This window comes from Pan paniscus, chromosome 1 (genome assembly GCF_029289425.2).
Source record: "Pan paniscus chromosome 1, NHGRI_mPanPan1-v2.0_pri, whole genome shotgun sequence".
Lineage (NCBI taxonomy): Eukaryota > Metazoa > Chordata > Mammalia > Primates > Hominidae > Pan > Pan paniscus.
In genome coordinates this window covers 173,489,830-173,615,949 of record NC_073249.2, presented here as the reverse complement: position 1 = coordinate 173,615,949, position 126,120 = coordinate 173,489,830, and the positions used below count along the sequence as shown (strand labels likewise).

General features: G+C 49.8%; 2 protein-coding genes and 3 long non-coding RNA genes across 26 annotated transcripts; 3 read left to right on the top strand and 2 right to left on the bottom strand.

Moving 5' to 3' along the window:
* Positions 1-5,066: 5,066 nt before the first annotated feature.
* Positions 5,067-16,873, bottom strand: MAGOH (mago homolog, exon junction complex subunit). Its single transcript, XM_003815015.7, has 5 exons — positions 16,740-16,873; positions 13,953-14,011; positions 11,921-12,031; positions 7,020-7,102; positions 5,067-5,289 (listed from the first exon to the last, which is right to left on the bottom strand). The coding sequence occupies exons 1-5, from the start codon at positions 16,825-16,827 to the stop codon at positions 5,190-5,192; spliced, it is 441 nt and encodes a 146-aa protein (XP_003815063.1). The 5' UTR covers positions 16,828-16,873; the 3' UTR covers positions 5,067-5,189.
* Positions 16,874-17,456: 583 nt separating this feature from the next.
* LOC103785471 (uncharacterized) lies at positions 17,457-21,162 on the top strand. Its single transcript, XR_611167.5, has 2 exons — positions 17,457-17,724; positions 20,821-21,162. It is a non-coding gene; the product is annotated as an uncharacterized LOC103785471 (long non-coding RNA).
* Positions 21,163-23,908: 2,746 nt separating this feature from the next.
* Positions 23,909-105,628, bottom strand: LRP8 (LDL receptor related protein 8). Of its 22 annotated transcripts, XM_034965469.3 has the most exons (20): positions 105,331-105,623; positions 104,411-104,530; positions 67,098-67,220; positions 58,964-59,092; positions 55,065-55,451; positions 54,004-54,126; positions 50,970-51,008; positions 49,595-49,714; positions 49,396-49,521; positions 44,843-45,017; positions 42,536-42,763; positions 40,816-40,934; positions 40,439-40,578; positions 38,835-38,976; positions 36,691-36,843; positions 35,610-35,834; positions 33,478-33,546; positions 29,054-29,226; positions 27,744-27,920; positions 23,909-25,420 (listed from the first exon to the last, which is right to left on the bottom strand). In XM_034965469.3, exons 1-20 carry the CDS (start codon positions 105,452-105,454, stop codon positions 25,382-25,384), a joined length of 2,931 nt encoding a protein of 976 aa, XP_034821360.1. In that variant the 5' UTR covers positions 105,455-105,623; the 3' UTR covers positions 23,909-25,381. The 22 variants fall into 22 exon arrangements, with proteins under 22 accessions (XP_034821360.1, XP_034821391.1, XP_034821372.1 ...); XM_034965500.3 differs by lacking the exon at positions 35,610-35,834 and having other exon boundaries at positions 105,331-105,626; XM_034965481.3 differs by lacking the exon at positions 49,396-49,521 and having other exon boundaries at positions 105,331-105,626.
* Positions 29,222-49,364, top strand: LOC117981286 (uncharacterized). Its single transcript, XR_004672759.3, has 4 exons — positions 29,222-33,616; positions 34,498-34,851; positions 44,122-44,383; positions 45,153-49,364. It is a non-coding gene; the product is annotated as an uncharacterized LOC117981286 (long non-coding RNA).
* A 146-nt stretch (positions 105,629-105,774) lies between the features above and the next one.
* LOC106634868 (uncharacterized) lies at positions 105,775-119,017 on the top strand. The gene is made up of 3 exons (XR_001338220.5): positions 105,775-105,917; positions 108,740-108,823; positions 113,734-119,017. It is a non-coding gene; the product is annotated as an uncharacterized LOC106634868 (long non-coding RNA).
* The last annotated feature ends 7,103 nt before the right edge of the window (positions 119,018-126,120 follow it).

Below are 126,120 nucleotides of genomic sequence, written 5' to 3'. Positions count from 1 at the left end.
ATAAAAGAAGAAAAAAAAGGGACAAGGCAATGAAGAGGGTAGGAAAGACAGTCTTGAATTGCTACCACCACCCCTCCCTCATCCTCTGGCAGCACCTGGCTGCCTGGCACAGAGAGAGAATCTGTGTGCTTATGGGACTTTGCATTGGAACTGAGTTTTGCCCTGTCACAGTGGAAAGCAACTCAGGGCAGAATTCAGCTAGCGCCCACAGAGGAAGCACTTAGAGAAACCCTAGCCAGAGAGGAATCATCCATCCCAGTGGTCAGGTTCTGGCGAGCCCCACCACCACTGGCTAAAGTGCTTCAGGGTCCTAAATAAATTCGAAAGGCAGTCTAGGCCACAAAGACTGCAATTCCTGGTGCTGTGCTGAGCTCAGGGCCCGTGGACTTGGGGTGCACACAGCCTAGTGAGATACCAGTTGGGGAGCCAAAGGAGTGTTTATGTCACCAGTCCCCCAACCCCAGGCAGCACAGCTCACAGCTCCAGGAGAGACTCCTTTCCCTTAGAGGAAAGGAGAGGGGAAAGTAAAGAGGACTTTGTCTTACAGCTTGGATACCATCCCAGCCACAGTAGAATAAAACACCACGCAGAGTCCTGAAGCCCCCTTGCCAGGCTCTATCTCCCAGATATTTCTAGAGCTACCATGGGCCAGAAGGGAACCCGCTGCTTTGAAGGAAAGGACCCAGTCCTGGCAGGATTCATCACCTGCTGACTAAAGAGCTGTTGGGCCTTGAATAAACATTAGTAATAGCCACAGTACTGGGTGAGGCCCAGTACTGTGCTGCCTTCAGGTGTGACCCAGTGCCTTCCCAGCAATGGTTGCCACAGGGAGAGACTCCTTCTGCTTAAGGAAAAGAGAGGAAAGAGTTAAAAAGGAGTTGGTCTTGCAACTTGGGTACCAGCTCAGCCACAGTAAAATAAAGCACCAAGTAGGTTTCTAAAGCCTGGACTCCATGCCCTAGCTCCTGGACAGCATTTCTAAACCCACCCTGGGCCGGAAGGGAACCTGCCACCCCAAAGGGTAAGACACAAGCCTGGCTGGATTCACCACCTGCTGACTAAAGAGCCTTTGGGCTTTGAATAAACATCAGCAATAACCAGGCAATAGTCACCATGGGCCTTGGGCAAGACCCACTACTGTGCTGGCTTCAGGTTTGACACAGCACAGTTCCAGCAGTGGTGGCCACAGGGGTGCTTGTGTCACTCCTCTCCCAACTCCAGGCAGCTCAGCATGGAGAGAGAGACTCCATTTATTTGGGAGAAAGTAAGGGAAGATAACAAGAGACTCTGCCTGGTAATCCAGGGAATTCTCTCTGATCTTACCCAAGACCATCAAGGCAGTACCTCTGAGTCTACAAGAGTCACAGCATCGCTGGGTTTGGGGTGCCCCCTAATGCAGTTACAGCTGCAGTGACCAAATATTTACATCACAACACTCATTTCCCTTTGAGTACTTGGAAAAGCCTTCTGAAGAAGGATGAGTACAAATAAGCCCAAACTGTGAAAATTACGATAAATACCTAATTATTCAATGCTCTGCATTGACCAACAGTCACAAACATCAATACCATCCAAGAAAACATGACCTAATCAAATGAACTAAATAAGGCACCAGTGACCAATCCCAGAGTGACAGAGATATGTGACCTTTCAGAGAATTCACTGTCACTGAGGAAGCTCAGCGAAATTCAAGATAGCACACAGAGAAGGAACTCAGAATCCTGCCAGATAAATTTGACAAAGAGATGGAAATAATTTTAAAAATTAAATAGAAATTCTGGAGCTGATAAATTCAACTGATACACCAAAGAATGCACCAGGGTCTCTAAACATGAGAACTGATCAAGCAGAAGAAAGAATTAGTGAGCTTGAAGGCAGGCTGTTTGAAAATACACAGAAGAATTGAAAGAAAAAATAACAAAAAAGGATGAAGTATGCCTACAATATCTAGACAATGGCCACAAATGGGCAAATCTAAGAGTTATTGGCCTTAAAGAGAAGGTAGAGAAAAATTAGGATAGAAAGTTTATTCAAAGGAAGAATAACGGAACTTTCCAAACCTAGAGAAATATATAAATATTCAAGTACAAGAAAGTTATAGAACACCAAGCAGATTTAACCCAAATAAGACTACCTCATGTCATTTAATAATCAAACTCCCAAAGGTCAAAGATAAAGAAAGGATCCTAAAAGCAGCAAGAAAAAAGAAACAGCACACAAAGAAGCTCCAATGGGTCTGGCAGCAGGCTTCTCTGTGGAAAGCTTACAGGCCAGGAGAGTGGCATGACATTTAAAGTACTGAAGAAAAAAACATTTATCCTAGAATAGTATATCCAGCAAAAATGTCCTTTAAACATGAAGGAAAAATAAAGATTTCCTAGTCAAACAAAAGCTGAGGGATTTTGTCAACACACCAGACCTTTCCTTCAAGAAATGCTAAAGAGTGTTTTTCAGTCTGAAAGAAAAGGATGTTAAGCAATGAGAAATCGTCTGACGGCACAAAACTCATTGGGAATGGTAACTACACAGACAAATGCAAAAGATTTTAACACTAATTGTGTGTAAACTACTCATATATTGAGTAGCAAGACTAAAAGATGAAGCTATCAAAAATAATAACTTTTCAAAACATAGACAGTATAAGATATAAATAGGGGCCAGGCACGGTGGCTTATGCCCATAATTCCAGCACTTTGGGAGGCCGAGGCAGATGGATCGCTTGAGCTCAGGAGTTCAAGACCAGCTGGGGCAACATGGTGAAACCACATCTCTACTAAAAATACAAAAAATTAGCCAGGCATGGTGGCACATGCCTATGGTCCCAGCTTTTCGGGAGCCTGAGATGGGAGGATCGCTTGAGCCTGGGAGGCGGAGGTTGCAATCAGCCAAGATCACACCACTAAACTCCAGCCTGGGTGACAGGGCAAGACCCTGTCTCAAAAAAAAAAAAAAAAATATATATATATAGATAGATAGATAGATAGATAGATAGATAGACAGACAGACAGACAGGCTGGGCACAGTGGCTCACACCTGTAATTGTAGCACTTTGGGAGGCTGAGGTAGGAGGACGGCTTCAGCACAGGAGTTTGAGACCAGCCAAACCCTGTTTTTTTCTTTTGTTTTTTTTTTTTTGAGATGGAGTTTCATTCTTGTTGCCCAGGCTGGAGTGCAATGGCATGATCTCGGCTCACCGCAACCTCTGCCTCCCAGATTCAAGTGATTCTCCTGTCTCAGCCTCCCGAGTAGCTGAGATTACAGGCATGCACCACCATGCCAGGCTAATTTTGTATTTTTAGTAGAGATGGGGTTTCTCCATGTTGGTCAGGCTGGTCTCAAACTCCTGACCTCAGGTGATCCGCCTGCCTCGGTCTCCCAAAGTGCTGGGATTACAGGCGTGAGCCACCATGCCCGGTCCCTTTTAGTTTTTATTTTTTGAGATGGAGTTTTGCTCTTGTCGCCCAGGCTTGAGTGCAGTGGCAAAATCTCGGCTCACGGCAACCTCCAACTCCTGGGTTCAAGCGATTCTCCTGCCTCAGCCTCTCGAGTAGCTGGGATTACAGGCGTGCGCCACCACACTTGACTAATTTTTTATTTTTAGTACAGATGAGGTTTCACCAGGTTGGCCAGGATGGTCTCGAACTCCTGACCTCAGGTGATCCACCCGCCTCAGACTCCCAAAGTACTGGGATTACAGGGTGAGCCATTGCACCCGGCCAAGAATACTTTTCTACACTAAAGTTTTTTTTGCCTCAGAAAACAAAAGACTCTTTTATCACCTGAGGTCCCGTCACTTCTTTAAAAGTTTAGAGTGACTTTTTTTGATGTCTACTTTACTACCAACTTGCTTCATTGCCCCAAGTACTCTTATAGGGGGAGGTGCACTGGAGTCAGGAACCCTGACATCTCAGTGCTGTTCTTAACTTGCCCCATAGTCTTTGAAGGAGTAGAGTGTGGTGGAAAAAGAATGGGTCCAGGAGTCAGGACACTTGGGACCTTGTCCCAAGCTGGCCTGTTTTTAGTAGGGTGAGTTTAGGCTAATCACTTCCCTTCAAATGAGGCTTAGTAAGGCCTGGTTCCTTTCAGCAGGTGCAATCTGTTCAACCAGTACTGTGCTTAAAGAAGCCATGCAATTTAGCAGAAAGAAAAAGTTGTCTACAGGTCTACCTGCTGAACAAATTCCCACACTATACAACTTGGTCTTGGTCCTGAATGGCTGTTGGTATTCTGATTTTAAAATGGATTAATGGAAAACTTTTCTGAGACCAAACATTTTATCCTGTTATCATGTAAGAAACCAAAGTATTTTCCCCTACACTGAAATACCTACTAAAACCTAAAATATTTGTATCTATAAAAGGTGATTTTAAAAACTCCAACCACCATACTATTTCATACCTAAACCATCAAACCAGTGTTAAATTTCCTTAATGGTATTAATTTTACTTTTTTTTTTTTTTTTTGACATGGGGTCTTGCTGTTGCCCAGGCTGAAGTGCAGTGGTACAAACTCTGCTCACTGCAGCCTCTGCCTCCAGGGTCCAAGCGATTTTCCTGCCTCAGCTTCCTGAGTAGCTGGGATTACAGGCTTATACCACCACACCCAGCTAATTTTTGTATTTTTAGTAGACAGGTTTTCACCATGTTAGCCAGGCAGGTCTTGGTGACCCGCCCGCCTCGGCCTCCCAAAGTGTTGGGATTACAGGTGTGAGCCACCACATCTGGCCCAATTTTACATTTTTTTGAATCATTATCCAAATAGGGTCCAAACATTGTGTTATGTGTCTCTTAAGTCTCCTTTATAAGCTCCCATTCTATCTGTTTCCCTTGTAATTTATTGAAGAAACCAGGTCATTTGCCTTGGAATTTCCTCTCAATATGGCTGATTGAAGTCCCACTGTATTTTAAAAACATGTTTCTGTATTCTCTTATTTCCTACAAAATCGTAGGTATATCTAGAGAGTTGATTAGATTTGATTTTTGGGCAATACTTCACATAGAATGTTAGTGTTCTACAAAGTAATTGAGAAGAGTTCACATGTTCAGGTCTTTATAAAATAATAAAAATTGGATTTTATCACATATTTATTAAAGACAATCATTTATAGTTCATAAAAAAATACTGCCCTGATATACACAAAATTTTCTACTCCCACCCACCCCCCCCCCATGTCCACACCAATATTCAATCTAGATTGGTTTAATCTTGAAGTGTAATCCAATAAGACTGAAGACCAAACACTTCAGGTCCTGGACAAGATAATAAAATACTCGTAAGCCTTCTGGATCCCTAAAATACAAAAGGAAAAAAGTTTGGGCATTAAAACTTTGACCCATCAAGTGTCCCTAAAAAGGAAAAGACTATATATTAAAATGGTATATTATGAGGTAATTTAAATATGCTGTTTTTAATATAGGGAAATGCTTACATTAAGTGAAAAAAATATAATTAAAATAACAATTATTAATCTCAACTGTATTTTTTATGCTTCTTAAAAAGTATATATTGTATTAATGCATAGAATAAATGCATTAAAGACTAAAAAGAAATACTGTAAGATATTAATAATGGTTGTCTGATTGATAAACTTGTGGATGATTTTCCCCTTTCTACTTTTCTACATTTCCTGTATTTTCTACAATGAGCATGTATTACTTTCAGACTTAGGAAAACTTTTTTTGTTTTGTTTCGTTTTGTTTTTTGAGACAGAGTTTTGCTCTTGTTGCCCAGGCTGGAGTGCAATGGCGTGATCTTGGCTCACTGTAACCTCCGCCTCCCAGGTTCAAGAGATTCTCCTGCCTCAGCCTCCCGAGTAGCTAGGATTACAGGCATGCACCACTACGCCTGGCTAATTTTTTGTATTTTTAGTAGAGACGGGGTTTCTCCATGTTGGTTAGGCTGGTCTTGAACTCCTGACCTCAGGTGATCCGCCCGCCTCGGCCTCCCAAAGTGCTGGGATTACAGGTGTGAGCCACCATACCCGGCCCGAGTTAGGAAAACTTTTTAAAAAAGTAGTAGTACTAAGCAGGACCAAGAGGTTGAAGATTACTGTGGCATCACTGGCTAAGAAGAGTGTCCAAAGGAAGACAATTATGCCCAACATTTGCCAAAAGTGAGCCGTACCTAATCCTGAACCCTCAAAACGTAAGAGCCAAAGAAGTTGCCAACTTCTAAGGATTCTTTGTAGCACATAGGTTCATGCCTCAACTTGATAATCTGCCCCACTGACAACATGAATTTTAAAATCTTGATCCCTTTTCACCAAACCAATGCTTTTGTAAAAAATAATAAATTTAAGGCTGGGCACGGTGGCTCACGCCTGTAATTCCAGCACTTTGGGAGGCCGAGGCAGGCGGATCATGAGGTCAGGAGTTCAAGACCAGCCTGGCCAACATGGTGAAACCCTGTCTCTACTAAAAATACAAAAAAATTAGCCGGGTGTGGTGGCAGGTGCCTGTAGTCCCAGCTACTCAGGAGGCTGAGGCAGGAGAATCACTTGAACTCAGGAGGCAGAGGTTGCAGTGAGCTGAGATTGCGCCACTGCACTCCAGCCCGGGTGACAGTGGGAGACTCCATCTCAAAATAATAATAATAATAAATTTATAATAAAATAAAACTTAGATCCTAAAAAATGTCAAGTTTCGCCAAAGTCAGATTTTAAGATGTGCCAGTCTCAACAGTCACACTGAGAAAGCTATTCAGACTCGGTGACTCTACAGTTTATCATGAGCACTTTTTTGGCATATTCCATTTTTTCTTCTGGCTGCTCCTATGCATTCATCTATATGTGTGTGTCAACAAGAAGCTCGCAGTAGCAATGGCTGAATGAAACACCAAAAGTAATAGGAGCAAGTCCTCAAAAATAATTTGGGGTTCCTCCCTAACAAGAAGGACAAAGCTGCCCACCTGCATTTTGCATTTGCCCCAGCTCTTCCCATAATGGTCCCAATTTGGTTAAGGTTTCTTATCAATCTGCTCCAAAACAGACACAACTGGATATAAGGATCATGCACACTTACTTGGATTGATTGACATCAATAAGGGAACCAATTTTTGATGTTGTAAAAGAAATGTGTTCATCTCCAATGACGATTTCAAGCTCCTAGAAACATTTTAGAAAATCGAAGTCAAGTAGAATTGGATTATTCATCAAGCACACAGAAGGATTAATCATTTGCCAAATCACACAAACTTGACTACAGATGGCCACAAAAACAAGGGCAGTTCACTCTGAGCACTAAACTGTGCTGGGCACTAAAAACAAGAGATAAATACAGCTCATATTTAGAAGAAGTTGTACCCTTAAGGCCCTACCATTTCTCAGATTTGGAAAAATCTATGTAGGTTTTTTTTTTTTTTTTTTTTTCCTGAGACAGAGTCTCATTCTGTTGTCCAGGCTGGAGTGCACTGGCATGATCTCGGCTCACTGCAACCTCCGCCTCCTAGGTTCAAGCGATTCTCCTGCCTCAGCTTCCTGAGTGGCTGGGACTACAGGTGCCCGCCATCACGCCCGGCTAATTTTTTTTGTATTTTTAGTAGAGACGGGGTTTCACCGTGTTAGCCAGGATGGAATTTTTTGTATTTTTAATAGAGACAGGGTTTCGCCATGTTGGCCAGGCTGGTCTCAAACTCCTGACCTCAGGTGATCCGCCTGCCTCAGCCTCTCAAGTGCTGGGATTATAGGTATAAGCCACTGTGCCCAGCCTATGTAGTATTTTGTATGAGTTTTCATTGTCAACAATGTGGAGTAACATGAATACACCTAAGTTTTAAAAATACCAAACAATTGGACTGGGCGTGGTGACTCATACCTGTAATCCCAGCAGTTTGGGAGGCCAGTGCAGGAGAATCACTTGAGCCCAGGAGTTTAAGACCTGTCTGGGCAACTTGGCTAAACCTCATCTGTACAAAAAATACGAAAACTAGCTGGGTGTGGTGGTGTGCATCCGTGGTCCCAGCTACTAGAGAGGCTGAGGTGGGAGGATTCCTTCACCCCAGTAGGTCAAGGCTGCAGTGAGCCATGATCTCATCACTGTACTCCAGCTTGGGCAACAGAGTGAGCCCTTGTCTCCAACAACAACAAACAAAAACAAAAACCAAAGAATCTAATCTATCTAGGCAACTTCCAGACCTTAGGTTTGATCCCCACTTTGTCACTCCCTACATGTATGATGTTGGATCTCAATTTCCAAACAGTGACATGAGTACCATAAACCTTCAAAAAGTATCTATGTGTAGCCTACTGGGTGCTGGCTATTGTTCTCAGTGCTTTGGACAGATAAGTAAAACCAAGCAAACCAAAGATCTCTGCCCTGTGGAATTCATATTCTTGTGAGGCCTATTTACTTTTTCTTCTTTTTGATTCATATATACTTTTTGTTATAATTCAATCAGAAAATCGAAAAAACTGAGATGTTTCCAATACTCAGATTTATAAATTATTGCCATACTTGTGTCAGATTTTTTTTAAAAAAGAAGTAAAATATTACAAAGTTTATGTCCATCTCCCATTCTGTTCTCCCTCCTGTATCCCGATTTGTTCCACTCTTGTTTCAGATTTGGTAGTATGTTTTTACTTATTTCTTTTTAGATACAGGGTCTCACTCTGTCACTGCAGCTGAAGTGTAGTAGTAGGATCATAGCTCACTGTAACCCTGAGCTCCTGGGCTCATGCTATACTGCACCTTTAGCTTCTCAAATAGCTAGGACTACAGGTATGCGCCACCACGCCCAGTTAATTTTTAGGGTTTTTTTTTTTTTTTCTTTGTAGAAAAAAGGTCTCACTGTGCTCAGGCTGGTCTTGAGCTCCTGGCCTCAAGTCATCCTCCCACCTTGGCCTCCCAATTAAGAAAAAAAGTGCTGGGAATGCAGGCATGAGTCACTGCACCTGGCCTAGACGTGGTAGTGTGCTTTAAAATTTTTACAAAAATGGTCTTATTATACATACTTTTTACATTTTTCATTCCACATTGTTTTCGAGATTTATCAATGTTGAGTTACACAGATCTAGCTCATTAGTTTTAAATGCTTGTGGTATTCCATTTCCCTACTGAAATAAACTTAAGTTCTAAATTTTTATTCCTATAAACAATGTAGCAAGAATATTCTTCTATACATCTCCTTGTACATGTGAAAATGTCTCCATATAATTCCTAGTATTTTAAATGCTGCCAGATGCCACAAAATTACTCCCTAACGCGGTTATACTAATTTTATTCTCACTCTTTTCTCATATCATTTTTAAAATTTGGCAGATTTTTTTCTGTTGTTATTCTAATGGGTCTGAAATGGTATCTCACTGTTGTCCTTTCATTTTACAAATGAAGCCGTAAATCTTTTCATATTAGCCACCTGTTTGATCTTGTAAGTTATCTATTCATAACCTTTGCACATTCTGCCACGGGACAGTCTTTTTATTAATTTGTAATTCTTTATATATTCTGGATAGAGAACTCTTGCCAGTTTTATGTTTTGCAGATAACTTCTTCCAGTCTATGGCTTATCTTTCAACTTTATCTTGCCATCTTTTGTCAAACCTAAGTTGTAAAGAAGTCAAATTTACCAATCTTACCCCTTAAGGAGTTTTAAAAACTCCTTCTCTACCCAGAAATAATACAAGTCTATATTCTGTTTAAAATTTTTGATTTCTATGGCCTAATTTAAAAAATATTCCATAAATACATTGTCAGCTGTCCTGGTACAATTTGTTAAATAATTCGTTCTTTTCCCATTAATGTGAAAGTCCACCTCTGTAGCACACTTTTCTAAGTTTCCATATATTCATAGGTTGGTTTCTGGGCTCTCTATTCTGTTCCATTGGTTTAGCTGTCAATTCCCGAGGCAATATCATACTACAAATGACCATAGCTTTATAAGAAATTTCCAGTATTATTTTGGCTACTCTTGCCTCTGATTTTCCATGAATTTAATGCTCATTCTATTTGATTCTAAAGGGAAAAAAATCCTACTGCGATTTTTATTTGAATTAACAGTGAATTTATAAATTGCTTTGTTGAAAACTGACATCTTTATGATACTGAATCTTGCCATCCACAAAAACGATACATATTTTTGTCCTTCTATAAAGCCCTTTTGTACATCTTGTTTTGTATATCTTGTTAAATGCATCTTGTTAAATGTATTCCCAAGTTCTTTATAACTCTTCTTGCAATTATTAATGGAATTGATTTTAATTACAGTATCCAATGGCTTATTGCTGGTACAAAGGAATATGCCCTTCCCTCTTTACAGAATTGTGATGGTAGAATGAGTTAATAGAAATAAAAATTTTATAAGTGGTAAAGCAAAATACATATATATGATATTACTGAGATCCCTTGAACATAAATTAAAGTTAACTTTAGTAAGTACTGAGGGTGGATTTAAAAAAAAAAAAACTCTTCTTCAAGGGTTGGTCCATCATTTTGAGATTATTAGGAATGAGTTTATATGGGTTTTCATATTAATTTAACAAATACATTATTATTGAGCTTTTACTATACATGGGTACTATTTTAGTCACTAGAGATACAGCAGTGAAAAACACTGAAAAGCAAGTAAGACAATTTTAGACAATAGCAAGTGCTACAAAGACAACACATATTGTGATGAAACTGAAAGCAAAAAGAAAAAAAAAACACAAAAAGACAACACAACAGATCTTTTTCTTAATGATGGGAAGCGACTTCTTAGATTGGATGGACAGGCAAGACATCACTGAGGAAGTGACTTTTGAAGACCTCAATAATAGAGACAGTTTTGTATAAAGTTAAAGGAAGAATATTTTAGGCGGAATGTGGCAAGTGCAAAGGCCCTAAAGTAAGAACCACCTAGGTATGTCTGAGGAACAGAAATGAAGCTAGTAAGGTTTGAACACCATGACAGATTGGAAGCATGGTAAAAGATAAGGTGGGAGTTTGAATTTTAAGTACAGTGGGAAGCCATTGGAGTTTAAATCAGTGGAATACATAAGCAAATTTACGTTTTTAAAGATCAGACCGGTAGGATGCGGCGGCTTACGCCTATAACCACAGCACTTTGGGAGGGTAAGGCAGGCGGATCACCTGAGGTCAGGAGTTTGAGACTAGCCTGGCCAACATGGTGAAACGCCATCTCTACTACAAATACAAAAATTAGCTGGGCATGGTGGAGGACGCCTGTAATCCCAGCTATTCGGGAGGCTGAGGCAGGAGAATCGCTTGAACCCAGGAGGCAGAGGTTGCAGTGAGCTGAGATTATGCCACTGCACTCCAGCCTGGGCGACAGAGCGAGACTCCAACTCAAAAAAATAAATAAATAAATAAATCACACTGGCTTTCAGGATGGCATGGAACAAGAGGAAAAACAAGGAAATCTATTAGAAGTCTGGATTAGAATGGTAGCAGTCAGAGTGAAAATACCTTTTCTGTTAATTCAGTTCAATATGACAGTGGCTTTTATTTTTTAGTTACCAAAATGGTGCTCAGAATGAATATATACATTAATATATATAAATATACATGAATTTAAATACATACACTGAATTATTTGTATGATTTTCCTTTCATTAGATTGTTGAAATAATTATGTTCTATTTCTCTTTGTATCTCCACAATGCTTTGTCCATAGTAGTTAGTAAGTGAGATAGGCAACAAAAGCTTTAAGTGGAGGAGGGAGTGTGGGGGGTCCTAAGAAGAAATTCAAGGCTAGGTTCTTGGCAGCCAGCAGCACTTGTTCTCCCTGTTCCTTCCCATGGGATTAATGCTTCCTTAGACCAAGGCGCTGGCAATCTGCTTTCTGCAGGGCTGACCACCACCAACACCACACACACACACACACACACACACACACACACACACACAGTTTCACTATCATATGCAGATTACTAAACCTCATCTTATTTGTAAGATTTCTGCACTACAGGATAATCAATAAAACACACCTGCCGGCCCACTCGGTCAGGAGGAGGCCACAATGCATCATCCTCTTTGGTAATTTCACTGTCGTCAATTATTCTCTTCAGTTCCTCCATCACGCTTTTATGTACATAAGCCTGAAAGCAAGTTAAAAAACAAAATGTATGTTGTATCCTTAAGCAGTGCTTTGACTCAGATAGTGATGGAAGATAAAAATAACTGTTCCTGCAGACTTATTTCTGGCATCTCCTTAAGTGGGAAGACATTCATGCTCAACCTCGGCATGATGCAGGTGAGGGACACGGTCAGAAGTATCCAGTAACTGCACCTCAGTCCCCTATCTAGCTGTTACTACCTCCTGGTACATCCTGTTCACATGGCCCTTCTGCCTGCCCACATACCCAACTCACAACGAAATCCAAAACAGATCTGTGAGTGCCCCCTGCCATGGTTTGAATGTTTGTGTCTCCTCCAAAAAAATCATACTGAAATTAATCTCCAAAGCAACAGTGTTAAGAGATAGGGCCTTTAGGAGGTGATCAGGCCTTGAGGGCAGAGGCCCCAGGGATAGATTAGTGCTTTAGGAGAGAGCTTAAGGGAACTAGCTGGCCCCTTTCTTGTTCTTTCACCATATGAGGACACAGCATTCATTCCTTCTGGAGGATGCAAAAACAAGGCACAGTTGTGGAAGCAGAGACTGGGCCCTCACTAGACACTGAACTTGCCAGCACCTTGATCTTGGACTTTCCAGCCTCCAAAATTGTGAGAAATATATTTTTACTGCTTACAAATTACCCAGTCTCAGGCATTTTGTTGCAGCAAAAAAGAGACTGCGACACCCACATGCCCTGGTTATTCTTTTTTTTTTTTTGAAACGGAGCCTTGCTCTGTCGCCCAGGCTGGAGTGCAGTGGTGCGATCTCGGCTCATTGCGAGCTCCGCCTCCTGGGTTCATGCCATTCTCCTGCCTCAGCCTCCCAAGTAGCTGGGACTACAAGCACCCGCCACCATGCCCGGCTAATTTTTTTGTATTTTCAGTACAGACAGGGCTTCACCGTATTAGCCAGGATGGTCTCAATCTCCTGACCTCGTGATCCGCCCGCCTCGGCCTCCCAAAGTGCTGGGATTACAGGTGTGAGTCACCGTGCCCGGCCAGTTATTCTTAACTAGGTAATACACTCCTGAGGAGCAAAATGTATTTTAAAAGATATGCCTGTGTAAAAAAATAGTGAGGATACTGACATGTGTGAATAAGCATAAAATCAATAGCTAAAATAACAATATGAAAATATATGCTAAGACATTTTCAAAGGTGGCAAAGTGGTTAAAAGGAAAGAGTAGCTTTGATGAAGCCTTAATGATGTAGCAGAAATCACAGAACGGAGAATATGAACTTTACTGGGGCAGGATTGGGAATTCCTGCTGTATCTCTTACTAGCAGGGGTAACTCAGAACAAGCCTCATAATTAATATCTGGGCCTTTATTTTCTTATTTGTAAGGGGGCTATAATACCCTCCCCCATCACATGGGCTTACAATCAGGGTTAAATAAGATGCCACGCCTCACATCTAACATGCATTCAATGATGTCAACTGCTTTCCCATGCTCCCTTTCCCACTCAGATGTAAATTAAATAGCTCTTCATTGTGTACCATGTACACAGGGAATATACAGAGCACTTTAAATAGAACATATTTAATTTTATGACAGCACTTGGGAGTGGGAGCTAGCTTTTATTATTCCTGTTTTTACAGGTGAAGAAACAGAGATTTATCAAGTTCAGCCAGGAACTTGCCCAAGGTCACATGGGGTAGTAAGCAGCAGACTCAGGGTTCAAACCAAGGTATGTCAAAGGTTACCAGTAATTGATTCCACAATGTAAAATAAAAAAATCCCAACTAAAAGATGATTTGGGAAATAATCCAGAAGCTGTCTACAGACATGTGTCTCTCTCCCTGTTCTTTATCTTTCAATACTACTAGAAACAATAAAAACAATGCAAGACAAAAAGCTGAAATGTAGCAAATGAACGACTCTCAGAAGGCAGAAGGCTCATACCTCTTTTCTGATCATGACATCATTCTTGTAATTGCTGTTGTTGGCATATCTTAACTTCCCTGTGGGGGCAAAAAACAATTTCAACGTATAATAAAAACATATGAATAAAGCATCAATACCATGCCAAGGCATCAGCAGTTGCCCAAAATGTATCTAACTTGCTCAAAGTATCTAACAGATTTATTATTTACTCTTAAGGTATTTCAACAATACTAGTCTTTTCAGTTCTTCACTTCAGGCTTAAACAGCCAAATATACAGCTGACACTCAACTACTGCAAAAAGCAGCTCAGGTGAGGTATAAACACAGGCAGGCTCTTTTCTGACTTTGTCGAATCACATTTTTGCAGGTGAATGTCCTGAAAACAGGCCTAGTAACTGATAACTTACCGACACATAGGACCTCCTGAGGCTCAAATGAGCTGTGAAAACATTTTGAAAACTGTAGGATGCAGTTTACATATATTATCATGTGACTGTGCCATACTCTATTTCTGTGATGGAAAAGCTGCTGCTTTTATCACTGAGCACATTTGGTACACAAGACCCTTTGCCCATGTGTGCATCTGACAGATTAATGGTGGGGATGAGGAGAAGACAGAAGGAAATAGAAGACATGTAGACTAGAAGACATACATGTGAGATGAGCCCAGTGAATTTATTCCAACAGCCTCTGTGCTGTCTCTCTGCCTCAAGTTTCTTCACATTCAGTTCACTGTCCATACAGTGGACAAGGTGATGTGGTAACAGATCTATCAGATTAGGTTACTCTAATACTTTGATAAAGTCAATGGCTTTCCACTGCCTTCCTGGTAAAATCCAAACTCCTCAACATGGCATACAGCTAAGCTAAGCCCCTGCCTGCTTTTCCAGCCTCATTCCTGCCAATATTCTTCTCTCACACAGCTGAAGTCAAACTACTTGGTTTCTGCCTGAAACATCCCAAGCACTTTTTGGTTTTCAGCCTCTTTGCATGCTGTCTAAAATGCCTTCTTGACTCTTCTTCGTCTCCTAACCAATTCCTCACATCCCCTCCTCCCATCATTTTATGTAGGAAGCCTCCTCTGACCCTCAGGCTTGGTTAGGTGCACCCTTCTCTGCTGCGAGCCTCCTCTGTTTCTTTTTACCACAACACCTAATATGCTGTTTTATCACTGCTTACAAATCTATCTCCCTCACAGTCGGGGCCTGTCAGATTCATCTTTGTGCCCCACTTAGTGGATGTCTTCTGTCATCTTTGATTCCTCTTTCCTTCACCACAGTGCCTCTGCCAACAAAATCCTATCAACGATCAAAGTCCAGTTGGTTCTGCCTCCAACAGTTTCCTAAATCTTTCTCTCCATTTCTACTATCTCTGTAGTCCCAACCAATATCTCTTTTTTTTTTTTTTTGAGACAGAGTCCTGCTCTGTCACCCAGGCTGGAGTACAGTGGCACTATCTCAGCTTGCTGCAACCTCCGCCCCAGGTTCAAGAGATTCTCCTGTCTCAGCCTCCCGAGCAGCTGGGATTACAGGCGTCTGCCACCACACCCAGCTAATTTTTGTATTTTTAGTAGAGGCGGGGTTTCACCATGTTGGCCAGGCTGGTCTCGAACTCCTGACCTCAAGTGATCCGCATACCTCGGCCTCCCAAAGGGCTGAGATTACAGGCTTGAGCCACCGCGCCCGGCCCCCAACATCTTTCGTGTCTTGACAACTGCAACAGTCTCCTAATCAATAGCCCTGTTTCCACTCTTGCCCATTCCGCACCCAATAACCAGAATGCTTTTTCAAGAAGAGATCACATTTCTCCTCTGCTTAAAACCTTCCAAGCCCGGCCGGGCGCGGTGGCTCACACCTGTAATCCCAGCACTTTGGGACGCCGAGGCGGGCGTATCACCTGAGGTCAGGAGTTCGAGACCAGCCTGGCCAACATGGTGAAACTCCGTCTCTACTAAAAATACAAAATTAGCCGGGCGTGGTGGCGGGTGCCTATAATTCCAGCTACTCGGGAGGCTGAGGCAGGAGAATCACTTGAACCCGGGAGGCGGAGGTTGCAATAAGCCGAGATCGCGCCATTGCACTCCAGCCTGGGCAAAAAGAGCGAAAGCCGTCTCAAAAAAAAAAAAAAAAAAAAAAAAAAGCCTTCCAAGTCCAAACTCTTTACCGTGGTCTATAAAGACCTAAAAGGTGCCGCTCCTACCTACCTATCCGACATCATCTCCTGCTATCTCCCAGCTCACCACTCTTCAACCACACTGACCACCTGAGACACGCCTAGCTCATTCCCGCCCTGCAGCCTTGACATCTGGTATTCCCTTTGTGTAGAATGGTCTTCCTTGTGAGCTTCACAAAGCTGAGCCCTTCTTGTTAATTAGGACTCGGCTGCAATATACCCTTTACAGAGAGCTCTCTAATGGCCAACCTATCTAAAAGCAGCCCATCCAGCAATTATTCTACCATGTTATTTTTTGACCACTCACTGCTATCTGGAATCATCTTTTTGTTTATGATCTCTCTCCCAGCAGTAAAACACAAGTTCCACGAGAGGGGAAGTTTGTCTACCTTCGCTGCCGTATTCCCAAAGAGTGGAACAGAGCCTGGCACACAGTGGGCGTTCAGTCAACGTTTGCTGAATGGATAGAAAGACCCCGTGGAGCAGACACAGTGGCGTTCCTTTAAGATCTGCACTGCACAGGTCTCAGTCCCTCCCTCCTCTAGTTCCCCACAGATTTCCGACCCTCGGCCTCCCCACTCGCCGGCCCCCAGGCCTGGTCCCCGCTCCCGGCGGGCGGCAGGCTGCTTTTACCGTCCGGTCGAAACTCAAACTCCAGGAACTCGTGGCCGAACTTGCCCTTGTGCCCCACGTAGTAACGCAGATAAAAGTCACTCTCCATGGCTCCCAAAAGACAACCGAGCCTGAACTTCCAAGAGCAAGCCGCACTGCCGCCGTCTGCGCCCGACACTGACGTTTGCGGCGGCGCGCGGAAGTGACGTCTGGTCCCGTCGTCGCTGCGTGGAGGGGTTCCTTCTCGCTATCCTCTTCGCCCGGAAGTGGCAACAATACTGCTACATCCCCTTACGCCTAGTCTGTAAAGAACTTTGTTTAACCCGGAGGCGGGGCCAGCCAGCTCCGCCCCTCCAGCTGGACGCGGGAGCGAGGTTGAGGTTCGTACCCGTGGGTTCTCTCCAGGCCTGAGGCGGAGAGCCAGCCGCCTGCCTACCTCTGGGCTTTGAACCCCGGGTCTGGTGACTTCGCTGAAAGACCTCGGGCCGAAGGCCCGCCAGGCTCAACCTCGGTTCACAGGACCCCCGACTTGTGTGAGTCGTACACCGCTCTTCACCGTCTCTGGACCTAGGTCATCTCGGCAGTAAAATGGGGTGAAATGACCCGACCTCCCCGGAGGATGCCGCGCACGATGTGTGCCTCAAGTTGGCTTCCACTGACCTGAACTGTTAAGAAAGCCCTCCTCAGTGACGCCTTCCCTGAATCCACAGTGGAGATTGCCGTTTTCCTGGAACTAATTCACCCACACTTACCCATTTCATCCCTTTCCACCTTTTATTTCTACCTTTCTGCCCCACTGATCTCTAGAATAGGTGCTGGGAGACGTTAGAGTATTTGATCTCCCACTCCCCAGTCATCCCACTTACCGAGCAGTAATTCTCTGCCTGGCTGCACATTGGAATCACTTGGGAAGCCTCTAAAAATACTGATGCCAGGGCTCTACCCCAAGCCAGTTAAAATCTCCAGCGCTGGACCTGGGCATTGATACTTTTTGTAAAGCTTTCAGGTGAGTCAGAGTTGAGGACCACTGACCAAAGAGGTTCTTTCTTTTCTGGGTAAAGTTGTCCTCTGTGAAGCCTTTCTGGCTCTGGAAAAAATTTACAGTTGAGTAGGCCCAGGGCAATCAAGATCATAATTATGTAGTAGGAACCTGCTTTCACTCATCTAAGTTCCAGGCTTAGAAAGAATGAATGGTTCTAGAGACAGTGCCGAGATGACATCATTCTTGGGTCCTGGCGGCTAGAACTGTATACGATTCTGTAAGTTGGGACAGCAGTCTCTGATTCCTATTCCCAGTCTTTTCTTTTTGAGACGCAGTTTCGCTCTTGTTGCCCAGGCTGGAGTGCAATGGAGTGATCTCAGTTCACCGCAACCTCACCTACCTAATTTTTAATTTTTTTGTAGAGGCAAAGTCTCCCTATGTTGCCCAGGCTGGTCTCAAACTCCTGGGTTCAAGTGATTCTCCTGCCTTAGCCTCCCAAGTAGCTGGGATTACAGGCATGCGCCACCATGTCCAGCTAATTTTTGTAATTTTCTATTTTTAGTAGAGACGGGGTTTCACCATGTTGGCCAGGCGGGTCTCGAACTCCCGACCTCAGGCGATCCGTCTGCCTTGGCCTCCCAAAGTGCTGGGATTACAGGCATGAGCCACCGCACCCGGCCCTCAGTCTTAACACTGAGTCCTTTTCTCCCTGCAAAAGCATTAGCAGCAGAGTGTAGAGTAGGTGTGGTGGGGGAAAAAATCACTGGACACAGGTTAAAATAATCCCTTGTGTAACAACGACTTATTGTAACCAAAGGTGAACCGACTCAACTTTTTAGACTTCAGTTTCCTTCTCTTTAAAATGAGCATAATAATGTACACCTAGCAGAACTGTTATAAGAAGCAATGTCTCGGAAACTGTAAATTGCTGTAAAACCATAAGACATTTTTATTACAAAACACTGGATATGGGTGGTAACAAGGGAATTGTATAAAAGAGAAGGGGGCTAGACACGGTGGCTCATACCTGTAATCCCAGCACTTTGGGAGGCTGAGGCAGGAGGATCACTTGAGCCCAGGAGTTTGAGACCAGCCTGGGCAACATAGGAGACTTTGTCTCTACAAAAAATTTTAAAAATAGGTAGGTGTGGTGGTGCACACCTGTAGTCCTAGCTACTTGGGAGGCTGAGGTAGGAGGATAATTTGAGCCTGGGAGGTCGAGGCTGTAGGGAACCATGATCACACCATTACACTCCAGCCTGGGTGACAAAGCAAGACCCTGTCTCAAAAAAAAAAAAAAAAAGAAAAAAAGAAAAGGGACCAGGTATCAAGCACCTAATAAATGTCAGCCCCTAGGGTCAATGGGATTACCTGTGCTTGTTGTTTGAATCATCACAACAATCTTGAGGTGGTAATTAGAGTTAAGTATGTAGAGGGATTAAGCAATTGCTTCAAGGTTATTTTCCAGGAGTAAAATTATAAAAATCATAAGTGAATCTGGGGATCTTCAGATGTGGCAAATAACAAAAGTGTTGAGAAATTTAAAGGACACACAACTCCAGTCAGGCTGTGAAGTAATCCAGGTTTCTGGATATGAGACATGGTGTAACTGAAAGAGCATGGTCTGTGTGTCTGCAGTGCCTGCATTCAGCATCATTTATTGAGCATCCACTGAGTGTCATGTGCAGAGAGGATACAATGTTGAGCAAGACAGTTCTTTACAGAGCTTGCAGAGGAGGCAGTTAAGGAGCATACAAGCAATTACAATGTAAGGATAAGATTACCAATAAAGGAAGCACAGAGAACTATGGAAGCACATGAGGTGACTCCTAATCCAGTGTAGGGTCCTTAGGGAAATGTTCCTGAAGGAAATGTTCCAGACGGAGGCCCAGAACTGTGTGATTAGAATATAGAGTAGTGAGTGATGAAGCTGGAGATGGGGCAGAAGCCAAATCATGAAGGGCTTTATAAGCCATATTAAAAGAGTTTGGGCAAACCCAAGAATATTGGATTTTTGTGCCAGCAAAGCAGTTGAAGGGCTTTAAGCAGGAAAGTGAAAAGAAGTGGTGGTGATACATCTATGGTACTTTAGAAAGACACTTTGGCTGCAGTGTTGTAGGTTAGATTGGAAAATGAAAAGACTAGAAGTATGACATTCAGATAAGTAGTTTAAGTAATCTATTAGCTGGGCAGGGTGGCATGCACCTGTAGCCCCAGCTACTCGGGAGGCTGAGACAGGAGAATTGCTTGAGCCCAGGAGGCGGAGGTTGCAATGAGCTATGATCCTACCACTGTACTCCAGCCTGGGTAACAGAGTACGACCCTGTCTCTTAAAAAAAAAAAAAAAAAAAAGTAATGGAGATAGAAAAGTGGATGGATTTGAGATGGAATACCATAATTTAAGGGGTAGGCAAAGGAGACTAAGATGTGGCCAGAGAGATAGGAGAAAAAACATGAAATGGTATCATGGAAGCCAAAATAAGAATATGCCAAGAAAAGAGTGGCTAACAGTGTTAACTACTGCTTCCAGGTCAAGGAAGAGCAAGACTGAAAATGTTTACCAGATTTATAATCGAGGAGGTCCTGGATGACCTTGGCAAAAGCAACCCCAATGGCATGGGAATGAATGGTAGCCAGAAGTATTGGGATGCAAGTAGGCAAAAATTGTTATGGAAGTACAGAGGTGAGTTATCTAACCTAGTCTTAGAGAAAAGGGAAGGCTTCCTGGAGGAGGCATTACGTAAGTGGAGTACTCAAGGACAAATAGGAGTTAGTCATGTGGAGGCAGAGAAGGAAAATTTAGGCAGAGAATGCTACATGTACAATTGCTCTTTGGGGGCACTAAAAATAACCTTGTGACTTTGGGCAGTTACTTTGCCCATTTTCTCATCTATAAAATGGGAGTGGATAGTATTGATAGTATTTATCTCACCGAATTGTTGACAAAGATTGGGATAATTTATGTAGAATACTGGTACACATTAGGGACTCAGTGATAGTTCACTCCCCCTCATTAAAGTATTACAATGAAACAAAACTTAAAAGATTTTTTTAAAATGAATTTAATCTCTCTCTAGAAACAGTGCACTGATTTTACAAATGTCCACATTTGGTTTTCAGTTTACCAAGATGATGCCAGTATAGCTAGTGAGATGCAGCACGCCATCTTCAGCCCCCTCGCCTCTGGAAGAGACACCAGACTGCAAAGGGCACCGCGTACAGAAGCTAACGGAACTTGAATGACAAGACAAAAAGAGCAGAACCAGTTAGTGTGACACAACATTCTAACATGCCTGATTCTTACATCAAATATGGTAACTTGGGGGTTGGTGGGGGGAGACAAGGAGAATCCACTTGGGAACAATTTGATGAAGTTTGCAAACCAGCACTTTACCCCCAAATTAACAACAGCTTGTATGGAAAAAAAAATGCTCTTTTAAAAGTATATGGTTTGGACAGGTATATTTGTTTTCTCTTGTAGTTTTTGTAAAAAAGTATCAAAACCTTGGCTTTAAATATATATATATATATATATATATACACACAAGTGGCTTTTTAAAAATTACTTTTTTATAGCACAAAGTGTTTGTAAATGCAGAGGGTTTCTGCTAATTCTTGACTGTGCACATGGTGCATAGCCTGAATGAACAGAGCTTCCTGATTTTTTTTTTAACTGAAAAATTGAAGCAGTAATTCTTTAACCTTCTAAATTCTCCATACCCTAAAAATACAGTGTGAGAAGTCTGTTACTCTATCTTCATGCATTTCGGGAAAAGGAATTATTTACTCTGAAACATTTAATGCTAACTCATTTATATTTTGTGAAACGATGAGTGTATGGCTGGAGTTCGGGGGGTAGGGTGGAGAGGCTTGCATTCCTGTGCCATTTCCCCATTCCCACCAGTGCCCAACTGGACAGTGGTTGGTATCCCCTCTCCAGACTCAACGTCTTCAACATTTTCGTTTTTCTTTCTCACAGTTGAGAAAATCTAAGAGGCTCTCGACAACATGGCATGCTTCTGTGAAAATCCCACTGCCCTTATATTAGTCTTCATTGACCATATAAAAAATCTTTGACTCAAATATATGAAAAGCAGTCAGCATTTCCCTTTGGCCACTGGAAAGCTTGAGGCTGAATAATATCAGTTCTGCAAAGTGCTGGCAATGCATCCTAATGAATTTTCCATGATGCATTTAGTGCCTTGTACACAATGATCAAGAAATGCTTCATTGAATCAGAAATTAATCTATTTTATAAAGTGCTTACATTGAATCTCTTTCCATACAGCCTCATTTCTTGCCCCCCTTGAGCCTTTTGTTCCTGTTAGAATGAACTGTGCAATTCCTAAAGTCCCTGTGCTCTTTCATACCTCTGTTTTAGCTCGATGTGTCTCTGCCTGAAGCAGCTTGGAATCCCCTTCTTAATTTTTAAGACTTAAGGTCACTTCTATGATGACCCTATTCCTCATTTCTTAGGTGGAAAGACCCCTCTCTCCTTTGAGCCCTAATAGTGCTCTGAATAGAATCAATGCCTTTTTTGTTTCCACATATATCATCCTCCACTGCTACTGTGAACTCTGTAAAGTCAGAACATGTGTGACTGACCTTTACATCTGCAGTGCCAGGTGTGTAGTTGGTATCTAGTGAGTGGTTTTAGTGAATGAATATACTGCAGTCATACTGAGATAACTGGAGGGATCAATAGGACTTACTGCCATACATTTAAATCCGATCTCTCTTTTTGCCAGTTAACGGGTTACTTCAATCTGTTTTATAAATAATCTGTGTATCAAGAGTAAATAAGTACAGTTTCGTTTTCTCTGTTTCTAGAAGGCATTTCAGCTAGTGCCTTTGTAATTCCACTGGAGGAAAGGTAGACCATAGTATAGGTAGCAGGTTTGATACAATGTTCAGGCAGCCCAAGATAGTCTTTCTGCAGAAGGAAATGGAGGAAAAGCACTGGGACTGGCTTCTGATAAATTTTCTGCCCTCTTGGCATTGTCTCTGAGCTTCCTTTCAGCTCTATAGTCCAGTGACTCTATGATCTGTGATTGGCTGTAGATACCTATGCACGGGGGCAAAAGGCAAAAGATATGTAACCTCAAAATGAGGCTGAAAAGCCTCTATGAATGGGGGAAGGTGGATCTGACTCCTCAGGTTTCATCTTATTTACTGCCGTCCAACACATGAATATATCATAATTTGTTTCTTGTAAAGGGTTTTTCCCATTGCTGCCTCTTTCAAACTGCAGTTGTAGCATATGCAGGAAACATGAATGTCTCTGAGAAAAGTTGTGAATTTCATCGTCATTTTGAGATCTCAGGCTGTATGTCCAGACCCCATTCATTATTTTTTTCTGTGAATGCCAGGATCTGACTGAAAGTTTAGAAACTATGCCTTAGCCCCTGTTATCATTTAATTCCTTGGAAAATTCAGTTTCTTTGGAAGGTTACAGAAAAAGTCACTTGTTTTGAGTACATTTCCATGTTTTTCACTGTCATCATTTTTCTTCAGTCAAAAATAATTTTACTTTCCGTTCTTAAAAGAATAGTAATATGTGAGTAAGCTCCATAGGAGTTGGCCACCTGTTCTTAAAATTCTGTTTGGTATTGGTCATTCTAGGTCAACTGCATTTACCCTCTCAATGAATGTTTCAGGACTATCAACACATGCATGTCATGAGGAGATTGCTGGATTATGCAAAACACACTGCCCAAGCTCCAGAATATAGTTATTTTCTTAGAGTTTAAGAGGCCAAGAGTGACACAGAGGAAGGTCCTAGGTACAGGATGCTGGAACTCCAGAATGTCTGACTGAAAATTCAAAGGGTATCAAGCTGGTGAGACATCCAACTTCATTGAGTTGGGGGCATCTGGCAGGTAGGGATGGGAAGGCATTTGCTTAAGTGTGTCAAGTTCCAGGTATGATGAGATTAGATGCAGCTCCTCTGCTCCTACTTAAGTCAAACACTTCCATGTTGCACCTTGTCCCTGGTTGTCTAGTGGGAGTAAGTGGCAGAACAGCAGAGTTAAGAAACTCAAACTCTTTCTCTTTGGATGGGAAAGCCACTGGGGACTGAATCCTTCTGGGACTATAGGATTATGTTTCCAGTGGGAGACCCCACAAGTAGAAAAGAGCACTTCTCCCTTCCTCCCCCAAGGCCAGGAAAAGCAAAGAAGATGTCTATAATGAAGAACATCTATACATATACCCGGAGTTTTTCCTTTTATTTACAAAGCAGTAAACCAAATTCCTGTGTGAACATAAATATCCAATATACTATAATATTGCGTACGCCATTTCCCCCCTCAAATATGACTTCAATTTTGGCCAGTTGTTCTGACTTAAGCCAAAAATTAGTTTCATCTATATGAACATATGATGGTAAGTAACCTATTTATTACCTTAAAATGTTTCCCCACATAAAGGAAATGGTAGAGAGTAAGGGGAAAAGAGAAATAAGAGATGTGATAAAACCTATTCCACCATCTTTATCCTCATCCACAGCATGTCCTAGACGTTCAGTGCCTGGGCCAGTCTCTATAGTAAACTTGGGCTGATCTGGAAACGTCTCCACTTAGCTTTGTAAGGATGGCACCCTTCAGGGTGCTTCAGAGGAAACTTACTGAATTCAACCCAAGTGTCCTGAAAGAAATTGAAGAAGTTACTCAAAGAGCTGAACTTTAAAACAAGGAGTAGCTGAGGGTGAGGCATATTCTATCTTGAGTTTCTGAGCACTCTGGTACCATGGAATGTCTGTACACTGACCTTCGCCAAAGCCAAGAAAGCCCTGGTAGGAGTCACAGCGGCCATGGGTGAGCTGAAAGGCTTTTCCTGACTTCCTGGGGTCTCAGGAATAGCCAGAGGTGAAAAGATTTGCCTTTTTTACTACATAATTGCACAAACCATGGTATCTATTTTCTGAGCCAGATTTCCAAAGGCTTTTCTGAAAACTACAAGATATACCCCTTGTGGACTGTGTGAAAATAAATTTATCTTTATGTATTTGAACAGTAGCCATAGATGTGCCTCTTCTCTACAGATTTTTCTGTCACACACATACACATATAAACACACACATACACACACAGAGTCTGTGTGGTGGGCCAAACATGCCAAAAATAAATACTCTCACTTCTCTAAATTATTTATAGAACTCATCTGATTTTTAAAATATGTTAATAAATAATCTAAATGGGGGAGGGAGTTGAAGTGTTTTGTTTTTTTTTTTTACTTATGTTGATGGATAGCCACAAAGCATAATCATCTTATTTACAAAAAACAAACGCCCCAAAACCTAAAAAAGCCCCCCCAGCAACCAAATATCTTCTGTAAATATAGTTTTTAAATGATGAGTAAGGTACTGTGCCATTGGCCCCCATTTGGTTATGTGCATCATGTTAGTCAGCAGTAGCCATTCCACGAATTCCTCATGGGTAGTGCAACCAGTTAAAAAGTGTATAAAACATTATACATAGAAAAACTCTCACATCCTTTGGATGTTTGCAGTTCATCATAACTTTGTGGTTACCTTTCCGCAACATAAATTTAAAAAAAAATCACACACACACATACACTCACACAGACCCATATATAGAAACCCATTCATCCAGTCATACACCATCCAGAGTGTAGTGCGTGGGACTGAATTCCATGAGGCACGAAGGGGGTGATCCCATCCTCAGGGTAGTCCATCATCTTCAAGGCTTAATGCCACTCGCTGGGGAGACAAACCAAAGAATTCGTCATTAGATCCATAAGAGTTACTATTTATTGAGTATTGACAAATCACAGACTTACGTTACTTTAACAGGTATTAGCTCACATAATCTTCAAACTATCCTAAGAGACAGGATTTATCCTATTTATTTTACAGATGAGAAAAAAAACTCAATGAGCTTAAGTAGGGTTTGTTCTGGATCACATAGCAAGTGGCTGAACTAAAATTTGATCCCAGGTCTGTATGAATCCAAAGCTGTAGATTTTTTCATCATTCTGTTTTGTATCTTTGTAAAGAACAGTTGCACAGATCTAAATTTTCTCAATCCTCCCTTATAGGATTTTAGGTTTGGTCAATTTCAGTGGGTTAGCTTTGGCAAATGTTAAATTTCAGGCTATGGGGTTACTTGTCTCTAGCATGCTAATCACATTTAGAAAGGTAATATACTGCACCTTCCCAACAGATTAAACAGAGTTGGGAGGCAATGCAGGTTAATTAAATTCCATCCCTCTCTCCCTCACCTCTGCTTTCCAGTCATTAGGTAGATGCTAGACTCCTGTCTGCCAAAAATGGCTGACCATGGGATGGTGAGCCCACTAACCCCTGAGCCAGTCTATTCCATTGTGGACAACAGATTTAAATTCTTCCCTATATTAATGTGAAATTTGTTTGTTTATATCTTCTGACATTCCCTGATTCCATCTCGGACTCAGAGACAGTTCTACATAGGACAACCCTTGAAATTTATAGATGGTGTTTGAATTCCCTTCCGTTCATTCTGAGTGTTTTCTTCTCCAGGGTACACATCTAACTTTCCCCAACTAGTCCTGATGTAATCTTGTTTGCCTCTTTTCCATTTCCCAGATACCCTCCTTTGGAAAGACCCTCCCCAGCTTCAGTACTTTTCCTCATAGTTATGTGAATTTGGGCCAGCCACTTTACTTCTCTGAGACTTAGTTTTATCATCTATCAAATGTGAATAGTAATAGGACCTACCTCACAGGGTTGTTGAGGAATCAAATGAGATAATGCACAGAGAGTGTTTAACATAGTACCTAACAACACATAGGGCCCAGAATATCCTAGGTCAACGTAACCAACATAAAGTAGAATCAGACTAGTATCTCCCATCTCTGGACATTCTACATATGATAAAAAGTAACTCTACTGCCTTTCAAGTCATCTTTGGGTTTTCTGTAGTTTTTTTATGAATGCAATGGCCATCCTCCACCAGTGTAGATATTTAAGACTATCTTATTCTAGTCTAGCTACCCTCCCACTCTCTCCAAGACAGATCTCTAGGCCAAAGATAGGCCCCAGTAGTGATGGTACAGTTATCCGAGAAATGGACAGAGGAGAGACAGGTTGTTGAGAATATTGATTTCCACAGCTTCAAGGCTATTTACCTCACGATATAAAGGAAAGAGCATGGGCTTTTGTGTATATACAGACTGGAGTTTGAATTCTGGTTCTGCCACTTCCTGGCTATGACCTTAGGCAAGTTATTCAATTTCTATGAGTCTCAGTTTCCTCATCTGCAAAATGGGGCGAATAATATCAGCTTGATAAGGTTATTATGAAGATTAAATGAGAAAATGTATGTAAAACACTGGGAACAGTGTCTGACACACAGTAGGTGCTCACTAAATGTTGATTTCCTTATTTCTCTGCAACTGGCAGAAGCTTATTACTTGGTCCTTAACACTCATCGGGAGTAACTCCCCCTGAGTCATTTCTTTCTCTGGAAATAATGTCACTTTACATGTGCAGAGTGCTTTGTAAGTCACAAAGTGCTCTCACATGTGCTATCTCACTTGTACTTTATAAACTCAGGAGGCAGGTAGAATGGGGGTTGTTATTCTCATTTTACAAATAACAGTGAGCAGAAAGAAGTGACTGAGATCACAGGGCAGTGGAAGGATGGAACTGGGAGTTTTCTTATTCCAAGTTCAGTGCTTCTTCCACTGTGCTCCCTCTGATCTTCAAAAACTGGTCAAGCAACTATTTTTTTGGACTGGCCGAGGTTAAGGATCCTCAAGGCCATCTGCTAACCCTCCTCATTTGCTCCATCTCATTTCCCATGTCTCCCCTTCATGAACAGTTTGCCTCAGCAGCAATTCTGTCTGCCCTGCCCCAAACTTGATTGCTTTCTTCCACATGCCATTCATTGGTCTGTGACTAACCCATTTTTCTTCTTTGCCCCAACACCCAGCTTACAATTTGCAGCCTTCCCAAACCAGAAAGCCTTCTAGGATTGGCTGCGCCTGCCTTGGTTCATGCCCTCACTCACCAGCCCCTCAGACTTAGAGTGGCACTGCCCTACCTTGGACTTGACGACAGGCAGCTCGGAAAGAGGGTTCTTCGGGAGTTGGTGCAGCTGTGACCTTGGTTCCCCCGGCAAGACAAAAAGCTCCTTGAGGGCAGGGGCTGGGTCTTCCGGTTCTCTGGTCTCCCCAAGACAGGGCTCTGCCCACAGTGGGCGATCAAAGCTGCTGATTGCCTGACAGGGGGATGGCACTGTGGATGACCTCTGAGGTCACACTCAGCCCCCTGACTGTGCTGTATAACAGTGACACCTGCTGTGCCACTTTGTGGTCCTCATTCCCCCAAAAAGCCATGCTGTGTTGTACCTTCAAGCCTTTGCACATGCCTCTATCTGGAATGCCATTTCCCTCCTTCTCTCCCGGGAAAACTGCTATTAATCTTTCAAGGACATAGTCTATCTGTCACCTTCTCTGTGAGGCATTCCTTGCCTGATTCCCCAGACAGAATTAATAGCTCCCTTGTTGATGTTTCCATGGCATCTGTTCAACAAATATTTGTTGGGAGTCAGCCATGCTGTGCTAGGCATCAGGAAAACAGATTAATCAGACAGTTCTGCCCTCAAGGATCTTATGGTTTAGTGAGGAGACCACTGAGTAAAAGACAAGTGGACTACAGTGGGACAGGGGCTGTGAGGTAGAGAGGCCCAGAGTACTGTGGGAGAACAAAGCAAGCCAAAGATAGCTTTCTAGAAGAGGGGACTCCTGAGCTTCCACCACGGCATTCAGCACACAATTATACCACTGTATGTTAGTATCTCTAACTCCCTACCAGCTTCTTGGGAGCAAGGACGTTCCTTATTGACTTTTGAATACTTGATATCTAATGTGGTGCTTGGCACATAACTGGCATACAGTATTGAAATGAATACATTTGAATTAAATGGCCACAGTTACCCTTCCAGGCTAAAGGTTCTGAAAATTTACTGAGCAGAAAGAGAGACATTTGGCTTTTTTTACTGCCAGGAAGAGCCTCTAGGTACAAGGTGGTCCTGATACCTTTTTACCTTAACCACCTACCCCAGCATTTCTGTGTTCCCCAGGGCCTAGAACAGTGCCTGATACATGGTGCGTTTTTGATAAATGTTTGAGGAAGGAAAGAAGGAGGAAGGGAAGGAGGGAGGAAAGGACGGAAAGAAGGAAAGAAAAAAGACAGGGAGGGAGGGAAGGACGGAAGGAAAGGAGGGAGGGAAGGACGGAAGGAAGGAAGGGAGGGAAGAAAGGATGGGAAGGAAGAAAGGATGGGAGGGGAAGAAAGGATGGAAGGGAAGATGGTCGGAAGGTAGGAATTCTCCCAGTGAGAAATACTTACTGCAGGATAGACATGGCCAATCTGAGCAGTCCTCCCTATATGGAGCTCATCTTCATCTTCTTCTTCTGTTGTTTTCCTGTAGACTGGGTTGTCAAAATTCATGCTTTTGGTGTTCTTCCGCTTCCAGTTTCTCCAGATCAGGTATCCACTCATGCACAGCAGGGCTATCACCACTGGAGGAAGGACACAGGACACTGGACCTCCAGCAGGCTCCAACCCACTGCTCAGACATCAGTACAAGGCTTGTCACCACTCCACTTTTACTGCCCTTTGCTCCTCAGGCTCTGTTTCTGCATGTTCTTTTACTGCTGTTTGAAAGCCCATCTCTCATCCCTTCTTTCCTTTACTAACTATTCATCCTTCAAGATCCTGTTCAAATGTGAAGTCTTCCCCAACTGTGGGCAGAGTCAGTTGCTCTCTCATGTGTGCTCCCAGATCACACACAGTATCTTACTTTATGTATCTGTACTCCCAACTAGATAGCTCTTTCAAGGCAGGGACTGTGTCTTTTTTTTGTTTTTAAACTCTCTACGCCCAGTTCCTAGCACTGACTAGGTGCCTAGTAACATGTGCTGAATGAATGAGTGAATTTTACCACACCTTTGCCCTAATGCTGCTGCTTCCCTAGATTTCTCTAAGAAAACGATTCTCTCCCAAAACTGGGGGGTGGAGAGTGGGATGGGGCCAGGCAGAGTGTTTATTTCCAAAGGTGAGGCTCCACCTGAAGAAGAACATCTCTAGAAGGAGACACAGAGGGCAACACAAGCTCTGATTTAGAATAAATGACTATGTTAATGATTAAAGGAGGAAGCTCTCTCCAACACAGCTGGGTAAAAATGGAGCAAGTAGCTTTGTAAGGTGATTAGCAGTCACTCTGAGCATCCCAGTGGAGGCTGAATGATCACCTATCTAGGATGCTATGGAAGGGGTTTCTGTTTTAGTAAGATTACAATAATTGATATGCATTAAAGACAGGAACAAGGCAGTCATCACTGCTAATATTTATTGTCTTAGAGATCTAGCTATGCAGTAAGGCCAGAAAAAAATCTAAGGGTATAAATATGGGAAAAGAGCCCAGGTGCGGTGGCTCACACCTGTAATCCCAACACTGTGGGAGGCCGAGGCAGGCAGATTACTTGAGGCCAGGAGTTTGAGACCAGCCTGGCCAACATGGCGAAAACCCATCTCTACAAAAAATACAAAGTAGCTGGGCATGGTGGCGGGCACCTGTAGTCCCAGCTACTCAGAAGGCTGAGGTGGGAGGATTGCTTGAGCCTGGGAGGTCAAGGCTGCAGTGAGCCACAATCGTGCCACTGCACTCCAGCCTGGGCAACAGAGTGAGACCTTGTCTCAAAAAAAAAAAAAAAAAAAAAAGTAAATAAATAAATACATATGAGAAAGGAGGAAACCAAACTGTTATTAACAGCTATTTGTATTTTTAGAAACTCTTAAGAGAAGCTGGTGAAAAACTATCAGAAATAATTTTAGTTAATCAAGAATCAACATAAAAGATCATTAGCCATCTTTTTAATCAGCAAGAACCAATTAGAAAATTTAACGGAGGCCAGGCACAGTGGCTGACACATGTAATACCAACATTTTGGGAGGCTGAGGCAGGAGGATTGCTTGAACCCAGGAGTTCAAGACCAGCCCGGGCAAGATGGTGAGCCCTGGTCTTTACAAAAAAATTAATTTAAAAAATTAGCCAGGTGTGGTGGTGCATGCCTGTAGTCCCAGCTACTCGGGATGCTGAGGCGGGAGAATCCCTTGAGCCCAGGAGTTCGAGGATGCAGTGAACTGTGATCACACCACTGCACTCCAGCCTGGGCAAGAGTGCAAGATCTTCTTGTCTCTTAAAAAAAAAAAGAAAAAGAAAAAGTAATGGAATACAAATACATTCATGATAGCCCATCAAAAGCTATAAAATACCTAGGAAAACCTAAGAAGAAATATGCAAGTCCTATGTGATCTATAAAATTCTGCTGAGGGACGTAAAAGAAGACCGAAATAAATAGGCCACATTTCTGGATGGGAAGCTTTAATATAATAAAAAGGTATATTCTCCTCACATAAACTCATATATCTAAAGCAATCTTGATAAAAACTTCACCAAAATTTTTATAGAATTGATAAGATTATTCTGAAGTTCACCTAGAAGAGAAACTGAATAAAAATAGCTGAGAAGATGTTGTGAGCATAACATATCATGAAGTTGTGCTAATAGTATGTAGGAATATATAAATCAGTGAAGGAAAATAAACTGCTTAGATGCAAATCAAAGTACAAATGGGATGTAGTTTATAATAAAGATGATGTGCAAGTCAGGAGAGAAGTATGGATTATTCAGTGATGGTTTTGGGGAAACTAGACAGGTATATAGAGAAAAAACAGTTAAATCTCTACCTCATACCATACTCTAAAATTTAAATTCCAAATAGATTAATATCCTAATACTAAAAAAAAGTTGAAAGTAGAAAAGAAAAACATCAGGAGATATTTTAATAAGTTAGAGTGAGGCCGGCCTTCTTAAGTAAGACACAAAACCCAGAAATCTTAAAAGATTGACAGATCTGATACTTAAAAGTTTCATATTTATGCATGGCAAAAGATACCATAAACACACTTTAAAACCAAATGTCAGACTGGAAGAAAATATTTGTAACATATATTTTAAAGGTTTAATATTTGTCATGTATAAATATTTCTATAAATAAGAAAAAGATAGCCAATAGAAAAATAAGAAAAGACTGTGGGCGATTCATAACAGATAAAATATAAGTAAAGGGGCTGATAAGCTTACGAAAATATACTCTACCTCACAGGGAAATGTCAGGGAAATAATACTCATCTTTCACTCCTCAGATTAGCAGAAATTCAAAATATTGAATATTTCAGAGTGAGTTATGTCAGCAAAACAGCATATATCTGCCTCTTTCTATAGGGCAAAGGATGGCAAGAAAGGGGTAGATTTATCTTTCTCCACTCCAATCAAAATAATCCTGGAATAATCACCTCACCATCATCTTTCCTGGTGAAGCCTTTTAAGGCCAATTCAAATGCTGTCTTCTCCAGAAGCGCCACTTTTACTCTGGAATTACCTTTCCTTCTACCATCCCTTCACAGGAGTATCATGCCACTATTACATTGTTCCTCCGTCTCTATCTATATCCAACATGCCCCTATCATAGCACATAATGACATGTATTAACATCTACCTTAAAGGACTTTATTTTTGCCTGATTAAAGACTGAAAGCTCTTAAAGTCTTTATTTTTTTCTTCCCTGGATCCTTGGCACTTGGCACAGTGTCTTACACAGGGGAGAAGTTTTTAAAACATTTGCTGACTAACTCGGCATACTGAAGATTCCCAGGATAAAAGGACAAAGTTCCTGTCCTTGAAGTACTCATATAGCCAAGTAAGGGAGATAAAGCTCTGAATGGACAATCAGAATGCAAAGATACTGCTAAGAGATGAGACTGCTAAGAAAGGGGTGTACAGGATACTGTGTGGTCATCAGGGTGGAAGAGAATGAATCAGCCCCCATGATTCTCTGTGAGGTCTTAACAAAGTGTTATACTCTGGCCATACTGATCTCCTTCTAGCTCTAAACCCACCCCACCCTGACCCTTCCAGGCCATTTCCTACTCCTGGCTTTACTCATGCTGTCTTCACTGTTTGGACTGTTCTTGATCCTCCCTCACTTGGCTGACCCAGCTCAAATATCACTTCTGTTAGGAAACCTCCTCTTCCCTCTTCTCCCTCCCCCAGCCCAAGTTAAGTGTTTCCTCAGCACTGTCTCTGAAGTCAGTGCATGCAGCTTAACCTTAGGACCTACCAGGTCGTAATGAACTTATCTGTGTTATGTGGGTCTCTCCAACAAGACTATAAACTTTTGTAGGACAGAACCATGTCTTATTCATCTTTAACTGCCTTTCCTCCCCTTATCAGAGTTTGGCACATAGTAGCTGCTTAATAAATACTTGTTGAAAACCAAACAGAAAGAAAACAAGACAGTATGACCTATTAAAGGAATGGTAAGCAGCTCTATTCATTAATTCAACAAATCCTTGATATCCTACCATGTGCTAGACACTGCCAGGAGCTGGGGAGAATGGTGAGCAAGAGATACCAGCCCTGTTCCTAGGGATCATACAGTCGCACTTCACATAGCTGGAGTGTAGAGTGTGAATCGAGGGGTGGGGAGATGGGGGATGTACCTGGAAGGTCACCTGGGGCCAGGTCCTGAAGAGCCTTGTGTGCTAGGCTAAAAAACCAAATTAAATCAGGACTGGGAGGTGGGCAGGAAGGCTGCAAGGGCAGAACAAGTCAATAGGGCAGGCCAAGTTCTCTACCCTGCTAGCGCTTTTCCCTAGGCCTAAGCAGGGTCTCTCTTTTCTCTTCAGTGACTGGGGGCCACACTCACCTATGGGCACGATGATCCCGATAACAGCAGCAGTGACTGTTGAGCCCATCTTACTGTCTTCATTCGCATCTGCAAAACACAAACATTTGCAGAATGATGCTCTGTCACTGTGTGTCCAAGCCCCTACTGGCCTCAAGTGGTAAGAACTACCCAACTGCTGCTCATCCTCATTCTAAAATGATGATCCTGGCTGTTGCCTAATAATTCAGTCTTTCCAGATCCTATCACAACTCCTGTGAGGCAAGCAGGACAGAGGTTATCTCCATTTTACAGGCAAGGAAACTGAGTCTTAACTGAGGGGTTTGGGGACTCACAGAAAAGTGGCAGAGCTGGGACTTGAACCCAGGACTCATGTCCCAAGTCCCATACCCTTTCCACAGCATCATGGTAGTAGGAAGCTGGGGGCTGTGCATGGCAAAGTGAGCACTTAGGTCTTTATGTTGCTGATGGACTAGGTCATTTGCCTTTTTCCATCAGTATCTGTTGCTTTGCCAGTATTGTTTTTGGTGAGCTGTCTGTCCATCTGCATTATCAGATTATTTTTCATAAGTAATTGAAATGGGACATAGTATAGTGTAGAGGAATCAAGAGCACAGACTTCTGTGTCAGACTTCTGGGTTCAAGTCCCAGCCCTACTACTCACTACCCATGTGACCTTGGGCAAATTATTATATATTATAAATACAGCACATGGTATTATACTTTTATATCTTTAAAATGGTGATATTACCTACCTCCTAGGGATATGGTAAGGATTAAATGAAATAATTTATCTAAAATGAATATAAAATGCTTGGCACAACTTTGCCTAGTTCTAAGAGGGTGGAGAGTGGGATGGGGTTGTTGAATAAGGTCTAAATTTTAAAAAGATACGTAAAAGCACATTTTAAACTGAAAAGTGCTTGGAAAATTTACTGTCTTTTTGAAAAACTATGCCATGCCATCTTTCTCACTCTTATAACCATCTTCATTGTAACATTTGTGAAGCACTTTATAGTTCAGAAAGCATTTTTCCCTTAGATCCTCCTGACAGCTCCCTGTGGTGTGAAAAGGAGCTATCATCTACACTTGCTGCAGGTGAGATGACTGTCCCGGCAATGGCCCAAGGCCCATCCTCTCTCAATGTGACTGTTTATCCATGTTACTCCAAGAGAATCTAACAGTTAAGGGGAGAAAAAGCTGCACTGCTTGCTTCCAGAGCTAACTGTGTCCTCCCTGCTGTCCTCCCTGCTCTGGGCCACAGCGAACACTGGACAGTGATATTAAAACCTAGAGCATGAAGAAGCCAGTGAGGAGAAGCTGGTGAGAGGCTCTGCCCTCAGATGAGAGGAACTGGAATTCACACATGCTCCGTCTGCCTCTGCAAACTTCGGAGTAAGTGCTCCACTCCAAAAAGCCAGCTTCTGCTGGCAAATAGGACCAGTTAGGAAGATGCTGCCAAGCAGCTTGGTTTCTGGGCTGTCCATGTAGGGGAAAAAATTAAAAAGATAGTTTATCCTTTTAAATGAACTCCCTCTGGCAGGTAACTCAATTAAAAAGGTATTTGCTGATTAATGAGATAGAACATTTCTAGCAGTGACAATTACTGCTCCCAATGATTTAATAAGTGGTGAACTTAATTATTTTCATCCCAGGGTTGGAAAGAGGTATAAGGAGACCATGGTTGTAGATATTACTATCTGGGGACCTGCTGTGAACTGAGATCAGAGCTTTGCAAACACAAGGGACACCTCCTCATATACACATCAGAACTTTGTGAAACATAGACACACACACCCTCGCAGAGTCAGCAACGGCTGTGTGCGTGAGCACCTCCGGTTATACCGGTTACACCTTTGTCTATCATGGCAATCTTGTGAAGCAGGTTGTGGAAGGGTGGTTATTTCCACTTTGTAAGAGAAGCAGCTGAGGCTCACAGGGTCTCAGCTTCCTACGAGACCCTCTGTAAGGTAGGGGCACCTAGGAGTCCTAAATCGCAGGCTGGTACTCTACCTCCCTCTCAGATATGCAGTAACCTCCTCAAAGATATGCAGTATTCAGCTCTGGTAGGTTCTGTCTTATCACATACCCCCTTCCTGGCTTCCCTAGGAGCCCTCCCATGTCATGAAAGAATGCAGAACTCATTTCCTTACAGTGCTGGGAGTGGTTGCTGGTTGCAGGGCTTAGGGTAGACGGGCTGATGCTGGGAGCCCTGGGGACACTAACTGAGCTTGGGACTGCAGCTGCCAGGCTTGGTGTCTCTGTGCTGTGGTTCTGGTAGGTGGATCTGTGGACGGTGGTCCCGGGGGCTCTTGTGGTGGCAGGTACTGTCCTCGTCATGGTAGAGGCTAACGTCGTAGTTGAGGTAGATTGAGGTGCTGGAGGGGAAATACCATGGAGGTCACTTGGACAGATAATTTTGTTGCCTAAGTTATTGCCTCTGAGATATACTTAGGAACTTATCTTCATGGCGTAGCTCAAATGCCACTTCTGTGAAGCCTTTCCTAATCTCCCCAGTGGGCTATGATCTTTTCTTTAGCTGAATGCTAAGCACTTCACTTTGATTCAATAAAGATGAGTCATTAAAACATTGCTGTGGAATTAGTTGTGAGTAAGACCAGCAATAAAAAGACTGTAGGGAGGGGAAATCAGATAAATCTAGAAGGATTTTACACTCATATTGTTATACCAATAGATTGAAATTCTTATTCCACTTTAAACAATTGAACCTGTCAATTATTAATAATGCAGTAGACTTAGGCTCAAATGAAAGGCCTTGGCTATACATCAAGATTAGGACATGAATCTGTGTATGCGGTTGAAGTATTAACTATTAGTCCCAATTATATTGCAAAAGGGCTGCTGTGTAGTGTTTGTTAAGTTCTAGGTGAGAAACAGGCGAATATATAGTTATCTGCATGTACCTGAAGCCACGGCTATTAAGGGTTCTTAACTTGAGGTTTTTAAAGGGTTCCAGAAACTCCCTGAAACTGAATTTAAAATGTTTTATGTATATGTGCATTTTTTCCTTGGGAGTGAGAAAAAGCTTTGGAAGGATCCTGGGGGCATGAGCATTCAAGGAAGGTAAAAAAGAGAAACCCCCAAAAGGCAACAAGTAACCAGGGAAGATGAAAGAAAACCAGCAGCATACTGTGTCCCAGAAGCCAAGGGAAGATTTCAGCAGGGTAGGGTCTGACACTGCCAGGGGCCATCCCTCCTGGAAGGTCTGCTTACCTCGGTAGCACCTCTTCATGTCTGGACCCAGCCACATTGTGTCAGGACAGGCACATGTGTACTTGGGAGAGTGGCTGGAGATCTGAGGAGCAGGAAGGCACAGGTATTCACAGCCTCCATTAGGCTGGACACTCAGCTCACAGGCATCTGGAGCTAATGGCAGAGAGGGAGACAGCTGGGGCACAGACAGGACATGCCAGGTCTTCCTGCCTCCTGAGGATGAGGCCTCTCCCACCTGGCTTGCTCAAAAAGCTTGCCCTATACTTTTTTTTCACATTTTTTTTCTTTTTCTTTCTTTTTTATCCCCCAAAGCTTTTGGGATACACGTTGTTTTTTGTTACATGGATGAATTATATAGTGGTGAATTCTGGTACTTTAGCGCACCTGTAACCCAAGTGTAGTGTACATTGTACCTAATGTGTAGTTTTTTTTTTTTTTTAATCTCTAGCCCTGCTATTACCTTCTCCATTTTTAGTCTCTAAAGTCCATTATATGCCCCTGTGTACTCATAGCTTAGCTATACTCTGTATGCCCCTGTGTACTCATAGCTTAGCTCCCGCTTATAAGTGAGAGCATATAGTTTTTGGTTTTCCACTCCTATCATACTTTACTTAGAATAATGGCCTCCAGCTCCATCCAAGTTGCTGCAAAATACATTATTTTGTTCCTTTTTATGGCTGAGTAGTATTCCAAGGTGTATATATGCCACATTTTCTTTATTTACTCATTAGTCGATGGACACTTAGGTTGGTTCCACATCTCTGCAATTGTGAAGCCCTTCTACTTTTTAAATTTTTTTTATTTTTTATGTTTTGAGACAGGGTCTCACTGTTGCCTAGACTAAGTGCAGCAGTGCAATCATAGCTCACTGCAGCCTCAAACTCCTGGGCTTAAGAAATCCTCCCACCTCGGCCTCCCGAGTAGCTGGAACTATAGGCGCATGCCACCATACAAGGGTCATTTTTATAGTTTTTGTAGTGATAGAGTCTTGCCTTCTTGCCCAGGCTGGTCCCAAACTCCTGGGCTCAAGTGATCCTCCTGCGTTGGCCTCCCAAAGTGCTGGAATTGCAGGTATAAGCCACCATGCCTGGCCTCCCTACTACTTGTATTGGGTACTTTCCAGCACCATACCTAGTGTTTTATCCCTACACTCTCATATAATCCTTGCAACAATTCTGAGAGGTGGGGACGTTACATCCCAGACTGACAAATAAAGACACCTAGGCTCAAAGAGAACAAACTCGTCAAACCTATACTCTAGGAATTTTTTTTTTTTTAAGAGGTAGGGGTCTTGCTCTGTCACCCAGGCCGGAGTGCAGTAATGCAATCATAGCCCACTGCTGCCTGGAGCTCCTGTGCTCAAGGGATCCTCCTGCCTCAGCCTCTCAGTGTTGGGATTACAGGCATGAGCCACCATGTCTGGACTAGAGATAGAACTTAAATTGAGGTTGGCTGGGCTCCAAAGCCCATAAGCCCGTGGTTTTTATTTTTCCCTGTGCCACATACTATGTCTCTCATTTAAATTTCTAGGTCTAGAATCAGGCACCAATCTTATCTCCTTACACTCCCTTGCTTTCCCTCTTTCACCGTGGCAGCCAACACTTCAGTTACAGTTAGAATTAGTATATCCTAGTGATAGAGGAGGGGACAACCTAGTAGTAGGATTCCTAGATTCTATTCCCAACCAATAAGCTGACTTATTATATGGCCCTCGGATACGTTAGCTTATACTACTGCAGAATGGCGACAAATAGCAAGTTAGATGCAGTGTGTCATGGTGAAAGCAGCTGTGGAACCAGATAGACCTGGGTTTAGGTTTCAGTTCTGCCACCTGCTAACATTATTTTACCTCTCTGAGCTTCCGTTTCCTCAACTGTTAGAAGAGTAATACCCACACTTTGTAGGATTGGCAAAAACAGGACAGTTATGTATTCATTTATACCCAGCCTTATTTCACAAAGAACTTGAGGTAAAATGAGACAAAATATATGATGAAAAAGTACTCTACCAACAAGAGGGATTGTTGTTATTATTCCTGGGGTTGCTGAGTTGTGACCTGAATGTGAACACAGCCTGCCTGGTGAAAGGAGAGGACACAGTGACACAGTCAGGGGACCTGGGACCTAGGATCAGAGACAGCTCACCTCTTGGCTGCTTCAGCTCATGGAAGATGACAATGTCATGTGGGTTGTTGAGGTTCTCAGCCAGGATGGAGATTTCCAGGCCATTGAGCCGATTTGCACTGAAAATGGCCTCGTTCTCCAGGTCTGTCCAGAACACCTTGTCCTGTGGGGTATAGATGCAGAGGATGGGAGGCCTGGAGTGTAAATCCATGACCTCAGTCTGAGGGGTTGGCCCCAAACCATAGTCACAAGAACTGCCCTGAAATCTCCCCTGATCTGTCCTGTCTATGGATTCACGGTGGGGCTCTCAGCCTCTAATCTGTGATGCACGTCTCCTCGTTCCCTTCTATCTTAGAGGATTATTCGGTGATTCTGTGCTTTGAACTGACAGCCACAACATTACTCATTCATGCTGAACTAAGCCTGCTTGCTAGAGCCCAGCAGAAACCCAAGGTTAAATCTCTATAGCATTATCATTACTGGGGCCTGGGACCAAGATTGGAAGGGATGTGTGAGCTATGAGGGTTATGCCTTGCTGGGCTTCCTGTAGCCTCTGGGTATCCACACGAGTCCACATGGTTAGTCCATATAAGCCTAGATGTGCATCTGTCAGCAAATCCACACGTACAGGTACCACTGTGCATCTTCATACACAGATCTAAACACATACCCAAATGTTCACCCACACACAAAAATCTACATTTGCCCCTAAATATGCAGTCTAAATACATCTTGGTATATGTATGTACACACATAAGCACCAGCACTTAGAGGAATGCACACTTTTATTCTGATGCATTTATATTTACCCATGCACATACACATACTTTACATGTACATGCCATGTATATAAACAAGCACAAACACTTGTGTACCAACACACCTGTCCTTTAAAGCAGGGGCTGGACTTAGAGGTGGAGCTTTGCCCACAACTTCAGAGCAGTGCTGAGTAACTTTGCTGCAAGCAAATCCTGCCAATGCCCACCACAGACCATCATCCCTTTGCTTTCCCTCCCCTTGGTGGCGGAGTTAGTTTTGGGGAAGAGGTGAAGGTGTGAGACCTTGGTTGGTTCTGGCTTCTTCATTCCCAGAGAAGAAAAGTCATTAGGGTCAGGGCACAGGAGGGTCTTCGCTCCTCACTTTGCTGGGAGCTTCTTGAGACTAGGATAGTGTCTGATTCACTTCTATGACCCCAGGGTCTGGCAGAGGTCAATAAAAGTATGCAGAATTGAACAGCATCTCTCAGGCCATTTCCTCCAGTAAATGATTCTAAGGATATGTATGTTCCTTCTTCCTTTCCTCCCTTTACTGGGTGCCTTTTGTATATGGCTTACAGTGCTAGGTGCTGAGGGCACAGAGAGGAAACATACATGCCTAGCAACTTACCTGTGAGAAGTGCTCTGGGAGAGGGGTCTTGGGAAGAGAGCATGGGAAAGGCTGCCAGGTGGAGAGTGGGCTGCAGAGCCTTTGTGTGCAGGCAGCTCACAGATTGTTTACAAACAAATCAGTTGGTTTCCCTGTTCCTGTTTTCATTTGAACAAGTCTCAGGGACTCATCCTATTTGAACAAGCATTTTCTAGGCTTCAGCTTCCTAGTGGGCCCTTGCCTCTCCTTACAGGACTCACCTCAAACACAGCTATCCCAAAAGGGTGGCTCAGGAAGTCAGTGGAGGAGATCAGCATCTTTCTGTTGCCTCCACTGAAGTCAATGCTGGACAGTTGGTGTAGCTTGGAGTCTACCCAGTACAAGCGCTGGCTCAGCAGATCTTGGGAAGGAAGCAGGATCAGGTCATGAACCTGGGACCCCAGTCTGGAGCTCTGTTCCTTTGTACCCTCCCTGCCCACATTTCTAGGCCTCACACTGAGGCCAGCCTAGGGCAACCATTAGGAAACAAAGTCATTGGCACCATGAGAGGACCCAGAAACAAGACTCATGGAGTTCCAGACAGTGATCAGGACAAGGCACTAGAATAGGCCCCCAACCCAGGAAAGGCAGGGCTCACCCAGGGTGATTCCGTTGGGCCATTCAATATTGTCTGACACCAGTGTTTGCCGGTCCACACCGTTGAGCCCAGATTTCTCAATCTTGGCCTGGTCCCCCCAGTCAGACCAATACATGAACCTAAAAGACAAAATAACCCAATTTGCCTTCTTGCTGGGGACATGACCGGGGTAGTCTGAGTCACAAGAGCTCAATAACCCATTGACTAGTTGTGGTTTATGTTTAGTAGGGACTGAGAAGACCTCTAAAGTTCTTTTGAACCATCAAATCTTAGAATTAGCAGGCACTTTAGCCTTCACCTCATTTGAGAACTTGAGGAAAACTATTCTCCGAGATTGCACCCAGACTCAGCTGAATAGCCTGTGACCCCATCTCTCCCACTTCTGGCAGTGCTAACTAACTAGAGCCCTAGGGTGTCAGTGTGGGGAAGGCCCTAGTAAGCCCTCTCTTTTCTGGTTTCAGAGGAGAAAGTGGATGAGCTTCCTAACTCAGGTAACCCTCCCTGCTTTTGTCTCCTCAGGCCTACTAGGGCCAGTAGCAGCCCACTGTTACTAATCCAAGGTAGTAAATTAGACCTAACCCACTCCTTTGTAAATAGTCCCTTTATTAAACCCTCCTCTGATTGTCTTGAGTATGCAGTGGGTTTCCTGCTGGGACCCTGACGATCCACAGTGGATTGGGGTTGGGCTGGGTGTAACTCTATGATGTGAGGGACAGGATGTGGCAGGTGCAACACAAGGTCTGCATGAGAACAGACAGAGAACAGGGATGAAGTGAGGGTAAGAGGAGAGGCTCCGTATCTGTCAGAGTGCCTAGTTCTGTGCTGGAAGCACCTGACCCATGCTTAGTGAATGGCAGCTATCAGTCACTTCCCAAGGCCTCACATAACCTCCCATGTGGTACTCCCCTCACCAACTGCCCTTGCTCGAAGAGGGTTTTCTTATCCCTGTTTAACAAGGAAATAGCAGTAGGAAGCAGCTGTTGATTCTGTTAAACTTAACATGATACAACGCTAAAAAAACCATCTCAAGATATCCACACTGAGGGAGAGAGGGAGTCCTGTTCTGTTCAGAATCCCTAACTCCCAAAATTGAGGGGTGGCCAGAGCAGGGCAACCTAGGTGGTGAGGGCCCAGAGACCATAGGCAACAGGGGTAGGGATGGAGGCAGGCAGTCTGAAGCAGAACAGACCAGTGATCTTGGTCCTCAAATCTTGCTGGCTCTCTCACAGGGCAGGGAATAGACATGTTTTATGTAACTCCAGAGGCCAATGGAGGAAGTTACAGGGAGATAGATTTGGCATTATGAGGGGAAAAGACCCACTTTCTAATGAGCAGAGCTGCCCCACAGTGAAACAGGCCCTATGGGAGGTAATGAGCTACCTGTCTTTGGAAGTATGTGAGTAGCTGCCAGATGCCCACCTACAGCAGCCTGAAGAAAGGCTTCCTCCCCCAGGAGCTTCTATCAGGCCATCTCTAGAGCCCTACTCTGCTCTGAGACGCTCCAATTCTACGATATAACGAGTGGGTGGGAGAGTCCAGGGAGAACTTTGGTGACCAATGCCCAGAGAACCTTGGTTGGGGATTAACAAGACTTTCTTCCCCATGGCCTGTGTCTGAGTGGCCCAGAGCTTTCTAGAACCCTCAAGATAGCTCTTGTGGCAGACACAAGAGGACTGAGCGCCTATGATGGGAGAATGGGAAGTTCATTTGGGACACTCACCCTCGCAGGGGGTCAACAGCGATGGCCCGGGGTTCACTGAGGTTACGGCTGAAGAGAGTGCGTCGGCGGCCACCATCAACTGTGGCCACTGAGATGGTCTTATTGCCCGAGTCAGTCCAGTAGATGTGCTTGTGGACCCAGTCCACCGCCAGGCCCTCTGGAGAGTGCAACTGCTCGTCAATGAGGACCTCCTGCTCTTTCGGGTCACTGGCCTTGTCCATGTAGGCGCTTAAGAGAAAACAGAGATGACCATGGGGCAGATGTTCCACCCATGGCCCATCTGACATGAGCTACCTGTGCACCCTTCCCCTCTCTTCCATCTGGGCCATGGCAATAGATTTTTAGAGGAACGTGGATAATTTCCACTCTACACATTCCCTGGGGTACCAGGGTAGGGGTACAGACTTACATGGGCCACGGTCTCTGGCTTTCTAAGGTGGGGCTGCCCCACAGCTCTGCCCATTAGGGTGAGCCAGATATAATACAATGTGATTATGGAAAGCATTAGAGCCTATGGCAGCAGAGGCATGGAGACTGCCTCATCCCAGAAGGCGGGAGAAGGCTTTATAGTTGAGTCCTGAAGGACGAGTTCACCAGGAGCATGAAGTCACCAGGACAGAAAGCCATTAGGGAACAAGAAAGGCTTGTGCAAATGGCCAGAGGTGAGTCTGCTCTGGAACAGTGAGACACTTAGGGGAGCTGCTTATGTGGGTGTCAGACTGCAAGCAGGTGTAGGCAGGAACCCCATCTTGATGGGCTTTGAGTACCATGCCAAGGAATTAGGATTTATCCCCAGTGGTAACTAGACAGGCCAGAGGATATAGTCCAATAAGCATGTTAGTTCACTGTGGCATCTATGGAGTGGATGGGTTGGAAGGAGAGGGAATGAAGCAGGGAAACTGGTTAGGAGGATGTTACAGCATCTGGGTGGGAGATTAAGGGAGTCTGAAGAATGACCGTGCCAGTGAGAATGGAGAGAAGGGCTAAGAATACAGTAGACACTCAGGAGGCAACATTAGCAAAACAGCAAATGCTGTCTCCCCAGAGGTCTTCTTCTTCTTGCCCTCTCTCTGGGTGATTAGTTCCTTAGTGTCCACTGCCATCAATAACTAAGTCTCCAATCCCAACAGCTCTCTTACGATCCAGACTGCAAAGCTAACTAGCTCCCCTTGGATGTCCCATGGACACCTTGAACTCAATATGTCCAAAACTGTTCATCCCCATTCCCCTCCCCTCGGCCAACCAGACGGCCCAACCCCTGAGCCCTGATCCTCCTCTACTGCTTCACACATCAGAGAACAGCACCACCATTCATGAAACCTCCCAAGCCAAAAACCTGAAACTCCCAAAATTCACTATGAAGGAGTAAATTTCTTCCATCAGCCCCATATCTAGTCTGTCACCAAATCCTGCCTCTTTCAGTTACAACTCTTGGACAGGCATTGTTCTAGTTATGTTTTTGGGTGTGTGTGAACTGAGTGTCTGTATGTTGCAGGGAGGCAGGAATCTAGTTGTCAGTGAGTAGCACTTGCTATATTTGCTTCCATCCACTCTTCCACCCATCTGTCCCATCATTCTTTCATCAGTGACTCAGTGTCTACCCAGCGCCTGGTCATCGGCATTCCTGCCAAGTGGGTCTCAGGACAAAGAAAGGACATGACTGCCTGAAGAGGGCCCAGACATGCAGTGGGGCAGGTGCTGGCATCTGAGAAAGTCCTAGGAGAGAACCTCCTCCAGTGTGTGAAGAGCTTCCCAAGCACCAGGTCCACTGACTGTGGCGTCAAAGACAGTGAAAAGCTGGCCTTGGGGTAATGCCATCCAGGAAGGCATGCCAGATCAGATGCCCAGGTGGGTTCGGAGGCCTCCTCTGTACTTTCTCATGATCATCACAAATGGATGTCACTGTGTTGTGAGTGGGATCCTCTGGGCAGGGACCAGGTCTAAGTCCCCAGGTTCCAACACACAGGGATGTGAGCTGCTTGGAAAGTCCTCCCCAAAGCCAGGATTTCTTCCTTTCTGCCCTGGCCAAACAGTTCCCGTGTCTTGTGCTTCCATATTAGGCCTCCAGAGGTCAGACAAATCCCAGGTGTTTGGGGCTCAAAGCTGCTAACCCAAGGGAGCCCTCAGACTACTCCAGCCCCAGTAAAGTCCCAGAAGTTCCATATCCACTGTGATCCTGCATCTCTTCCCAAGTCCCAACTCTGTCCTGAGGAGCTCTAGAGGCAGACACCACTCCTCCCCTCCTCACCTGTCACCACCCCTCACCCCCACTCTTCATGCCTTGCTGCAGAGGATATGGCCGCTCACCTATAGATCTTACGGTAGGAGAGGTCACACCAGTAGATGCGATTGGTGGCAACTTCCACATCTAGTGCCACGACATTCTTGAGCATGGGGATGAGGCGTGAATAGTTCCGCTTCACCAGGTCGATCCTCCGCACCTCGTGCCGGTTGGTGAAGATTAGGGATGGGCTCTTGCCAGCTGCCATGCAGGGAGGTTGAAAGAGAAAGAGTCAGTGCAAGAGGCAGGGAGCTTGGAGACCAAGACTCTGCCACTGGCTTGCTGGCTGACACATCCATTTTCCTTAAAATAGTAGTGACAATTCCTGCTTTACAGGTTGCAGGAGCAGATGAAATAATGAGTACAGAAAGCAGAAGATGCAGAGCACCACGCATAGCAGGAAGATGCTTATTCTTTTTATTAGATACAAACTTCTCCAAAATCTTTTATGGCTCCCCATTTTCTCCTTAGGCCTGCACTGAAAGCCTTCCACAGTGTGACCCCAAGTTCCCTGTCCAGCCTCATTACTCGCCTCTCCAACATAGCTTGATTCCACCTACCAGATACCATTACCTAGCCATGGATGGGCTTCCTGCCTCAGAGCCTTTGCTCAGGTTGTCCCTTCCACCTACTATGTATTTCTTTCCAGCAACTACCATCTTCTCTGCTTGGGCCCTACTGCTGTGGTTCAAGAAGGAACTACCTGAGCAAGTAAGTGTCTTAGAAAGATAACTAGGGGCCAGGCACAGTGGCTCACACCTGTAATCCCAGCACTTTAGGAGGCTGAGGCTGGCACATCGCTTGAGGCCAGGAGTTTGAGACTAGCCTGGGTAATATGGCAAAATCCCATCTCTTAAAAAAAAAAAAAAAATTAGCTGGGCATGGTGGCACATGCCTGTAGTCCCAGCTACTCAGGAGGCTGAAGTGGGAGAATCATTTGAGCCCGGGAGGTTAAGGCTGCAGTGAGCCATGATTGTGCCACTGCACTCCAGCCTGAGTGACAGAGACTCTGTCTCAAAGGAAAAAAAAAAAGATAATTTAGGATAGAAAGTATTGGGGACATAGCAAGAGATGAGCTTCAGAGATTGGCAGGGGCCAGATCACAAAGGGTCCTATGAGCTGGGTGAGTTTGTTCTCTATCCTGAGCCAATGGCAGAGATGGGACATATATGATATACAACACAGATTATATATATGCAGTAGAGACAACATACAACTGCTCATGTATACACAAAACCTGTATTTTTCTTAGATTTAGGGTTAGATTTTAAGATGATAAATAAGTGACCTAGACTTTCCTGGCTACTCCATATGGGAGGACACTGTCCCATGGGCCTCTGAGAGCCTAGCACCAGCTCCCACAGGCTGTTTCTAGATGTATTGGGCCACTCTCAGGCACCAACAGTGTCTGAGGGGCTGCTCCTAGTAACACCTGCCCCTCAAGCTCCCTGTGCCTCCTTCTCTTGTTTTCCAGCTGACACTTCTGCCAGCCACCAGTCCCTGTCACTGTGCATCGTTGCCAAGCTAATGTGCTCCCTGGAGGATGGGACCAGCACAGAGTCGGGCCTGAGGCTGGGTGTGTGACCTGTGTGTAGTGATGGAGACTAATTCAAAGCAGGGTGGGAGTGAGACAGAAGTGTGGTACAAATAGTGAGCATGGAGAATGGGCTCAAGGTGCAGGAAGGGGCAAGGATGAAAGCTGAGTTCCAGGCCAGCTCTGCCACTGACAAGCTGTGATTTCCCTCACCCCAAAATGACAGTAATGACACTTTACCTCCCTGAAGGCAGGAGCCAGGTTAAAGGGGCATGTTGGAGTGATTTTAAATGACAGCTGTGACTGTGACAGGAACCCCCTGTGTTTATGATTTGAGATTTTATGTAATTGCACTTGAAATATTCATGTGTGTGGATTTTGTATATGCATGGGTAGTTGCATGTTGTCTCCAGTGCATGTACATAATCTGTGTCATGTATTACATGTGTTCTATATGGGGGCAAGAACAGGTTACACGTTATATGTGATATACTAATGTATGAGTTACATATTGTACAGTTTGGGTGTTACACTTTTTGGGTTTATGGGCTACATGTCAGTATTATGGCTGCTGTATTGTTATAATTTATCTGTTGTATGTTGTATTTAACTTGCATATGAACTCCAGACTCATATATCCAGCTGCCTTCTCAATATCTCTACTTGGATACCTAACCAGTTTTCTTAAACATAACATGTCCAAAACAGCCTAAGATTCCTCCAAACCTGCTTCCCTCACCATCTTTCCCAAGCCCATACGTAGCAATCTTATTTTTTCAGTTGCTGTAACTCTTTTTTTTCCACATTCCACATTCAATTCATAAGCAAATCCTGTTGGCTGGCCTTTGCACTATATCTGCAGTCTGTCCACTTTTCATTATTCCCACAGTAATAATGTAGGAATAAGGGTTCAGCCACCACCACCTCACTTCTGGATTATTGCAATGACCTCTTAAGTGGTTTCCCTGCCTTCTCCCTTGTCCTCTACAGTCTGTTCTCAATACTGCAGTCAGAATAAAATGTCACACCATGTCCCTTCCCTACGCAGAGCCCTCAATGGTTTCCCCCCAGTTAGAGTGAAATCCAGAGCTGGCTCTTACAATGGTCTAGAAGGTCCTTTGGGCTGCCCCAAGCCACCTCTCTTGGCTTCATCTCTTCCTAGTTTCCTTGCTCCAACTGTACCAGCTTCCTTGCTATTCCTTGAACATACTAGGCATGCTCCTGCATTAGGGCTTTTGCCGTTTCTGTCTCTTCAGCCTGAAATGCTTGTTCCTACAGATAATTGCATGGTAGCTTACTGTCTCACCTCCCTCACTCCCTTTTTATTTATTATTATTATTATTATTTTTTTAGAAAAGGTCTCACTCTGTCACCCAGGCTGGAGTGCAGTGGCATCATAACTCACTGTGACCTCAAACTCCTGGGCTCAAGGGATTTTCCTGCCTCAGTCTCCTGAGTAGCTTGGGACTATAGGTGCATGGTACTATACCTGGCTAGTTTTTAAATTTTTTTTTAGATATAGGGTCTTACTACATTGCCCAGACTAGTCTTGAACTCCTGGCCTCAAGTGATCTTCCTGCCTAGGCCTCCCAAAGTGTTGGGATTACAAGCGTGAGCCACCACACCCACCCCCCTTCACCTTCTTTACTCAAATACCTTCTCAGTGAGGGCTTCCCTGACCATTCCATTTAAAACTAGAACCCCCTGCTCACCTGGACTTCCCTATTCCCATTCTCTACTTTCTATTTTTCCTTAGCCCTTATCGCCATCTGCCATGCACTATATTTTATTTATTTATCTGATTTCTAGCCTGGCTCACCCATTAGAATATAAGTCCCTTGAGGGCAGACAGGGATTTGCATCTGTTTTGCTTACTGCTGAATCCCCAGTGTCTACTACAATGTTAGGTGTTCAATATAAACAACTGAATACAATGAATTAATTCTGCTGGCTGAATTGATCAATGTGTAGGTCTGCCCAGGTCGTGCTCTTTGTGTGGACTCCGTATGCTGTGTGTGTAGTCTCTGTGTGGTTCATATTCTGTTGTATGAGTGTCATCTCTGTGGGCTATATTGGGTGGCTCTATACAGTGTCTGTGTGGGTGTTAGTGTGCAGTGCATTGTGTGTGTGATGTGTATGTACACTTTTGAGCACTGTGTGTGCAACTGCTAGAGTAGGCAGACAGCTGGACATGAGCAGAAGGGGGAGTCCCTGAGAAAAGGGAAGTCTAGAAAATCTCACACCTAGAGACCACCCAAAACATTCATGCTAGATATGAGCAGAGAGGAGGGGAAATACCTGTGCAGAAAGGAATGCCCCTTAAGATGTCCAGAAACTGCTCACTCTGCAGTTCTCCCATCAGAATGTAGCTAGCTGCATGTTGAGGAGGAGGGGAAGGGCAAAGGGGAAATCCCTAATAAAATATGCAGGCCCAATCAGATTTGACTGCTATACAACCTTCCTAGGGTGGTGGTAACGAGTGATGGCACCATTAGGTAGTATTTGTGCCCAGAGCTGGGCATGCACACAAGCTAATAGTAAGGGGAGGTCCCACAAGCCTGGGTGGGAACTAGGTGAGGAACAGGCAGGGACTTAAAGCAGGAATGGGAAAACTAGACAAAGAAAACGGCAGAGATTTAGGACACAGACAGGAACTTCAAGAAAAAAAACCCAATGCAGAACTCTTAGGGCTGCCGCTGGTTCATTCTCTTTTAGCAGGCTGCCCCACTCTGCCTCACCTTTCAGAGTGCACTGTCCCTTTAAAGAAACACAGCTATTGCTGCTGCTCCCAGCTGGGTCAGCCTGCTCCTGTCTTAGATTGTACTCTTATCTCCTTAATAAACCTTCGGCTTATGTTACTAATTGTCTCTTGGCTGAATTCTTTCTCCCAAGCTAGACAAGGGACCGAGGATTCCTGTACCTCTCAGTAACACAACCTGCCTTCTCGTGTGTGCGCACATGTACACGCCCACTCCTCACATGTGGAAGCACGCTGCTTCCTGTATCCCTTTCAGAGCTGCCCCTCTGCCCTTGGGGTGTCCATACCAGCAGCCTTGCAGTTCTTGGTCAGTAGGTCCATCTCGTAGCCAGGGTAGCACTCACACTTAAAATAGCCCTTGTAATTGACACAGATCTGGCTGCAGGCATCTGGGTCCTTGCACTCATCAATGTCTGTGGGGAGGAGCAGGGGTCAGAACCAGCAGGAGGATCTGCTTCTGCTTGGGGGTGTGGGAGAAGGTCTCACCGCCACAGGTCTTCTGGTCCAGGAGCTGGAAGCCTGCTGGGCACGCGCATTCAAAGCCAATCTTGAGGTCAGTGCAGATGTGTGAGCAGCCGCCATTGTTGTGCAGACACTCGTTCAGCCCTGGGGAGGGACATGGGCTCCTGAAGGTCCAGGAGCCCAGGAGGAGTGGGGGCAGGGCAGGGGTAGGACCTAGAGCAGAAGCAGAGCCTCAGGGCAGTGGGACTCCCACAGAGGCAGGAGGGCTCCACAACCTCACTGAGCCTCAGCCTCATCTACCAGGTGTTCTGGGCAGCAGGCGGCACAGAGAGGGCAGGTTCCTACTCCAGGCCAGACACAGAGACAGGGTAGCGTGGAACCAGAATTTGGTTCCCGGCCTCCCGGCTGGGGCTCTGTCCACCACCAAGCTGGAGGCAGCTAGGCCTTCCCCAGTGGCCCAAGGTCTTTCCTTTCACAAACATGTTTCTCACAGCGCCTCCTTCCTCGTGACCTCAGAGTTGAAGGGGCCTGTGTGTGTCACATCCAACCCTCAGGATACCCTAAGAATCCCTTCCAAAATGCCCCTGCTTAAATATCTCCAGCCTCAGGGAGCCCACTTCCCTCCTGGGGCAGCCGGCTCCACTGTGGACCAGCACTGCCTGCTGAGGCTTCTGCTTGTGCTCCCAGCTCTGCTGTGTGGGGTTGGCCAGGGTGCACAGGCTCCCTTAAAGCACTGATATCTGGTCTCCTGCCATTTGGGTGCCTTTCTCTGGACTCACTCCATCTGTTCATGTCCCTGTCTGGACAGGGCCCAGAGCTAGTTTGCTACCCAGAAGGAACCTGAACAACACAGGATGCCCCCCTAATGTGCTTGTGGTTATTTAAGACTCCTGGGCCTTTTTTAACATGGAGCCATTGCTAAATCAATTCTCTCCTATCATGAACTAATATGATGGGTTTTTTTAACTCCTCTCCTCTCAGCACCTGTCCCTGTTCCTCCATCTTGTCATGGGCCCGGTTCCAGGATTACCACCTGCTGCAAGAGGTGAAGGGATGCCCAGAGGTCATCTGGTTCTGGTTCCCCATCCTCCACTCCCTCACTACCTTCTGGCAGGGTCTTAGGGGAGGTCAGGGAATCCAGGACCAATGCTCTTACAGCCTCTCCTGAGCTTTAGAGTCACAGAAGGTTAATTCCACAAGCCAAGGGGAGGTGCCGCGCCCCTCTCCCCCTCTGCCCCCCAGGCTCATGCACTGCCACTCCAGCCAAGCCAAGCAGTGCTGAGCTGAGCCAGCCATGGCCATGCATGTAGCTGGTCTGAGCTGCCCACCCCAGGCCATGCACAGCTATGGGGTGCCCCCACTTCCAGCCTGAGCCATGCTTAGGGAATAACCCCTTTACCCCTGGGCCTCCTCCTGTTTCCCAGGAATGTTGGCGGAACTGAAAGAACAAGACCACAGCAACTCCATGACTGGGGGACCCAGGGATGACTCAGCCAGGCCCAGCCCTGGGAAGCCTCAGACCCTTGGAGGTGGGCTGAGCCACGGCAGCTCCCACCTCTAGGAATCTTTCAGTCGCTCGGAGCCCTCCCTGACCTCTCCTTTCCTGTGTTATTCCCTGAGCACCGTTCATTCATCTGTCCTCCCACTCACCCACTGCCCCCATCATGCATCCACTCGCCTCCTTCCTCTCCTTTTGCAGCTAGCAGCAACTCAACAATTCTATTTACTGAGCACTTGATGAAGTGGCATGTATAGGTGGGATGGCCCTGAAAGGGGGAAGGGGAAAGGAGAGAGCTCAAAGTGACTGGCTTTTGATGAAGGAAGGCACAGAGTCCTCCAGGGCTCAGGTGGGTGAGGGGAAGAGAAAGGAGAGCAGGTCTGCACCTGTCTGTCCCTGTAACCTTTCCCCAAATGCCTGCAGGGAAGTCTTCAGTCCTCCTTAATTCTACCTAGCCTGGGTGTGATTCCGCTGGGGAGCCAGGAGAGGAGGGGGATGGGGTAGAGTGGTGCAGAGAGGTCAGAGTAGTATTTGCGGCTTCCTTCCATGGAAGGAAGAAGTGGTGTCACTGTACACACCTACATGCACACACCAGCATGCACACAACTACATGCACACATACCAGCTTATGTGCAGAGCACAAACAGTCCCATGGACTCCATAGATACATTCACACATACATGGGGTCACACACATAGATGCATGAATGCAGTTCCCCTGCTTTACTCAGAGAAGACATGGATACAGACACCGGCCTCTCACCAACACAGAGACAGAGGCCACACACAGACACAAGCACGTGTGTACATACTCCTCTTTGGTGTGTCATGCAAACGATGAGAGAGAAGGGAGGGATTAGTAGGACAGTAGTCCCTGGCTACTCCAAATTTGGGTGTGGGGGTAGCTAGGCTCAGTAGTTCTGGCTTCCCTGTCTCTTTTTCCACAAGTTCCTTCTTCTGGGACTTCTCTTGGCAGGGCCTGGAGGCAGAGGGAGTGTCTGTCTCCTGCCAGCTCAGGTAGAAGCTGAGTCACTTTCACTCAACTACTCTTCCTTTCACAATCAGTTTTTTAATCTTCAAAAGGGGGAGGAAATATGCTCTTCCTGGGAAGCTCAGGAGGATGAACCTCCTCTAGGCACCCAGGAGGGAGGTGCTGGGGAAACAGTCTGCCAGGAGGCAGGAGAGGGAGGGACTGACCTAGCCTCTGTCCTCCCAGGGCTTCTCTGTCAAATCTCCCTCAAGCCCTAACCTGGGAACAGTAAAACAAAAAACAAACAAACAAACAAAAAAACTCATGAACCTTCCTGGAGTCCACACTGGGTTTCTAGCATGTTCTCTGGGATGCCCACCCTACCTACAGCCTGGAGCCTCTGTTCTTTCTAGCCTGGAACCCACCCTGACAGCTGTAGCCGACATCAGGGCAGCCACTTCCATCCAGGTCTCGCTTTAGTCTGGCCTGCAAGTCTGGTCTCCCCATCAGGTCCGAACTCCTCAGGGCTTAGGATGGTGCCACCTCCTGCTGCAAGGCCTGCCTTACTCCCACACAGGTATGGCCTGAGCAGTGGCCCTGGGATGTGTTTCACCTGGCTGCCTGCCTGCTGTGCCCACCTCTCCCTCTGCTGGGTCTTCTGCAAGGGGCTAGAAGACCTCAGAGCCCAGGGCCTTGGCTGGGTCAGCAGGGCAGGAACACCGAGGAAGAGAGAAAGTTCCAGAAGGTCTCAGAGGTCTGAACGGGGAAGGAATGAGGAAAGGCCAAGTTTGTGAGAGAAAACATAATTTTTTAGTACCTGGGATGGACAAGCTCTTAGCACTTTGTAGAGATGTAGACCAGAGGCCTGGGGGCGAAAAGCCCCACGTGAAGCCATAGGACGGCACATGAATCCAAAGAGAGGGTCAGAGCAGAAAGTGTCAGGGCAGGGGGCACTGGAGGGCCTCGAGCCCAGATACCAGGAGGGGGATGGTAGGAGACTGAGTCCAGCCAGTGGGCGTAGACAGGCACCGCACCACACTTTCAGAAGCTCATCCGACCAGTCCCGGCAGTCCCTCTGCACATCACACACTTTCCCGCCGTCCACGCGCTTGCCACTCTTACACTGAAATCTGCGGGGACCCTCACAAGGTGACTCTGTTGGGCCGGACAAGAGAGTGGACAGTGCCTGTGAGACCTTGGACAAGAAGGGCTGGGCTGGGGCCCACAGGAGGCAAGCAGAGCTCCAGTTCCAGTCCCTCACAGGTCCCTGGAGGGTGGCCCAGGACAGACAGGTAAATCCAGGACCTGAGGAAGCTCTGCTCACAGGACAGGATCCCAGGGATGATTAGGAGGCTAAGCCTCATGTAGCTGGGCAGGGCTGTGGGGATCTGCGTCTCATCTTGCAGGACTCAGGTCCTAGGAGGGACCAGGCAGCAGCTCTAGAGAGACCTTAGAGGCTGGACTGACCATCTCCTGGGGGGACTTTGCCCCATGGACCCCGGATAGGGGAAGTTGCTACACTGCCCAGCCTGTTATCCATTCCCCAAGATGACTAGTGAATGAGGGTCCCTGCTCCTGCAGAGGGCAGGTGGTGACCAGAAGAACCATCTGAGAATTAAAGGGGCTCCCTGGGGAGCAAGACTCAGCCTCTGCTCAGCCTGGGAACTAGTGAGGGAAGCCACTCACCAGCTGGGACCTGGACAAGTGGTGGGGGCTGGACTTCCCAAGTGCTCTGTCATGTCCCCCTAGGTGTCTTTCAGCTTTGGCAAAGTCCTTACAAATCCAGTTCTGGTGCTACTAGGACCCCATGGAAAGGGAGCCAGGTGATTTAGGTGCAAGTGATGCTCTGGGGGAAAATGCATCTTGGGGACCAAGGGGAAACTCCTCCCAACTCTGCCCTCTGGAGAGTCACCAGAGCCTAGGGCATCCTCACAGAGGATGTGTTCTGTGCCCTGACCACACGCACCCTGTAGGCAGCCAGCTTCATCACTCCCATCTGGACAGTCCTGCTCTTGGTTGCAGTGCTTGATTGCAAGGACACATGTCCCATCCCCACACTGGAACTCGTCCCCACGGCAGGTGCCCAGTGCTGCCAGGAGAGGGCAAGGGGAGAGGATCAGAGTCAGTGTGGTGCTAGGACAATTTCCCCACCACCCCAATCCCCATGCCGTAGCCACCCCCAGCAAAAACAGAACCAGTGGCTGAACTCAGGAGTCCTCAAAGGACACCTGGCCAAGGCACCTCAGTGTACAGATGGGGAGACTGAAGCTCAGAGAGGGGGAAGGCCTTGCCCAGGGTCACACAGCACTCTGGCTGGCAGATTCAGGACTAAACCCAGATCTCCTGTTTCCCTGTCCCTGCCTCTCTCCAGGGCCACTCCTCAGAACAGACACACGGCCTTCTTTTGAGTCTTGGTGCTCATTACTTAATGACTTCATCCATTTAGCAAACCTTCCTGTGCCAGGTGCTGTGCTGGGAGGGGTGGAGGTGGGGGTGGGAGCCTAGAGACTCCTAAGAGCCTCCTCATCCTCTAGGAGCTCAGGGTGCAGAGCAAGGGTGAGGAATGCTCAGATGGGGACATCAGTGTGAGATGAGCTATAAGAGAAGGCTGCTGGGGACCTGCCCAGCAGAGGGACCCAGCCCAGCTGGGAAGGTCAGAGGAGTCTAGGCCAGGCCTTGAGGAATGAGCAGGCCTAGCAGGTAAAGAGATGGGGGGAGCTCCTGAGCCTGCCAGGTTTCTGGGTAGAGGGGTTCGGGGGATGGGGGTGGGAAGTACGACTGGGAGGGCTCACAGCAGGGACACAGGTACCAGTGGAGGCTTCTGGAATTAGACCTGAGCTCCGCAGCCCGGCAGCTGCGTGAACTCAAACAAGTCACTTCACTTCTCCCAGCCTCGGTCTCCTCTGTAGTAAACCCGGGTAATGTATTCAGGTAAGGCAATGAAAGGAAGCCTGCACCTGACGGATCCGGATCGGGTAGCGGATCCGCAATCCCTGGGCGGGGCTGGGCGGTATGGAGGGGGCTTACGGCAGTCGGCCTCGTCCGATTTGTCTTTGCAGTCGCGGTCGCCGTCGCAGCGCCAGCCCAGGTGCACGCACTCGCCGCTGCGGCAGGCGAACTGGGCGGCGGTGGCGCAGGCGGCGGGCGCGGACGTGGCCCCGGGGCCCGGGCGGCCGCAGAGCTCGGCTGCCTCGTCCGAGCGGTCCTCGCAGTCAAACTGGCGGTCGCAGACCCAGCGCTCCGGGATGCACGCGCCGCCGCCATCGCCGCCGCAGCGGAACTCGCGGGGCCCGCAGGCCGGGTCTGCACAGCCGCGCTCATCGCTGCCGTCACCACAGTCGTCGTCGCCGTCGCACACGAACACGGCGGCCAGGCACGAGCGGTTGCCGCACTGGAACTCGTGCGGGGCGCACACTGCGCGGGACAGAGAGCCGGTCGGCCCGCCGACCCCCTCCCCGGCCGACCTGGGGCCCCGCTGGTCCGGCTACAGGGGCTCCGACCCTCACCCGGGGGCCAGAACAAGTGCCCTTTGGGGGCTGAATGGTGGACGTGCAGTTAGGCATAGCGAAGGCGGGCTTCCAACACGGACATGCTAGGTGACGGGCAACACACCTGCCCTTTGTGAGCCCCCCAGGCCTCACGGGGTAAATGAGCATGAGCATGGTGGGACTAGGAGGGGGATTCCGAAACCTTAGAGCACTGCCTGTCTTGAAGGACCCTGCTGTGGTCCCAGGACATGATCTGTTAAATGACACTGACCCTTCCCAGGGACCAGGGTCTGGGGTTGGCTCCTCATAGCATAGCGATGCATAGCATAACATGCACTGTTCCACCTGAGTCCCCTGGCCTGGTATCCAAGGCGTCTCTTGGGTCAGTCCTGTGGCTCCATCACCTCACTCCTGAATGTTCGCAGCTCCCGCCATGCTAGACCATTTGCAGGGCCCAGTGCACAGGCTCCCACCTCCAAGCCTTTACTCAAGTTGCTCCATCTGCTGGGAACCTACTTCTTGCCCACCACTGTCTCTACATTTTGCAATGATGAGCTCTCATCTTCCAAGGGCCCAAATTCCACCTCTTCCATGACACCCTGGCGTTTCCCCGCTTGGGAAATCTCTGCCTCTGCCCTCGTTTCTGAGCCCCTCAGTCGCGCAGGCATCTGAGTTTCATGTCCTTTTCAATCTGCCCCAAGAATCCACACTGCCTGGGGGTGTCCCTCCTTTGTCCTGAGGGCCTGGTACAGAGCTCCCTGTAGTGAGTGGGTGTGGAGTGGATGGAACTGGTCTGGCCCAGGTATGAGGTGTAATTATGGGATGTGCAGTAATTAAGGACACACGTCATGGCTCTGCCTGGGGCTCTGGGCTTCTCTCTGGTAGGCTAGTCTGAGTTCAGTGGCCGGGAGGAACTTAGAGGCCAGCCAGCCCTATTGCCAGTTTATAGATGGGGAAACTGAGGCCCAGAGAGAGGAGCAGCTTGCCCAGGGTCACACAGTCCATGACAACAAGAGAACCAGAACTCACGTTTGGGGCTTTTCTTTCCTACTCTGACTCCTCCTCTTGGCTTTTCTGGTTTTCTCCTCCCTTCCTGGAGTTTTTCCAGCTGTTTTTCAGGGCAGTGACCTCCTCACTTCCCTCCCTCCTGTGTGTCCACACACAGGCCAAGACCTGGCCCCAGGATGGGGGTAGGCCCCGGTGGGGCACGGATGCAGTGGCTGTGGCCAAAGGTGATGTGGTGGTGGCAGCACCAGATCTTTCCACGTGGGGGCGCCCAGAGTCTGTGTTTTCACTTTCTGATGGAAAAACGTGAATTTTCATTGTTATTGAAGATAAAATAGAGTGATGTCTTCAGTTTCACCAGGTAGGTAGCTCGTGTCATGCGTTTCTGACAGCTCTACCAAGTGTCTGACAGTTGAATTTTTTTCCCCTCCTGGGCTTTTGAGACACTGGGGCATTGGTGGAAAAAGCACATGCTGCCACTGCCACTGCCCCTCAAGATTACGCTGACACCTAGATGAGCTCCCTTCCTGCCTGTCCCCACCCAGCTTGTGCATGTGCAGGGAGGGTGGACTCACTGCTTTCTGGGAGTTCTGATGGGAAGTGCTTTTTTTTTTTTTTTTTTAAATTTTCTTTTTTGAGATGGAGTCTCGCTCTGTCGCCCAGGCTGGAGAGCAGTGGTGTGCTCTCAGCTCACTGCAACCCCGCCTCCTGCATTCAAGTGATTCTCCTGCCTCAGCCTCCTGAGTAGCCACCACGCCCGGCTAATTTTTTTTTTTTTTGTATTTTTAGTAGAGGTGGGGTTTCACCATGTTAGCCAGGATGGTCTCAATCTCCTGACCTCGTGATCCTCCTGCCTCGGCCTCCCAAAGTGCTGGGATTACAGGCATGAGCCACCACGCCCCGCCTTAATTTTTAAATTTACTTGAAGACTTGGATGGCAAGGAAGTGCTTCTTCATACTGAGTTTTCTCTGAGGTTTTGGAGCCAACAGTAACTTTAAGATCCATATTCTCAGGCCTACGTAGGCCGAGAGACCCTACTCCTAGCACTCACAAACGGAAGAAGCTCTGAGAGATGAGGGGTGGGAGGACTCTTTCCTCTGCCTAGGAGGGTGGAAGCTATAGCATAGAAGCCCAGTAAGACCTTCTGACACCTCTCTCTCCCATAATTAATGGGGAATGTTCCTATTCCAACATGCCCTAGTTGGAGAGACTCCTATCCCTTGCAGTAGTGGCCTTCATATTGGAGGAATCATCTGATTATGGGGCTTGGTAAAGAGGAAAGAGGATTCTCATTAGCCAGTGAGTCCCAGCAAAATTATCACAGCTGAGGAAGTGAGCTAGTGCCATCACTGGGACTTTGAAACTGCTGTTCCCAGCCAGGATCTCCTTCCATACCCAGATGCTTCCTGCTTCAGACACATCAAATTCCAGACTTAGAATCTTAAAGTGTGACGACTCAGACACCTCTGGAGGAGATGGCATTTTCCCTGGGCCAGGAAAGATGGATAGGATGCAAATATAGAGGCTGGCAGAGGGGAGTAGGCAGCAGTGATGGGCAAGTGCCTGGCAAGCCCTCCAGGGTGACCGCCCGTATTTCAGCCCAGCCGCACAGCCTAGTAGCGACAGCCAGTCTGTCTCCCCCACTAATCATGTGTTCCCAGAGGGAAGACTGTGTAGGATTCACCTCACTGTCCCTTTCAGAGCCTGGCTTCAGGCCTGGCACACAGTAGGTGCCCCTCGAATTGAAAAAGTGAGGCCTGGCCATGCTCCCCACTGGCCCAGGCCCTGCTGGCCTGCTCCCTGGGAAGGAGATAATCCTGTGTTTGAAGCTCAGTGATGTGGAACTGTCCCAGTGACCACTTCCATCTGTCCCTGCCGAGGCTGCTGAGAATGTCTTCTCTGCCCTGTGACGTCTGTGCTCGAATCTGAGATTTCAGCAACAGTCGTCCTTGACACCTCAGGAATCCATCCCCCTCCCCCCAGCATTGCTGGCGCCCTGACTCAGACCACCACCATTTCTCCACGCAGCACCCTCCCTGGTCCCCCTGCCCTTGCTCGAAGATTGGCAGACTTGTGGGATGGATGAGCAGATGTCAGACATGGTAAAAAAAGCTCATGGGCTTTGCTGTCCAGTCCTGAATCTGAATCTTGGTTTCATCACTCAGCCTTGGGTACTTTTCCTCCCTTGTCTGAGCCTCAGTTTCCTCACCTATAAGATGGGGATGATAATGGCTGCTCATGAGGTGCTTGTGAAGATGAAAGAAGACAATGTCTCCATAGAATCTAGCCATTACTAGTGTCCTGATCATTATCCTTTCCTCTCCACCACCAAGCCCCACGGGGAACTGGGCCCCCTCCCCAGAAGTGGCTGCCACTCCCTGAGGCTGCCTGACCATGCTTGGCAGACCCTGGGGATCTGACCCCAGACTCACAGGTAGCACAGCCGGCCTCATCCGCTCCACCCTCGCAGTCCTTCTCCCCGTCGCAGCGCCACGAGGCAGGTACACACTTGTGGCTGGTGGGTCCACAGCTCAGCTTCTCTGCAGGACACACCTGCTTGGCTGTGGAGACAGACGTCCATGCATAGCTTAGCCAAGGGGGACACAGGGCATGGTGCCAACCAGTCCTACCACCCTGTTCCAGCCACCTGGTCCAAGGCCCTAGGAGTCCATCAGGGCTCTTCTGGACCATGTCTCAGTTTCATCAGCTGAGAAGAAGCCTCTGTCTGTGCCAGGAATTTCCAAATCCTAAATCTGACCCTTCTCTACATAACATCTTTCATGGCCCCCTGGTCCCTGGCCCTCAAGTCCCTTTGATCCATTGACTTCTGCCTGCCCCTCCTGGCCACACCTCTCATCCCTCCAAACCTCCACTTTAAGTTCCGGCAACATGGAGCCACCATGCCCTGCACTCTTCTCTGCCATTTCCCAGCTGTGTGCCCTTAGGTGAGATATGCCCCAGCTGGGCCTCAGTTTGCCTTCCAGATCAGTGACTCCATGATTGGAACCTGTAAATTTGGAGGGCTCACCAAGGCCCCAACGGCTCCAATCGGCCTGCCTCTAAGCCCCCTCCCCGAGTGATGGTGCTGATCCTGCTGCTGAGAGCAGCTGCTGCATGGCAGGGCCCAGCGGGACTGCATAGCTATAATTACTGCAGCCGCAATCAGAGGCTGACTCAATCAGGGGCCTGAAGCCCCAGGGTTGAATCTCAATTTGGAAGGAAGAATGAGAACCCTATTCAAGGCTGGGGACAGCTCTTATCATGAGTTTCTGCTGGACCCATGTGACAGGCTCAGCCAAGGCAGATGCATCTCAGACCTCCGTGGTTGGCTCCCTTCAGCCTTCCAGGGTGTGCAGGAGGCCCGACCTCCGTGGTCTCTAGGATGTGCCAGGCATGGTGCTAGACACTTCCATCTAATTTTCACAATAAGCCAGCAGGGTGAGAGGATTATGTGCTGGCCTCCAGCATAGAGGCGGAGAACATGGGCTCTGGAGCCTGGCTGCCTGGGTTCAAATCCTACTTCAATCACTCATTGACTATGTGACCTTGGCCAACAATCCTTATCTCTGTGCCAATAAAGTGGGGATAATACTATCTCTCATAGGATTGTTATGATAACTAAGTTAATGTCTGTAAAGCAAGCACCTAGAAGAACACCCAGCCCAGTGCTCACTAAATGTTACCTACTATGATTATCCACACATACCAGATGACTCTGAATTTTGCTTATTCACTGAGTATTTGAGCACTGCTGTGTGACAAACATGGTGGTAGGCACCAAGTTCTGGTCACAGAGCTGATAAAGAGCAGTGTTAGGATTGACTGAAAGTCAGCTGTGTCTGATGCCGGAGACTCGGCACAATCCATTTCTCCCCGGAGGCAGTGGGCTACTCATGCCTCGCCCTCCATTTTGCTCTCTGATCTCAGACCAGTTTCTCCTCTTCCCATTTCTATAGCTGGGATGAGAGACCACAAGGGATACAGAAAAGGGCACAGATGAGCTGGGGAGGGGGGCAGGTTATCTGAGTCAAGGTCCCTGGACACCACTACTGCCATGGGAGAAGAGCATCTTAGGCCCCTGAAAGTGAGGTCCCCAACGTTATCCCTAGGAATGCATTTCATGAGTACAGGGCAATCCCTTGGGAATACAGGATTCCTGGTATTCATTTCACAGAAATTTCCCTTGCTCGAGGATTGGCAGACTTGTGGGATGGATGAGCAAATAACTGTCAGGTTGAGCTCTGGAAAGTACTAACCCTCAAAGGCCTTTTATATAAGGCCACCTTGGGGCTGCAGTGCAGGGTGGTGAAGGGAAACTGGGAGTTGGGAGATGGGGTCCTTCCAGGGTACCTCTATCACCAACACTGCAGGACCCCAGGTAAGCACCTCCCCTCTGGGCCCCACTGGAACACAGGAAGCTGAAGCTGACCAGTGCTTTGCTGGGGTCCTCTCATCAAAGGATGGGGGGTGAGGGAGCTACTCAAAGTGCAGGTTCCTGAGCCTCAGCTCATACCGACTGAATCCAGACTTCTAGGGCAGAGCCTAGGGATCTGCATTTTAGTAACTCCCCACCAAAACCCAGGGGATTCCCATGCACCTCTATTTGGGAACCCCTGGGTTGGTTAACATTCTGCAAGCATAGAAGACAAGGGATGTTTCATCTCTTTTCAATTCACTACGATAAAAGTGATACAGATGTTCCATACACTTGCAAGCCCCTAAGAGAGCAATGGGATGGAAGGTCAAAGCAACTACTTATCCCTAAGCCAGGCCTCAGGAAACAGAACCTCTCAAGGGAGTAGGAGAGGAGTCCCAGTTTTTGAACACCTACGTTGTGTCAGGCTGCTCTGTGCTGAAAATTTTATATTTTTTCATTTCATTCTGCCATGGTCTGAACGTTGGTATCCCCTGAAAATCCATGTTGGAACTTAATCCTCAATGTGATAGCATTAAGAGGTGAGGCCTTTAGGAGGTGATTAAGCCATAACAGTACAGCTCTCCTTAATGAGATTAGTACTCTTACAAAAGAGGTCAGGGGGAGTCTCCTTGCCCCTTCCACCATGTGAGGATGAAGCAAGGAGGTGCAGTCTATGAGGAACGGGCCCTCACCAGACACAGAAACTGCCGGTGCCTTGATCTTGGACTTCCTAGCCTCCAGAACTGTGAGCAACAAATGTCTGTTGTAAGGTAAGCAGGCCCTGCGGGCTGCCAGTGCAAATTCCGGGGGTGCCATTCACAAAGGTCACCACATAAGTGGCATACCTGGGCCACTTACTTACTACATACCTGGGCCACTTACTTACCACATACCTGGGCCACTTACTGCACTACAGCAGGGCAGCAGTCCTGCACGTAAGCACTCCATTTTATAGATGAGGAAACTGAGGCTCAGAGAGACCAAGTAACTGGCCCAAAGATGCACAGCAGGCGAGAGACCGAGCCTGGGTTCCTATGACTAGAGCCTTGCCCTTCCATCAAACCCTGCATGCTCCAGAACCATCCCCAAACTCTCCTCACAAAAGCCCAGGTGACAGAAAGGGCCCTTGGCTGTACGCTCCACCTCCAGGGTGGACCTCCAGGTTCTACAGACCCCAGTGCAGCAAGCGGCTGCTTGAACTTTTAATGAATATTTATATAGTTAATTGCATAACCTTTCAGCAAGGACAATGATTAAACAATCTGTCTGCTTCCTTTCTTTATAATTAATAAGACATTTGCTGTGTCCCTAAATAGACAGCTCTAATTATAGGTTCTCGAGGATTCAGCAGTGCCTGATAACAGCCCTCCACCCTCAAAGAGCCAAGGCTCTTGGAATGCCAGGACTTGAGAGATCTCAGAGGTCACACTGATGAACATCCCTTGGAGTGGCAGGAGACCAAGGCCCAGAGAGCAAAAGGGACCTGCCTAGGGTCACACAGCTACTGGCAGTTGGGTATTCCAATTCCTGTCTCTCCTGGAACCTCACCATCTCTCCTGTGATGTAGCTTTTCCCCAAAGGTAGGACTTGAGCCTGGCTCGCAGGGTCGCAGGTCAGGCCTCTCTACTCCACAGTCCTGGGAAGTTGGTCTGGGTAATTACTGACACATGGTATCACCCTATGAAGTGGATATTCTTACCTCCATTTTATGAATGAAGAAAGTAAAGCCCAGAAAGAGTAAGTTGTTTGTTCAAAGGCTAGTGGTGAGAGGCAGATCTGGACTTCCATCCCAGGTCCAAACACACTGCTTAACTTACTGCACCTAACCACTGCACAAGAGAATCAAGCAGACCCTGTTGGTCTCCCTGGCACCACTGGCCCAGAGAGAGGTCACTGGAGGAAGGGGACTCACTGAGCCTTTGGGCAGGTTCTGCACGATGGCCATCTGATGTCCACTCTCAGGATAACTGAAGCCCAAGGGCCCCCAGCAGCATGATGTAGGAGAAAGAGCCTGGGTTTTAGAGTCAGACAGACCTGGATCCAAATTTCATTTACTAAAACTAAGGTCCTTAGGCAACTACTGAACCTCTCTGCACTCTGGCTCCCCTCATCTGAAAATGGGGTTGAATAATCTCCTAGGGTTGGTGGATGGCTTAAAAGGGGAACCATATGGAAATCCCTACACTCAGAGCCTGGAACAAATTAGGAGCTCAGAAAACACTTGCCCTTGTTTTATTTCATGAAGTGCAAATGCCAATGGCTGGGGACGTGCCTGTTGTCACCACTGGGGAATGCACATTATAAGTCCACATGGTCCACCGCGATGCAGACCCCATCCCAGGACAGCCACTCCCTCTGTGACAGATGCCCCTGGAGGGGACCATATGCCTTTGGCCTGCTCTCCAAGTACCCTAGGTTCTGAGAGGCAGGAGTGAAGAATCCCACTGTCTCTCAGACAACAGGAACCCTCCAAAGCTGGCAAGGGGGCTTTTCATGAAACTCTGTATCCTGGAGTGGCTCACGGCATTTAAAGGCATTTAAATTCCCAGAGAATCCTGCCCCAGAAATTCAAATCCATTGGTACTTTCTCCAATTCATAAATTCACAAATTAACGAAAAGGGCAATGTCTGTTAAAGAATGAAAGTACTTGGCGGCTGCCCATTGAGGGAACGCATCTACAGTGTCAACCCACGTGAGTTTCAGGGGCAGATAACCTCCAAATGGGGACTGCCAGCTCTAAGGGACCAGAGGCTCCAGTGGTGAGAACTGCCAGTGTCACTCAATCCACAGGAAGCACAGCATGGGGCCACCCAAGGTGCAGAAGGGGGAGTTACACCAAGTTCCTTCAGTCAAGGCCAGGCAAAATGCTGCTAGCTGGGTCAGTCCCTAACTTACTGAGTGAGCTCAGAAAATCTCTGGGCCTCCATTTTCTGATCTATAATAGGAAGATGAGCCTGGTTAATCAGAGAGGCCCCCCTCCCAGGTGGAAAGGTTCTAAGATGCATGAAAAAGCCTCCATATTCAAATAAATAGCATCCAGAACTATAATTCACCTTGAACCATCCTCCCCTCCCCCACCCTCACCCCTCCCAACAGAAGCCTGAAGGTGGGTCAGAAGCCGTCCCCAATCAAGTGAGCTATAATTAGAGCTGAAATGCTATTGCCATTAGGCAAATGTTCTGGGCTTTTCCATTGTGACTCCTGGCTACATTTGATAGGTACAGAACACAGAACCAGAGGGAAACAGAGCTGGGAGAAACCCCAGCCAGCTAGGGACAGACAACATAATCGGGGAAAACACAAGAATTGGGACCTTCTCTCAAATCCCTTTCCCACTCAATGCAACTCCCTTCACTGACACTATTTTAACACTATAAGAATCTAACATCTTAATATCTAACAAAGTGTTGTGTTGGGGAGAGAGGGCTTGCAGCCAAAATATAATAATACAAATAACACTGCCATTTACTCCAGCGATGATACTTGCATTCTTTCATTTGATTCTCACAATCCCTCTAAGGCAGGTACCATTACCACATTTTACAGATGAATAAACTGAGGCTCAGGATGACTGGGCAGCTTGCCTGAGGTCTAACAGGTTAAAAGACCTGAACCCAACTATATCCAATTCCAAACTCACTACACTTTACTGCCTATAATCTTTCTTTTAGGGGTAGGGAATGGGGCTCCATCCTGGGAGCTGGCACAGCCCCAGGAACCTGGTGGGCCGTGGAGGTTGCTATGGCAACACCAATTAAATGGATAGCAGGTTGGCTGCTAGGTTCTCATTCAGTTGGGAAGCAGTGAGCAAGCCTGCTATCAGGTCCTGCTGCCCCAAATTCTGCCTGACCCTGACCAGAGCTCCCACTCTAGCCAACTTCCTCCAGGCAGTCTTCCGCCTTGCCTACACCGACCAATGTAACACAGGAAGTGGGTATCATGGCTCTTGCACCCCAGCTAGCACAAGCAAGGGGGAAAGGGGGTCTCAGAATACTAAGAGTTTAGGAATCTAGGAATGGAGAAGATTCTGGAATTCCAGAGTGTTACTGATCAGGGCCCAGAGGGAGGTGGGAAGATATGCAGGGCTTCACGGTGAGTAGCTGGAAGAGCCCACAGGAGAGCTGGGCTTCTGTCTCCTGGGGTGCTGCCTTGGCTACTGCTCCCATAGATGCCTTATGAAACCTCAGAGAGCTCGAAGAGTCTTTTTTCATAAAAGGGAGACCTCCCATGAATAAGCTGTGTGTTTTTGAAGGAAGTCTATCAACTTCTCTGGGCCTCCTGTTATCCCTCAACTGTGAAAAGCGGGCCTGGGAGGCAGGAGGAATGAGGCAGGAGGGCCCCTGCCCAGCCCAGGGGATGGGAAGGCAGCAGGTGCTGGGATGGGCAAGAGGGAAAAAGACAGAGGGACACATGAGTAGGGCAGTGAGAAGAGATGGTGAGAGGGAGGGTGAGGATAGGAGATGAGCAGGGAAGGGAGGCAGCCCAAGAGGGCAGGGGTGGGCGCGACCCCGAAGGGGACAGAATGGAAGATGAAAAGGGACATCCACACAAAGAGATAGAGACGGGGGTGGGGGTGGGGCGGGGGAGAAGGGGAGCCTAGCCCTCAGGTAGCAAGGCAGCCCCCTCTAATAACCACGATGAGGCTCCTCTCCCTTCCCTTTCCGCCCCCATTGTCGGAGTATCTGCTGGAGTGAGGTACGGATGGAGGAGCTGGCTGACTGCAGTGAGGGAAAAGCTCCCTGTGGCCACAAACCCTCCCCAAGCACACACTCCAGGCTGCACACGACTCTGCCTCTTGTTAGCTGGGCAGCCTTGGGCAAGGGGGAGAACTGACTCCAGCCTCAGTTTCTTTCTCTCTACATGGGGATCCTCCTCCTTCCTTAGGTTGCCAAGAGGATGAAAGTCACAAGTGGGCGTGGCAGGGCTTTGTTCCTTCTGAAGCTCAGGACAAAGCACTGGGCTTCCCTCCTGCCTGGGAGCCTTCAGGACGGCATGGAGTTTGGCCACGTGGTGGGTAAGGAAAGGATGGGGCCTGCGGCATGGCTGGGGAGGCCAGGAGCAGCTGTACGAGGAAATGAGGGCTCCTTGTCTCGGGTGGGGGCCGCTCTTGCTCTGTTCTCTCTCTCTCCCTTTCTCTTTCTCTTATGTGGAGACTGGTAGCTCTGTTGCTAGGAGACAAGGAAACCCAGTTATCACCAGCCACGGCGTTAGATGGGACTCCAGTCTCCATTGTCCCCACCTCTGCCTCTGGGACGACTGTTACCCCTAAAGAGGGGCTCCTGGGTCCCCGCCAGCCCCACTATCCTCCACATGCTTTCGCCTGAGCCTTTTGTCTCGGGCTCACGCTGCTGAAGCTCTGCCTCTGGACTGCTGGGTCCTTCCCCGCCCCCTTCTCATCTCCTTTTTAATTTAACAAATGTCACGGAATGACCTGCCGGGTGTAAGTTTGCTTTGAGGATTAGGGCCTGGAAAATAAATCATGGAGAGACAAAGCCCTGAGTGTAGGGGGCAGGCCTGGGGCTCAGCTCTGGCCTCTACCTCCCCCTGCCTGCCTCTGCTACCACCCAGCTGGCCATGGAGGCAGGAGCTCCTAGGCTCGGCCCACCCAGGGTAGAGGAACGGGCCAGAGCCTCAAAGTCTTGGCTGGGTAGCCTTGGGCAAGTCACTCAACCTCTTTGAGCTTCAGTGTTCTCCGTTACAAAACTCAGAAAATGACAGTATCTGCTTCATGAGGCTGCTGTGGTTATCAAAGGCATTAATGCACACAGAGAGCTTAGCACACGATAAAGGCTTAAGAAGCGCCAGCTGCCACTGGCACTCCTGGAATTATGGTCGGGGTCCTCAAGAACAGCAGCAGGGAGGCCTGGAGGACACGCTAGGGCTCCTTCTGGGCAGAAGGGCTTGACAGGGCTGTTTCTAGCTCCTGCTGCCACAGAAACAGGGTCCAACCTACAAGAGGGCTGTGAAGAAAGTCCAGAAACAGGTCAGTAGAAACCAGCAACTAAATATATCTGTTTACCAGGAGCGCCCTGAGTGCGTGGCACAGAGTGTTCAACTGGTCACCTCTCCTGAGCCTCACAGCCTCTCAAGGAAGATCTGAGGAGGAAACTGAGGCCCACCCCCACCCAGACTGAGGGGAAGGACTCACTGCAAGTGGCCTCGGACTCATCGGAGCCGTCAGGACACTCCTCCTCGCCGTCACACTTCCACCGTTCGTGGATGCAGTGGCCGTTGTCACAGGTGAAGTCACTGTCTGCACAGGTCTTCTTGGCTGCAGGGCAAGGAAGAGAGCGTGGTGAGCCTGGGAGCAGTCAGGAGGGTGATGGGCCGACCAGGATGTGCTTGGTCTGCAAACCAGGCCATGGACTGCCTTGCTGACCAAGGGCAGAGGACAGGAGAGACAAGCTTCTTCATTCCTTAGGCATCTGAACACTGCGTGAAGACAGGTGACATTCTGCTCTGCCCTCCAAGTCCAAGAGCTCAAATCCAGCAAGCATGACAAGATTTATCATACCCCACCACACTCCTGCTTCCCCTCAATGTCTAGTTCCACTGCCACTGTCCCCAGGAAGCCTTCCCTGATACCCTACAGCAGCTGCCTTAGCTCCTTCAGCCAGTTCTCAGTCTCTTTACCTGCCTGTCCCACTTTCCCCAACTGGACTGGAAGTCAAAGTCCCTTCTGCAGGTGCCAGGGAGTTTGTGATCATGAATCCTACACATAGATGATTCCTTTGTGGCAAGATGAATGACGTATTTTGTGTTCAGAGCAGTGGGAAGAGGATCTACTGGGCAAGACACCCAAATCAGTCCCTGCCCCCCGGTGCCTACAGCCTGCAGGGTGACCTCCACACTGCTCTGGGGATCTCAATCCCACTTCCTCCTCCTCCTCCTCCTCCTATCTGTGTGACCTTGAGGATGTTCCTTAATCTCTGAGCCTACATTTTCTTATCTATATAATAGGGAGAAGAAGACAAAAGGCGGTGAGGAGGAGCAACAAGAAGTCGTAATGTATGAAGAACCTGCAGCAGACTCAGGAACATGGCAGATGCTGGAGAAGTGGCAGCTACTGTTGTTTTCAGGGTTTGAGTCTTAATTAGAAGCTGAAGGAATGGGGTTCTGTGTCCACACAGGGGAAGTAGCAGGCTGAGAGCTCACAGCTGGTTACGGAGCTGAGATAAGAATGCAGGTACCATCCCCAGCCCGGTTCTTTACTGCCTTCTGTGTCTTGTCCTACGAGGAACTAGAGTTTCCAGATCAATGAGAGGAAACAGAGATGGATGCCCATGTCATAAGGTGCCCCAGCTTCTTCCCAAGCAGCAGCACAGCACTGGGCGCACCTAGCAGGCCTGGGGGAGAGCAGTTGCCCTGTCAGGACTTCCATGGGGGAACTGAGGCTGCCTGGCTACCCCCAGTAGGTGGTGGGGGTGGGGGGGTGTTGGAGACCGGGAAGGGGCCTTGAGCGCTCCACCCCTGACATCCTGCACCCTCTGTAGCAGCCCTAGGCCTCTGAATTATTGGGGGCTCATCTGCATCAAATCTGCATTGAACTCACACATGCCCTGTTCCTGCTGGACCAAGCATCCAGGACCCGCTACAGAACAAGGTGAGGAAGAGAGCACTGGGCAGGGAGTCCGGAGGTCTGGATTTGAGTCACTGCTGTGCTATTTTGCTCTGTATCCTCAAGCATATCATGGCCCTTTTCCGGCCTACAGTTTCTTCATCAGGAAAAGAGAGGGTGATCTGGTGAGAGATAAGCTTTCAGGTGTGGTAGCTCGAGATCAGGAGGCCCAGAAATGAAGATGGCAGGGGGGTCTCTTTTCAGCCTAAAAGAGGATACCTCAGCACAGCAGTGACTTACCCCAGGCCTTGGGGCGCTCAGACCACCAAAGTCCTCCCCTGGAATGAGCTTGGGATGGATTTAACATCAGGGGCCACTAGGATGTGGCCTCTCCCCAGGGGCTTAGAAGTCCCGTGGCCCCAGCCTGCCCTGCTCCCTCATCTTCCCCTCCTCATACTTCCCAATCTAGCCCCACCTCAACTGCCGGTGGGTCCTCATATACTCCATGCTTTTTATACCATCATACCTTGCCCAAGCTGTCTTTAGTCTGAAAGCCCCTTCCCCCACCTCTCGCCTTCTTTCCATTACACACTGGGCTTAAGTATCACCTCCAGTCTTGATCAGTAGCCTCTCCTGAGCTCCTACAGTCCCCTGAATGTCCTTCTAGGGCAGAGGTTGGCAAACTTTTTCTGTGAAGGGCCAGATAGTAGCTATTTAGGCTTTGTATGGTCTCGGTCACACCACTCAATCCTGCCACTATGGGGCAGAAGCAGTCAGAGACATTAGATAAATGAGTGAGCATGGTTATATTTCAATAAAACTTTATTTACAAAAAACTGGTGACAGGCCAGGCCTGTGGCCTGTATTTTGATGACCTCTGCTCTAGATCATCACTGATTGCGAGTCCAACATGGTTTGCTTTCTTCCCTGTCCCTGCAGCACAGAGACTGTCAAATTCAGCAAGAATCCAGCTTGGGGTAGGTCTCAGTGCGGGACACTGAGCTAAATGCGAGCACAGCCACCCAGCCTCTGCTCCATACTTGCAGCTCTGGGGCTTGCCTTCTCCCTGGGAAGCCACTCCCATGGACCACCTTTATTCAAATCTACCCACAGGCCCTCTGGGTGCTTCTGGGGCTGCAGGCCTGCTCCCCCTCCTCTGGGGAGCCTGGCAAGGATTTGGTGAGAGAGACTGTGTCTCTGAATCTGTTCCATGTCTGTCCTTCTCAGTGGAATCTTTGCAGTACATCTGCATTCTAAGATGAGTTTTCTTCACACTTTGCTTAGAAGAATGCCTCTGTACGTGCAGAACTAGAAGAAACCTGAGGAATCAGAGTCCACCTTCAGATGGGTAGATTGAGGCCCAGAAAGGGAAAGGGGCTGGCTAAGGGAAATACAGCACGGCAGGGATAAGAACAGCTCTCCTGCCTCTCAGCCCAGGGCTCTGGAGAGGCCCTCCCTGTTTCCTGCACTGAGAGGTCATCGTCAATGATAGATGTGAACACCACCTATTCGTAAATCATAGTCCATAATCATCTTAAAGTAAGTACCAATATGAACCACAGCACCTGGGGAATTTCCTAATGTGAACACCAGTGGTTTTCCCCCCACAAGAAGCTCAGCATCCAAAAAAAGAAACGTATATCCTAGTTTTCTCTTTTTCTCGTTCTAACACTCACTGGGTGCTTCCTCTGTGCCAGTCTCTGCCAGGTGTTTTTACCCAAGAAACCTCATGGCAGGGGGCCTGCTATGTACTCATTTGACATATGAGGAAATCCAGACCCAGAGATGTTAAGTTACATGTCCAAGGTCACAGCTGGGGGGAGCAGGGTCACAGTCTGAACCCACAGTCAGATGCCTGCTCATCTCCACCACGGCTCCCCAGTCAAACATTCAGCAGTACCAAATGTGGAAGAAAAACCTTACAGCAGGTAGGAAAGCCCTGTGCAAGCTTCAGTTCCACATTCAATGAACCTTGCTTCTGTTCTACGTTCTGCACTGAGAACACAGAATCAGCCCAGCCCAGTCTCTGGGAATTAAGAGCAAGTAGGCAAGTCTGGCAAGGATGTGTGGTCAGACAGTGCCCAAAACAGCAGGGCAGGCTTGAAGAAGGTGATGATGGGGCTCTGTTGCTGGGCACAGGACAACCAGATACCCCCCAAAAACCCTGCCCTCCCTGGGATTCTGAAAGCCTGGGGGTGATCTTGTCCTCCTCCATGTGCCAAGCCCTGGCAGGCACTGGGCAAGGAGGCCAGAGCAGCCAAAAACACCACTGCTGTCCCAAAGGGCAGCTTTGAGGTCAGCCCCGCCCAGGAAATGGCAGCTGCAGGGAGAGTGGTGTTTTTGGCAACAGATTTGGTGGTGTTTTTGGGAACAGATTTGTTCACTGGCTGGACCAGCTTGGAGATTTTCCACCCTGGCTCTGGCCTGGCACCTTTCACCCAATATCCCAGTGACTCCTCACAGCTATCTTGGTAGCTGTTGTTATTAATCCCATTGTACAGAAGAGGAAATTAAGGCGTAGAGGTAAGGGTGTTAGGTGGCAGAAGTGTGATTTCAACTGTGTGTGGCAGCTGCCAAAGCTTGATCTCTTTCCACTCAGACCCTCAGCCATCTCAGTGTTACCAGGCTAAGAATGAGGACCCCAGAGAGTCCTCAAATGTACTGAAACATCTCTCAGGTCTCCTGGAATGTGCCCAGAAGTGTGCAGCAGAATAAACCCAGGCCTGGGACGGCTTTTGCTCTGCTAATGGACAGCACTTTCAGGGTGGGGACTAGACTAAAGCACGCTGGAGGGCCCCATTGGAAGTGTGACCATATGGAAGGATCTGGAGTCAGAGTGGAGACTGACTCCTGGCATAGCCACCTTGGGGTGAACCTGGGCAAGTGGGGATGTGGCTTTCCCATGCAGCTTTGTCACAAGGACAAAAGGCAAAAAGACTCTTCTGGGGGATCCTGGTGAACACCCAGTGTCAGGCCATTCAGTGCAATGAGCCCAATAGTCCCTCGTGAAGAGACCATATCAGCCCTGCCATGAGATGAGGGCTGTGCCGCCATTCTAAGGCTGTCAGAGCAAGCCATGCCAGACCCCTACTCTGCTGGCCTTGGCTCTGGTTCCCAGGGTGATTCCCCAGCTGGGCTCAAGGCCATGGCTCCCTGTTTCCAGGGATTTATGTCCCCCCATGCCAGTCTGCCCCTTGGACAATGCCCACCTCTGTGAGTCCCTCAGCCCAGGAGTGATACATAGTCAACCAGGGTCTGCGACATCATAATCTGGTGCCTTGGCAACAGATGGGCTGCCACAAAGGACTAGGGGATTCTAGGGGCAGTGAGGAGGGGCTGACCCCAGGGTAGAGTAGGGGAGAGTGGGAAATCCAGGACAAAGGAAGTGGGAAATGCTATTTATAACAAGAACACGGGCCAAGGAAAGTGCCAGACAGTCCATGGTCTATCAAACTGCGCCCTGCCACTTGTAGGCTATGTGACCTTACACAAGTTACAGGACTCCTGTGAGCCGCACTTTCTTCGTCTGCACTCAAGGATACCATCCCTGCTTCACGGGACACACAGGGTCATTGTGAGAAGCAAATAAGCTAAGGATGGCCCCAGGGCTTTATGAACTGAGAAGCAAAAAGGTGCAAGTTAGAGGTGTGTGAAGTCACAGCCCTGGCCCCAGCTGCCATGTGTGTAACACTGGGCCCATCTGTCAACCCTTCTGAGCTTGCCTCCTCCTCGTCAGGAAATGGAGGTGTGGCGCTGACTAAGTCTTAAGGCCCTCTCCACACTCAGTGTCTGTGATCCTGTGAAACTGTTAGAATCACTCAGCACTTCTTGGCTTCCCCCGCCTCCAGAGACATCCTTCCCTGAGACAGTATACATCCTTCCCATGCTGCTCCCCACCCACACGCATCGTGGAGCCCCGGTGCAGAGAGGAGGCTCCAAAATAAAGATTAGTCCGGGCTGCCCAGGGGCACTGCTCTGTGCAGCTTCCTCTTGGCAATCCGAATGTCCTGCTGTGTTGGACTCCAGGGTCTTGAGGCCCCCTACGTGGGTCTCCCATGTTGCATGCCTGGAAGCCAAGGCCTAGTGAGAAGTGACTGCTCAAAGCCACAGCACATGTCTGTGGGAGGGCTGCACTTGAACCCAGGTAATGACTCCCAATCCCACTTTGTAGCCAGCAAGCCAGGCGAGGGCCACCTGACCTGGCCCAGGGGTCAGGGAAGGCTTCCCAGAGGAGGGGCACTGTGTTCAAGGAAGAGGAGTCAGCCAAGCTGTGGGAGTGAAGAGAGCAGGGAAGAGCATTCCAGGAGGAAGGATAATGGGGCTTAGGGGCATGGAGGAGCGAGCAGAGTGACCATTAGGGGCTGGGGACAAGGCGAGTGGCAAGGGACCTGGAGCTCCACCAGGCCAGGGAACCATTCACCCTGGTGGAGTTGTTCACCAAGTTGTGCACAAAGCTGCCCTGCAGAGGCCCAGCACAGGGGCCTGGCTTTCCTTGAGCTTGCCCAGGGACCCATCCAGCCTCTTGCTAAACACAGGGCTGCTCTCCAGCAGCCAAAAAAACCCAGGGCTCCAGGCTGCCAGAGCTTCCTTTGGGATTTCGTGAGGCCATGCAAGACAGAAAATCGGCCCTTAGGAGGGGAGGGGTAGGGGGCAGGACAGAGCCCAGGGGTGGCCATGCACCAGGATATTTGGAATAGACACTTATTATTTTCCCCCTTGGAGATGCATGATGCCCACGGTTTATAAAGGCCTTGGGAAGGACTGCAGTAAAGATATCTGATTGACGGTTTCCTCCAGCCTTCCAAGCTTGTTTAACCAAGGAACTCCTTTTTCAGATGCCACATCTGTTTATTTCCCAAGAAACAAGTGGTCCAATGAACCACACCTAGGAAAACACTGCTGGGGCACAAGCCTCTCATCCTACAGATGATTAGATGAGGTGCAGAGAAGGGAGGGACTGGCCCGTGTTGACACAGCAGCCTGGTAGTTGTACTTAGCCGTCTGTCTCTGGGCCAGCCCCACTAGGCCATAAAAAATAGAACAAAGTATTCACAGAGCATGGAGCCCAGAGTGAAGCTGCAGGGACCCCACTGGAGACCCCAATCCTCAGAGCAGGGACACGTCTAGAGAAAGGCCCTGGAAAGAACAGAGAGAATTGATACCCAGCCACCTAGGACAGGGAGATGAGGGAGCTGTCAGCCTTACAGGCTCTGACTGATCTCTGGTTTCTGTGGACAGGTCTTGGGCTCTAGAGAATGTTCTCTGAAGGCAGAGCAGCGACCCCTAAGAAAGGTGGATTCCAGCTCAACATTGTTGTTCAGCAAGCTGGGGCAGGTTCTTTCCCCTCCTAGGGCAGTTGAGAGGCTGAGAGCAAAGGTAAAGCCCCTAACTTGGAGAGCTGGGTGCACAGAAGGGACTTGGATGTTCCCACTTCCTCTCCCAGGCCTGGGCCAGCACAGGGTGGCCTGGCTCTGGCCCTAAGGCAGTTGGGCCACTTGTACCCGGGTCGGGGAGATGAAAGGGCTGCTCCCACCAAGTTACCCTTCGACAGAGCTCGCCATGCCCCAGCGTTGCCAAGACGACCGCTTCCAGCAGAATGCAGATCCGGGGTGGGGGCAGGGGGCGTGCCAGCCCACCCCTGGCCTACTAACCTGGCAGGCAGATTTAAATGACAGTCCAGGAAGCTACTATTAAACTGTCACCCCAGTCAACAGGACGACAGACCCAGAGTGTTCTCTGGCTGCAGCAACGACAGAGCAGTAATGAGAGGGGGAGGAGACCGTGGCCCAGAGCAACCTGCACCCCACCCGGGGGCCCTGGCCTGACGGCCGTCCCACTACCAGAGCCACCCTCTCAGGCTGTGGCGGGTCCTGGCATGGAGCTGGGGCTCAGCACAGGGCCTGGAAAACTATTTTTAAGCAGAGGAACCCTTTTCCCAAGTGAACCCCCAACATATAAGACAGATTAAAACGGAGCTGCACGGTTGGAAGTGGTGGTGGGGGTGATGCCCAGAGCCCATCGCCAGCAGATCTGGGGTCCAGCAACACTGGATTCAAATCCTCCATCGCCAGCAGATCTGGGGTCCAGCAGCAATGGATTCAAATCCTAACCCCTCCTTGGACATGTGATGTTCCTAAAGCCCTCAGTTTAAAGATCCCGTGGGTCCATTATAACATTGCAAACAGCTTCCACATGGCTCTGCTTCTGACACTCTAGGGACCTACGGTTCTAAGGCTGTAACACTCTGATTTGCACCCTAAGCCCCTGTGACAAGACTCCATGACAGCTACCGCCAGAGTCGGAGATGTCGATAAGCTGCGGATGGCAGCCTCTGATGCCTTGCCTGAAAGGAACTGTTTATCTGAGTCCAGAAGTCCACATGCGGACAGTCTCTGACTACTCAAGGCTCGGCGGTTCCCAGAAGGCGAACGGTTCCCACAGTGTCCTGACAGTAGGGTGCAGGAGCCAGCACCCGCGTGTGGTGGGCGGGACTCGGTGCATGGCTTTGTACTGCCCAGCGGGCTCTGGGGCTCAAGCCACCATCATCCATCAGCAGGCGACATCTAAATTCGCCCTCTCCCCCACCTTCCCATCCCACCTGGGGAGACTGAGAAGCTGCAGGTGCTGAGGAGGAGGGAGACACACGAAGGGCTCCAGCCAAAGGATTCACCCCATTCGGAATGAAGAGGCTGCAGCGGAAGGAGCACTTTTTGGTGAGGGCGGCTTTGCTTTCAAATCGGGAAGAGTTTCCCTCAAAATTTTCTGGGTTCTCTCCTCCAACCCATTCCACTAAGGAGTTACACAATTCTAACCAAGCCAGATCCTAAGACCATAAATCTATTTATTTCCCAAGAAACAAGTGGTCCACCTTTGCCCCCAAACACCAAGGCATGAAAATGAGGTTGCAAAGATCAGGAGGCCCGAGGAAAGACAAAATGGGAGGCAGCGGCAGGGCCCCCAGCGGTGGAAGGAGTGTCACCCCTTCCCATTCTGGGCCTCAGTTTCCTCAGGTGAACACATCTCTAAGGGCCCCCTCCAGCTGACCTTCTGGATTAGTGACCCCGTGACACGGAGGGGTTGTGGATCTTGGTGCTGTTCCAAGTCCTTCCAAAGAGGTCATCTGGGGCTTCCCACAGCCAAGCACCTCCTCCAGGCCCCAGTACATCCCGGCTGCTCTCAGATACTGCCGGACCCTGGCCCCACTGTCACCAAGGGAGGCCCAAGCCCTTGCTGGGGTATGTAGGCCTCCCTGTCACCACAGGGAAGAAGAGCGTCTCCGAGGGACAGACCGACAAAAGCGTCTTCCTGTCCCAGTGATTTGTGGTTGCAGGAGGTATTGAACGAGTGACAGCTGAGGGGCTGGGAGGAGGTGGGTATGGGGGAGAGGTGGGCAGGATGGGATCAGCAGGGGTCCCTGGCTGGCGCCTGCAAAGGGACCAAGCATTACGCAAGGGGTGCTGCTGAGAGCAGGCAGCACGCTGAGAAGATGATCACGTTCCTGCCCTCTCCCAGGCTCCAGCCAGCCCCACCCTGGATTTTGGCACTGGGATTGTGGGTTCCAGAGAAACAGCTAGAAGAAAACTCATGACATTCTTAAAGTAGAAGCTTCCAGAGGCCAGAAGGCAAGGCCAGGAGACCCTTTAGGCCCTCCAGCCAGAGTCATTGCCAGGCTCCCAGCCTCACATTCCCCTTCCACTCCTACCCCAGTGGAAACGTGGCCTCCTCTGACCAGGGCACCTTCCTGGCTAACCCCAGCCAGGCCCCCTGGGGCTGATGGGTCCACAGCTCTGCCTCCCTTGGGCAGGCTGACCTTGGAGCTTGCCAAGGACCCCTGCATTCCAGGCCCTGTTCTTGCCACCAGCCCTCTGAGGGAAGGAGGGGCAGCTCTTCCGCTTCTTCTTTTGCAGTTGAGGAGAAGGTTCTAGATCTCATTCCAGCCCTGCTCTGCCACCAACACGCTGTGTGACAAGGGGCAGGCCTCTCTGGGCTCTCGGCCCCCACTAACTGCAAGTGGGAAGCTCAGGGCTCCCAGAGCAGAACTCTGCAGTCAGGGCCAAGGAGGCCAGGCCGGAGGGACTCAAGAACCCACGAGGCACAGACACTCCTCTGGTGGAGCGAATGATTGAGTGATGACCCCTGCCTGTGTGGAGCGAATGATTGAGTGATGACCCCTGCCTGTGTGGAGCAAATGATTGAGTGATGACCCCAGCCTGTGTGGGGAGGGGTGGCGGGTCCCTGGCTGCTACCCACAGGCAGGCAGGGCACTCAGGCCTCTGATGTCAGCAGTGGGTCGCTGCAGCACCCTCTCCTCTGCCCACCAGGTAGAGACTGCACACACTAGGAAGCAGCCCTGGCTAGTGAAAAACGCAAATGCTTTCACCAATTAGGCTGGTAGGAGAAGCATTTCCTAACAGGAGCCTCACTGGCCCATCCCGGTGATAAATGGGCAGCACCTGTTATTGGGAAATCCATCTCCTGGTGTGGGACTGCTGCCTCTCTGGAGTGCTCCTCTGTGCTGGGCTCTGGGCTCCTCACCAGGGAGTGTGTGGCAGGCTGTGCCCAGGAGGCTGGTGTGAGCTCTCTGCCACCCCCAGCCTCACATTGGTCATCCAGGGAGCCTCTGCCCACCTGTGCCCACCTGTGTGCCCAGCAGAAGGTCTGCAGGTTAAAGTATCACTCTGTGATATCGCTGAGGCCTGTGCAGGGAGTCTGCTGGCTTTTCTGGAGAGAGGTTAAGAATATCTCACTGAGAATGGGGTTAGCAATGGGCCGTCTGCCACTCCTGGCCTGGAGGGCCTGGCTCTGCTCTGTGGCCTTGATGTAAGTCTCTGGCCTTCTCTGTGCCTTGCTCTCTTCTTTCATGGCATGGTGAGTTGGATGAGATAAGCTCTAAGTTCCTCTCCTTTTTAGGTATGGTTTTACCCACCACCAGGCCCAGAGTGAGCTGACAGAGGGAGGGAACTGTGGCTTGGTCCCCAGTCCCTTACAGTCCACTCCTGTGGCTCCAGGGGCTACAAATCCAGAGCCAGTAGTCACTGTCCTACCAAAGTCCTCTCCGTAATCAAAGAGCCATCTTTCCTTGCCTGCTGGCTTCCCATCTCCCCTTGAATATGACCAACTGCCTTAGCAGGGCACTCAGGAACAGTTCAACCTGCCCTGCTACTGCTCTGGCCCATCCCTGGCCATCACCTGCCTCCAGTAACCACTCAATGGTTATGGACAAGCCATTGGCCTTCATACCAGGTGCTTTTGCTCACGCAGCTCCACCAGGCCAGAAGCCCTTCTTCCACCTCCATGGGCAAAACTCTCCCACCCCTGATGGCCAGCTCAAGCATCAGCTGTTCATGGTGTCTGACAATGCCCCCATCCAAATGCCCCCACCTCTGACAGAGCAGAAATGAGTGGATCCCAGCCCAGGGCCAGCCAGGGCCCACAACACCAAAGGTAGGACGTTAGCAAGCTCGAGTCTCCATGGGGTGCTTATTTTGCTGCTGTATTTTGGCAAACAGACCCAGGCAGTGCCTACGGGAAGCCCCTTCCAGGCTGTGCCCACCCTGGCCGTCAGTGCTGAGATGAAGATCTGCAGCCCCACTGGCCAGGGGAGACCTCAGGAGCCATCCACCAGAACGGACTAGGCTCAGAAGTCATCCCAGCAGCTCAGTAAGCCAGTGACACATGGCTCGGCCACTGTCATAAAGCAGGGCTCAGGGAGATGCAAACCCTTCCCAGTCTCTCCTAGTGAAAGCTGGGCCCTCGGTGTGAGAAAGCCCTTCACAGGGCTTCTCTGGGGAGTTCCACAAAGCCCTGCCTGGGTTCCAGACCGTCTCAGTAATTTGGGCCTCGGGAGCCCTGGGTACCCCTCCAGGCTGCCCTTGACCTCTGGGGTGACATTGGACATGCCCCTTACCCTCTGGTGCCTCAGCCTCCTCACCTAGACATTGGAGGAGTCAGGTTTTCATGTGTACCATTCAAAGGCCTGCCTGGGTTACCTCACAAGGTGAGAGTGAAAGGGACAGAAGGAGGGTGCTCGAGGTGTGGGGGGTGGGGTGGAGTGGTGTGGGCCAGTGTAGTCAGCACCCGCTCCGGGAGGGGAGACAGGTGTGCTGCTGGGTGATGCGGACAGCAGAGCACGTGGCTCAGGGCAGGTGCTCAATGGAGAGAGTGGGAGGGCCCTGAAGCCAGGGGCTCCTGAGGACCTTCGGCTCAGAGGTGGGGATCATGGGGGCATTGGGGAACAAGGGAATTGTCTGATTGGGATACTCCCTGAGCCCAAGAGAAATCTAGCAGACTGGCCCTTGGTCCTTAGCGGGTGTGGAGTTGAGTGACAGGTTTGAGACTCCATCCCCAGTCCCTCGGCCTGGCTCCTCAGGGCAGCTGTGAGGTGGGTGTGAGGCAGAAGCCACCACCCACTTTAAGAGATTAGGAAGCAAAGACCTTAAAACGCATGAACTGGCCAGGCGTGGTGGCGCACGCCTGTAATGCCAGAAATTTGGGAGGCCAAGGCAGGCAGATTACTTGAGCCCAGGAGTTCACTACCAGCCTGGACAACATGGCGAAACCCCATCTCTACAACAACAAAAATACAAAAAAAAATTAGCTGGGCATGGTGGTACACATCTGCAGTCCCAGCTACTTGGGAGGCTGGGGTGGTCAGCTGGCTTGAGCCCGGGAGGTTGAGGCTGCAGTGAGCCATGATCATGCTACTGCACTCCAGCCTGGGCAACAGAGGGAAACCCTGTCTTAAAAAAAAAAAAAAAGGCATTGATCATCCCAAGGTCATGTAGCTTGAGGCAGGACCAGAACGCAGGTTGTTTCATCCCGAATGCTGTGCAAGCAAAGGAAAAAGTGAGAGGTGGACCTTCCTTCAGAGAGTCTATAGCCAAACTGAGGAAAGGAGAACCCCAGGTGTAACAGCCACAACCCAGAACAAAAGGAGATGCGTCTTGGTTAGACTCTGGGGCGGTGACGTCACTCATCTCCCCTCTCTGGACCCCAGTGCCTCAGCTGTAAAACAAGGACACTGACCTTGGTGGTCTCCAAGCCCGCATCTCCCTTGCCTGTGAGTAAGGTCTGCTGGAGGGAGAGGAGGCAGGCCTGGGGAGGGCTCACTGCCTGGAAGAGAGACATTTTAAGCTGGTCCTCAAAGAAAGGGGGTGATTTTGGCTGGCAGTAGTAGGGGCTGAGGAAGCCTGCCCCGAGGAACTGTTTGATCCAGAAGGAAAAGGTGGATTCTGAAAGCAGATGGAGAAGGCTGCTTCTGGCTTCTCAGTGCATTTGGAAGGAAATGGGGTCCATTCTCTGAAGCTCTTTAACCGCCCCAGGATTGGTTCCAACAGGGAGGTGTAAGCGTGTGGTCCACAACCCCCACCCAACAAGCAGATTCCCAGCCTCGGGCTCACGTTAGACCGGAACCTAACATGATGTGGGCTTGGAGACCACCAAGGTCGGTGTCCTTGTTTTACAGCCGAGGCACTGAGGCCCAGAGAGGGGAGATGAGTGACGTCACCACCCCGGAGTCTAACCAAGACCCATCTCCTTTTGTTCTGGGTTGTGGCTGTTACACCCAGGGTTCTTGTTCCTCAGTTTGGCTATAGACTCTATGATGAATGTCCACCTCTCACTTTTTCCTTTGCTTGCACTGCATTAGGAATGAGATGACCTGGGTTCTGGTCCCGCCTCAAGCCATATGACCTTGGGCGAATCAATGCCTTTTTTTTTTTTGGAGACAGGGTTTCCCTGTTGGCCAGGCTGGAGTGCAGTAGTATTTCAGCTCACTGCAGCCTCAACCTTGCAGGCTCAAGCCATCCTCACACCCCAGCTTCCCAAGTAGCTGGGACTACAGGCATGCACCACCACACCCAGCTAATTTTTTATTTTTTTTATTTTTTTTATTTTTGTTGTAGAGACAGTTTCATCATGCTGCCCAGGCGGCCTAGAGCCGTACTACAGCAGGTGATCCAGAGTCAGGGCCTGGGAACAACCTGTATGATTATAGGTGAGTGACTTAACCTCTCAGAGCCTCAGCTTCCTCATCAATAAAATGGGGCTAACCACCTCAGAGGGTGCGAATTAAGAGAGGTTGTAATGTTGAAATTCATGGTGAAATTGCACATCACCACAAAAGCAGGTAGAGCTCTTGTCAATCATGCGGCTTATTTCTTGCCACCACCACTCCCCCACTGCTCCAGCTTTCCTGCAGGGACTTTGGGGAGAGCTGGGTTGACTCCCCGTTCGAATGGGAGAGGGCCGGGGGCAGACAGGCAAGGGGCATGGCTTAGCTGGAAAAGCATCTGGGTCCAGTGAGGTGCTGGGGAGCAGCCAGTCCTCACAGGGCCTGTGGGAGGCTCCGGTGGAGCCAAGGGGGCTGCAGGCAGAACACACCTGGGCCCCAGGGCCATGTGGCCCAGCCCTTGGATTTCATACATGAGAAAAGGGGCCACAGCAGCCTCGCGCTCCCATGGCAACCTCAGCAAAGCAATTGCACTCCTCCCAAGACCCAGTCAGGAACAGAACTGCCGCTGAAGAGACTGGAGGAATCATAAGATAGTCTTCGAATCACAGAACAGAATCTCCCTGTCTCAGGATCTGAGAATCGTAAAACACACAATTTACAAGTACTTAGGCTCATTCCGTTGAACGTTAGGACCAAGGAGCCACAGAATCTTTCCAGTTTTAAATCACAAATCTTAGACTCACAAACAGAACAAAACCCTAGAAGCTTCTAATCTAATCCAGGCACCAGGAGTGGCAAAGGCCTGCCCCTTTCCCCCAACCCCCACCAGTGCTGGAATCCTCTGTTCCCACCGCTGACATATGGCCATTCGCCTTCTTGAATGCTCTCAGCGACAGGGGACTCAGTCAGCCGTGCTGGCTGGAGGCTGAACACGTTCCTTCCTCTTGAACGGGGAGGGAAATAAGCTCTCAACAGGAGATCCCCACTTTGTACAAATGGATTTTTCACCCCTCCTTGTTCTTTGGCTCGGTCAGAAAGATTCCCAGGGAGGTGGAAAGGAGCCAAGAGCTGCCACGAAATGACTTTACCCAGCAGACAGGCTGGTGATAGGTTTCGGTGGGAAAAAGAAAGGAAAGGGGCGATGAATTCCAACTTGCTGAGCGATAAAGGAAATTAAGGCATAATACCGAGGAGGCAGCAGTTCTATTAACCTGGGTGGAATACCAATTACTCCAGCCTTCTCAACATTGCTCCAAGTGAAGAGAAAACCCCCAAAGAGAGTGTGATTGTGGCCCAGGGCTCATCTGGATTAGACTGTTTGTTTGCCCTGGCACCCTAATGATGGGAATGAGGGAAAATTCCCCGTTTCCTGGGAGACAGCCATGCCAAAGTGGGGGAGGAAAGGCAGGCCCACGCGCAGCCACTGGACTGCTTGGCAAATGCTCAGGGCAGAGGGGGTCCCCAGGCCCACTGCAGAAAGGCTCAGTGAGGGGCCACCAGCAGCCTCCCCTCACCCGGCCCTGTCCAGGACAGCTCCTCTGGTCCCATGTTCTGGGAAGGCCAAGCTTCTGCTGACTCCTGTGCTACCGGGAAAGTCTCAGGTCTCTGCTGCTGGAAGCCAAAATAATCAAGCAGCAGGCCAACTGTGCGTGAGGGACCCTGCTAGATGCTGGCACGCCCTGCAGTTAGGTAAGACCTTCGGAGGTGGCCATGTCTCCAGGTGTTGGTTCTGGCAGGGCCGGGGTTCAGGGCTCTGGCCAGGACCACCCACCCATCTGAGGCCAGCCACAGGGCCAGCAGTATGGGGATGGTTCATGGCCACAAGCCCCAGCTCAGCACCTCCAGCCAGAGCTGGGCAGAAGGGGACAGACATGGCTGTGGGAGGTAAGAAGAGGAAAGGTGTGGGGTCATGTGCCCAGCAAACCCTCACCGCCCACTGGCATCCTGGCCCAGACCTCAGCCACACCGGCCACTTCTCAGAGCCCCTTACAGAGGGGTGCCCATCAGCCTAGGGGTTCTGAGCCAGCATGGCTCCCCCAGTAAGACAGGTCCCACTACAGCTTGAAGAGGAAGCCACTTTTAAACAGCCTGCCCAGTGAGCACTGCTGGCTGCCTGAAGATGATTCCACTCACCTTGGTTTTTCCTGCAAGTGAACCTTCCTCCCAGAACTAAGGTTTGGAAGATCCCAGTCTGCTGCCTGACATGGCCATTCTCCCACAAAAACAGGTGAAGGAACGCAGGACTCAAATCACGCCTTTGTCCCTTACTAGCTAAGCGACCTCAGGCAGGCTACCTGACCGCTCTGAGCCCATGTTTCCTCATTTAAAAATGTGGTGGTAGATCCTGACTCGGAGGGCAGTTGGTTGCTAGATCACATCTATCAGTGCCCGACATAAGGGATGGCACACAGAAAATATTCAGTGACCGAAGTTCCTCCTCCCTTTATCTCAGCCACTGTGGCAGCCCCACCACCAGGCTTTGTACACAGTGAGTCCTTAAGAAGTTTTTGTTGCAATTTTTAAAGGGCACCTGGAGGCCTAGCCTCTGTCATCCTGGGCCACCTGGTTCTTCTGTGACTTGTTTTCTCCATGTATAAAGTAGAAGGCCTGTTCCTTGGAGAAAAAGGTCAAGGCGGGTGGAATTATTACCTGGCAGCCAGCGGGGCTCACAGTGCAGGCTACTTCAGAAGCCTCGTCCCTGGCTAACACCACAATGGTTATAACGCCAAGCGGGGCAGCTGAGACTGGCCCACCTGGACACACAGGCAATGAGTGGAGGTCACAGGAGGTCTGGCCACCAGCTTCCCTGCACCTCCACCCCTGCCCCCACACTAGTCTCTCCTAAGCCCCACAGGGAGCCAGGGGCCTCTAGAATGGCCTCTCCTCCACCCACGTGCATGGGCCCTGGCACAGGAGAGGCGCTGAGGAGGAAGCTGGAAGGCACCCAGCCACCCATTCCAGGGTGAACGGTGAGCCTGCCCAAGCATGAGCTCTTATGAGGCCCAGACTGCCAGGGGGGCCAGGGTGTCTGAGGCACACACATTCCTCACTCTCTGGGAGTTGGGAGTGGAGGACCCTCCTCCCCTTCTCTATTCTATTGGGAAGCTTTCCACGACCCCATGTGGGATCAGAGACCTCTTCTGATCCACAGCCTCATCATCCTGTGTTGGTGGCACTCAACCATCTTTCTCTACCAGACTAGCAGCTTGGTGGAGGCAGGCACTGAGGAAGCGTGTGCTGAAGGCATCGCATGCAGACAATCTGGAAGCCTGGGGCTTTTCCATCTATACAGAATGTACAGCCCAGGACACAAACCCTATTTACCCTCCAGCATTCTGCATACCTAGGAAAAGCAGTAATCATTGAAGCCTTGCTTCAGATCCTCCATTCATGCAGGAAGTGGGGCTCTGGTCTGTTCCAGTGCTGTCTAGCTGGGTGGCACTCCCACATCCTTTTCTCCAGGCATGTGAACTAGCTCTTGTGTCCTCTTTCTCTTGCCAAAGACAGTGGTATGGTACCAAGGAGAACAGAGCCAGGGGCCAGGAGGCCTGGGTTTTGGTCCCAGCTCTACCCCCCGAGCTGCTGCGTGGCTTTGAGTAAGCCACTCCCCCTCTCTGGGCCTCAGCGTCAACACCAGTTGGATGAGGGGTTGGGTCCCACTGCTCCCTGGGTCTGTTCCTGCTTTACTTCACTGCCATGAGCCATGTGTCTGGGGCTGGAGTTGGAGGAGAGTGCTGGCACCAGGCAGATGGTTCTGAGGACAGGTTCAGAGTCTGCAAGGCTGGGAGGGCACCTGCCTCTGTCCTGGGTCCCACCTCCTGGCCTGCTCCTCAGGAAACCCTGGGACACATGAACTTGGGCCTCAGCTTTGGCTCTGATCGTATTGTGATGCCATCTCTGGGCCAGGCCCTCATCTGTCTACATCACCTCACCTCATCTCGTGGTTTACGAAGCCCTTTGTATATGTCTCCTCATTTAGTTCTTACAATCACCCCTGAGGTTCAGAGAGGGACAGGATGGGCCCAGGTCACACAGCAGTCAGAGGACTATCAGGCCCAGCATTCTCCAGCAGCCCTGATATCTCCTTCTTGAAACAGGAAGAACACAGGATGTGCAGTGGGAATCCTGACCTTGCCCCCTGAGCAATACTGAGTAGGGGGGGTGGTACTCTCTCAGAACCACTTTGAGCCACCATGAAAATCTAACAGCATAAAGATGCCAAAAGCATAGGTGCCAGCCAGGGCAGCAGCTCGCTGGAACAGAAAGAGCACCACGCAGGGAGCCCCAGAGCCCAGGCTCCAGTTTTGGGTTTTCCCATCTGTCAAATGAGGGCAAGGATGCCTGCCCTGCCTCACCCACTGAAGGCCAGCTGTGCACTTGCCACACTTATCCCGTCCCACCTTCTGCACAGCTGTCTGTGCCCACCACCTCAGCCAGGAGGAGTCACGAGCCCCTTCCCTATCTGCACACAGCCCAGCCTGGCTCACTGCACCAAAAAGGCAGGCCTGGGCATGGACCACTCACAGAGGTATGTTCAGACAGATGTGCAGACACTCAGGCACATGCACACAGCGCATGTACTTGCAGATGGGCACCCGTGCATACAGCAAGGCACACACCACCCACTTGCACACTCAGGTGTGCGCCACATACTGAAAATACTCAGACACGCATGTCATGCTGGGCACACACTGCAGCACACAGACCGCATACCCACACATGCACAGTTGGCTTCATATGATGCTCACACACTGCAGACAAATATGCATAGATTTTCTTGCCTCTCCATGACAGCCAGATGGTGGGATTCTCCCAGAGGGCTGCCATTTAATGCTCTAATTAATTTTTTAAAATTCTAGGTACCCAAAGCCTGGGTTTGTTCAGTTGGTCCAGGCACGACCCAGTCTGAGGCCAAGGCGGGAAGCAGGACCTAGGACGAGGGTGTCCCACTATACCCAGGAGAGGCTTCTCCCTCACCTGGTGAGTAGATACCTAGCCTAGCAAGGGGCTGGGGTCACGGGCCCAGAATCTGAGCCTGATCCTGGTTCCAACAGTGCTCCTATGACCCAGGACAGGGAGAGACCCCTTCCCAGCAGCCCTGGCGGAGTGGTCTGGCCCCAGGTGCACACCTCAGGATGCAGGGCGCTCAGTCCCTGCGGAGGCTGCTGACTCTCCTATCAGACTGCACTGCAGCGAGGCTTTCCTGACATGGAGGTGGGCTCGGGGCTGCACATCCAAATCCAAACACACCTTTGCTGAGCCCTACTGTGCAGGGCACACTTCAAGGCACTGTGGGAGGACAGCGCAGGGAACGGGATGTTCACAGAGCACAGAGCTACCAGAGAGTTAGTGCTGAGACAGTGCTCGCCGCATCTCCAGGCAGTATGCTCCGAGCAGGCCAGAATTTCATTCTCACCCAGGTCTCCTGGGGAGCCCCACCTTATTCTCTAGGCCATGAGGATCCTGGGGGGTTCAGGCTAGCAGGAACCAAGCATCACTGGCCCTCCAGGTCTCTCCTCTGCCTTTCCTGGGGCACCGTCTTTGCTGCTAAATGTTTGGAAAAAGCAGCAATAAATTTACTGCCTCACTTATGAGCAATTTGCTGTCAGGAGCCATGTGTAAGCAGAGGGCTGAATTAACAAGGCTTAATTAACATTAATGTTGTGACGGATCTCAAGTGAGTCGGGAAATCCCCCATCCTCACCGCCCGGACCTTGCCTGCTGATTCCCTGCTCATGTGGGAGGTGAGAGGCCCAAGGAGGGCTCTCAGAGCTGCTGACAGACGTGACTGGGGGCTGGAGGCTTGCAGGAGATCAGCACAGGAAGCCAGAGCCTCTGCAACTCCAATTCCAAAGGAGCTCTCACACTAAGTCCTTTATCCCTTGCCTGGTGCACTGGCTAACATGTGGACCTTGGAGTGCAAGAGACCCACGTTTAAATCCTGCTGCTGCCACTCCTATGCTACGTGATCCTGGGTGTTTCCCCACCTCTCTGTGCCTCACCATCTCTATCAGTAAAGAGACAGGACAGATCCCCGCTCAGAGGGCTGTTAAAGGATCCATGGGCCGGGCGCGGTGGCTCACACCTGTAATCCCAGCACTTTGGGAGGCTGAGACGGGCAGATCACCTGAGGTCAGGAGTTCGAGACCAGCCTGGCCAACATGATGAAACTCCATCTCTACTAAAAATACAAAAATTAGCTGGGCATGGTCGCAGGCGCCTGTAATCCCAGCTACTTGGGAGTCTAAGGCAAGAGAATCACTTGAACTCAGGAGGCGGAGGTTGCAGTGAGCCGAGACCATGCCATTGCACTCCAGGCTGGGCGACAGAGTGAGACTCCATCTTTAAAAAAAAAGAATTCATGAAGTCATGCATGGAGAGCAGAGGTGCTTCCCACCCCACTCCCCATAAGCATAAGCGTCATTGATGATGGTGCGTGGGGCTCATCATCTCATTTAATCTTCCCAACCAACAGCCCTTTGAGGTAGGGCCTGCCAAGACGCCCCTGTGCAGAAGAGGAAACCAAGACACTGAGAGGGGAGGTGGCTCATCCAGCCCACATGCTGTGTGACGTTAGGGGAAGAGGCTCCAGTCACTCACTACAGTCACTGGCAGGAGCCCCTTGAAGGATCTAGAGAGCCACGGTGAGGGGAGAGGTCAGGCTGCGGGGCCATGCTGTGGACCAGTGTACCCTTGGACAGTGGGCATCCCGTCAGAGAGGCCAGGTCCCTGTTTTTCAATGACTAAGGCATTACTAAGCTGCCCCCTGAGGGCCCAGCCTGTGTCAGGCTCCGGGGATGAGATAAAGGTGGTGAAAGCTGTGCCCCTGCTCTCGGGATGGATTCCACCTCCGACTCCTCTCAGCTGTCCCCAGGGCACCCAGCCCAGCCCTGGCACGGGGCAGGCACACCTTCATTTATCATCAGTGATCGCCGTTATTCATATGAATGGGAGGATGCTTCTGAGCAGAACCAACTTTGAGCAGCAGCAGAAAGGAAGCCCAGCCCCACCCACCTACCCTGATGCTTCACCAGAGATGGGAGTCCCCACGCCCCCAGCCATAACCCTGCACGTCTCGGATCACTGGACTGACCTTTCCTGTCAGTTTAGCGGCCTTGAGCTCTGCCCTGGAGCATACTCACACCCTGGCCTTCAGGGGGACAGAAAGGGCTCTGGGCCCCAGGTCCACAGGTCTCACCTCTGGGACTACCCCAGTTGGAGTCTTGGTGTCAGGGATCCATTTGGGGACAGCATGGGGAGAGGGAAGAGACAGGGGCTGGGGCAGGGGCAGATTCCACCTCCAGAAAAGCCCTTGGGCCCCTCCTCAGCCTTGCCCCCTCCTGCCAAGCCCCCAGTATCCCCAAGCCCTGCCACAATCCCATGCTCCAGGAGGTCTTCCTCCAGCCCACCCCAGCCCACCTCCCACCCTCCTGACTCAGATGTTCTGTCTCCTGCTAAGCCGTGTGACCTGGAGGAAGTCATTTTTCTCCTCTGTAAATGGGGGATGAGAACTACCTGCCTTACAGGCTGATGTGAATGGAATGAGATGCTGCCTGGCACAGTGAGGGCTCCATATGTGACACCTATGATTACTGACAACCCAGAGGTTAGTGCAGTGGAGACCCAGCCGTGCAGGAGCCTGTGAGGAGCTGGGCTGGCTCAGAGGTCTCTGGTCTTTTCTGCGCTGCTCTGAGGCAGCAGGATCAGCCAGGGTCTCTGTGTGGCCCCTGTGGCAGGCCTGGGAGCCATGGAGCCTCTCGGGAAGAACCAGAAAGAACTTCGTTTCTGAAAATCTTGGAAAGAATTGCCGTATAAAGGAGTGAGGCCTCCATCCCAGGAGGTATGCAAGCAGGGGGATCCATTCATTCATTCAACAAGCATACAATGGGCCCCTCCTCTGTGCTGGGCCCTGTGATGGGCACTGGGGGGTTGGGAAAGAGTGCATGAAAGCCAGTCCTGCCTGAAGAAAGCCATACTATAAAGACACAGGAGATGACAAAGGTGCCAAATCGAACCCGGGTCATGCCTGCCCAGCCCCGCACGTGCTTCAGAGCCCGGAGGAAATGCAGGAGGCCCTATGCCATGAAAAGGGGCTTGGGAAACATCCAGGGTAGCACAGTGCGGGCTGAGCTCCAGCCAGCAGATGCAAGACCCAGGCCCCAGCCTGCTCTGAGCTGCCATGCCCTCCGGTATCCCGGGGGCCTCCCTGCCCTGGTCCACCTCCATCACAGCTCAGGGCCAGTCCCCAGGCCCCTGCCCACCCCCAACACCGAGTGAGGGGTGCGCAGGAGGAATCCATAGTTTACAGGGAGGGCCCTGCTGGCAGCAGGGTGTGAGGAGCGGGGAGGGGTAGCTGTCTCTGCCTGGACAGGGGCATGGGCACGGCCAGTCCCAGGCAGGTGGCAGGCTTACCCTTTGCCCACTTTCTTGTCCCCTGGCAGTTCCTTGGGTGTGGGCTCCAAGGAGGCCCAGCAGCCAGACCACCAGCTGCTTCCCCTCCCCACACAAGCCCTGGCCACAAAGCGCCCTCCCCCAACTCTGCCCGCCTGTGGTGACAGCCTCTTGGCACTAGCTCTCTCCTCCCTCCATCTGTCAGGAATCGGTGCAGACAGACTGTGAGAACCTCAGAGGAAGGAGCGATACTGCGTGGACCCTCCCTGCCCCCAGGCTCCCCAGCATGCTCCCCAGCCCACCCCATCTCTCTCTCCCTACTCCTCTGTCTCTGCCTTCTCTTCCATCTGTCTCCATCTCTCCCTACTGATGAAGACATCGACAGAGTGGGCATAGGGAGGGGAAGAGGACCAGCCAACCGGTGACCCCACTCGTAACCACCACACGCCACGGCCACAGCCCGGCCACCTATGTGGCTTCCCTTCTCCCCACCATTAAGGAGTCAGATGCTGTGGGACTATGGGCTCAGTGTCCCCATCTGTACAATGGGTGGAGTCATTCCTGCTGGCCCACCTCCCAAGGGCCACCGTGAGCCTGGAGGCAACATGTGGGAAGGGCCTTGTCGACTGCAGAGCCTCATACAAGGCACGTGGCCAGCGCCTCCAGCTTCTTTCTATTCATCATGAGAACAACGATCTCAGTGCTGCCCTCCACTTGGGAGGAGTGAGGCCAACATGGGACATAGACAGACAGCCACATGCCTGGAAGAATAGAAATGGCGGTGGTAACACAGGCAGGCCCATGAATGTTATGATTCTCACCACAGTCATACGAGGTGAGCAGGGCAGAGATGGGGAAACAGGCCAGGGAGGGAAGTCACGCAGCTGGGCTAGAGGCAGTCTGTAACAGCGGCCAGGCCTCCTGGCCCTATCCACACAGCTCCCTACTCAGAATGTTTGGCCCTGCTCTTCCAGACCTTCCAAGAGCCTCTGTTTCTTTCTTGAGTTCTCCCAAAAGGTGAGGAAGAAATCAGTCTTTTCTTTCGGCAGGCAGGGGTTGAGACAGGGTCTGGCTTCCTTACCCAGGCCAGAGTGCAGCGGCATGACTATAGGCCACTGCAACCTCAAACTCCTGGGCTCAAGCAATCCTCCTGCTTCAGCCTCCCAAGTAGCTATAGGCATGGACCATGACACCTGGCTAATTTTTTTTTTTTTTTGAGAGACGGAGTCTCACTATGTTGCCCAGGCTGGCCTTGAACTCCCGGCCTTAAGTGATCCTCCCATCTCAGCCTCCCGAAAATTCTGGGATTACAGGTGTGAGCCACTGTGCCTGGCCTTTTTCTTTGTTTTTAATTAAGTGAGCCGTGCCCAGCTAGCAGATTCCACAAGGGATGGGGAGGACCTCCTGGGGACCTGAGAGAGCAGTGGCCAGGGCTTGGGGGCTCAGCTAGACTGGTCAAGTGTCCCAGTTTGCTCACAACTGAAGGGGTTCCTGAGATGCAGAATGTTGAGTTTTAAAACTGGGATAGTTCTGAGCAGCCGAGGAGCCGTGTTCAATTTATGCATGGCAAGCACACGGCAATGCTGACGTGCTGGGCAAATGAAGTGGGCGTTTTCGCTGAAAAGAGAGCAAAACCTCTGCTCACCCCCTGCTCCTGTGAAGCTTGGACCAGTGTTCCAGAGGCCCAGTGGAGAGCAAGTTCTGGTCTAGCTGCAGCCTCAGGATCATGCGGGGCCATGTCTGATCTCAGCCACAGCATAGATGTACCCAAGGTAACAGGGAAGGGTCTTGGGTCCTCATCCCCTTCACAGCAGAGGAAGCTGAGGTTCAGAAAAGGTCACACATTAAGTTAGGGGCTGGTGCCCCCAGGGCGTGGCCTGCTTTCCCATCTGTAGATCCTCCCCAGGTCCTGGCAGGGCACCTGGCACAGAACAAACCCTCAGTGAATGTTGGAGCTGGGACCCAAAGGCTCCAGTCCACAGCAGGCGCTTCCCAGGGACTCACAGAAAACCACACCCAGTCATGTGCGGCAAGAGGGGCTGGAAACCTAGCAAGGGGTCAGGGGCACAGTGTACACTCGGAGCCCAGAGGCACCCTCCACCCCTCCTTCCTCCACCGTCCTCCACAGGTCCCTGTCCCCCTGAGGCTTGTGGACTGCATTGTGAACCACAGACTCTAAATCAGGACATCATGGTATAGAGTGTGGGGAAACACAAGGATGAGAGAGCCCAGAGGAGACTCTGACCCACCTAGGGGAGGAAGCACCCTGGAAATGGTGACTCCAGAGGTCAGGTGAGGCCGGACAAGCAGAGATGGAGCCTTCCAGGCTAGGGGCCTGCATGCAAAAGGGCCTGAGGCTTCTCTTGGAGGTGTGGCTGGACAGGAGACGCCTGGGGCTTGGGGTCACTGCCAGGTGAGACCTGGAGAGGAGACAGGTACATGTCCGGTCTTGAAGGGCTCTGAATGTCAGTTAAGAAGACTTGGTCCTATGAGGGGTGGGCGTCACTGCAGAAGCTGAGCGAGGAAAGGGTGTAGCTTTGCATCTCTCAGAGCACTCAGCTGCAGAGCGAAGATGGGTTTGGAGGACAGAACAGAAACTAGGCAGGGGCTGCTGCTGAGATCCAGGAAGGGCATGGCAGTGGGTGGCAGGGGCAGGGGAGGCTCAGGCTGGCAGGTAGGCAGGGTGAGTGTCGGGACCTTCTTCCTTCCCCTATTCAAGGTGAGGGCTCGGGGGAAGGAAGAGAGGGGTTGTGATGACTCCCAGGTTCCTGCCCAAGGCCCAGGCAATGCCTGCACTCCGGACTAGTCCAAGAGGCAGAAGACGTTCAGCCACAGCCCCCTAGTGCTATGTGCTGTGCCACAGTCATTGCAGGATCTGGGCGCTCCTGCCCTGCTACCCAGGAGAGCAAGCTGTCCATAACGATACCTTTGCCTCCAGGCACGGCATTTCTGTCCTCACCCTCCACTTCTCAAAGCCCTGGGAGGCAAGTCACAGGATGCAGCTAACATTTATAGAGCCTGCGAATGTGCACGCCACCAGGCCCCATGCTAGGGGAGCCAAAGAAGCAATGGCCCCAGAGAGGATGGTCCTTATCTGAGCCCACGCCACAAGTCAGCTGTCACAGGCTGGACTTCCCTAAGCATGGGGGCTGTGGCAAGAATGCAGGCAGGAAGGGACATGGGGCAGGCTTGCCGTGAAGGTGGGGGCAGACTCTGTAAGCAGAGGCCCCATTAACAGAGCTGGGATCAGAGAGGGCAGGAGAGCTGCAGGAGACAGATCTGGGATTGACAGAACAGCAGGTTTTCTAACAGGAAGAGCAGTCCAGGGGCGGGGAGCTGCTTCGTCAGTGGGTGAGCGCCCAGTCCCCGGACGCATTGGACCCCCTGACCTCCACCCCACTAGGCTGCTGAGGAAACTCCTGCACTGGGATGGAAGGCGGAGGCCGCTTTGGCCTAATGAAGATGCTGCCCACAGCTCACACATCCATTCACTCAACACCTTCACCAGGGCCTGCTCTGAGCCACGCTGGGGACAGTGGGCACCAGGGCTGGGTGGAGCAGAACCAGATAAGCCTCCTCTGTCACGCTTCTCCATCCTGATCTGGGAGGTGAGGCCAGAGCCCAGGGGGAGTAGGAGATAGAAGCATGGGTCCCTTCAGCCCTGGCTGACCATGCACCATGTCACAGGCCTGTGTCCTGGCCACTAAAGGACCAAGTGTCCATAACTTCCTAGGCATATTTAGGGCACAAAGCCAGGGGCCAGGCAGGGCCAACCATAATGTAATCTCCTTCTGCACCCCACCCCTCCTGAAGGTCCCTAAGGCTCTGGGCTCATTTCCTAATGAGGTCCCTAGAAGGCCTCTCCCTAATTAAACTGGGCCAGCAAGTGACAGCCTGGAGCGGCAGGGGAGAAAGGGAGATAAAGGAGTCTTTCTGGGGGCTCCCTGGCTCCTCCTACTCTACCCCGCAGTGCAGCAGCCCAGTAAGGATGGGGATTCCTGAAGGACAGATGGGAGAGGGAGGTTCAGAGAAGGAGGTCAAAAGAAGCCCAGGCAATCTTGAATTGAGCACTGCGCATGCACCATGCACTGCTCTTAGTGTGCCTCAGAAGTTAACTCACCTGTCAATCCCACAACCACCTTGAGGGGCGGCTCCATCCTCCAGATGAGGCAGGTGCTCAGAGAGGTGAAGTCATTTGCTTAGGGCCCCACATCTGGGAAGTGGTGAGGTGTGGACTTGACCCCAGGCGGCCTGGTAGGGCCCTGCTGTTATCCATGTCATGATAGATCCTCTCCTGGATGAGGTAGGGGCCCGTCCTGGGGACTTGCACATCTACACCTCCCAGCTGGCTTCGCACCAAATGGGCCTGGAAGGGGCTGGGGCAGAATTTAAAAAGCTGCCCCAAGTGACACAAACCACTGATCTAATCCTCAGTCTCTCAGAACCCCAGAGCAGGAATACACCCAGGTCACACGGCATGTTGGGGACAAGGTGAGGCTGACAGCCTGGAGGGCAGCCAGCCAGGTAGGTCAGTTAGCCAGCAGCAACAAGGGATCAGGCCTCTGTCACAGAGGGGAGACATCAGCACAGGATCTTCAAGGGTGGGAGAGACCAAGGGCCAGAGGGGAAGGCAAGGCATGGTGGGGGAGGTGGCAGAGAGAACAGGGGCTCAAGCCACATGGGCTGCCAGACCACTCTGCCCTGGTTTGGTCCAATTCAGTGGTGTAAGAAGAACCGACTGGCTCATGGAACTCGCACACTGAGGGCCAAGGAGGTTTCTGGTACTTTACATAGGCCAGGAATTATTTATTACCCACGTTGTTCAGAGCGGGAGTCTGGGGTTCCATTCAAGGGACTTGCCCCGGGGCCTCCCAACCAGGAAGTGGGAGAGCTGCAGCTGGAAGCCAGGTCTGGCTGCTGCTGGAGAGGCCACGCTGGCCCGATGTACCACTTGGCCCCTACAGTAGGCAGTAGAGGCAGGCTGGGAATGGGGAGGGGAGGGAGACAAAAGAGTGTTGCATAGGCAGCTGATGTAGAGTCTGCTCTCACTGGCTCATAGGTATTAAAAAATCAGCCCCATCAGAGCTCAGCACAAAAATAAGCAGGCGTAAAAAGCCTCCAGTAGATGTAGGCTCTGCTAATAAACAGTTGTGTGGTTTAGGCCATGTCTCCTGTTGGGGCCCCATGGGGTTGGATTTCACAGCCCCTGCCCCCATGCTTCCAGCCCTGGGCCTCAGAGAACAGGGCCAGCTCCTTGGAGCACCCTGTACCTGGGGCCTGGCCATGGCAGACTCCCACCATGTGAATCCCTGACTCTTAGGGGAAAACAAAAGAATTCCACAGAATGGGATTGAGAGGGGCTGGAGATGCCCTACTCCCAAGGGGCAGAGACCCCAAGAGGGGCAAGCATCTGCCAAATGGCCACTCGGCAAGGTGGGAGCAGAGGAGGAAGGCTGCTGTTTATAACAAGCAGCCCTCTCCGGGTGGGACCAGAGCACACGTGGCCTGGGGAGGAGAGGCTGCTGTGGCAGGGGGCAGGCTGGGAAGAGAGACTGCTGGCGCCTCTCCAGCTACAAATCATTCCCCACCACGACGGCCTGGTGGGGAGGCGGGGGAGCTCTGGCTTGGTTTGGTCAGACTTAGCGGGTATGGGAGAAGAGTGTCATCTTGGCCCCATAGCCTCCACGGGTCCAGAATAGTCACCTCCCTCCTGGTACACAGCCCCTCCTCTGAAGCACACACCCCAAGCACACGCACATGTGCCCATGCCCATGGCCGAGAAAGGGCTCTGAGAGTGTAGGGCAGCAGATGGCAGCTCAGGGTCCAGGAAGTGGGGGAGGGAGGGAGGGGAGGAGTGCTGGCTTGAATGTCCCTGGATTCAGGCCACCAGGAAAGCCCACCCTTGGCCTCCAGCTATTCAATCGGGCAGCTTAACCTGGGCCTGATGGGACCTTCCTGCCTCTCATCAGCTGCCAAGTCTCTGATGTTAGCCTGGACCCACTGGGGAACCAAGGCCCCACGTGGCTAACTACCGTGGCAGGCCCGGCTGGCTAACCAGCCCCACTGGGCCACTCAGGAAGCAGCCACCCTGGGGCCCCAGCGCAGATGGGGTGGGATGAGATGGCTCCGACAGTCCCTCCCAGCCCGAGGAGCTGCTGTTCTCTCAGGCAGCCAAGTCCTCCCAACTGGCCAGTTGACCTAAATCTCTCCTGCTGCTATTTTGCTGCTGCCCTCTTGTTGTGTCCTTGGTGGAGGAGGAGGAAAGCTGAGGACGGTTCCTTTTACTCAGCCATTCCCTGTGCAGGAATCACAGGCTCAGGAAGGGAAGGGAAACGCTCATTTTCAGGGCCAGGCTCTGGGCAAAGTACTTTCCTCAGCCCGCACACCTCCGGAATATGGGCTCATTTTCCCGCTTTCGGAAAGTCTCATGAAGCTAGTGGGCCTCACTCCATTTTTCTCCATCACTGCACTGCATCCGGCCCAATTGTGAGTGCAGGAAGAAGGCAGAAGGGAAAGTCACCCAAGGAACCTGGGCCTCAGGGTGGAGCTCTGGAAGTGGAGCTAAGGAGTCCAGCTGCCCTGTTTCCCTGCCCAGAATCCAGGCCACCAAGGCAGCTATACTCCCCGCATTGTCACCAGGTAGTAAGGCACAGATTCCTGCCCTAGGCAAGGACTGGCCAGCTCCAGCCCTGAACCCAGCTCCAGGCACAGGAGTCTGCTCCAAGTGCTGGGTGGGGGCAGTGCAGGTGGAATAAGGACCAATGAGTGAAAGGAAAATGAAGTTCAGAGAGGGAGAGCCATTCACCCAAGGTCACACAGCAAGTTAGGGGCATAGATAGAAGAATTAGAACGCTGCGGAGGAGATGCCTTCTACCAATATCCTGAGAAGAATGAAGGAACAGTTTTGTACTCTTCTGCTTTTTTTTTTTTTTTTTTTTTTGGGGGGGGTGAAAGCCCTTGGGGCCAGAACACCGTTCGTTGTTCTCTCTCCTGGCTTTGCTTTCTGTGGCCTGGATATGGCTGCTTTGTCCCATGGGACCAGAATGAGGTGGCCCTGTGCTCAGAGAAGAGGGAAGTCCTTCAGCTGCCTGCCTTGCTGGAAAGGAGAGCCGTGGGGCCATAGAGGGAGAGAGTTGTGAGATGGGAAAGATTCTCCCCTCTAGAGAGCAGAACGGCAATGATGAAAATGCACACACTCAGCAGCTCCTTTCCTAAGAACTTATCTTAAAGAAAGGACCAAGCAAATGCACAAGGATGGAGTTCAAGGATGTCCATCCTAGCATTGCACAGAGCAGGGAAAAACATGGAAGCAACCAAACACACATCTATCAACGGGAGAAAATGTCATTAAATTATGGAAGATCCACACAATACAATACTATCTAGCCCTTTAAAACAAGGATGTGAACTACTGTTATTGCCATAGAAAGCCATATGTGAAAACAACCGGCATAACATGGCCTCATTTTTGTTAAAAAAAAAAATACATACGTTCATGCCCAAGAGCTCACATGCAGAGAAAAATCTCTAGAAGGCTATGCTGCTTACATAGTGGTACTAGCAAGGGTGAGAACTACCTTCGTCCAAGCTGGAGTGCAGTGGTGTGATCTCGGCTCACTGCAACCTTCGTTTCCTGTTCTTTATTAACTGTGTTTTTCATTACAAGTGTAAAGTTACTTTCAGCTAACCAGAAGTTACTTACCCTGGAAAACTAAATAAGTAAAATCAGTTGAAGTGAGTTTTAGCTCCAGAACTACCAATAACTGGGTGAGTCTCTTATCCTCTCTGAGCCTCGTTTTCCTCATCAGGGAATGGGGATCATAATGAACTCCTGCACCGCCTGCCTCCCAGGAGCACACCTGTGAGGCACCAACTGGAAAAGCCATCCAAGGATTACGGCAGGTTGAGAGGGCTGGAAACTAAGATGCCCTCCAGAGTGGCTGGGATGAAGTCCCCTGTGGTACCTCAAGGCCAGTGACCAGGGGAGGATGGGGGCCACATGACCACTCCCGTGGACTCCTAGACAGACTGGCAGACAGCTTTGGGGTGTCTGTCCTGCCACATGCCACGTTCCAAGGGGCAGGCGTGTAGAGGCCATGAGGGGTCATGGGAACTGTGTGCACCACACGAGCCCCACAGCCCTGGGCTCGCTGGGTGACTCTCAGTTTCCCGAGGACACTCCATGGCGCCTGAGAGCATGCCGCATTCTATGCCCCCAAAGCAGCTAGGCCCGGCTCTCCCATTGTGGGTACCTAGGCTGGGCCCCACCAGAGACAAAGAGGTCAGAGCGGGTGCAGTCAGTGAGGAACTCGGTCAAGACTGAGCAGGATTCCCCTGAAGGCCCTCAGCCCCTCCCCTGCCACTCCGGCTGCGGGGTGATTACTGGAGTCTATGACATATGGCAGCTTGTGAGAGGAGCTGGGGTGAGCAGGGCTGATAATTAAAACCGCTGCCGGGGGACCCAGCTCATGCTGGAGGGCGCCCAAGGGGCTGGGCTGCTCAGGAGGGAGTTGGCACACCCACTAGCAGGTGCTGGCAAAGAGGGACGCCTGGAAAGGAAGAGAGGCCCCAGCACAGCCTGCAAGCCACACTTTACTGTCATCGTGACTGGGATGTGTGAATGCATATCTCCTTTCAGCTGCCTCAGACCTGCAGCCAGACAGGCATGGCCCAGTCCTGCCACTGACCAGCGGGGCCACCCGGGGCAAGTGACTTCATCTCTCAGAGTCTTGGTTCTCTCCTCTGCGAAATGCAGTCATGATACCTCAAGACACCGGCTGAAGGAGGTCTTGCATGAGAAAGCCCCTCACTAGCTCGCTGCCTAACTCTTCTTAGTGTTAACGTGAGTATTTTAGATGACTTCTTGGCAATCCAGAGGTGGGCAAGCAGGGCCCAGTGGGGCCAGTGGTGCACCTGAGGTCCCCAGTCAGGAGCCCAAAGCCCTTCGGTACTGCAAAAGGCTTGTGTCCACCCCTCAGCCTGAGAGCACCCTGTTCCCGGATCCAGCAGGGAACAAAGAAGGTGGGGGTGGGAGGGGGAAGCACATACAGTTCTGACTCCAGTCCCACCCAGAATTGAGGACACCTGAGTTCTGAGAATGGTGCCCTACTGACGATGGAGCCAATTCAACCATCAGGGCCTTAGTTTCACCTTTCTAAGCCTGGGTGCGAGGAGGCAGCCAGGCCCTGTGTTACTACAGAGAGTAAAAGAGATGACCCTGGGCTGACACTCCCTGAGGTCATCTGCATCACTATCATCAGGTCCTCAGTTTCCCCTTCCATACAGTCAGAAGAAGAATCAGCATCTAACAGGCAAAGGCTGAGAGAAGCCTATGGAAACTGGAATGTCATCCCCATGGGAGCTGGAAAAGGCCTATGTGAGGGCTCTGCGAGGTCTCCAGAGAACAGGGTCCCTCCCCAGTCCCACTCCCCAGGTCAGAAACTGGTAGCTCAGGGAGGCACTGCTGAGTCCTGCAGCTGCTCCCTACTTCCTCCCATACCCTCCAAGCACCAGCCTCTGACCCCACCAGGGTAGACAGCGCTCAGCGGGGAACGGCTTAAGAAGAGTCTGGGCTCCAGACCAGACAGACCTGGGTCAGCTCCTGGCTCCACCACTTAATGGTCATGACATTGGCCAAGTTCCGTCTCCTTTCTGAGCCTCAGTTTCATCATCTTCGAAATGAGAATGAAAAACTAGCCCTCCCAGGGTTGTGAGTAGTGAAGCTAAAGGATGTGAATTGTCCAACGTGGTCCCAGGCATGGGATATAGGCAGCCAATAGCTGTTATTAGCTACCCCTTGAGGAAACGACTTTGGAATTCCTACTGCCCAGCACAAGGCTGGCGGAGCGCACAATGTTGAGAAGGATCTGCAACTGTGGGAAGAACAAGGACACGTTGTGGGAGCTCAGGGCCTGAGGGGCTGGAGGACAGGGGTCTAGAAAGGCATCTCTGGAGGAAGTGGCATCCCTGCCAGGCCTTCAGAGCCTGGGTGATCTGGATGTGTGGGCATTTTGGGGGCAGGTGCTACCAACGTTACTTAGGCCTGGGGCTGCAAGGCCTGGCTCCACAACCCTAAGGACACAACCCCACACCCTCCCACAGACCCCAGTGCTGGCCCCCTGGGACAGATGGGCCTGGGAGTAGACCACTAACCTGGTGCTGGGAGAGCATGCATGCATTTACTTCCCTCGAGGGCGTGCCTGTTCCATCTGCCCTCTGGGCTCTCGCTCCTCACTGCCCCCTGGGGGTCTCTCTCTCTCTGGCTTCACCTGCTACCAGCATTTCCCCAAGGAGGAAAGTTGTCAAGTCGGCCACCAGCAGACAATTGGGGAGGAAGAAGCCAACCATCCCTGAGGCCCAAGGGACTCACACCGGGGAATGCTGACCTGGGAGGGCCCAAGGGAAAGTCTTTAGCAAACACTCCCAAGGCCTGCTAGGGCCTGCTGGGCAGTGCCATGGGGGATGCAGGCCCTCCTCTCCTCCCCAGGCACAGCCAAGAGGAAAGGAGGAGACAGGACAGAAGACAGCCTCTAGGACCAGCACACAGCCAGAGGGAAGCCATCCGCTGCCCCTCCTAGGGCCCTAGGCCTGTTTGACTCATTTCTTCCCCCAGCTCCTTTCCAAGCAGCTTTCTGTCACCTCTACGGTGGCTGGGCAACTCCCTGGCTGAGGCGAGCACCAGCTGCAGGAACCTCGACATCTGGCTAAGCAGACAGGAGCAGGGGAAGCAGGGGGTCCGGGTTGGCCTGTAAAGACCAGACGTCAGGTACCTAGAGACCTCAGTGAAACCCCTCCCACCAAGAACAACCTCACCCACTGCCATTCACTGAACACCTCCTGCTTACCAGGCACGTGACCTCATTTAATCCTCACATTTAATCTCCGAAAAGGAGGGCCTAGTATCATCCTCACAGCCATTCATCCAGGAGGCGACAGCTGGGATGTAAAAACCAGGTGTGTCTGAGTTGTGACTTTGACATGGGTCTCTAAGTAACTCAAATCCTGTATCTCAGCCTGGAGGCAATGGGGTGTCAGGGAAGGCTTCCTAGAGGAGGTGACACCTGCACCGGATCTCCTAGGATGATAAAATGAATCCAGCCAGTGAGGGAGCAGGGTGTCCGGCAGGAGGAATAGCACACACAAAGGCCTGGAGGTGAGAAGCAGCAGGAGGGTGAGAGTGTGGCAGAAGCTAATTTGGTGTCACAGGCTCACAGGAAGAGGCAGGAAGAGGTTGCAGGGAAGTGGGTAACAGGAGCAGGTCACAGAGGGCCAAATACAGAGGAGTCTACACTGACTTTATTCTCTGGATAGTTGGGAGCCCCAGGAGACTCTGGATGGTGGAGTTGCCCGGTCAGGTGAAGACGGGGAGGTTCAGAAAGGAGCCGCACTGTCGTCAGATGGCTCCATCCACGAAGGAGATGAGGCTGGGTCCAGTGTCAGGAGCACACGTCCAGGCCGCACACTGAGGGGCAGATGCGGGCTACAGCACAGGCCGGGAGCTGTGGCCGAGCTTTAATTATTTATGAGGCTGTTTCCCAGCAAGCCTCAGCACTCCTGCAGCCTGGCCTTGCCCAGCTAATGAACTCTCAGCCATGGGAGACCTCCCTGTGGCCACTCTTTATTAAACCTGGGATGGAGGGGTGATGGGTGCTGGGATAACAAAAGAGTCCAAAGAAGCCTGAACAAAGTCGAGGTCAGTGAGCACAAAACTGGTCCACCTGTCCACCCAGCCTTTCCGCGAGAAGCACAGAACTTCCTAGAGGAGGAAGCGAGGTGGAGTAGCCTTAAGATGTCATCTCAAGACAGGGAAATGAAGGCCTGGGAAGGACCTACCTAAGTCACCAGCCAGTACTTGAGACAGTACAAGTTCCATAGCTGGTCACCCGCATTCACACCCCAGCAGTTCTACACCCTTGGGCCAGTTACGTAACCCGTCTGTGCCTCGATGAGATAGGACTATTTCAGGTACTTCATAGTGTTGCCCCATTTTATAGAATAGAGGAACGAGGGGCGATGTGTGGACAATCTCAGCACGATGCCCGGTCCACAGCAAGTGCCCAGACAGCGTTCATCGGCGCTATGGTTACTGTAGTTGTGACTCTGGGAGTAAAGGCCGGGCCAGAGACCGGAATCTCTGCCTCTGCCCCCAGACACTAGGGAGCAACAGGAAACTGAGGCCCAGGGGCCAGCTGGCCTACGTGACCCAGGCCCACAGCCAGGAATCCCACCCGACTTCCCCTGGCTGGGCTTCCTTGGGCCTGGCTCTCTAGCTTCCAGCTCCTTCCTCCACTTTGAAGGTTCTTTGAGCTGAGAACTAAAGCCCCAGGAGCTTTTCCCTCTTCCATCCCGCAAGCTCCAGCTGTGTCTCCAAAGAGCCAAGTCCCAGCCACTGTGGCTGAGGCTCGGGACTTAGAAGGCCTCAGTTTGAGTTCCAGCTCCAACCCTGAGGAGCTCTGTGACTTTGGGGGAGTCACTTCACCTCTCCAAGCCTATGTCCTCTATAATATAGGAACAATACCACCTGTTTTTAAATGGTAAACTCTGGGGGAATGCTATTAGTTACCATCTTTCAAGGCCTAGTTCAGCAGTCTCCTCCTCCAGGAAGCCTTCCTTGGCTTCCTTAAAAGTTCCCTCCTTCCAGCCTCTTGGTATTCAGGGGCTGCATTCTGGCCCCTTTGGGAACTTGGACTCATTTTGCCTCACACAGACTCTATCTACAAATTCCACCCCCCATTTTGCAGGCCCAGAGATGTACAAAGGTGGGGAAGCTCAAGCCCTCTTGCAGGGTGGTGTGCCAAAGAGGGTGGTCAGGGGTAAGGCACGGAGACTGCTCAGGGAGGAGCAGATTTTGTTATCCCAGCACCTATAACCCCTCCATCCCAGGTTTAATAAAGAGCTCCTCAGGGACGAGCCAACAGCTCTCTCTCCTGCAGGGAGAACAGTTCAAAGAAATTCAGTCTGGGCAGGTGGCCTAGAATGCAGGAAGGGCTGAGGAAAGAACATTTTCCAGCACCTGGCCCCAACACAGCCACGTAAGCCCCACTCCGTTTCTTCAGTTTCCCTTTATGGCTACCAGGAGTCCGTTTCTAAAGGCCGTGGAGGTGGGAACACTCATCCATCCGTTCCCTTCTTGCCAGCCCTGTGTGTCTATGTGCACAGCCAGCGTTGGAGGGACAGCTGCCCCTGTTTGGCAGATGAGGAAACAAGCTCAGAAAAGCCAAGCCATGTGTGATTACTACTTGGTACTATCAGCAGCGCCGCCACCCTTTCCACTCCAAGCTTGACGTCATTCACTTTTGTTTAATAACTCCCTGCCTATGACTCTACCCCATGCATCTCAGAGCCATGCAGGAGCCCAGCTTGGCCATTGGAGCTCTCTTGGCCCACCTGAGCGTCACTCAGCACCCAGCTACTTTACTCCTCCATCTTGTCCAAAGCCTCACATGGAGCTGAAACGTGCCAGGCCTAACATTTAAAGCCCGTCTTTCCAGCTCCTAGATCACACTCCTGGTGCTTTCCGCACCACACTCCCCACCTCAGCAGACAGTGCCCTGAACTCGAGGCAGGCAGAGATCCTGACCAAGTTCTGTCATCCTGAGCTGTGTGACCTTGCATAAGTCACTCAACTTCTCTGAGGAGGCATCCTTATCTAGAAAGTAGAATGACAAGAAAATTTCTGCTTTTCACAGCCATCCTCACAAGGACAGTTGTTATAAAGAGCCAGGGAGATAAGGCATAACCAGCCCAGAAACGCAGTTTCTATTCCTTGCCTCGTCCTCAGTACTCCCACTCTAAGGAGACCACAGAACAACTCCCAGTGAGGAAACTCACTGCAATATTTTACCAAGGCACAGCCATTTTCATAACCTCAACAGCACTGGGAAATGGTCCAGGGTCATGATTAGACTAAGAACTCTAGAGTCAGATGCTTAAGTTCAGGCTCCTACTTAACAACTCAGTAGCTGCTAAGCAGGTAACTTCACAGTTCAGTGCCTCAGTTTTTGTTGGTTTGTTTGTTTTGTTTTTTAATCTCTAAAATAGGACTGTTATGAAGATTAAAGGAGTTTATACAAGATAAGTACTTACTGCAGTGCTTGGCACAGTTAATGGTCAGCACACATTAGTCTCATTACTTCCAATTTCGCTTCTAGAACTGGTCCTCAAAACAGTCCAATGATGTTGCTGGGGCAGGAATTATGTGAACCCAAGTGGTGAGGTGAGGAAACTGAGGCAGGAGGGAAAGATGTGCTAGAGACATAGACTCAGTCAGTCTAGTTCTGCCACGCACAAGACACAAAGCCAACTTTGGGTTAGGTCTGAAAGTGAACGGGAGGGTGACTGGCAAACAGTCAAAAACCAAAACGATTCAACAGAGAGGGTGCCTGTCCAAGTGTCCCGTGACCCTTCCTGTGCAGTGTGGGGCTGTGGGCCTGTCCACCTGTCGCCCTCCTCCCTCAGACCCTGTCAGTGCTCCCTGGCTGGCAGGGCTGGCCTGTCTTGGAGGGCGCCCCAGCGCCTGGCACACAGCAGATGCTCCCGAATGATGAATGAATGACTGCCTGGGTCTATGTCTCTAGGAGAGCCCTGTTTTTCTGTTCCCGGAACTACATTTCTTCCATCGTGGCAACTGCCTGCTAACTAGCTCCCGGTCCCGCAGACACTCTGAAACCCTGTGCACTCTGAGAAGAAACTTCAAAATCAGTCGCGCACGCCCAGCAAAGGCAGCCGGCAGCCGTTTCACGCGTGGCCTCGGGCTTCTCGGGCCCCTTCCAGGAAACAAACTCTCCCTCCTGGTACCCTCCTTCCTGGTGTGCCACATGACTCAGAGCCGGGCAGGGCTAGCAGGAAAGCGCGGTCTGCTAACCAGGGTGGCTCAAAAAGGTCTTCACTGTGACTCGGCAGAAAAGCGGCGCCCGAGCCCCGCCTGCACCTACCACCCTAAGGATATGCGCGGGGGTGTGGCCGGGGCGGGGCCGGGGCAGGGCAGGGCGGTGCCCCCGCGCCCAGGGAACCCGAATACTACACATCCGTCTGCTCCGCGATTGGCCGCTCCGGCCACGGGGGCCTATGGGGTGGTCCTCGCCCAGCCAATCAGGGGCCCTGGGGAGCCCATTCATTCACAAAAACTGAGCAGGAAAAGGAGCGCAGTGCGGCCCGGAGCTGCGTGGAACTTTGAAACACGCGCGCGTCCCGCGGGGCCGAGGCAAGAGTCCGAGAGGGCCGTGTTTCGGGAAGCTAGACCTTTGCAGGGACTGCCGCGTCCCCGCCCACAGCTCCAATTCAGTCTCCCCAGCATGGTGCGCCTTCCTCCTCCGGCACACTGCCCGGGGCTCCGCCCCGGCCCCACCAGGACACGCCAGCTTTCCTGCCCGCTCCGGGTCGCTAAGAGCCACCCGGCCCCGAGGGAGGCGGTGCCCAGGCGGTTTCCCTGTCGCAGGCTCCGGCGGCAAGTCCCGCGCAGGTGGCAGCGCCGCGGCTGCAGCCACGTGCGCGCCAAGCATGGTGCCCCCCACCGTTCCTTTTCTCTCTCCGGGTCTGAGCTCCCTGGCCCGCCACTCACGGCAGTCGTCCTCGTCGCTGTGGTCTAAGCAGTCATCGTCCTCGTCGCATCTCCACACAGAGGGGATGCAGCGCTTGTTCCGGCACTGGAATTGGTCCTTTTCGCACTCCTTGGCCGGCCCTGCGAGGGGGAGGGAGCGTGAGCTGGATCAGCGGACTCGGCCCCACTCCCCACCATGCAGTCCGGGCCACCCGGAAGGGCCCGCTGGGGAGGAGGAAAGGGGGCGATTATGGAGACCCCGGGGGCTTCAGGCACACTCCATCCAAAGGGAGGGCACGATGGCAGGGGTTCCATGGATGTCGGGCCGCTCGGTGGCACGGCAAGACCAGGCACCTACTTAAAGTGTCACACGACCTGGGTATACCCTCCATTCAGACGCACTCACCCGCACACGCGACCCATAGTCAGAGATCTGCGCAGATACAGCCCATAGGGAGTCCCCGCGCCCGCGCGCCAGGCGCAGTGGGAGCCGCAGGCACATCACCCTGGCAGGCAGCCCCCTCTCTCTCCGCCGCGCGCAGGGGTCTGCGGAAACGCATTGTCAAGCGGAGAAGCCGCCCGGCTCTGCTCATTACCGCCGCGGAGCGCGCGTGTCAAATAAACCCCAACGGCGAGAATCACACAGCTCATCCGGAACCATGAATGGCCGCCCCTCCGGCAAAGTTCCCCGCTGGCCAAGCCCCCCTGCACCCCTCCCCCAAGAGCCGCTGCCCAGAGGGCAGAGCCCTCAACACCGAGGCCCGCGGGGGCGGGGGGCCGAGGGCAAATTCAGGAATAGCCGCTTCTCATGGAGCCTGTCCGCCCGGGCGCCCCCGATAGCCCCGGGTTCTGGACCCCCCCCCCCCCGCTCCGGCCTCCCGGCCGCGCTTTGTTGGTGGCTAGGGCGGAGCAGAGCCGAGTCAGAGACCGGCCGCACGCACCTTGGCCGCCGAGCAGCGGATCAGCCGCTGCCGCCGCAAGATGCTGGAGCCGCAGCAGCAGCAGCAGCAGCAGCAGCAGCAGCAGCGCCAGCGGCCGGAGAGGGCCCGGATCGGGGCGGCCCATGGCGGGCCCGGGGCTCCGGCCGCCGCGCCCCGCGCTCCCCGCGCCGCCGCCGCCGCGTCTCAGCCCTCCGAGTCCTTGCCGCGGCGCCGGGGTTGCCGCTGCCCCCGCCGCCGCCGCCGCCGCCGCTGCCGCCCGCCCCGGCTCCTCGGCTGCATTTCAAGCAGGTTCGGTGACGCTCGGCGGCGGGGCGGGCTCAGGCTGGGCGCGCGGCCCCGGCCCTGGGCGGCCGCCGCCAGCGCGCGCGCTCCCTCCCGCTGCCGCCTCCGCCCCACGCTCCCCCTGCCGCCGCCTCCTCGCCCTCCTCCCTCCTGTCTTTCGTCCACTCTTCTCTCAGCGGGCGCTCCACGGCCCTGCTCTGGGCTCGCCTGAGAGCTGGGCTCTGCAGACGCAGGGATGGGCCAGGCGAGCCCCTCACCACGGAGGTAGCAGGTCCAGAGGAAGCAGCAGAGGCTTCCTGGAGGAGGTGACAGGCGGATCAGAGGCTGAGGGATGTCTAGGAGTGAGCCTGGGCGGGAGGGGAAATGATGTTCCAGGACGAACAGGCCTGTGCAGTGTGCGCGTGGGGCGGGGGAGGGAGGGATGGGGGTGAGATCCCAAGATGTGGATGAGCAGGGAGAAGCTGGGGGCGCAGGGCTGGACCCCTGCACCTGTCATGGGCTCCGGCTGGGATATTATAAATCCCTGTGGCTGGTTTGGTTTCCGTGCCATGTGCATCTGTGCATGTTGCACGCTCATGTGATCATGGGGACGTGAGGCAGGTGGATTGGGCCTGGTGCACAGACTATTCAGCGTCGTTAAGTACGCTCCAGGCCCCTAGTCAGAGGGGCAACCAGGGGGGCCCGCAGGGAAGACAAGGAATCCTCGCTGTGATGGAGAAAGGCGAGGTCTGTGGGGCGGGCCGAGCGGGGGGGAAGGGGAGGGCACGGAAGGGATGCCATCCCTGCCGCTAGGGGCCGCGCACCTAGGCCCGCGCTGTCCGCCCCTGCTGTCTTCTGCAGGAAGGAGAAGGCACCTCTTCCTCTGGAGGGCTGCAACCCGCCTCACCCACACTGGGGAGAATGGGTGCAGAGAGCGAGCTGGGATTTGATTTCAGCCTCAGACTTGTGAGCCGGGTCCAACCCACACAACCTTCTTTAGAGAATGAGATTCCAGGGCATTGGCCACTCAAAACAACCGGCCTGCAGGTGCCAACAGCCAGTGTTAGGTCCACCCTCCCTCCCCTCTTGCCCCTTCACCTCCCTCGCGGATGGGCAGGTGCTGTTAGCCCTTGGCCTGGAAACCACCCTCTCTCCTCAGCAGCCTCCTGAGCCGTAGTCCCCCAAAGGGCAGCCCAGCGGCAATATCTGTGGCCACCCCACCAGAAAGGGACTTAGATCCCCAGAGAGCCCGGCACGGTGCTCCTGCCATCATCACCCCTCCTGTCCCTTGTTCATTCAGTCATTCAGCAAGCATTTCAGGCCCTGTTCTGTGCCAACCCTGTGCTGGGCCTGCGGGTGCCAAGGTGAATCAGGCATGGTGCCAGCCCCAGAGAGGTCCCTGACCTGTGGGGAGACAGACCATTAGCACACAGACAACGAAATGCAGGCGTACTTTCACCTATATGTGCCAAACGCCCTTCAAGGCTCAAGGATACAGTGGAAACAGATAAGGTTCCTCCCTGCTCTCCTGCAGTTATGTCTTAGTTGGAAGAGATACACACAAAAGCAGGAAAACAAAAGATTATTTCAGGTCATCATAACTTCTATGGAAAAAACAAAACAGACCCAGGTGAGAGCAATGGGTGTAACTGTAGAGGTGATCAGGCAAGGCCTCACAGAGGAGGTGACATTTCACTGAATGGCAAGATGGATCCTGACCCATGAAGATCAGGCGGAAGGGCATTCTTGGCAAAGGGAATGGCAATGCAGAGGCCTCAAGGTGGGTCGGGGCCTGATGACAGGGAAGGAGTGGGTGCCTCAGGTGAGGCTGGAGGGAGTTGGCAAGGCCCTGATCACCAGGGCTTTGTAGGCCACAGCTGGAGTTTGGATTCTGTGTCAAGCACAATGGTGCCTGGGACTGTGGGATAAAGATAGAAGCCCGTCTTGCTGCCCAAACTGACCTATCCAACTCAGTCCCTCCTCCTCCTCCACTCTGTGGTCTTAGGAAAGTCAATCCTATCTCCCAGTCTCACTTTCTCATCTGGGAAATGGAAGAGATAAGGAATTTCTGAGGTTCATTCCAACTGTAAGATTATGTGGGCCGAAGTCTAGAGGCAGCAGATGAAGAAAAGAAAAGAAAGGAAAAGAGGCCGGGCGTGGTGGCTCGCACCTGTAATCCCAGCACTTTGGGAGGCCGAGGCGGGCGGATCATGAGGTCAGGAGATTGAGACCATCCTGGCTAACACGGTGAAACCCTGTCTCTACTAAAATACAAAAAATTAGCCGGGCATGGTGTTGGGCACCTGCAGTCCCAGCTACTCGGGAAGCTGAGGCAAGAGAATGGCGTGAACCCGGGAGGCGGAGGTTGCAGTGAGCTGAGATCGCGCCACTGCACTCCAGCCTGGGCCACAGGACCAGACTCTGTCTCAAAAAAGAAAGAAAGAAAGAAAAAGAAAGGAAGGAAGGAAGGAGGGAAGGAAGGAAAGAAGGAAGGAAGGAAGGAAGGAAGGAAGGAAGGAAAAAAGAGAGAGATGGAGAGCATGGGCCTGTGGGTGAGACTGCCTGGGTCTGAGTCTGTTCCTTCCCTTTCTAGTTATGTGAACTTGGGCAACTCAATCTCTGTGGCTCTAAATGTGAAAAATGAGAAAGGTGACAGTACTCACCTCACAGCATTGTGGTGAGGATATGAGATGAGATTGTGTATGCACAGCATACAGTATATAGTAGCTGCATGAGAAATGTTAGTTATTGTTACTATTATTCAAACATAATTCCCTGTTCACAAAACCCTGATGGCTTTCCAATACCCAGAATCAAGACTGAGCCCAGGCATCCCCCGACCTCCCCAAGGGAGAAGGATGCCAGTTGCCAAAGTGGGCAAATCCTTGTCTCTCAACAGCCCCCTCAGCTGAGGTCCTTCTGGCTCCTCTCAGCCTCCACCCACTTTGGGCCACTTCCCCGGGCTCCTGCAGTCCCTGGGCTTCTCTTTGCCACAGCCCTGACCACCCTGTGTTGCCACAGTCTGCTTATGCAACTGTCTCCCTCGTCACTCTGTGAGCTGCTGGAGGACAGGAGCCCGCTCTCCTGCATTCCTGGATTCTTGGCACAGGGCACATTTGACCAATGCTTGTTTCTGCCTTTATTGAAGGATTTGTACCCCTAGGAGGACTATGTCTTCCTCATCTTTGTCTTCAGAGGATAAATACAAGGCCTGACACATAACAAGCATTAGGTAAGTTATATTTACTTGAAAAAGTTAAAAGAAAACCACATAAAGTAACAACAATAGCCAATATTTATTGTATACTTGCTGGGGGTCACGCACCATTCTAAATGTTTTAAATTCTTTTTCCTCTTTGATCCTTACGACATCTCCATCAGGCAGGTTTTGTGTTTATCCCATTTTACAGATGAGTAAACTAAGCAGCAGAGAGGTCACACAGCTAGTAAGTGACTGAGCCAGCATGCGAACCCAGAGGGTGGAAGTGGGAATTTTTCAGGGCACATAAACTGGTTAATTTCTGTGAGGGGCAAAGGGAGAAAGCGCAGTCCTTGAAACACACAAGACACCAAATGGACACCGAGGTCCTGGTAAAGCTTCTGCCACCCAGGTGACTTTGGTTCTCCCCTACCCTGCCTCTCCATCCTGGGCTGACTCAAGCTTACAGACCCTGCCTACCCTGAGTTTCCAAAGAAAACTCCCAAACCCAACCCGAAGTGTAATGAATTCCCCATGAGACAGATGTAGGTGATATTTCACCTGCTGTCAATATGGCACCCTGCCACTCCCAAGTCCCATGTTGGTCTCCAGAGCCATGGGAGCCCCAGCAGCCTACTCTTTCACACTGCCCCCCAGGAACTGGAGCTTCAGACCTTTGCCAGGCTGTGCCCTCTGCTAGGCCGTGCCCCCTGCCTAGAACACTCCCGCATGGGTTGGCTTCTGTTTACCGTTTGGGCCTCACCTCAAATGCCTCCTCCTCTGGGAAGACTTCTCGCCTCCTCCACAGAGATCCTCCCTGCTCCTCTGGGCCCCCACGGCACTGTGTGTCCCAATCTCCCTGATCACACTGGACTGTCGTCGTTGGCTCCTCCATTCAATGGGAGCTCCTCTAGTAACAAACAGCATCATCCTGGTTCTCACTCTGTCCCCAGTGATGATGCCTCTCCAGTACCAGGGCCAGAGGACCTTCTGTGTTCACCTCGCCCAGCCTGCTCCGGCAGGCCTTATGCTAGGTGAGGGACACAGATGAACAAGACTCCACCTTTTCCCTGGAGGAGCTCTGGTCTGGAGGCAGAGAGAGCCTGGGACAGAGAGTGTCAGCACAGGGGGACAAGAGCCAGGGAGGGGTCTGCTCAGGGGCGCCAGATTCCACCCCCAGGTACCTTAGGCTGTGTCACCAGCCCAGCCAGGGTCAGAGACCAGCAGCCCCAAGCCAAGCACAGCCAGGCTGCAAGGGCAAGGGTGCTCTCCACCATCCTTCACTTTCCGCTTCATTTACACTTCACTTCACTTCTCCACTGCCTTCACTTTACAGAAGGGCAGCCCCAGTCCTTCACATGGTACTGTGAGCCCACGGCGCACTTCTCCGTGTCACTGTCTCTCTGTGTTTGTGTCTCTGTCTCTTTCCCTCTCTCCCTCTGAGCAGGCAAAGTGTCCTGATTCCTGTAAAAGAGAGATTCTAATTTATTACTGAACTTTACGTAGATCCAAACTGCCATGGTTTAAACGACTTGTTACCTGTGTGACCTGGGGCAAGTTACTTTTATGCCTCAATTCCCTCATCTGCAAAACATTGTTAGCATTAGCTAATGTTTCCTAATGCTATCAATTACCTATTGCTGCAAAACAAATTACCCAAAACTTAGCAGCTTCGAACAGAAATAAACATGTATTATCTCTCCCAGTGTCTGTGGGCCAGGAATTGGGGAGCAGCTTAGTTGCATGGGTCTAGCTCTGGGTCTCTCACGAAGTTGCAGTCAAGATGTTGGCGAGGCCACAGTCTTCCAAAGGTTTAACTGGGGCTGGAGTGTCTGGGCCAGCTCAGTCACAAGGCTGGCAAGTCCCTTTTGGCTGGTGGCAGGAGGACTCCATTTTTCACCATGTGGCTCACTCCAGAGGACTGCTCGAGTGTCCACATGACATAGCTGGCTTTCCTTAGGGAGACAGATCAAAGAAAGAGAAAGCAATGAAGTCACAATGTCTTGTATGACCTGACCATGGAAGTCACGCTCCCTCATCTCTGCAATATCCTGTTGGTTACATAGATCAGCCCTATTCTATATGGAAGGGAACTACATAGGATTGTGACTCCCAGGAGGTCTGTCTGGGGGCTGTCTTGGAGGCTGGCTGCCACACACTGTCGTAGGATTTGTGAGGATGAATTAATACAGTCCTCCCTCTGTATCCATGGGGGACTGGTTCCAGGACCTCCTGCAGATACCAAAATCCTCAGATGCTCAAGTGCTTGATAGAAAATGATACAATATTTGCATATAATCTGTACACATCCTCCCGTATACTTTACATCATCTCTAGATTATTTATAATACCTATACAATGTAAATGCTATGTAAATAGTTGTTACGATGTATTGTTTAGGGAATAATGACAAGGATAAAAAGCCTGTACATGTTCAGTACAGATGCAATTATTTTTTCCTGAATATTTCTGATCTGCAGTTGATTGAATCCAGGATTCAGAACCCATGGATAGAGAGGGCCAACTATGTATGCACTTATATAGTGTGTACTATGTACTAAAAACCCTTCTAAGAACTTAAGTACACACTATATAAGTCATTGCTATTATTATTGCCTTTGTGGTTGTTTCTGCCACATAGTAAGAACTCTGTAAGAATTATCTGCAGTTACCATTAATATTAGCTGCATTATTGCTATTAGCTGCACAATCCCTTCATCTTGCAGAGGAAAGGAGAGGATGAAGGTGGTTCAGGGGTTCGTAGAAAAGCAGGACAGACCCAGCCTCGGTTTCTTGCCTCTTGGCTGTGTGCTTTCAGGAGGGTGGGCTCACAACTGCCTCCTCCTCCACTGTCTTATGTAGGAGACTGAGTGGGTCCTTCTCCCTCTCTAGGCCTGGGGTGTCCATCCCTAACCTGAGGGGCTGAACTAGGTCAGTATATCCCATAACTGCAGCCATTCTCATCCACTTGAATGACTTTCTCTATTTCCCCTTACCTGCTACTGTCATCCCAGGGTTCCCCTTAAATCCTTTCACTTAGTAGATTTAGCTTCAACCTAAGCAATAATCTCCATGAAATCACAGGCTTTATATGCTCATTATATTTTTCCAATACATATTAAATTAAATGTATGGCTATTCACATAAACAATGGGCCTCTGTGCACCCAGATGTGTCTCTTTTCTCTAAGGGCCATCAGCTCTGAGCTCCCTGTTTATTCCAGGACGGATGGAGGGCAGGAGCCCTGACCACTCTGCCCATGATGACAGGCATTCCTCAAGGTGACTTGCAGGTGGCTCAGGCCCTGGGTGCCCACCCCCTGAGTCACATGGCTTTCGGGGGCAGACTCAGTACTTTTCTGTTTGCCTTTATTTTGGGTTAGTTTTTATTTTTTAAATTGTTTTTTATGTTTTTATTGATTGACTGATTGATTGATTGGTTGAGACAGGGTCTCGCTCTGTCACCCAGGCTGGGGTGCAGTGGCACCATCTCAGCTCACTGCAACCTCTGCCACCCCCACCCTCCACCAGCCCCAGGCTCAAGCAATCCTCCCACCTCAGCCTCCTGAGTAGCTGGGACTACAGATGCACACCACCACACCCAGCTAATTTTTTTTTAAGTCTTTTTAAAGAGACAGTGTTTCGCCATGTTGCCCAGGTTGGTCTTGAGCTCCTGAGCTCAGGCTATCCACCTGCCTCAGCCTCCCAAAGTGCTGGGAGTACGGGCGTGAGACACCTCGAAATCCCCTTCCTTCCTCCCCGCCAGCCCCAGAAACCATATTCTACTTCCTGTATTTATGAATTTGACTACTCTAGGCACCTTAGGTAAGTGCACTCATACAATATTTACCCTTTTGTGAGTGGCTTATTTCACTTAGTGTAACATCGTCAAGGCTCATCCATGTTGTAGCACGTGTCACAATGTCCTTCCTTTTTAAGGATCCGGAATACTCCATTGTATGTCTGTTCCACATTTTGTTTCTTCATTCATCCATCAAGGGACAGTTGGGTTGGTTCCACATTTTAGCTACTGCGTATAATGTTGCTATAAACATGAGTGTACAGATATCTCTTCAAGTCCTTGCCTTCAGTTCTTTTGAATATACTCAGAAGTGGAATTGCTGGATCATACTGTGATTCTAGTTTTTATTTTTTGAGGAACCACCATAGTGTTTTCCACAGCAGTTGTATCATTTTACGTTCCTACCAACAATGTGTAAGAGTTCCAGTTTCTCCATGTCCTGGCCAAAACTTGTTGTTTTCTGCTTTTGTTGTTGTTGTTGTTGTTTCTTTGTTTGTTTTAACACAGATCCTAATGAATGTGAGGTTTTTTTTCTCACTGCGGTTTTCATTTGCATTTCCTTGATAATTAGTGATACTGAGCATCTTTTCATGTACTTATTGGCCATTTGTATATCTTCTTTGGAGAAATGTCTATTAAAGTCCTTTGCCCATTTTTCAATTGGGTTGTTTAGTTTTTTGTTGTTGAGTTGTAGGAATTCTTATATATTTTAGCTATTAACCCCTTATCAGATATATGGTTTGCAAATATTTTCTCCCATCCCATTGGCAGCCTTTTCACTCTGTTGATTCTGTCCTTTGATACACAGAATTTTTCAATTTTGATGTAGTTCAATCTGTTTTTTCTTTTGTTGTCTGTGCTTTTGGTGTCATATTCTGAACATACTTAGATGTGATCATAATACAATAAATGCTATTTGTAGTGTGCCATGATTAATACTTTTTTCCTGCATGCCTTTGTGTTTTCCCTGGAATTAATAATTGTTACCTTTTGCTTTATTGCTTTATTTCTTTCTTAGCTTTCTATGTATTTATCTCTCTTTCCTCCCTAAACTCTCCCTCATTTGTGTAAATCTCCTCTTACTACAATCACCCACATTCAATACAGTAATCCCCACTTATCCGAAGTTTCACTTTCCGCAGATTAATTTACCCGAGGTCAACCACGGTCCAAAGATATTAAATGGAAAATTCCGGAAATAAACAATGTGTAAGTTTTCAGTTGCATGCTATTCTGAGTAGCAGGATGAAATCTCGTGCTGTCCGGCTTCGTCCCACCTGGGATGTGAATCATCCCTTTGTCCAGTGGATCTGCGCTATAGACACTACTCTCCCATCAGTCACTCAGCAGCTGCCTCAGTTACCAGATCAACTGTCGCAGGATCGCAGTGCTTCTGTTCAAGTAATCCTTATTTTACTTCATTATGGGCTCCAAAGCACAAGAGGAGTGTTGCTGGTGATTCCGATATGCCAAAGGGAAGCTGTAAAGTACTTCCTTTAAGTAGAAAGGTGAAAGTACTTGACTTAATAAGAAAATTTAAAAAACAAAATTGTATGCTGTGGTTGCTAAGATCTACAGTAAGAATGATTCTATTCATGAAATCGTGAAGAAGGAAAGAAATTTGTGCTAGTTTTGCTGTTGCAACTCAAGCTGCAAAAGTTACAACACCTGTGTGTGATGAGAGCTTAGTAATGATGGAAAAGCCATTAAATTTGTGGGTGCAAGACACGAACAGAAACGTTCTGATTGACGGCAATCAGGTTCCATTGCGGGTATTGGAACACATCCCCGAGGATAATGGGGGACTACTGTATTCTACCAACTTATTCCTCTTGAAGAATTCCCTTCGGATTTCTGACTGCTGAGTCCTGGACTGGTTGATGGCAAGGCCAGCTGCCCTGGTTGTCACCTGGAGACTGTGCTGCACTTTTCTCCTGGGTCGAACCCCTCAATTCCTAGATCCCACGTCTTCCCCTTCTGGGTTCACTACCTTATTTGGGGGAACATATACCCATAGCTTTCTTTTTGTTTTATTTTTTGTTTACCTATTTATCTTATTTTATTTTTTGAGACGGAGTCTCCCTCTGTCGCCCAGTCTGGAGTGCAGTGGTGTGACCTCGTCTCACTGCAGCCTCCACCTCCCAGGTTCAAGCAATTCTCCTGCTTCAGCCTCCCAAGTAGCTGGGACTACAGGTACGTGCCACCATGTCTGGCTAATTTTTGTATTTCTAGTAGAGATGGGGTTTCTCCATGTTGGCCAAGCTAGTCTCAAATTCCTGACCTCAGGTGATCCAACCGCCTTGGCCTCCCAAAGTGCTGGGATTGCAGGCATAAGCCACTGCGCCTGGCCCCATGTATACCTATACTTTTCTAAAAGGATGTGTTTGAGGTGAAATCTTAAGACCTTGCATTTCTAAAAGTGCCTCACATTTAATCAGATAGTTTGACCAGGTATAAATTTCTAAACTGGAAATATTTTTCCCTCTGAATTTTGAAGGCTTGCTCCATTGTCTTCCAGTTTCTGCTGAAAAGTCTGAGGCCATTCTGTTTCCTAATCTTTTATAGAGACTCTGTTCTCTCTTTCTGGAAGCTGTGTCCTCAGTGGGTCTTTTCTTTTAAGAGAAGGGATCTCATTGCCACCGAGGCTGGAGTTCAGTGGCACAATCATCGCTCACTGCAGCCTTGACCTCCTGGGCTCAAGGATCCTCCTGCCCCAGCCTCCTGAGTAGTTAGGACTACAGGCTCATACCACCATGCCTGCTCAGCCTTAGTGTGTCTTGAAGTGAATCGATTTCCATTCACTGTGCTGGGTACCCAGTGAGTCCTCACGGACAAACTAATCATCTTCATTTTGGAGAAAATTTAAAAGAAGTACCTCTATAATGATTTTATTTTTTCTTTCAGGAACTCCTTAATTATTCAAATACTGGCCCTCCTGGACCAGTTCTCTATATTTCTTATAACTTTTTTTCACCTATTTTTCATCCCATTTTGCTCTTCATTCTGGAAATGTTCTTCAACTCTTCAACAGTTTTTTGTTGTTTTTCAAAAATTTATCTTATCATATTTCCAAAAGCCTTTTGTTTGTTCTTTGACTATTCCTTTTTTTAGAGTATCTCGTTCTTTTCTCATGGATGCAATATTTTCTCTTATTTCTTTGAGGATGTTAGTAATGTTTTGTTGTTGTTTCTGTTGAAGTGTTTCTCACCATGCCTAATCTCTTCTTTGTCCAAGTTAATTTTTTTTTTCTGATTGTTGAAAAGACAAGCCACATACTGGGAGAATATATTACAGCACAAATAACGCACAAAGCATTACTATCCGGAATACATAAAGAATTCTTACAAATTGGTAGGAAGACAACTCAATTAAAAAAGAGCAAAAGATATGAATGAGCATTTCACAGCAGAAAAATATGAATGAAAAATAAACCACAAGAAAAGATTCTCAGCCTTATAGAAATCAGGAAAATGTAAATTAAGACCACAGGAAGATTTTCCATGGAAAAGAAGTCCCATAGTGGCAAGTATTGGAGAGGCAGGAATCAACAGGGATCCTTATATGCTCCTAATGCAGTGTAAATTGCTGCAACCACTTTAGAATATTGCGATTTCATTACTAAGTGTAAACCCTGGAGATACACTTGCATGCAAGCACCCAGAGACAGGTGCAAGGATATTCATAGCAGTGCTGTTTATTATGGTAAAAACATGGAAACCACCCTAATGTCCTTAACAGTAAAATTAATTAATTGTGGCATCACCATATAATGAAATCCTATACAGCAGTGGCAATGAGTCTAACATAGCTGTGGCTGGATACAGAAGGAATCACAGAATTATAATGCGGAGTGAGAAAAGCCTGTTGCAGAAGACTACATACAACAGGATTTGACACTTGTAAGGCTCCAAAACAAAGAAAATTAAATGATATTGTTTAGGTTTTCATACATACGTGATAAAAGTGTGTTTCTTTGTTTTTAATGAGAAAATTAGTCACAGAATTTAAGATATTAGTTACTTCTATAGGGAAGGCAGGGGAATGGGACAAGGAGGAAGCCCACAGCATTGGTCATGCTCTCATGTTGAAGTTGGGTTCAAAGGTGTTCATTATTACAATGCTTCATAATGATGGCCATACATTTGGTATTTCTAGGACAATCTTGGTTTACATCTATTGTCTCAACATAATTATTCAGTGCAAGCCTTTCCTTTCTCAGAAAGGTCCTAATATAGATAATAAATTATTTTGGCCAACTTATTTCTTATAAAATGCAACATGCATCTCTTTTGTATGTATCTATTATTCCATAATCTATACAGGTGTTTTTGTTTTTTTGTTTTTGTTTTTGTTGTCATTGTTGTTGTTTGTTTGTTTTTTTGAGACAAGTCTCTCTCTGTTGCCCAAGCTAGAGTAAAGTGGCACGATCTGAGCTCACTGCAACCTCCGCCTCCGGGTTCAAGCGATTCTTGTGCCTCAGCTTATCGGGTAGCTGGGACTACAGGCACCCACCACCACATCTGGCTAAATTTTTGTATATTTAGTAGAGACAGGGTTTTGCCATGTTGCCCAGGCTGATCTCGAACTCCTGGCCTCAAGTGATCTGCCCACCTCAGCCTCCCAAGGCTAGGATTACGCTAAGATTATAGACATAAATCAGCGCACCTGGCCTCCATAATCGATATAGTTTTTTAATACTGGGGCCACAGCCTGGCCACAGTCTCATGGGATGTTTGTGGTTTGACCCTAACAACCTTGTGAACCAGCCTGGGTAACTGTCCTTGGGGCCTCAATGAACCAAGCCCTGGAGCACCCAGTCCCCAGATCCCTCTGGCCACTCTGACTCCCTGTGCCCTGGACCCCACACCTCACCTGTCCTGGGCCCCACTCTGTCCTCTCCTCCACTTCTCACTGCCTGTGGAGCCATCTTCCAGGGGCCCTGAAACCTCACCCACAATCCAGGTCCACCCAGGGCCCCTGTGCCAGGCCCCATGCCGGGTGATATTGGGGAACCATCCTGGGGGCAGCTGGAGATGGAAACCGTGACAACCCAGTGGATCAAGGCTATGGCACAGACCAGGCTGTGACACTGCAGAGGAGAGGGCTTAGCCCAACCTGGGGCCCAGGGAAGGCTGCCTGGAGCTGTTTTGAAGTCTGACGGGAGTGAGCTGGGTAGGGAAAGTGGGGGGAAGAGTGCTCCGGGCAGACAGGACAAGGTGCAGACAGTAGGGTAAGGAGGCACGGTGGGGGACGCAGCTCACATATTGCTGTGAGCAGAGCACAGAGCACAGGGCAGTGCCTGGCAGAAGTGGGGCTGGAAAGGGTGCCTCCTGGAGCCATGAATGCCAAGCCCAGGGTCTTGGACTGTATCCTGAAGGCAGCAAGGAGGCACTGAAGGCATTAGAGCGAAGCAAGGAGAACTGTCAGGCCAGGTGAGTCATATCAAGTGAGGTGAGAGTGAAATTGGGAGAGAGAAGCGGAAAGAGACAAGGCAGCAGAGACATTTTATTGTTCTGCTTCGTCCTGTAAACCCACTCCCTGACAGCCTCCTCCCCCTGTCCTGCACCCACCACCCCCGCACCTATCCGTACACACACTGCAGAGCCGGTAGGGGAGGAATAGTTCTGTGGTCTTGTGTGCAGGTGCTGCTATGGGACTTCCTGGGTTCACATCCCAGCCTTGCCACTTGTCCTACCTGTGTAACTTTGGGCAGGTGGCTCAATGTCTCCATGTGTCCAGTTTCCCTGTAAAATGAGGATGATGGAAGTACTTACCTCACTGAAGCTTAACTGAGTCACAGGGGCCTGGCACATAGTAAGCTCTCAATCACTGTGAGCCGTCATGGTCACTGGGGTGACACCACCTGCTCTCCTCCAAAACAGAGGAGACTATACCCAAGGAAGAAGAAACCAGAGAAAGGACAGGAAGGTTTGGTGGCAGCGACTAGTCTCGAGACGGCAGTCCCCAGAACAGGGCTGGATGTGTCCCCACCAGTAGACAGGCCCAGATGCAAGGCCTCTGATGTGTCTGCCGCTGCAGCCTCCATTCCTAGGGTGGTGACTCAATAAATATGTGCTGAATGAATGAATGAATGAACGAATGAATGAAATGTCATGACTTCCAGGTACCCCACTGATGTGGTTTGACTGTGTCACCACCTAAATCTCATCTTGAATTGTAGCTCCCACAATCAGGTGTTGTGGGAGGGACGTGAATCATGGGGGTGGGTTTTTCCCATGCTGTTCTCGTGATAGTGACTAAGTCTCACAAGATCTGATGGTTTTATAAAGGGCAGTTCCCCTACACACGCTTTCTTGCCTGCCACCATGTAAGATGTGCCTTTGCTCCTCCTTCATCTTCCGCCATGATTGTGAGGCCTCCTCAGCCATGTGGAATTGTGAGTCCATTAAACCTCTTTTTCTTTATAAATTATCCAGTCTCAGGTGTGTATTTATAGCAGCATAAGAACAGACTAATACACCCACCTACAAATAAAGCCCTGAGGTCTCTTCCCCGCCCTTGCTTGGGTGGGTGCAGTGAGTGGAATGTGTAGTCCCTGATGCACCATCTCCGGCCCTTACAGTTTATGGCTCCTCACTGGGCTGTGTCCAGCAACATCTATCCTGCTGTTTCCCCTACTCTGGGCCATCCCTGCTCTTGCCGCTTTCCTGGGGAGTGGGTGAGGACTGAGGGACACTCAGCCCCAGCCTGGGGACCCAGGGACGAGGAGACACCTCGGGAGGGCTGGGTCACTTCAGGCAATTACCTTCACCTCTCTAAGCCTCTTGAAAATGGGCAGAATGATCCCTAGGTGTCAGAGATATGGAGAGCATCATGGGAGATGACATCCCTGAAGTGAGGCACACTGTGATCTGTGTGTCAGCATTGCCAGGCTGGGAATAGGGTGAACCTGTGAGGCACCTGGGGTGCAAGTTCTCCCTGGGTCTGGCCCTGTGCTTGGTAAATGCTGCCTTTTACTACATAAGGGGCAAGTCTGTCAAGAGTGCCTGAGCAATGGCCTGCAGCCGGGCCTGGGGACAGGGCTTTCCTGGGCTGGTGATGGTCTGAAGCCCAAGTGGCAAGAAGAAAACTGGAGCCAAGAGGCCCCTCCCACTCAGGACCAGCCTCTCCCCACCCCTCACCCCATACTCCCCAGGAGCCCAATAGACACATCATTTCTCTTCCCCTCCATGAGTGAGCTCCAGCGGGGGATGGTGGCCTGGTTTCCCAGGCCCTGCCCCTGGGACCCCCAACCTGTCTTGGAGGAGATGCCTTCCCAGCCTCAGGCCATAGCCTGCCCAGCCCACCCTGGGACTGACTCCAGCACAGACACCAGATGGCACCTCTGTGTGTGAGCCCACTGTGGGGTGTTGCATGTTTCTGCATGACTGTACATGTGTGTGCATATCCATGTGTGGAGAAGGCTATTTCTCCATGTGGTCTTGTGTGGGTAGCTGAGTCTGTGTGCGCTTGGAAGTATGCTATGAGTGTGTGTGTGTGTGTGTGTGTGTAAACTCCCAGATGTCAACTTGTTGCTTGTGTCACCATTAGCATGTATGTGGGTGTCCTGGTTAGAGGGTCATGTGTATGTGCCTGTGCCTTTGTGTAATTGGCCCTTGGGGTGTCTGGGTGTATCCTAGATGAAGAGAGCTTTGCTATACATCTGTGTGGTTGCATACTTCTGAGTGTGTTGCTGTGCATTTGGAGGGGTTTGTGTAAAATTACTAGGTGCCTAGTCTAGGACTTGAGACAAACAAGACAATCACAGTGGTGTGTGATGCTGTGGGGCCATGGAGTTTCAGAGAAAGGGAGGACGAACCCTACCTGCAGGGAGATGGAAGTCTTTCTGGAGGAGAGTGAGAGAGCCTTCAGGCGGACGGAACCGCAGAACAGGTGCAGAAGTTGGAAAGCATGTATTGAAGCAAGGCTGGAGACGTCTCCTCACTTAAGAAGACCTGGAATGGCGGGATATAGGACAGGAGAAGTCAAAGAGTATGTTCAGTATGGTCATGGCTTCCGTGGGGCCTGCTGTGGGATCCCAGATCTAGGCTCTGGAAACTGAGAGAAAGGGACAGCCCTGGTGAGGATGGAGAACAGGCAGCATTAGCTGGACCAGCCCTGCCCCAGGTTTCTAGGGAGATGGATGGCATAGCTACCACATCGTTCTTGGGCTGATACTTCTCTTTCCCAGGGGTGATGGCCTGTGCACCCAACCAGACCCAACCAGATCCTATGGTGGGGCTGGAGTGAGGTGGATGGGGAGCTGTCTGGGACAGGAATCCCTGTGTCCTGCATCCCCATTGCTGGCTCTGCTGCTGACATCATAATGCTGGAGGTAGGAGAAGAGCCCATGTGGATTTCGGGTCCAGCATGCCCCATCAGGCTGGTGCTCTGCGCTCATGAGTAGTGGGTAAAAAAAACAAGGACTTGGGAGCTGAAGGCTTGGATTTAAACCCTGACTCTACCACACACTTGTCTGTGACCTTGGGCAAATCACCTAACTTGTGCTTTCAGTTTCTCTGTGCCTCAGTTTCCTGATCTATAATCAGGGGATGATAATAGCATTGATGCCCGTCAATAGTATCGATGTGCAGATTAAACTAGTAATATGTTAAAAATGCTTATAATAGCACCTTTTCCAATAACCAAAAGTGATGGAAACATTAGCTACTATTGTATTATTATTTCCTTACATTCTCACAACGACTGTATGAGGCCCACATTATTTCCTTCACTTCAAGAACACAGGCTTTGGACTTACCCGGGTCTCGGTCTGAATCCTGACTCTGAATCCACCCCTAGCTGTGTGAACCCAGGAAAGCTGCTTCCCCTCTCTGCGTTTCAGAGTCCCCATGCATGGAATGAGGTTGCTGTCAGGAATGAATGGAATGATACATGCAAGGCTCTGAGCCGGGTGCCTGGGGCAGGGTACACACTTCTGACGGGTCATAAAAGGTGAGGACCCAGAACCAGTATGATTAAGCTGCTTGGCCAGGGTCTCAGGGCCAGTAAGGAGCAGGGCCGGGACTGGAACATGGAGGGTCTGACCAGAGGCCCAGGTGCCTCTCCCCTGCCAGGCTGCCTCTCCTCTGGGTCTTGGTGTCTCCATCTGTAAGGTGAGTTGCTACACTGAGAGGGCCTGCTGGATGGGTCAGCGAGGAGGGAGGGTGCTGGGTTCAGACTGCAGGGCTGGAAGGGAGTGGAGGAAGCCCAAACCCCCAACCCGGACCAGAATTATGGTCCCGTGACCAGAGCCTTCTGCTCTACCAGAGATCTGCCCCTTCACCCAGCCCCTCACCAGAACAGGCTCTCTGGTGGAGGCCCCCAGTGCCACATATTTCTCCATCTGTTCCCTACCAATCATCCTGTGAACTTGGGTGAGTCTCTCAACCTCCCCAGCTTCAGCGGCCTCATCTGGGCACCACACAAGCTCACTGCTGGTGGAAGTGCCTGACTTGTGTATCAATGACTAGCACTTGCTGGGCACCTGCTGGGTGCCACGCTCTTTTCTAGGCACTTTACCTGCATTAATTAAGTTAATCATCCCACCAGCCCTGTAAGTGGCATACCGCTCCCAGGATGGGATGAGATCCTGCACCCTGGGGAGGGACAAATTAGATAATGGAAGAAAATTGCTATGAACGGGGCTGGGCACCTGGTAAATGCTACATACGTGTTTATTTTCTTGTTATTATTCTTCCCAGGACTTCCAAGTTGGTTTTTGTTTTGTTTTATTTTAGAGATGAGGTCTCACTATGTTGTTCAGGCTGGATTCAAACTCTGGGCTCAAGCAATCCCCTTGCTTCAGCTTCTTGAGTAGCTGGGGCTACAGGTGTGAGCCACCACACTCAGCTCCGGCACTTTTAAGTTTACAAAACACCAGGACCTCCATGCTTCTCTGGGAAAGTGGGGCACAGGGAGCAGGCATTATTACTCTCATTTTTGCTGCATTCATCTGTTCTCCACTCATTCATTCATCAATCCAGCATCCGTCCAAGGACCAGGCCTAGGCCAGGTGCTCTGGAGACCCTGACAAGAGGCTAGGGGCTTCTAGCTTTGCTCAGGGGCAGAAAGCCCACAGGCCTTCAGGGGCTGGGGAGTGAGACCCACTCCAGTGGGTGGTTGCCTGGCAGGGATGGGGACCCGGTGAGACCAGCTCTTCTGATTCTTCAAGAAAAGCTTTCAAGAAAATAGATCTAGATTTTTGTGTAAAATATCTTGATCTTTTATCTTTTAAATGTTTGCAACCAATTTGATAAAAACAAACAAATGGCCAGGCACAGGGGCTCACGCATGTAATCCCAGCACTTTGAGAGGCCGAGGTGGGAGAATTGCTTGGACTTCGAGACCAGCCTGGGCAACATAGTGAGACCTCATCTCTACTAAAAATAAAAAATTAGCCAGACATGGTGATGCACGCCCATAGTCTTAGCTACTCTGAAGGTTGAGTTTGGGAGATCTGGGCTGCAGTGAGCTATAATTGCACTACTGCACTCAAGCCTGGGCAACAGAGCGAGATGCTGACTCAAACAAACAAGCAAAAAAGGGAAGAAAGAAAGCTACTGTGCAGGCTGTGTCCTGTCCGTGGAATGAATGTTTAACACCCTCCCATGGCCCTCATCACCCTGTAACCCTGACCTGGCATTCCAGATCCTTCTCTGTTTGGGCCTTGCTCTCCTCCCTTGGCCTCACCTCTTGAGGACCTTGCTCTGGGATGCCCACCATCTGTCACACCTCCTTTCCCAAGCCCGATCACACCTCCTTTCCCAAGCCCCATCACACCTCTGAGCCTTTGCATATGCTGTGCACCCTACCTTTTATTTGTCTTTTGTCTAATATTTGAGGCCATGTACATGGGCGCTGCTCTACACACAGAGATCCAAAAGCAAGCAGAGAGGACAAAGACCCTCCCCTCAGAGAACTTACATTCTAGGGGGGAGCCAGAAAATAAAGAAATCATTAAAATCATGATAGATGGCAATAAGGACTGTGCTCGAAAACTAAAGCAGGGAATGGGGACTGGGGCTGCTGAGGCAAGGAGGATGCTGGCATTTTAAACAAGTCTGCCAGGGAAGATCTTGGTGGGCTGGGCCCAGCCCAGGACTTTCCCACTTTGGGAGAAGCCTATGCACCTGGGAGTCAAGTGGCTGAATCTGGGTCATTCCAGCAGGGCTTCCTGGAGGAGGTGTCCAATGATGGCCTTGGAGGATGAGAAGGGAGTGGTTACTATGCAGGGTATGAGGGTCCTGAGGAGAGATTCCTAGTGGAGGCTGGAAGTTAATTCACTCCTGATCTATTGGGTACCAGGCAGAGTGGGTAGGGGACAGCCCTCACCCCAAGACTGGGCCTTGAACCCAGACTATTGACCCAAGCCCCTCATTACCAGAAGCCCTTTGGCTCCCACCAGCCCCCGTTCTCCTACATCAGGAACTACCGGGGCTGAGGCAGCAGGTGGCTGTGTCTGGAGCTGGTCAGGGAGAACGCACATGAGACAGGAACAAGGCCAAGTGAACGCTTGGTGACCAGACGCTCTGTGGCCTGTAGGGCAGGCAGGTGGATACAGAGGATGCTGGGCTGGGCCTTCTTAGGGGCTCTCCTATCATCCTCTGCCAACGTTTGCCAAGAAGTGCAGTTGTGGCCAAGATGCCACAGGCCACTCTTCTTTTATTTATGGATTTAATTTGTCCCATGCATCATGCTGACAGCTCGGAAGTAGGCAGCTGCAGGGGCCCTGGCCTGGCTCCTCCTTGATTCAGCCTGTGCTTAGGCTAGCTGGGCCCAGAGGTATTTCTCTGCTGCTGATTTGTGCCTGAGGCCCCAGGGGATGGGGTGGTTCAGCTGCTGTTTGTGGAAGGTCCTGGGGTGTGCCAACCTGACCAAGAATCGTTCCTTATCCCCGGGCCCAGAGCAAGTTCATTGCCCCCATTTTGCAGGTATGGAAGGCGAGGCCCAAGGTGACATGGTGAGTCTGTAGCAGAGACCCTGGGACTGCTGTGTCCCAGCTGGCACTTGCCACTATCTGGTCCAGCTCGGGATTTTGTCAGCCAGGCCTCCCAGCCAGGAGGAGGGTGTTGCCTGCTCCCCATCAGTGGGAATGGGTGAAGGGAGAAGCAAACTGGGGGAGGGAGAGTGTATTCGTCTATTCTAACTCTGCTATAAGGACATACTGGAGACTGTGTAATTTATAAAAGAAAGGAGGTTTTTTTTGTTGTTGTTTGTTTCTGTTTTTGTTTTTGTTTTGAGATGGAGTCTCGCTCTGTTGCCCAGGCTGGAGTGCAGTGGTGCGATCTCAGCTCACTCAACCTCCACCTCCCGCGTTCAAGCGATTCTCCTGCCTTAGCCTGCCGAGTAGCTGGGATTACAGGCATGCGCCACCACGCCCAGCTAATTTTTTGTGTGTGTGTATTTTTAGTAGAGGAGGTTTTGCCGTATTGGCCAGGGTGGTCTTGAACTCCTGACCTCAAGTGATCCGCCCGCCTTAGCCTCCCAAAGTGCTGGGATTACAGGCATGAGCCACTGTGCCCGGCCTATAAAGGAAAGTTTAATGGGCTCACAGTTCCACATGGCTGGGGAGGCCTCACAATCATGGCAGAAGGTGAAGGAGGAGCACATTTTCAACTTTTCTGTGTCACTGAGAAATTTCAGGGTACAAAGTTCGTTGGGGGAGATAAAACTGAGGAGATGCCCCTGTTGAACTCCTATGTAAAGACAGTTCCCCTTTTTCCAGCTCTTGGTAGCAGAACACAATGGGTAAAAGTGCAGGCTTTGGAGTCCAGCTACCTTGATGTGGCTCCTGGCTGTGGCCTTGAACCAGTTACTTAACCGGCCTCCATTTCTTCACCTAAAAAGTGGAGATAATGACGTACATACTACCCCATCAGGTGTTTGGGAGGCTGTGATGGGAATATATGTAAGTCGTCAGAATGGAGCCCACACAAGGCGAGTGCTCCATAAATGTGGGCTGCGCCATGGTTGGCCCATTCTTTGGCGAGCTCTCAGCAGGGCCATTAACATGGGCCATGGAGAATAGCCACGTGGCACCTGGTGATGGCCCAGCACTGTGAAGGGGTTGAATTGTCTCCTCTTATTCCTAGACACACACACACACACACACACACACACACACACACACACACACCCCAGCCAACTCTGCATAGACTGCATTTTTGTAATCAGTCAGATTTATTACGGCTTGTATAGGGCTGTTAATTCTTTATTTTAATTTTTAAAATTTAATAACATTGTGTTGTTTTCACTGTTCATTTTTAAGATTAAAGTCTACTTGAGGCAGGTCATACTGGTTTTCCATTTGTAGAAATAATGAAACGTTTCCTTTTAAAATAAAGTTTAAGAAGTGAGTTGATCTCTGAACTACCTTCACAATATTTCTGTGTATCTAAAACTGTCCTAAACTAAATAGTTACTTAAAAAATACCCAGGTTCATTTTTTTTTTAAAGCTTTTAGAGAAAAGTGAGTTGATTAAAGGGAGGTATGAAGTAAATGCTGGCGAATGCTGCTTCGCTGGGAA

Excerpts from the sequence above, each read along its gene's own strand:
- MAGOH (XM_003815015.7), bottom strand. The coding sequence starts at position 16,827 with ATGGAGAGTGACTTTTATCTGCGTTACTACGTGGGGCACAAGGGCAAG. Across the intron at positions 7,103-11,920 it reads CTGACCGAGTGGGCCGGCAG|GAGCTTGAAATCGTCATTGG; the intron begins GTGTGTTTTATT and ends AAATGTTTCTAG. Across the intron at positions 5,290-7,019 it reads ATTGATGTCAATCAATCCAA|GGATCCAGAAGGCTTACGAG; the intron begins GTAAGTGTGCAT and ends TTTGTATTTTAG.
- LRP8 (XM_034965469.3), bottom strand. The coding sequence starts at position 105,454 with ATGGGCCGCCCCGATCCGGGCCCTCTCCGGCCGCTGGCGCTGCTGCTG. Across the intron at positions 38,977-40,438 it reads TTGGGATAGCTGTGTTTGAG|GACAAGGTGTTCTGGACAGA; the intron begins GTGAGTCCTGTA and ends TATACCCCACAG. Across the intron at positions 33,547-35,609 it reads CAGCAACCACTCCCAGCACT|ATGCGAATGAAGACAGTAAG; the intron begins GTAAGGAAATGA and ends TGTGTTTTGCAG.